The sequence below is a fragment of the Sphaerodactylus townsendi genome, linkage group LG05 (assembly GCF_021028975.2).
Source record: "Sphaerodactylus townsendi isolate TG3544 linkage group LG05, MPM_Stown_v2.3, whole genome shotgun sequence".
Classification (NCBI taxonomy): Eukaryota; Metazoa; Chordata; class Lepidosauria; order Squamata; family Sphaerodactylidae; genus Sphaerodactylus; species Sphaerodactylus townsendi.
Genome location: NC_059429.1, coordinates 139270880 through 139397344, shown reverse-complemented (window position 1 = coordinate 139397344; position 126465 = coordinate 139270880). Strand labels below are relative to the sequence as shown.

The window sequence follows — 126465 nt, the reverse complement described above, 5'->3', positions numbered from 1 at the left end:
AGTTCTTATGTTCTTAAGGCCATTGCTTTCACCTCCTGCATGTGAGCTCCCAAAGGCACCTGGTGGGCCACTGCGAGTAGCAGAGAGCTGGACTAGATGGACTCTGGTCTGATCCAGCAGGCTCTTTCTTATGTTCTTAAGGCCATTGCTTTCACATCCTGCCTGTGAGCTCCCAAAGGCACCTGGTGGGCAACTGCGAGCAGCAGAGTGCTGGACTAGATGGTCTCTGGTCTGATCCAGCAGGCTCGTTCTTATGTTCTTAAGGCCATTGCTTTCACATCCTGCCTGTGAGCTCCCAAAGGCACCTGGTGGGCCACTGCGAGCAGCAGAGTGCTGGACTAGATGGACTCTGGTCTGACCCAGCTGGCTCTTTCTTATGTTCTTCTTATGTTCTTATAAGCCACCTTTCTCACTGAAACATAAGGCAGATTACAAAATATAACAATTCAATCAGACAGCAGAGGATATTTAAAAGCAAAGACTAGAGCTATTTGCGCACATGTGGTCTCCTTACCTAAAGCGTATATTCCCTTTGGGTTTGATTTCCATTAATGCACACATTTCCCCCTTTTTGGCACTCACGCTGCTTTCAGATTGGAGAAGTCTTGTGTTTTCTGAATGTGCCGAAAATGTGAATCCTTCCCCTTTTTCCCTTCGCAGGGAAAGCAAAGGAGATCTGTATACACAATAATTTCCTCAAGGTTTTCTGCTCCATCTTCCCCTGCCCATATCAAAGTTCTTCCTGTCACTCGACCACCAACCATTGTAGGATGATTGGAGGGTTTGGGAAAGTTTCCCCAGTGGCTCCTTTTTTCTTTTTCTTTTTGCAATAAATAACTTTATTCTTTGGCCTAAGGGTAGTTCTACAGTACAGAATTGAGTACAGTTTTCAATTTCAGAGGCCAGAAAGGAAAACAATCCTGTTCCAAGTACTATAATATACATTACAGAAAATATTGGAATTATTTGAAAACAGATCTCAGTACAATACCAGTAACGCCCATCATATTTGCATAAGGAAACCGCACAACAGCAACAACCCCACTGCCACTTCAAAATGTCTGTTCTGATAAAGTTGTCCAATATGGTTGGCAATCTAGAAACTAACAAAAATAGTAGGAACTGGGGCGCTGTGTGGTTTCCGGGCTGTATGGCCGTGTTCTAGCAGCATTCTCTCCTGACGTTTCACCTGCATCTGTGGCTGGCATCTTCAGAGGATCTGATGGTAGGAATGGAAAGCAAGTGGAGTATATATACTGTGAGGTGAAAAGGTGAGGCCATCTGAATAGAGTAGCCTGGCATGTGAGTCACAGAGAAGTCTGTAGCATGGGAGTAACAATGAAGCTAGCAAGGTCAATAGGTGAATGCATCTGAATAGAAGTATCCTGGTCTTTGTTCCCTTTGAGTGCTATAGTCTATAGTTGTCCTGTGTTTGTGTGGAGCTGATCAGTCACTGTCTTGATTCTAGAGTTTTTCAACACTGGCAGCCAAATTCTGTTCATTTTCATGATTTCTTCCTTCCGGTTGAAATTGTCCATGTACTTGTGGATTTCAATGGCTTCTCTGTGTAGTCTGATGTAGTGGTTGTCAGAGTGGTCCAGAATTTCTGTGTTTTCAAATAATATTCTGTGTCCAGGTTGGTTTATCAAGTGTTCTGCTATTGCTGATTTTTCTGGCTGAAATAGTCTGCAGTGCCTTTCGTGTTCTTTGATTCTTGTCTGAACGCTGCATTTGGTGGTTCCTATGTAGTCTTGTCCACAGCTACATGGTATGCGGTAGACTCCTGCAGTAGCTAGAGGACCCCTCTTATCCTTTGCTGAACGTAGCATTTGTTGAATTTTCTTAGTGGGTCTGTAGATTGTTTGTAGGTTATGTTTCTTCATCAGTTTTCCTATACGGTCAGTGGTTCCCTTGATGTATGGTGAGAACACTTTCCATTGAATTGAATCGAATCACCTAAACTGGGCTCTACAGGCTAATGGTTACTCTACTACAGACATCAGAAGAGCTGCAAGACCAAGAACAAGCCACATGAACAAGGATAAAGAGCCATCTAGAGGGAAAGTGTTCTTCCTTCCTTCCTTCCTTCCTTCCTTCCTTCCTTCCTTCCTTCCTTCCTTCCTTCCTTCCTTCCTTCCTTCCTTCCTTCCTTCCTTCCTTCCTTCCTTCCTTCCTTCCTTCCTTCCTTCCCTTGGACACCCCTGACCTCCACCTCTCAACACACACTCTTACTTGCCTTTCACTACAGCAGTTACAGGAAGGGTTCATAAATGAAAATGTACCCAAGCATTATCAAGTGTTTAACAAAACTGGTTTAATGTTATCTTGAATGCACTGTTTGCAGATTAAATAGGGTGGCAGTTTTATGGTGGCCGATGGGCGGCAAGCAGCAGATTCCGCCATCTGGAGCCCCAGCCGAACCCTCGCAAGACGGTTCTGTTGTGATCAGCCTGCCCCTCAGCCTCACGGCATTCTTCTTCTGACCATCTCGCTCCCACAGCTTTATGGGCAAATCACAAAAGATACTGTTGTAGAGGGGGTTTTTTTCAAGGGGAAAAGCTGCTGGTGTAATTTCTAGAACAAACCCGGAAATTGTTTTTGCTCTGTGCTTCTTCAACATTTGCAGTTGCAATATTCACTCTGATCCCTGCGTGGGGTATCACACACTTCTGCTGAATTCGTGTTGACTCTAGTCCCAGGTGTCGGGTCCCAAGGACTTCCTCAACCAACAGACTCAGAGGACACAAAATCGATGTATTGATTGGAATTCAAACAGGTGACACTTCAAGAATCTTTGCCAAAACTGAGGTTGTGCCACCAGCATCCCACCAGCATCCCACTAGTTGTGCCCCAGCATCCCACTAGTTCCCCCCTTGCACCCCCCTCTTTTGCTCTGTTGCTAAGCAACACTGCAACACTTCCCTTTTGTCTCCCACTAGTCCTCAAGCGTGCTGCTGCTCTCCAAGGCCTCTCGCTCTGAGGTGGAGCCTGGGGTGCCCCCGCTGCTCTGCGAAAGGCAGTCCAATCAGCAGCCTGCACATTCCTACATAGCAAAGCTCTGACTCAAACGACAAGCAGCAACCATCAAAATGCCGCAGCCTCCTGTCCTCCCTGTGGCGGGACGAGGGCGTCAGGGGCCTGGAGCCCAGGGGCCTTCCTGTCACTCTGGGGCTGCCCTTTCACTGCCAGAGCACCAGCCCCACTCCCAGGGGCAATTCCACCTGTGGGGCTGCCATTCTGATTCTGTAACACTTATATGACTTCAGGGGACCATCGTTCCACGGTGGGTGATCTCATTCTAGTTGCAGGGCAATTCATCTGTTCCCAGGGATTCCACCCAGGGACTGTCACTCCAGGCGTAAAGCAGTTTTCTCTAAATCAATCCTGCACCTTCGTGGAACTGTAGAGTTGGAAAGCACCATCCAAACCCCAGTGCTCAGTGCGGGATCAGCCGAGGGAATCCCTGACAAGTGTTCATCCAGCGGCTGCATGTTCAAGTGTTCATTGTCCTGCCATGAAGGCCAGTGAAGGGGAGCTCCCCACCTCCCCGGTTAGCCAATTCCGCTGTTGAACAACTCTTACTGTAAGAAAAACTAGTGCCTTTCCACCTGTGCCCTTCCACCTGTGCCTTTCCACCTGTGCCTTCCCACCTGTGCCTTTCCACCTGTGCCTTTCCACCTGTGATTCAAATGCATTATTGCGAGTCCCGTCCTCCGCTGCCAACAGGAGAAGCACCTCAGCTGCAAGTGTCAGCCCTTCAAGCACGTACAGAGAGCCCTCAATTTCCTCTCCTCCAGACTGAACTTCCCCTCAACCCATCCTCCTAGGGCAGTGATGGCGAACCTTTTCGAGACCGAGTGCCCAAACAGCAACCCAAAACCCACTTATTTGTCACAAAGTGCCAACATGGCAATTTAACTTTAAAAAGTTGTTTTATCATTGTTGTTCACCGCCCTGAGCCCCTCGGGGGAGGGCGGTTTAGAAATCAAATAAATAAATAAACCTGAATACTGAGGTTTTAGTATAGAAAAAAATGGTTGGCTCCAAGGTGTGCGTTACTCGGGAGTAAGCTTGGTGGTAGTCTGTGGCTTTGCTTTGAAGCAACTGTGCAACGCTTCGAACAGGTGAATCACAACCCTAGGAGGGTTTACTCAGAAGCAAGCCCCATTGCCAGCAACCGAGCTTACTCCCAGGTAAAGGATCATGCTTTAGTTCTTCCCATGAAAATCAGTGGGGTTTAACAGCGCTTAACAGGGTTACCTACACTGCTTCCCCAAAACTAGGTCTTAGGTTTAATGCTAATAATCTCCTTGAAATAATTACACTACTATCACATGGCGAACTCTGTGCTCGCGTGCCCACAGAGAGGGCTCTGAGTGCCACCTCTTGCACCCGTGCCATAGGTTCGCCACCACTGCCCTAGGGACTGATCATCCTTGTCTCTCCTCCGTACTTGCTCCATTCTGCCCACATCCTTGTTGGTGAGGCCTCCAGAACTGCTCACGGTAGGTACTCCAGGTGCAGCCTGACCAATGCAGTCTATAGCTGGACAATGACATCTTCGATGTGGATGTTATGTCTTTGTTGATACACCCTAAGATTGCATTAGCCTTTTTTGTTGCTGTATCACACTAGCTGCTCATTTTTCGCGTACAGTCTACCCATACCCCAAGATCTTGTTCGCACACTGTCAGGACCCTGGACTGCTCAAGAAAAGCACTTCCATGTGATCAAAAGACTTTATTTAGCAACAGCAGCTCAGGAAATATTTGGCATTAGATGCTTAGTGACAGAACCGGAAAATCCCACCAAAGCCCCCTTTCATATAGAAATGAGAACTCGTCACCCTACTCCAAGCCACACACCCCCAACCCGGAGAAACCCGACTCTTCCCTCTCAGTTGGAAAGGGATGCGGCTGCCATCACATTCTACTCCAGCCAAGGCCCCACAGGAAATGACCCCAGACAACAGGCTATGTATCCTAAGGACCACATTTGAGGGGGGGGACACCAACTGCTACCCAGAAGGGTACCCCCCCACACCCAGTATGCATGTTCCTTGTTTTTGTTACCCAGATGTGGAACTCAGCATTTGTCCTGGCTGAATTGCATCTTATTCACATCCACTCACTTTCCCAGTGCATTCAGATCTCGTTCAATTCTATCTCTTCTGGAGTGTTGGGTGCTCCTCCCAATTTAGTGTCATTTGTAAATTTATTGGACAGATCATATAAAATACTGAAAAGTACTGGACCCAGAACTGTGGCCTGTGGCACTCCACTCCACTGGACGCCTCCTCCATTGAGACGAAAGCTCACTGACAGCTACTCTTTGAGTGTGGCTCTTGAACTGGTTCTCTATCTGCCTAACCGTCCTGGAGTCCAGTCCACAGTCCTCAAGTTTACCCATCAGAAGTATTATGGGAAACCTTGCCCAAAGGCTTTACAAAAATCCAGGTAAATGATGTGAACAGCTCTCCCTCAAGCAAGCGTGCTCGTCACTCAATCAATGAAGGAAATAAAGCTGGTTTGGCTGGCAGAATCTGTGGGAAACAAGTTCCTGCTCACTTCCTCAGATCGCCAAGCTGTCCTTCAGATGCTCACAGATTGGTTTAACATCTGCTCCAGAACCTTCCCTGGGACAGAATTCAGACTGATTGAACTGCAGTTTCCTGGGTCTTTCAGGCAATCATTCATTCATTCATGCATGCATGCATTCACTCACTCACTCACTCACTCACTCATTCATTCATTCAGTATGCTGCCCTTCCCCTCATGGGCTCAGGGCAGCTTCTAACATAAAAATCCAGGTCATATAATAAATAACATTTAAAACATAATGTAGACTTTTAATCATTAGATAGCAAAAAGTTCAAAAATTCAGCAACATTCCCATTGATTTAGCAATCACAGAGGGGTGGGGGAGAGGGAAGACATCTGAGGGTACAACACCAGAGTTGCCTCGGTCGTATGGCTGTTGGAGCAGCTCTGTCTTGCAAGCCCTGAGGAATAGGATCAGGTCCCACAGGGCCTTGTGGCTATCACTGAACAGAGTATCCCACCAGGTGAGGGTCTGGGCCAATAGTGCCCGGCCCTGGTTGAGGCTAGCCAGACATCTGTCCGGCCAGGGTCCACCCACCAGCAAGTTGTCCTCAGCTGACTGCAGCTCCTTCAGGGGACATAACGGCAGAGACAGCCCCACAGATGCGATGGCCCCAGGCCATTCAGAGCTTTAACCAGGTGAGCCCCAGAACTTGAGCCTGATTTGGTACTCCACCTAGAGTCAGTGCAGCTGGCAGGTAACAGGTGGACTCTGTGCCCACCACGGGGTCCCAGAAAGAATCTTCTGGAGCAGGCCCAAGGGTAGCCCTGGCTAGAGCCACTTGCAGCAGTCCAATCCAGAGGTGACCACGACTGCACGGATCACTGTGGCTGGGTCAGTCTGGGAGAGTTGGGGGGCCCACAGGCCCTCCTCCCTTTTTTGAAAATGGGAATAATTGTTTTCCTTGGGAGGTTTTGTGTGCTGTGTTGGCTGGAAGTGAGTCAGGCAGCAGCACCTGAAAGACGCACAAGATTGTGGAGGTCTGAGCTTCTGAGAATCAAAACTGCCTCCTTCATCAGGTACTTGGTCAGATATCTGACAAATGAAAGTTTCGCTCCGGAAAGCTCAGACCCCGCCCCCAAATCTTGTTTGTCTCCAAGATGTGGCCGGACTACTTGCCCCTCCTGGTTCTACAGGAAGTGCAGTGGCTGGCTGGCTGGCTGGCGCTTGGGAGCACGGCAGCATTTTAGAAAGACTCCAGAGAAATCAGACAGTGAAAGCTGGCAAGAAGGTTATGGAGGCCCGAGGAGTGCTGTGAAGAATGTTCTACTCTACTAGAAGATGATGACAAACTTGGTTTCTCTTCTGACCACTGCAAGGATTTATGTCACACAACAACAGACAACTGAAGATTTACCACCTTCCTACTGGTCCAGGAAAGGCTGGACTTTGAAAATGAAGCTACCACAATAGAACAGTGGAAAATAATACATATGATAAAGTTATGGAAAGTTAACTTATAACCTACTGGAATCACAAATTTCAGAATAACATACAGAATAACAAGAATAACATACAAGAATAACATACATGTTGCTTTAATGCAAAGGTACTGTGACTGTTTCAGTAATGAAAACTTGTTAAAGCACAAAAAATACAATGAATGCAAATGAAACAAATACATACATGTGCATGTTATATGCCGTCAAATCACTTCCAAAGAAGAGGGGTTGGGTTTTATACCTGCTTTCCTCTTACGTAAGGAGTCTCAAAGTAGCTGACAATCATCCCCCTGCCCCCAACCTTGTCAGGCAGGTGGGGTCATGAGAGTTGAGGGGACTGTGACGCCCATCCCTTGCTCACTCCTCTGAACCAGGTGCAGCTTCTTCTTCCCGCTTAGGGGATCCCTTGTTGACAGAGAGTGCGTGAAGCCCCGGAGGCTGCTGTGACCTGTGACAGCAGACACATTTCCAGTATGGCTTCCATGAAAAACGTTCCGCAGCAAAATAGTAGACCAGAGGATCAAGGCAGGCATTGAGACTAGTGAGCGCCATGGTCACCCGCCGGGCAATGTATGTGGCACGGATGAGAGAACAACCCCCCAAAGCACCTATGCGGCCAAGCGTGTGGAACAGCTGCACCACGTGGTAAGGCACAAAACAGACCAGGAAGACGCCTAGAACCACCAGCACTGTCCGCAGCGCCTTGCGTCTCACCGCTCTGGAACCAGGCTGCATTCCTGGGGTTGCCAGCAGCCGCCAAGCAATGAGGGGGTAGCACACCCCAATCAAAAAAAGAGGCAACAGAAAACCAACCACAGCAGCAAAGATGCTCACACTGGAAATGCGCCCCTTCCACGAACTGGAGGAGAAGTTCTCCAGGCAGGCTGTGCGGCCGTCAGCAAAGGGGCTGGTGAGGGGCCCCCGGAGGGCCAGGTAGAGGACCGTGGCCAGAAGCACCCCCCACACCACCAGCACAGCCCCGACACGATAGCGGAGCTGCCGGAGGCGCAAGTGCCGCAGGGGGTGCACCACCGCCACGTAGCGCTCCAGGCAGATGCAGGCCAGGAAGAGAGAGCTGCCGTACAGGTTGGCGAAGAACAGGCAGCCCGTGATTTTGCAGAGAGCTTCCCCAAAGACCCAGTCATTGCGCAGCGCATGGTAGGCAATGCGGAAGGGCAGCGTCAATACAAAGAGGAAGTCAAGGGTGGCCAGGTTCACCAGGAAGACGTTGGCCGGAGCGGTGGCTGACTTGGTCTGAAGGAAGTAGCCCAACACAAACACGTTGCCAGCCAGGCCCAGCACAAAGACCAGGCTGTAGACCACCGGGAAGAGGGAGTACTGGAAGTCCGCGCTCTCCGAGCAGTTTGAGCTGCTCTGGCTGCCGTTCCACACGGAGGCTCCGACACGGAACATGGCCACGTTCCACAACAGGGAGCAGGGAGCTGAAAGTGAATGCAACAAACACTTCAGCCTCTGTCGGCTCTTGAGTCAAGGTTCCCTCCAGCTCTGTCCCCATTTAATCGTCCCCCACAGTCCAGCCAGCCATCCTGAGACACAACCGCCCCTCCCCCCCACGGCCACAAGGAGATGTGCCAAAAAGGGCACAAGTTGTGGGCATGACGCACCAGGCCTCCCTGTTTCCTGAGCTGCCTCCAGTCCCCAGCAACCAACAGAAGCCTGCAAGACAGCGGCAATCATTATGATCCCACCACATTTTCCATAATGACGGAAGCCACAAGGAGCGTGGTACATCCGTTGGGAAGGAGGCAGTGTGGAGCAGTGGTCAAGAGCAGTAGGGCTCTGATCTGGAGAACTGGGCTTGATTCCCTGTTCCTCGGCATTCAGCCTTTTGGGTGACCTGGCACGGTCTTCTCCAAACTCCCTCGGCCGCCCCCCCCCCCCCGCCTGGCCAGGCGTCTGTTGTGGGGGGAGGAAGGGAAAGGAGCTGGTCAGCCGTCTTGAGACAGCAGAGGGGGCGGGGTCTAAATCCAAACTCTTCTTCTCCTTCATAAACCTGTTTTCGGTTTCGTTCAGCATTTAGTTCCTCCTCGGATTTGGGCCGTTTCTCCTCTTTCAACGAGCACTTCATTTTGCGCGATCCATTTCCGTGGGCTCTTCCCCCAAACACTCCAGGGGCCAAACCAAAGACCCCTGAAGTCATACATCAACCTACCCTTGGAGGGACGGGATTGGTTGTAGGGCAGCCGGGAGGGGGGGGGGGTGTTCTAGAACTTTAGGTCTATTATCCCTGGCAAGAAATGAGACAAGAGCAGCGTGACTCAGTTTCCCCCGGATCTCTCGCTCTTCCTTCGCTGCCGCCTGACCCGCGAGCCTTCATCCTCCCTGCCCGAGAGTCGGGACTGGCAGCCGGGAATTGTGGGACCATCTGCTCACTCGCCCCCCCCCCCCCCGCCCGGTCTGAAAGTGCTGGCTGGGGAAGGAGAACAGCTCCCCGCCGCCCGCCCGCCCGCCCGCCCCAGCACCCCTGACTCGGGCCGGGCGGGGCTGAGGCTTCTCAGCTGCAGAGCGTCGGCCGCGCCGGCCCCGACCTGGCTGGGGCCCCGCCCGGAATAAGCCGCCGTCGAGGCGCGGTCCGCCTGCAGGAGAAAGGCTTGGCGGCCGAGGGCTCTCCCGGCTGTCGGCGGAGGGGAAGGGAAGGGAAGGGAAGGGAGGCGAGGGTCGGGGGGCCCCGCCGTCGAGCCCAGAGGCGGCTCCAGCGCTGCAGCCCGACGCCCGCCCAGGGCTCCGCTCCAGCCCCCCGCCCAGCCAGAGCCGCGCTTCCCTGCCGCTGCGCTGTGGGGCTGGGAGGCAGCTCGCTGGGCCGGCCCGGGAGACTCTGCCGTGGCCCCGCCAGCCGGGAGGGAGGGAGGGAGGGAGGGAGGGAGGGGGAGAGGGCGGCAGGAGAGAGCCAGCCAGCCTTGTCCCGGGCGGGCGCCCCCGCTTACCTGCGCGGCGCGGCGCTCTCGGCGCGGCGCTCTCTCCCTAACCCGCCCGTCCGTCCTGCCGCCGCTCTGTGCGGGGAATGCCCAGCGGCTCAAGTGGCGCCCGGGCGCTTCCTCCTTGGCAGCGCGGCTCCGGGGCCGGCCGCCCGCCGCCTAAACCCCTGCCCAGTGGTTTGCCAGCGCCCAGTTCGGGCCCTTCGCCGGCTACAGGTGGCTCCGGGGACCACCCGCAGTTCGACAGGCCGTCGAGGCGGGGGGGGGGGGTGGAGCTGCGTCGCCCGCCTCTCTCTCCCTGCCCTCCGGGTTGGCACTCCTGGCTGATAAATATATGAAGTGGACCTCCCAAAAATTGTATGTAGTGTTTACTGATCTGAGCGGTGCACTCGATTCCATTTCCGGAGAGATCTTATGGAGAAACCTAAAACTGGTGGGAATAGATCTTCAGCTCCTATTCTTAATAAACTTTCATTTGGCCAACACGTGCCACGCAAAATGTTGGAGCAGAGTCCACCTATCCCCTAAAATACTAATAACTGAAAAGGTGAGACAAGGTTGTGTCCTGGCCCCTCGTCTGTTTCTGAATGACTTGGGAGGGAACTTCTCGAGAAAACAAACGGCCATCCTCCCAAGTTTGCCTCCTGGGGTACCCTATACTGCTTTAGGCTGACAACACAACTATCCTCTCGTATGCAAGAGTAGGCTTATGAAGCTATTTGCACTGTTTTCATAAATATTGTTTGGATAATGTGCTTACCAGCCATTATTTAAAATCTGAAATATTAGTATTTTCTAAACGTTGGAAACCTCAAAAATGCACCGTGGGGAACAAGATAGTTGCCCAAGTTAAAAGTTTTAAAATACAGAGGTGTACATACCCTTATCCCAGCGCACCCCAAATGCAGCCTCAGACTCCATCTCTGGCGCCCCCAGAAGATGCGGAGACCAACTCCCACCTGCTTGGCCCCCACACAGGGAAGGACAGCAGCCCCCCCTTGCCTGGTGTCTGCTATTGTTCTCGGAAACATCTGGTTGGGCACTGCAGAATACGATATGCTGGAACAGAGGAATGCCAAGGTCAGAATTTGCCCAGGGCACCAAGAAACCTCTGGCACACCCTGGGGGCATCGATCCCCATACAAAGTAGACGTGGGCTTGTCAGTCACCATCCTCAGCTGTTGGGAACTGCTAACTTCACAATGTGAAGAAGTAGAAAAGAGGAAGCAGTGCGGGGGGGGGGCGCTTGAGCTGAGTCACGTCACAGGACTCCTTGGCATCCTGTTTGCAAGAATGGTTTGTAGTTTTGGGGGGAAAGACTTACGGTTAAAGACAGTTTTGTCAAAAATTCTCTCTCAATCTCTATGCCCGTTTTTGAAAATATAAATATTGCCCCCTTCCATGCAACCCACAGCAGTTACCCGGAGATTTTTAAAAAAAGACATATATAATTATAGAGACTGATTCACTTAGAGCTGATTCACTCGAGTGAGCTGCTCTGTGTGGACTTTTAGCCATGATCAGCCCATCTGAAATGTGGCTGGAGTCTCGGGGAAAAGGCACGAGACCAAGAAATACATCAGTAAGCAGACAAGGTTCTTCGACAAGTCTTTGCACAAAGGAGTCTCTCCGCCTCTCCAGCCACACCTTTGGTAACCCCTCCCTCCCTTTTTCTGCCTTTCTTTCTTTGGCATAACTTCAAGCCTGATGAATGGTTGCAGTAAATTCAAAAGCATCCTAACATTGGTGGTATTCTGTCCTCATTCCTAATAAAAGATACTGCATGGTTGAAACCACAAGAATGGAATGAGCAAAGATTGACCCACTCAAAAAGGAGGCAAAGGTGGATCTGGGGAATTATAACTCAGTCAGTCTCACTTTGAGACCAGGGAAGATATATGGTCACCACCATAAACCAGAACCAGTGTGGTAGAGTGGTTAATGTCAGGATATTGAAAATTGCAAGGTGGTCATATGCTGGTCTAGAATGACTGGAATGTAACAGTCAGCAGAATTGTAAAGGTCGGAGCCTCTCTGTCTGGGTCTGCAGTGATTGGCATGTAACAGTCAGCAGAATTGTAAAGGTCGGAGCCTCTCTGTCTGGGTCTGCAGTGATTGGCATGTAACAGTCAGCAGAAGTGAAAAGGTCACAGGCCAGGATGATTAGATCATCTAGCTAATGATTTGCTGGACAAAACTATATAAGAAGACTGCATACCCAATTCAGTACCCTCTCCTTCACCTTCAGGTTCGGGCTCAGATTGTTGTCAGGTAAGAGAGTGGATAGTTATTGTTATTTTTGTTCCTTTGAGAAACAAGAGATAAAGTATTCCTGTTGGGAACTAAATCTACTGGTTCTAGGTGTTTCTTTTCTTATACCGCAAGCAAAGTTACACCTCCTGTTCTAGCAAGGGTGAGTTGGCACCCTGGGTCCTTCCAGCTGTGCACTAGGCCAACAATTTGGTTATGGGCCCAGTATCCTAAATCCACTGAAGCTAGAGAGTGTCGAGGGCAGTGTGACATTGTGACGTATCCACCATTACGTGCAGCTTTTGCCTTTTGAACGGCTTGACTGCAGTGGAACTTCTACTCAGCATGTGGAGTGTGAAAATGCAAGAGCTTTTCTCATACGTGAAGATTTATGCGGCTGTAGTCATAACTCGATCGACCCCATCAACCCGGGCACACTGTGACAGCAGAGCAGAGGGCAGACGCCTTGGAGCCAAGAAGGCCCATAATGTTGGCTGTGGAAACTCCCCAGCTCATCTATCTAATGGCTGGGCTGAGAAGGCTTCTGGACTGCTGGAAGGTGTTGGAAGGACCTGTACCAGACACCAGACTGCTGGTTTCCCAAAGTTAGTAATCTTGACCAGACGTTTATACAATTTGAAGCTGAAAGCTGAGGTGGGTAATGTGTAAACTCATGTCCAGCTAAACTGGCGCATTAATCTATTAGAGTCGAAGCTGGAAGACAGAGGCATGACTTTCACTGAAACAGCATAGGGCCTATATTGTACTATCTTCCCTAGATGACCAGCTGGGACAGAATTTTTTTTTGTCCTATAGTATGCGCGAGCATAAGAGCATGGGGAAGATGATTTGACTCCTAGACTATGTGGACTGCACGGCTTCTGGAGCTCCAGAAAACAAAGAGAAGTTTTTGGGCCTTGAAGCCACAGCCAGAGAGAAGCCTGCTGTTTCCAGAGGCAAAGAAGTGAAACCCAGCTTTCCTGAACTGTCCAAGGTCTCATATACAGTTCAGCGTTGTTTGCCGCTTGTGAAAGCTCTACCTAATCATCACTTCTCCCGAGAATGCCCACAGAAGGGGGGGGAGAAGAAGGGCCAGCTAAAGGACAGCGAGGGAAAGAGGAAAGAAGGAGGAGCACTACTTGACGGGCATTTGCTGAGAACCCGATGTCCAGAGAAATCCAACCCACATCTGGCTCTTGGACTCTGCCTCGCTCCAGAGCATGTGCGTAAATGCTCATCACCTATTGACTGAGGAGTCCAAAGGCAAGTGTGAAGCATGTCAGTTTGGTCAGATGGATCACCAGTTGCTGTGCAGCTTGCAGGGGACCACCGCTATACACCTCATGCCTAGGTAAAAAAGTTGCAAAATGTGTTGTGTGTTCCTGGACTGGATTTTTTGTTTGTTGAGTCCCAAGTTTAGCTGAACAAGGGTACAAAAAACTATATTTATTTGATAGACAGGGTTGTACAGTATGAGCAGTAATGGACATAGAGGGTGGTACAAAAAAGGTACACTTCCCCCCATGACAAAATGTATCAAGGTTATGAAGCTGATAAAGGGCCAAATGAAAATTTAATGAATGTTTCAAGTCTAGCGAATAAGCCTATGCATGATGAGTGTGTGCACTATCTCTCACAGAGAGTCCTTAGGGACATGCAAGTTTTGCCACCATCAAGCTAGTGCTGGCAAAAGTATGTGATTTGAGAGTGTAAAGCCTTGCAAAGCCATTTTCCCTAGACTGTTCAGTCTGTAGTGGGGTTAAGGTGAAATCCTATCCAAATCCCCAAAAGAGCTACAGACAAATGGAAAGCACCATTTGAACTGAGTCCATGCAGACTTAGCTGGTCCCTTTCCAATCAGCGAGAAGAGTGCACCGCATATATATTTCTGCTGGGATTGATGATTATAGCAGAGATATTCTTACTGCTTGCTGTTGAGAGAATCTAAGGATAGAAGCTCCTCTTTACAAGGGTTTAAGGAATGGGTCTCAATGATTGAGCAGGAGGTTCCCTCTGGATAAGGTGGCGGGTTTTCTGCCTGCAATCCCTGACAGAAGGCGGTGAAGTTCATATGGGGGAAACAAATTCCAAACATATGGCTGGACACAAGAAAGCGTATTAGCCACAGGAGAACAAATCCGTTTCAGCCCGGCTGAAAATGAAGTGGCTGAAAGGAGGGAGACTAGGCATTCTTCAAACAATGCGGGATTGCATGATAAATGATGCCAAGGTTCCATTCCATTTCTGAGGAGAGAGCTGTCTTAGCTGCCACGCCACACTGTAATAAAACAGGTTGTGGGAGTTCATTATCAATGAAAACACCATTTTTTTTCAGAATGTTTGGCAAAAGGCCTCTCCCCTGAAACACCTTTAGAATATTTGGGAGTTTTGCTAACGTCCTCATTCCCAGACACAGCAACGGAAAAAAAGCGGACAAAAAAGAAATGGCAGAGACTGGCGCTTTTTGTAGGATATGCTTAAGAATACCAAAGCGCGCTATAGGATTTTCATTGGGTCATGGAAGAAATTGCTATCTCACGCCAGGTATAGCTTTGAAAAGCTATACAGGTTGGGAACATGTGCATCAAAAACTCTGAAGTGTTCTACCACCACCAGTAAGCTACATGACACAAAGTACCTCCAGTGACAGGGGCATCGACACAACCCCCACTCCCTGTTCAAGGTCACACATTCTGCTCCGAGCCTTAAGCAACAACAGAACAGTGATAGTGATCAGGAAGGAAGCCAGGGAGAGGAGGTATTGGGCGGCTGGAGCAAACTTCAGCTATACGACGCAGGATGCAGAATCAGAAAGAGCAAATAAAAGGCATACCACCAAAAGGACATAAGTTTATGGTACAAGAAGTGAGAGTGTGCCAATTAGGGACAGAACCTACAAGGTTTCCATGATATGTTGAAATGTCCACCCTGAGGAACATTAGAAAAATGGAATCAGGCTATGTGGACAATGAGTTTGAATCCTTAGTGAGCTTAAAAGTGTTTAACATTTGTTGATAAACCTACTGGATAAGCCGATCATAGGTGCAAGATAGGTTATACAGCTGCAAAACCTATGTTCCGATGGAGACTTGCAAATGCTCAAGCAAGATTAATTAGCTAGGGCTTCTCTCAAACAAAGTTTGGACAAAGCGTTAAGTGATCAGACTTATGCACCCGCACTGCAAAGGCAGAATCCATGAGATTAGTGGGGATTGCTCTGGCTGAGCAAAGAGACTTCTAAAATGAGGCACCCCTTTCGATTTTGAAACAGCTTATTTAAATGCAGATTTGCAAGAGACCATATACATGAAGCAAGCACCAGGTTATGAGAGCATGAACAAGTTGATAGGACATATAAGCTCAACAAAGCTTTATGCGGGCTGGGAAACAGTCAGCCAGATGTTGGAACAGAGTGCATACACAAAAGCATTATGTGAAATGAAATTGACCAAAGTGTGGCCGATGCCTGTATATATACCAGAATTACTGGTGATGAATGTATCATTTTGATGATTTATGTTGATGATCTCTGTGGTTGCAAAACAAGACAACCAAATCAAACAACTTTACACTGAGTTGAGTAAACACTTTAAGCTGAAAGACTTACAGGGTATCCTAAAGCAATACCTGTAGGTATTCAAGTCAGTAAATCTGAAGAGGGATGTGTTTCTGACACAAAAAGCAAAAGATAGAGAGGTGTCATACAAAAGCTTGGTCTGCAAGATGCCAAAAGTGGCACAAACCCCAATGGTGGCTGATTTTTTGTAAGCAAGAACTTAGCAACGAAAGCATTTTGAGAAAGGCAAGACCTATATCGTTCAGCAATTGGCAGCCTGCTGCACATTTTGCCTTCTAACTGGACAAGACCAGACATAGCTTTTTTGCTGTAGGTTTATTTAAGTAGAAACAGTTGCAAAACCTGCACTGAGGAAAGACTGGCAGGGGCTAAAAAGAGTAATTAAGTTACTTGAGAGGGAACTGCTAACTATGGTTTACAGCACCTCTTTCTAACCAAACAATAAGGACTTGAGTGGTGTGTCTTGGACAGCTCATTTGCAGAGGACTCAGGATGTGCCAAGTCAGTTGAGTGGTTATTATATGCAATATGGCGGCCATCGATTTGTTGGAGATCTCGAGGAAACAAACAAGCGGTTGCCACTTCCAACTGCTGAGGCAGAGTATCATGGCTCTTAATGAGGCATGCAATGAGCTACACAATAGGTTATGCAGGTTGCTAAAAGACTATGGGTGAGAAATGTAGACAACCTATAACAGTTTTTTGAAGACTCACAGACATATATGGCCATGGCGAAGAGCGAAAACCTTAAAGATAAGTACTAAACGTATGTAGCTGTGAAATTCCAAAATGTAAAACAACTGATGATACAGTCAAAATATGATTAAGTTGCAGTACTGCTGAATCATCTGCAAACATAGCCGACATATCTTAACAAAGCCATTACCAATACAAAAAAACATAATGACTTGGTGTTTTGGTTTTAGGTTTAGCAGATGTACAATTTGGCATGAGACTCTGTACAAAGTGAGTGAAATAAACTCTGTGTACTGACTATGTACTAACTAATGTAACTGAGGTGTAAATAATGTGAATGACTTTTGTGTTTGTAATTATTTTTGTTGTTTGTAAATATTATGTAATGACAACATTCCAATAGATATGAGAAGAGTGTCAGGATATTAGAAATTGCAAGGTGGTCATATGCTGGTACAGTATGACTGGAATGTAACAGTCAGCAGAATTGTAAAGGTCGAACCTCTCTCTGTCTGGGTCTCACTTGGTGATTGGCGTAAACTAGTCAGCTTAAGAATTGCTTGTAAAGGTCCCAGACCTCTCTGTCTGGGTCTGCAGTGATTGGCATGCGCCAACAGTCAGCTTAAGAAGTGAAAAGGTCACGAGCCAGGATGAATTAGATCATCCTAGCTAATGATTTGCTGGACAAAACTATGTAAAGAAGACTGCATGCCCAATTCAAGTACCTCTCCCTTCACCTTACCTTCAGGTTTAGGGCTCAGAATTGTTGTCAGAGTAGAAAGTGGATAGTTATTACATTTAATTTTTTTGTTTCCTTACAGAAACAAGAGAGATAAAAAAGTATTCCTGTTGGAACTAAATCTACTGTCTGAGTGTTTCTTTTTCTTATACTGCAAGCAGTTACCTCCTGTTCTAGCAAGGGTGAGTTGGCACCTAGTCCTTCCGCTGTGCACTAGGCCAACAGTTAAGAGCAGTGGACTCTAATCTGGAGGACCAGGTTTGATACCCGACTCCTCCACAAGAGCAGCAGATGGATTTGTTTCACTACGCTCCTAATTGTGAACTGTGGATGACCTAGAGCCAGTCACAGTTAAGAACATAAGAAAGAGCCTGCTGAATCAGACCAGAGTCCATCTAGTCCAGCAGTCTGCTACTCACAGTGGCCCACCAGGTGCCCCCGGGAGCTCACATGCAATGGCCTTCTGCTGCTGCTGCTGCTGCTCCCAAGCACCTGGTCTGCTAAGGCATTAGCAGTCTCAGATCAAGGAGGATCAAGATTGGTAGCCATAGATCGACTTCTCCTCCATAAATATGTCCAAGCCCTTTTTAAAGCTATCCAGGTTCGTGGCTCAGAACTCTCAGAACAATCTCAGATCAAGGAGGATCAAGATTGGCAGCCATACATCGACTTCATAAATCTGTCCAAAACCCTTTTAAAGCTATCCAGATGAGTTCTCTAAGAACTCTCTCAGCCCCACCTACTTTACAAAGGTGTCTGTTGAGGGATGATTGTAAGCTACTTTGAGACTCCTTAAAGGTAGAGTGGAGTGGCACAATTGTTTCTCTCAGTCTAGACACTATACTCTTATTGATGATCTGGCAAACCTAGCCGAGTGCCCTGCTAGACTGGTGACAGCAGAAGGCCAGTTGAGAGCTACTGGCCAAAGAACTGCCCAGATTGTTGCTGCCCTTGGTTGGAAGAACCAGTTGTTGGGGATGCCACCAGGTTTCCCCCTCTGGTGCCTGCAAACTACCAGCCAACCTTCTTGCCCAAGTACTTGTCTGCCCTCGGGTTTTAGCATCTGACCCACTCAAACCCTTTCAGAGGTGGCGGCCCCAGTGGTGGGATCCAGCCGGTTCGCACCACTTCGGCAGAACGGGTTGTTAAAAGGGTGCTTGTAAACAACCAGTTGTTAAATGATTTGAATCCCACCACTGGGTGGTCCCCTGGCACTAGCATCTCTGAGGGGAAACAGACAGTTTCCAAGCAAACTAGAATACAGAGCCTGGTTCTCTTCCACAGAACGAACAAGAGTCCAAAATTCCCTAAAATCCCAAAAGCAGAAGCAAGGGTGCTGGCAGTCAATCCCACCCTGATCCACTCCCTATAGGATCATTCCCTAATTTCTACATACCAGAAAGTGGGAGGCAGCTGGCTGACTGGAGAGCATCTTCTCACATTTATTATAAATATCTACACCAGGGGTCCCCAAACTTTTTAAACAGGGGGCCAGTTCACTGTCCCTCAGACTGTTGGAGGGCCGGACTAAAAAAAACTATGAACAAATTCCTATGCACAAATGATTGTAAAATGTTTGATTTCACCTTTCAGCCTTTCTGTCATGGTCTATTTTTAGAACAGTGACCAAAGTATGTCAAGTACAGGGTGGGCTCCAAATATTGTTGGGGAGGCTGTGGAATACCTTCCCCTGTAAAAAAAAAAAAAAAGCAGAACTTTTCCCCAATGAAGCATTCCATCTAGCCCAGGATCAAGGTATCTTCCCTGGGTTGCTTTCCTCCCTAGCAGCCAGCGGGCGATTCGCCAGCCCTGGCTGGTGATGCCAATCTCAGGAGTGGTGAGGAACAGAAAGCCTGAGAGCAACACATGGAGTAGCCGAGAGGGAAGGGCGGAGCAGGCATTGCCACGTGTAAGGTTTCCAACTCTGGGTCAGAAAATTCATGGAGATTTGGGGGTGCCATCATGTAACTGCAATCAACAGCCGTTGAGGCCAGTTCCTCCTCTCCCTCGAGCCCCCATTGCACATGAATGGAGCCATCACCGCCATGCCTGGCGGGCCGGATAAATGCCTTCAGGGGGCCACATTTGGCCCCCGGGCCGTAGTTTGGGGACCCCTGATCTACACACCTCTGGAGCTGGTTTGTGGACACCTTTTCCAGAAGAATTTCTTTCAGGCTCTGGTAGCTTAACTCCACCTGGTTCTTCACATCAGTGACTCCGGTTTTGATGCCATCCCATCGTCACTAGCCGCCCCCCCCCCCCCGGCCCTGCTTGTCTCCTCCTTCAATATGTGCACCCGCCCAAGGGGGGCAGGGGCAAGTGGCGATGGGATGGCATCTGCGGGACGCCCCCAAGCACACCAAGAGCCCCCCCCATGCCTTCACACCACCCCGATGCTGTTGGCTCAGTTGGCACTCCACCAGCCACCGGGTGCAGAAGAGTGAGAAGTGTGCGGGGGGGGGGGGTGAAAGGGGGAATTCACCCTTTTTGCCCCAGCTGAGCACATTCAGGGCAGCTGGAATTTACCAGGATGTGGGTGAGGCGCTCCTCCAGATCGCCAGCACTGGGCATGGGCTGCTTGGGGGGCCGCGGGGCTGAAGCGGCAGGCTGGCATTTGCCCACCTTGGCTGGAGAGGCTTCCACAACGCTGGCCACGTTGCCCATCCTGAATGGCGGAGCGGGGGCAGCACCCACTTTCATCCAGAGGCCCTGCAGGGGGCTGCTGCCGCCAGGGATGTAGCCCTCCAACGCATCAGTTGGAGGCAGGCGGGGGGGGGGGCAGTGGAGTGGGCTGCCCAAAAAGAGAAAGCACTGCAATGGCAGTGGCTCTTGTGTCGGCTGGGCCCATCAGCAGCGCCACCCTATCGGTGCTTCCCTCCCTCCTCCCCCCCCCCGGGGCGGCCATGCTGAAAGGGAAAGTGAGCAGGGCTGGGTTGGCGACGTCTTGCAGGTGCCATCCCATCGCCGCTTGCCCTTCCCCCCCAGGCGGGCGCACACACTGAAGTGGGAGGCGAGCCGGGAGCAGTGGAAGTGGGGGGCGAACAGCGATAGGATGGCGCCCGTGAGATGCCACCGGCCCCGGGAAAGGATTCAGCTATTGGGGGGTTGAGCCAAAATTTGAGGGAGTTTTTTCCCCTCCCTTCTCAGCTACTCCCCAGGAGTTTCAGCCCCACCCCCGTGACTGAATGGGGACCACCTGGGACATTTGACCCCATACGTCCCTGTGGAAGCTCCGTCTCTGAAGATTAGTCTGGCATGACTTGTTTTTGAGAAACCCATGTTGATTTTCAGCAATCACATTATTCCCTTCCAAGTGCTCACAGACTGTCTCCTTAATGATCTGCTCTAGAATCTTTCCTGGTATTGATGTCAGGTTGACTGAGCAGTAGTTGTATGGGTTCCCCCCCCTTTTTTTTTTGTTCCCCTTTCTGAACTTGGGGACAACATTAGCTCTCCTCCAGTCCACTGGGACTTCTCCTGTTCTTCAGGAGTTCTCAAAGCTTGTAGCAAGTGGTTCAGAGATTACTTCTGCCAGTTTTTTTAATACCCTGCGATGTAATTCATTAGGCCCTAGAGATTTGAATTCATGTAAAGTATTCAGGTATTCCTGTACTAGCTCTTTATTTATTCTGGGCTGAATTTTCCCTACTGTATCTTCTGATCCATTTCCCCCCAGCTGAGCACTGTTTTTCTTTTGGGGAAAATGCGAGGCAAAGAAGGTGTTGAGCAGTTTTGCCTTTTCTCTGTCAGAATTTCACCATCTTCTCCATGGAGTGACCCTATCGGATCCTTTTTCTTTCTTTTGCTATGGATATAACCAAAAAAGTCATTTTGATTGTTTTTAACATCTCTTTTTATTGTTTTTAACATTTCTCGCAAGTCTGAGGTCATTGTGAGCTTTAGCTTTTCTGACTTTCTCCCTACTGTCTTGGCCATTTGTTTGAATTCCTCTTTAGTAATTTCCCCTCTTTTCCATTTCTTGTACATGTCCCTTTTGTATCTTAGCTCACTTGAGACTTCTTTAGACATCTGTCCTGGTTTCTTTAGACACCTCCCATTTTTTCTCCTCATTGAAACTGCTTGAAATTCAAGGTTTCACTTATAAGAAACTCCCATTCATCTTGTACTCCCTTCTCTTAACCATGCACAAGGTATTCTTAACCCTGGGATCACACCGAGTACTCTCCTAAGTTTACTGGAATCTGCTTTCTTAAAGTCTAGAACACGCGTCCGACTTGGCATCCCCTTTCCATTGCATAACGAGCTCCAGGAGAAAGAACGTGGCCACTCCCACCTAAGGACCCCCCCACTCCCACCCCATTCACCAGGTCATCATTGTTGGTGAGGAGCAGATCCAGAATAGCCGAAGATCTCCTTGTTGCTTCGTCCACCTTCTGGACCATGAGGCTGTCTGCAAGGCAAGCGAGGAAGTTGCTGGGCCTGGCAGTGCTGGCGAAATGTCAGCTCGCTCGAGAGCTCTTCAGAGATCCGCCTCCCATTCCCCCTCCTCGCTGTCAAGGTCTCACTGCTCGGAGATTCCGGTTGGTGCAAAAGCGCCACCGAGCCGCGCCCATTTCCCCGGGTCTGGAGCCAGCCCGCCGCCTGCCCGCCGCCAGCTGCTGGGCTCCGTCCGAGGCGACATTCAGAAGCATCCTCAAAGCCTTTGGTCGCCGTCCCCACTAAGAGACACTGCGCGGCTGGAGCCACGGGGATGGCGCGGGCGCGGGCGCGGGCGCGGGCGGGGGGCTCTTCGGGAAGGGGGCAAGGGGGGCGGCGGGTCGCGGAACTGCTGCAGCCCCCCGGCCGGATCCTCGGACTCCACCTTGCCAGGCGGGCGGGCGGGCGGGCTCCCCCCGCCCAAATGCCCTCCCTCCCTCCCTCCCTCCTAGGTGTGGCGGGGGGGGAGGGGAGGGGAGGGGGCCGGAGAAGCCGCTTCGAGACCAGCCGCCCCGCCTCAGCCAGTCATCAGCAGGACCCCTGAGGAGACCCCGCCCCCAAGCCCCGCCCGCTCTCCGCCCCCGGGGGCCCGGATGGGGAGGAGCTCCGACCTCACCTGTGGCCGGCTCCGCCCCCGCAGCACGGCCTGGGCCGCCCCAAGGGGAGCGCCCAGCTTCGGCCGAGGTAGCAGCCAATCGCCGGGGCCCGGCGGCGCATGCGTGCTTCCAGGAGTCGCGGCGGCGGCTTCTATGGAGGCCGCTTGGGGACAAACCCGGCCAAGATGGCGGCCGCGGGGAGTAGCGGCGGCGGCAGCAGCAACGGGGCCGGCATGGAGGTGGACGCGGCCGGTGAGCCGAGGAAGGAGAGGGGCGCGGGGGGGGGGGCGCGCGGGGCGGGGGCGCGTGACGCGCTGCCGGTGGTCCCTCTCTCTCTCTGTCTCCCCTTCCCGCAGCGGCGGCGGCGGCGGTGATGGCGTCGGGCGTGACCGGGAGCGTGTCGGTGGCGCTGCACCCGCTGGTCATCCTCAACATCAGCGACCACTGGATCCGGATGCGCTCGCAGGAGGGCCGCCCCGTCCAAGGTGGGCCGGGGGGGAGGGGGGAAGGGGGCGGGCGGGCCATGGGGGTCTCGGCGGGCGGGCGGGCGGGCGGGCGGGGGGCGGCGGCGGCGGGGCTGACGAGGACGGCTTCTCCCTTCGGGCCCAGTGATCGGGGCGCTGATCGGGCGCCAGGAGGGGCGCAACATCGAGGTGATGAACTCCTTCGAGCTGCTCTCGCACACGGTGGAGGAGAACGTGGTGATCGACAAGGAGTACTACTACACCAAGGAGGAGCAGTGTGAGTCCAGCGGGAAGCCCCCCTGGCCTGGCCTGGCCTGGCCTGGCCTGGCCTGGGAGGGGGGAGGGGCCTCTGCCAGCGGCCGGAACCCCTCCCCCCCCCACTCCCCTCTGCCTCTCTCTTTCCCCACAGTTAAGCAGGTGTTCAAGGACCTGGAGTTCCTGGGCTGGTACACCACGGGAGGCCCCCCTGACCAGTCGGACATCCACGTCCACAAGCAGGTGGGCCTCGGCAGAGACGGGCCGGGGGGAGAGATGGGCCGCGGCCTCTCTTGGGGGCAGCGTTGGGGTTCTGAGCCCTGCCTGCCTCCGGTGGTCTCGGACAGCACCGTCTCCTTTTCCTCAGGTGTGCGAGATCATCGAGAGCCCCCTCTTCCTCAAGCTCAACCCCATGACCAAGCACACAGACGTGAGTACCTGCGCTGCCTCCTGCTGCTCCGCAAGTCAGGCGGGCTGGAGAAACCGAGCGAGTGACCCGGTGCTCTTTTGTCTCCTCCTTCCCAGCTGCCAGTCAGTGTCTTTGAGTCCGTGATCGACATCATCAATGGAGAGGTAATCCTTGCTCCTGTTTTCGGGGAACCTTTCTCAGTTGACAGCTGCACTTTGAGCTGCCAGCCCTAATCTGGGTGGCCCAGGCTAGCCTGGTCTCTGCAGGTCTCAGAAGCTGAGCAAGGTTGGTCCTGGCTACAGCTTGGATGGAAGGCCCCCAAAGAAAGCTGAGGCGAAACACAGAGGAAGTCCACGGCAACCGGCTGAGTTGCCCCTCTGGGGGAGTGACCTGTGCAGGTGGAGTGAAGATGGAAGGCCCCAAGCCCACTCTCTTTCTGACGGCATTGGCTTGTCTCTCCTTCCCCTTTCCTTCTCAGGCGACAATGTTGTTTGCTGAGCTGACGTACACCCTGGCTACAGAGGAGGCTGAGCGCATTGGGGTGGACCATGTGGCACGGATGACTGCAACTGGTAGTGGCGAGAACTCCACAGGTAAAAGAGGAAAGGGGGGGTTACTGTGAACATCTGGGCCGGCTCCATGAGGTAGAGCGGGTGAGCTAAATTCTGTTAATAGAGGGCCGGGGGCCCTGCAAGGCCTCTAGTCCTGTGCCCAGCGGCTGAAGCCCTTGTCCTGCTGGACCAGGCAGTCTCCCTCACTGACATTCTCCTGCTTGCTGTCCCATTAGTGGCCGAGCATCTCATTGCTCAGCACAGTGCTATAAAGATGCTTCACAGCCGTGTCAAACTCATCCTAGAATACATCAAAGCAACAGAAACAGGTAAGGTGGCTGGTTGCGGCGGGGGGTGGGGGGGGTAGATGGCCTTAATCCAAGATGCCCCCACCTCTTTCTGGCTGAGCAGCAGAAGCAGAGACTCGTCCTTAACGCTTCTTTGCCCTGCTCTGTATAGGTGAAATCCCTTTCAACCACGAGATCTTGCGAGAGGCCTATGCCCTTTGCCACTGCCTGCCTGTGCTAAGCACTGACAAATTCAAGACAGACTTCTATGATGTGAGTGCTGGCTGAGGGGAGGGGGCGGGTCCAGAGCGTAGGGCAGGGGGGTATTTATTTGTCATGCCAAAAGGTAAGGGGGGGTCAGGAATGAGGGAAGCCTCCTGGCAGAGGAGGGAAGTCTTATTGTTGGGAGGGGGGAGAACTAGTGTTGTTTCAGCTGGTTTCCTTGCCCCTGGAAGAAGCTGGGGGAACTAGAAATAGACAGTCTTTTGTGGAAAGAGGTTATGACCACCTACTGCATCTAATAATTTACAGATTTTTCAGGGTGGGGGGTGGGTTTAAGCTATAGCCCATCACTCATTTTAATAAACTAGCTCTGGGCTTCGTTTTAAGCAAGGCAAACAAATGTGAGCAAGTAAAGGAAAACAGCAAAACGTCATGATGCGAATGGGAGAGGGTAGCTGAGCTGGTTGTCCTAAGTGCTACTTTGAGAGCTCTCAGAAATATCTAAATGTCCCTGTTTGCCCCTATTGAGGCTGGCCCCGCCCGGGGGGGAGAGAGCGCAGAACTGTAGCTCCTGGCCTATGCAGTGTGCGTTCTGTGTTGGGTCTTGATGCTGCTTCTTTGTGGCTGCTTTCCAGCAATGCAACGATGTAGGCCTCATGACGTACCTGGGCACCATCACCAAGACCTGCAACACCATGAACCAGTTTGTGAACAAGTTCAACGTCCTCTACGACCGCCAGGGCATCGGGCGGCGCATGCGGGGCCTCTTTTTCTGAGCTTTGCCGGCCTCCCAGAATAAAAGATATTGTGGTGCCCACGCCTGGCCTTGCATCTTTGCTGTTGCCACAGAGGGAGGCAGTGAGATCTGTCCCTGCCACAGGTTCACAGGAAGCTGAGCTTGAGGGTGATGTGTTTCTGGGCACAGGGGCTTATTCCCTGGGCACAATAATCGCACCTCAGTTGGACTCTCTATAAAGACTTTAAATTGCCCCCCTGGGGGGGGAGGGGAAGGCTTCAAGTTGCCAGCAAGGCCAGCGTGGGGGTTCCTGTCATGAGGGAGGCCACTCATGTCCCTTCTGGAGCTCAAGACGTTTTGTTAAATTCGGTCATGGCTCTTTCCACTTCATGCTGCTGCTTCTCTCGTGTGGCACCGGAAGAGTCAGAAACCAGATCAGAAGTTTTCCATCTTTAAGTCACACAGGAGACCTGAAATAGCTCTTATGGTCTCTTCTATAATAGCACTAAGAAAACCCACTGCTCTCCCCTTTCTTCTTTATGGTAGATTCCAGTGGTAAATTTTGATCCTCCGTGTGGCCACCTGTGACCTCCCTGAAGGGTGCTTGTCTTACACTTTGCATCTGATCTGGCTGCTTCCAGGAAAGGGCTAACTACCCTTCTCTCTGTACTGTATTGTCTAAAGCTTTCATGGCCGGAATCACTAGGGTGTGTTGTTGGGTTTCCAGTAGTATTTTCTCCTGATGTTTTACCTGCACCTGTGCCCTTATCTCGGTCACTCAAAATCAGATGCCTTTTAGATGGTTCCCTGAAACCTGGCATCAGGTTGCAAGTGAATTTAGTGGGGAGCTGAATAAGAAACCAGGGCTGCTTACATAAGAGCCAGCTGAATCAGACCAGAGTCCATCTCGTCCAGCACTCTGCTACTCGCAGTGGCCCACCAGGTGCCCCCGGGATGCAGGATGTGAAAGCAATGGCCTTCTGCTGCTGCTCCCAAGCACCTGGTCTGCTAAGGCATTTGCAACCTCAGATCAAGGAGGATCAAGATTGGTAGCCAGAGATTGACTTCTCCATAAATCTGTCCAAGCCCCTTTTAAAGCTATTCAGTTTAGTGGCCATCACCACCTCCTGTGGCAGCATATTCCAAACCCCAATCACGCATTACAACTTATGGGGACCTTATGCACCCAGCTCCTTACCCGGAGCCTGGATTGGTGGGCTGGGCCCTCCAAGTAAGTATTAGAAATTGGGAGTGTTGGTGCCCATCAGACGACGGAGGGAGAACATGCAAAGGAGACGGAAGGTGAGCAAAGACTAAAGGCCCAGGAGACGCCCGTCCTAGGTGGCTGTAACGCCAACGGTGACCTTTGCCCCTTTCCTCTGCTTCCCCCCAGGAGAGGCAAGCACGCTACAGACTATGAGAAACTTTATTGCAGGAAAACAAAACCAATTTTTTTAAGTGGGGGTCGGAGCCCAGCTCGGAAGAGAGCAGGGGGGTCCTCCCCTGGTGGGCTTACACAAATGTGAGGCGGGTCTTTTGCTGGTTCACCTGCCAAACGTTCAGCTCTTCATAATCCTCGAGCGCAGTGTGGAACTGAGCAGGAGTGAAGCCCTTGGAGATGCAGCGCTGCTCGGCCTCAGCGAGGCGGACCGAGCGGACTCCCTCTGCCGGCACCATTTCCCGGATGGCCACAAAGATCAGGTCGGAGGGATGCTGCCTTCTGGGGGAAGAAAGAGAGAAGGGGTGGGTGGGTTACCTATCGTCTCAGTGCTTACAGTAAACACCCTCAGAAGACAGTGGAACAGAGGCCCTCCATCACACCTGCTGGGCTTTCCCTTGTCTGCCAGGAGGGAGTCCTTGGACATCTCCATCAGGCGCATTGCCTCGTTCACATCGTCCTTCTCCACCACATCCACCCGCCTCAACCGTGCCTGGAGGGGGAAAAAAGCAGGATAAGGCCTGGCTCAGCACACCCCAGCGGCTCCACCAAACCCTCAGTGTTGGAGGAATCATGGCTGCGCGTGGCCTCCTCGCCACTTTTCCCAGCGTGTAACACGTGCCGTGTCTGTTCAATTCAGAGATGTTGTAAAAGTGTCTACTGCAAAAACTCAGCAAAATTGGGCAAACATTTGCAGTTGGTGCTCTGCTGACGGAACAGCGCCACCTTCAGCCTCCAGTGGGCAGTGCACTCCAGACCACCCCAAACCCCAGGACAGCCCTCTTCTCCACGTGTCCAGCCCAGCCTGTCTAGTGGAAGCACCGCTGGCTCTCGGCTGCACTGAAAAGAACGAGCCAGCAGCAGCAGCAAGAAGCTGCATGACCGGATGACTTCGCATGCAGGGGCCAGAGGGGTCACAGGGGGTGACGGTGTGTGGGGGGAGGGGAGGACAGAAGAGAGTGTCTCATGAGGGCACCAAAGGGGCAGGTCTAGTACTTCCGCAGTACTTCAGGAATGCTTGACCACTGTCACTTCAGAGCAGGGAGGGCGAATGAGTGGGGGGCCGCATGTTTTTTAGTGTAGGTATTTAGTATAGGTATTTTTTAGTATAACTGCCACAAAAGTGCCTTTTTAACCTTTTTTTTTTTTTTGGCCAGCCAAGGAAGTACCCAGGGCACTGCAGACACTGGCCTGGGTGGCAAAAGGCCTTGGTTATCTTGGCCCCAATGCTGGTTTTCCACATTCTTATGCCCCACCCCACCCCCGACCCCATCCCGCCATTTCAGCACTGCGGGAGATGATGTCACTCCCACCCTCTGGCAGATTGCTGGGAGTCCAGGACACAAAGAATCTCCTCCAGACAGCTTGTCTCCAGCTGGAAACTAAGCCGCGTTATTTACTGAGAGAGCCCGAGATGCTCACGAGCCCGAATCCTCCTTTGAGAAGACATTCCAAGGCAGAGGAGTGGCAGGAAAGTGCCCCCACCCCCCACCCCAACCCGCTCACCAGGGCAGTGGCCAGCCGCAGGATGCCCAGCAACGTGCGGGCGGAGGTGTAGGTGGTGTCCTTGTTGGCCCAGGCCTCCTTGCGCATCTCCACATACGCGGCAGTGATGTAATCCGCCAGCGATTCTGGCACCGCCGGCTGCTTCCGCTTGCACGTGCCGATGTAGCGCCTGACGGAAGGCAGGGACAGGCTGGCCTGAAGGGGGGGGACTGGGAGGAAGCCGAGCCCCCCCCCCCCCACTCCCGGCCTCTCGCCCAAGAAGGAGAGTGGGCTTTTATGCCCTGCTCTTCTCTCCTGCAGCTGACAAAAGCTTTCCTTTCTTCTCCCCACAACAGAGAGAGTTCTGGGAGAACTGTGACCAGCCCAAGGTCGCCCAGCAGGCGTCATCTGGCACAGCTGGGAAACAAAACAGGTCCCCCTGATTCATTCCTCCTCCTCCTCCTCATGTGGAGGAGGAGGAGGAATTGAACCCGGCTCTCCGGTTGAAGAGTCCATCCCTCTCAAACACTACCGCAACTCCTGCGCCTACTCCCTGTCCACCCAGCAATGGTGGCAGACCTCCCAGCAGGAGGCCAACAAATGATTCTCGCGCCATCTCACCTCATGAGGGCCATGTCCAGCGGCTGGAGCTGGTTGGGCGGCTGCCGACTGTGCTGGTGGACATAGGTAATGTGCTGGGCGAGCCTGCGGGAACCACAGCGGACGCTCAGCAACGTGGCTGCCGGAGAACTCCGCCTCTGCCCCCTCCCCCCACCCCCGCCCCGCCAGTCACTCGAGTGCCTCACCGGAGGTCGTTGTCGTGATCCGGCCGGTCCTGGATCAGCCACAGCAAGTCGAAGCGGGACAGCAGGGCGGCCGGGAGCTGCAGGTTCTGCTCCAAGCTACGCTTGGAGTTGTAGCGGCCATAGGCAGGGTTAGCAGCCGCCAAGATGGCGCAGCGGGCATTCAGAGTGGTCAGGATGCCCGCTTTGGCAATCGACAGGGTCTGCTGCTCCATCACTTCGTGGATGGCCGTGCGATCCGACTCCAGCATCTTGTCGAACTCATCGATGCAGCAGACGCCCTGGTCGGCCAGCACCAGAGCCCCCCCCTCCAGAGTCAGCTCCCCCGTCAGCGGGTCACGCAGCACAGCGGCTGTCAGCCCCACGCCCGAGGAGCCACGCCCGGTCGTGTACTGGCCTGCAGAGGCACAACGGGAGAAGGGCAGACGGCTGCTGCGGCCACCACCACTCTCTCTCCCCCCTCCCAGAGAAGGCTTGGAGTCCATCTCCTACCACAGAGGAGCCCTTGCAAACCCCCGATACGGCCCCTTTACTTCCAGCACGTGGGGGGGGGGGGGCACAAACAAACTCAGAGTCCCGCCCCTCCCCGTCGATGTGGTACTTACTGCGTGGTGCCAGTCGGGTGATGTAAGAGAGCAGCTGCGACTTGGCCACACCGGGATCCCCCATGAGGCAAATGTTGATGTTTCCTGGGACGGGGCAACGACAGGCAGAATCTCTCTTTAGTCCACGCTGGGCCAACTCTCCCCACCCCCACAAAAGCAACTGCATGCAAAACAGTATGATGGCTGAAATGCCAATCAAATGAGGTGGGGGGACGGGAGACGGGTTGGCTCCTGTGAACCCACAAAGCTGGCAAGCATGGGGCCAGAGGCCTGGTCCACGGAGCCAGTGCGGCCCCCTGTGATGGGCAGCGGCTTCCTGGGCCTCTGCACAGGCTGGGAAGAAAGGCAGCTGCCCCTTACCCCGTATCTTCATGCCCCGGGGGTTCTGGTCCACCCCGCCGACCAGCAGCAGCAGCAGGGCCTTCTTGACGTCTTCGTGCCCGTAGATCTCAGGAGCGATCGAGGCGGCCAGCTTCTCATAGAAGTCCTCCTCTGCAAGAGCCCAATCACCCCGAGGCCATTGCTATGGAGAGGGCAGCGCCCATGGAAGCGGCCCCCACCCTCCGCGTGAACTCTGGAGCAAGCCCCTCTGAGGCCATAGTGGCCACTGGCGACACGCAGAGTCGCTGCAGGACCAGCCCCTTCAGACATTGCTACTGGGAGGAAGTGGAACCCTTTGGCCGTCAGGAGCACGAGGCTTGGCTTCAGCACAGCCCCTTTGCCTTCAGGAGGCCCCCGGCAGGGGGAGAGATGCTGCGTCCCTGAAGCCCCCACAGGTGAGTCCCTGCCACAAGCAGCTGCCTCTGTTTTTATCACTGAAGAATAATGGCTTCAGCAGCAGAGGAAAGCCAAGGGGACGGGGCAGCCTTGAGCACGGGCAGCGAATCCTGCAGGCCAAAAGCCTTTTCCTCCTCCCACCCTGAACGGCCACTGGCTCGTTTTCCAACCCCCAGCGTGATACTTCTCAACACCGACTGAGCTGCTCTTGCTGGTTGCCTCAGGGCACGAAATGGACCATTTTTCTGGGCTGTTTACTAATCCCAAAATCTGTGGCCGCCCACCCTTCTCAGCACCTTGGTGCCCCCTGCAGACTGGCTCCGCTCTCCCCAGGGGCTTTCTCAATTCATGGGTGGGGGGGGGGGAGTATTGTGAAGAGCCTGTAGGAGCTGACAGCCCGTTCCTGCCCACTGCCACCTTTCTCTCTGCAGTTGTGTAAGGCCAGGCGTGGCCTCGGCCCACAGCGTTAGTGGACTCTGAGCTAGACGTGGCCGGTTTCCCTTCCTCTATCACCTGGCGATTCTTTTTATTCTGTAAAGCCACTTTGGCTCTCCGTTGGGAAAATCAGAGTGGTAGAACTACTCTGAGAGACCAAAGAGCTAGAACGTGGAAGTCCAAGCCCAGAGCGAGTGATATCATCTCATCCGCACAAGGAAGGGCGTGCCCTTTAATCTGCTCCCGTCCTGTGTGTCCTGGGGCGGGGGGAGGGCAGCAGCCGCCTCACCTGTGATCTGGCGCAGCTCCTCCTCTGTCAACTCCTCTCCTCCCAGCTCCTCCTGCTCGCTCTTGCTCACGCAGACAATGTGGTGGGCCTCCAGGTACGTGTCGGAGAGAAGACCCTGCCAGGCCAAGTGCTGCGCTCAGTCCAACCCCACAACCAAGACGCCCCTCCCCCCACAACTTCCCTGGTCCCCCTCCCTCCCTACCTGCAAGAGTTGCCTGAAGCCGGTCTGTCTCACAGGAAGGAAGACTCCGGTGATGCTGACGTGGTCGCCCGGCTGCGCTAGGCGCGTGTTCTCTCCTTGCACACTAACGCTAATGGAGCGGGGCAAGTTGCCCACCGGCACCTGGTCGCTCTGCGAGCAAGAAGGGGGGAGACGGTGGCATTGAGAAAGAGGGCTCGCCTCACCTGCACATTTCAACCCCTGGCCCTCAATAGGCTCCTCCTGCTCTGACTGGAGGGAGGGAGCGGTGCAGCACGAGGGGGGTGGGGGTGGAGCAGGAGCACCACTTTACTTTTTGGCAAAAAACAAGGAAAAGTAATCCATTTGCCAAGACGGGCGCTTCTTCGCTGCATTCTGGAATTCAATCACCGCCACACAGAACTATTTATTATTGTTGTTGTTGTTCTTATTGTTAATTAAATTTAGTATACTGCCCTATCCCCGAAGGGCTCAGTACAGTTGCCTGACTTTGTACAGTTTGTACAACTAAAGTACAGTTGCCTGACTTTGAGCTCCCTGTTTTAGTCCAGAAGGGTCTGCTTTGACCGGCGCAGGCCTTTCTGGATCTGCTGACAAGACCCTTCACTTGGAACATGCCGTGCGCGAAGCCCAGGTGCTCTTCAGCCAGGCTGCCCCCACCCACGTGGCCTCGACTGCCAGATTTATTGCGCTTTGATAGAAGCGGCCCCCTTCCCCAACGCCACGCACAGGGTCTGCTCTTCTTTCCAGCATTCGGATGTGGCAGCTACTCACGTGCTCCTGAATCTTCAGCTCCTGATATCTAATGAACTTGGAGCCGCGGCTTTGCAGGTAAAGTCGCCCCCCTGCCCGGTTGGTCTGGCATTCGCGGCTGGGGCACATCAGGAGAGGCATGAAACTTGGCGACTGGATCTGGAACGAGGCCATGTGTGGGGTTGTAGGGGGAAGAATAAGAGGCCAGGGAGCAGGTAGCAAGGAGGTCCCCTCTCCTCCCGTGCCTCCAGGGGTCTCCACTCACGGGCTGGTAGGTTTCTGCACCACACTGGTCACAGCTGTACGTGGCGACCACCATGCGAGGCTTCACCTCGGAGACGCGGGTGACGATGCCGCGGACGGTCACCAGTTTGCCGATGGAATCAGCCTTCACCTCCCGGATCACTCGGGCCTTGGTGCCCACAGGAGCCGTGAAGTACAGCTCGCTAGTAAGGGGAGAAGGGAAAGAAAGCGGATTAGCTGCCTCTCCAAAGGACCCAAATATTGGCTCCCCTCTTCCGAAGGTGCTTCCCTTCCTCACCGCATCTCCCGGGGGTGTGGGGGGGGGGGGGCAAGGCTGGCGGAGGAGCAAGCAGCAGGCAGCTCTATCTTCGGAGTACTTTAGCAGCCAGCCACCAGTTTCTTAAGGAAGACCTCTTCGCAAGCGAAGTGAAACTTGCTTCTAGTGCACCCTCCCAGGGATCCCTTCTCTAGCCCCACCCCCAAGGAGGCGCCCCGTTGCTTTGCCAGGCTGACCTCCACATGCCCCCCCCCCCCACCCGCAGCCCTCCTCGGCCCCTTGCCCGGCGGGAGGACCCGGAGGCAGCCCAGTCCGGGAGGGGGACTCACAATCTGCGCATGAGCTCTTGCGGGAACTGGTTCTGGGGGTCCCGGGGCTGGCCGGGCTCTCGGGCGCGCCCCTCCAGCAGCAGCCGGTGCTCGATGTAGACGTCCAGGGAGTCCTTGTGGGCCACCTGTTTGCCCCCCGGAGAGAGGCCGGCGTGGGTGAGTGGGTGGGTGGAGGGGAAGGTCTGGTCCCTGCCGCCCCCGCCCCCGCCCCCTCCCCGCAGAGCGCCTCGCTCACCTCCCGGCGGCGGTAAAGCGGCAGCAGTTCCGCGACGGCGTCGGCGAAGAGGCGCTGGTAGCGCTGCGCGTTCTCGACCACGGCTTCGGCCAGCACCGGGTCCTCCTCGGCCACGTCGTCCAGGTCCACGCGCAAGACCACGGCCTCCCGGTGGGCCAGCGCCTCCTGAGGGGGGGGAGGAAAGGCGACGTCCGGGGAGGAGGGTCAGGGCGCCCCCGGCTCCTGCCCCCCCCCCCGCCCGCTGGCAGACAGGCCGGCCGGCCTCGTGGGTGCAGAGCCTCCCCAGCCAGGCGCAGTCTGCCCGGCCCGGCCCGGCCCGCTCCCCTCTCCCCGTCCAGGGCACTCACCAGGCAGGCGTGGTAGGGGAAGTCCTTCTGCTGCTGGGGGGCCCCGACGGGGCTCTGGCGCTGGAAGCCCTCCAGGAAGCTCCGGGCCTTCCCTGCGGGAACGGGGGGGGGGAGAGGAGAGTCAGGGGGGGCCGGGAGAGGGGGGCGGGATGGGAGGGGCTGCGGGCGCGCTCCCGCTCACCTCGCTCCTCCGCGTAGTCCCCCCCGTGAGCGCGCGCCCCCGCCATGCCGCCGCCGCCGTAGTCGGGCTCCTCCGCTGGCCGCGCTCTCCCTTCCCGCCGCCGGTTCCTCGGAAAGTGGCGCGAAACGCGGCCCCGCCCCGCCCCCTGCCGCGTGACGCGCGAAGGGCCCCGCCCCGGGGAGCGGGGCATGCGCAGAGCGGGCTCATGTTCGCGCAGCTCTTCGTCCTCTCGGCGCAGGGAGACCGGCTGCTCTACAAGGACCGTATCCGCCCCGGAGCGGGGGGGGGGGGGTCATATGGGGGGGCGGGGCGGGGCGGGGGCGGGGTCTCTGCCCCGCGGGTGACTCCTTGACCCTCCGGAGCGCAGTCCGCGGCGATGGCGGAGCAGACCTGCCGGGCGCCTTCTTCCGCCGCATCACGGCGCTGCCCGGCGTCCGGGCGCCCGTCTTCCTGGTAGGTGGGGCGGGGCTGCCTCCTCCCGCTCCTCCCCCCTCGTGGGGAGGGGGACTCCCTCGCTTCGCCTTGCGCCCCCCCCCCCACTGCCCCTCTGCTCTCTCGCCCCGCAGGAGGCTCCGGACGGGCAGGGGCGGCCCTTCGCCCACGTGCGCCACGCCGGCCTCTACCTGGTGGCCACCCTCCTGCCCGGCGCCTCGCCCTTCGGCGCCGTCGAGTTCCTCAACAGGTGAGCCGCGGGGGGCGTGGCTGCGGGGCGGGCGGGGGGGGGTAGCCGCGGTCTGACCGGCCCCGTGCCCTCCCCCCTTCGCAGGCTGGCCTCCCTCCTGCGCGACTACTGCGGCGCCCTCCACGAGCAGACGGTCAGCCTCAACTTCGCCCTCATCTACGAGCTGCTGGACGAGCTGCTGGTGGGTGGAGGGTCTTGGGGAGGGGTGGGCGGGGGGCGACAGCGTCCGGTCAGGGATTCCCAGCCACCCTTGGGTCCAACTGGGGGTGCCGTTTTTGCTGCCAAAGGCTCCCAGGTGCAGCCCCCACCCTGGCCCTGGAGGCCTTAGTCCCAGCATGGGAAGGTGGGCTGGCTGACACCCACCTGGTTGGGGGGGGGGGGGCTGATTTCCTGCTCCCTTAGGACTTTGGCTACATTCAGACGACCAGGCCTGACGTGCTGAAGAACTTCATCCAGATGGAGCCCGTGGTCAGCCAGCCCTTCAGCCTCCTGGACCTCAGCAGCGTGGGCCTGGTGAGCTGGACACTGTTTGCAGGGAGGGGGGCTGCTCCCTCCCTTTCTGCCCACCTGCCTGGAGAGGCTGGCCCCTCGCCCGGAGGCTGTGCTGGGTCAGGATTAGGCCCCGTCCGAAAACGTGGGCTGCAGAAGCAAGAGGGGGTGCAGGCGGTGCGACTCATGCAGTGCTGAAACTTCAATCCCTCCCCTGGGCCCTTCTCCTGGGCTCCGGTGCCTCTGGGCCTGCCTCGGCCCGATGCACTAGAGCCCCCATCCCGGGAGACGGTTGTTATTCCTGCCTGCCACGTTCCCATGATTCCCTTTCCATGTCATCTCAGTTTGGAGCCGACACGCAACAAAGCAAGGTGGCCCCCAGCTCTGCCGCCGCCCGTCCTGTCCTGCCTCTGCGGGGAGAGCAGGTAAGAGAAAGGCACACACACACACGCAGCCTGATGGGCTGGCAGGATTGGGCCCCTGTGACAAGCTGTGTGCAGAGTGCCTCGGTGCTGAGGGGCCCTCCGCCATCCCCTCTTCCTCCAGGGAGCGCGGCCAGAGGTCTTCCTGGATGTGGTTGAGCGTCTCTCCGTCATTATTGCGGCAAACGTGAGTTGATGCTTCAGGCATTTCCTGGGGGGGAAGCCTCTCCACCCCCCTCGTGCTGCTTGCTCGCAAATCTGTAGACTCTTTCCCCCCCCCCCCCCCCCGGAGGGATGGGGTCTTCCTGCTTATTTCCCCTCCTCTGCTAGGGCACGCCCATGAAGACGGACGTCCAGGGGGAAATCCGGCTGAAGAGCTTCTTTCCTGGCTTCTCCGGTAAGCAAAAGGTCCAGTGGGCGGCGTTTGTCTGGGAACCAGGACCAGAAGAGCCCCCCCCCCCCCCCGGCGTGCTCTCCTGCGAGGCTGAGGGCTGCTTTGGGACCAGAACACCAGTCCCAGGAAGTGCTTCTTAGATCAGGCAAAGGTGGGGGTGACATCACAGAGGTCTACACAATTGCACAACTAGAGAAACAGAAACGGAAGCCAATGTACTTGTGGGACTCCCTGCCACAAGATGCGCTGAAGGCTTCTGGCTTGGAGGGCTCATGGCGGCCAGCTCTGTCCCTGGGTGTTGGCCGCATGGAGCCTCTAGCAGGCAGCTCTTACCTGGGAGCCCGGCTCACGGATGGGATTGGCCAGAGCAGTAGACAGGCCACTGCCGGGCTGAGAGGCGCAGCTGCCGCTGGCCCTGCCAGCTCTTGTGCAAAGACCAAAGTGTTGGGGGATGTTCCCTCCCCCCTCCTGCCCTGAGACCTGACACAGGAGTGGAGGCAGCAGCTCAGGTGTGCTCGGGGGTCTCCTCAGCTGGGTAGACAACTCAGAGGCGGACGTCAGCGCAGGGCCCCTCCCTAGACTCCTCCTCCTCACATAGGTCCACCGCTGCTGGCCCCACCCACCTCCATAGAGGGGAGGGGGAGGGAGGCTCCGCAAGGCAAGCACCTGCTGGGGTGTATCCCAGCCCTGCAGTGGAGGCCGGGAGGCACAAGTGGATGCTGGGAAGCGTGCTGCCACCACTCTCCGTCCCCCACTGAGGAGTGCCCGGCTGGGGTAGCCCTGGAGCCAGGGCTCACAGAGACGAGGCCACTAGCCAGGGAGGGGAGGGGGATGGAGCCGAGGGCTGCGTAGTGAGAGCCGAAGGGTCCCTCCTCTGACCTGCCCCCTCGTCCTCCTGGCAGAGATGCGGATCGGACTCACAGAGGAGTTCTGCGTGGGCAAGACGGAGCTGCGAGGTGAGCGCTGCTGGCCTCCCCCCGCGTGGCCCTTTTGGCAGCAGGACCCCTTTGTGACACCCCCGCCCCTCTCCCGCAGGCTACGGCACGGCCGTCCGCGTGGATGAATGCTCTTTCCATAGCTCTGTGAAGCTGGACGAATTTGAGCGCAGCCGCATCCTCCGTGTGACCCCCGCCCAAGGGGAGGTAAGGGCACCGGACAGCAGGAGAGTTTTGCCCCGGGGGAGGGGGGCAGAGAAGGGTCACCACTTCTGAGGTCTGCCGTTCTTTCTCAGCTGACCCTGATGCAGTACCAGTTGGCAGACGACGTGCCTTCCGCTCTGCCTTTCCACCTGTTCCCCACCATCAGCCACGACGCCAGCGGCAGGTGAGGGTGCCACAGGAAGGCACAGGGAATGGGCACAGAATGGGCTGTCCACACGGTCTCACTTTACATGTTTCCCCCTCCCATGCAGGCTGCAGGTGTACCTGAAGCTGCGCTGTGACTTGCCCCCTAAGAGGTAAAGAGCCCTCCGCTGGGGTCCTAGAATGGCAGGGGGAGCAGAAACCACCCCTTTTCTAAAACATCCTCTCCCCGCCTTCTGTGATGCCTTTGTCGTTTATCTGTCCTGCAGCCATGCTGTGAACGTCTGCCTTCACCTACCTGTCCCCAGGGCCTCCCTGAGGTAAGGGGGGTGGGGGTGGGGGAAGAGAGACAGTTCCCAGCTGTGGCCAACACAGCTGCCTCTTCCAGGACTTTGTGAAAAAAGCCTCCCTTGCAGGGGAGAGGGGGCAGGAATGGCTACTGCCTTCGGGTGGTGCACGCAGGGGCTGTGCGGCCCTGGGGAGAGAAAGAGCTGTATGGCGGCACCCCCCCCCCCCCCCCCGTCCACTCACCACCTGGGTTTTCTCCGCAGCCTCGCGCAAGAGCTGAGCAGTCCTGAGCAGACGGCTGCCCTGCAGCCCAGCACCAAGTCTATTGAGTGGCTGGTCCCCAGAGTACAAGGCGGCTCCCAGCTCTCTGCTCTTTTTAAGGTAAAGAGCATACTGGGAGAAGAGGGGGCAGCAGCCCCACCCCCCTGCGGGTGGACTCAGCAACGGCTGCCTGTTTTCCCAAGAGAGCTTCAGGGATACCTTTGTCCTCTTCTCTGCAGCTCGAGGTGCCCGGGCTGAGCCAGGCGTTGCTGCGGGAATTGGGACCCCTCAACCTGTCTTTTGAGGTGCCAGCCCACACCTGCTCTGGCCTGCAGATCCGCTTCCTGCGCTTCTCTGGGCCACAGCCTAACCTCCCGTATCGCTGGGTGCGGTACGTGACCCACAGCGAGTCCTACGTCATCCGCCTCCATGCGGGGTAGCGCTTCTTTCTAACGGCGGCCTGAAGATGCGCCTCTTCCGCCCTGAAAGCAGTTTCCTTTTGGACCCAGGGAGGCTGCTTCAACCAAAAACATGTTTTATTTATTAACAAGGAAACATTAGTAATGCTGGGCTAATAAAGAATTAAGTTACAAGAATCACTGAGGAGGCTTCCTTTAGAGGGTGGGAGAACCAGTAGAAGCCAAGAAGCAGCAGTTGGGGGACTCCTACTTGGCATCAACAGATTTTGGGAAATGAGAATTAAACAGCATTCTCTTGCTAAACGAGATCCAGAGACAGAACCGACAACAAACGCAACAGGCATGGTGCTCCCCGGCATCCATGGAAACGGTGCGCAGAAAACTCACGCGGTGGAAGGGCTCTGCGTCCAGCCAGCCGCATCCAGGGTCCTACCCAGGTAAAAAGAGAAAGAAACTGGAGACCAGCAGACACACCGGAGGCGGCCCGCTCAGCAGTCCTCTGCTTGGGTAGCCCTGCAGCTACCAGGCCCAAAGGAAAGCCACTGGGCACTGGGGAGGGGGGGCTGCTGCACGAGGGCAGACCAGGTGTGCTGGGTGGACCTCCAGGTGGCAGCAAAGCCCAAGAGTGCCGGGTCAGACCAGAGGCACCTCAGGCCCCAGCAGCCGGCCTCCTTCCCTCGAGCAGTCCCTGGAAGTGGCGGAAGAGCTTCTGTCCACTGGCCTGCTTGCTCCACGGAGGGAGGGAGGTTCGGCTGAGGAAGCAGGTGTCCGTGCCCCCCCCCCCCCGGGAGTTGAAGAGCAGACCCTGCACCAGACTCCTCCTGCTCCTGGCCCAGCTCGACCATCGCAGGCAGGTGGCCTTGCCCTGCTGGAGCCCCTGGGCCACCTAGTCCAGCAGCCTTTGGCTTGTGCTGTGAGACCAGCTGGCAACACAATGAAACCCAGGCCTCCCTCCTGCCCAGGCTGCTTTGGGGCCACGGGGGCCGGTAGCCAGTCCTCTCCACGGAGCCTCCCGCCCAGAAATTGTCATTGAACTTACTAGGGTTGGGAACAGAGAAGACGATCCCCCCCCCGCCCCCCCCCCGGCATGTCTGAGTCTGCTGAGCTACCAGCTTCTTTTCCCTTAAGGCCGACCCCTCCGGCTCCTCCCGTTCCACACTGGGGCCTGGCTGAGCCTGGCTTTTCATCACGCTCTTTGGGTGAGTTGGGGACAGCCAGCCTCTCTCGACCTAACAGACAGCTGCAAGGAGGAGGAGGAGGAGAGGGTGGATCCGAATGCGCTTAGAACCAGAGTGGGAAGGGGCCAGAGAGGCCATCTAGTCCAACCCCCTGCTCAGTGCAAGATCAGCCTAGAGGAGCCCTGACGAGTGGTCATCCAGTTCTTCGTGGCCAATCCCCCCCCCGGCCCCACCCCAGGCAAGGACAGGGGCCCGCCCAACAGCCTGCTGTCCAGCTCCAGTGCGGTGCAATCAATGCTCTTCGTGGCCGGGCCTGTTTTGTTTGTTTTTAAAGCCAGCAGGAGTGAGTTGGCCTCATTCACAAGCTGGGACCCACCTCTGATCCCAGATCATGCCCAACCAGTCCTCTGGGCCACCCCCACGCGCCGCTTGTTACCTCGTCCAGCCATGGGATGACCCCTCCCATTAGCCCCCTGCCCGCCTTGCAAGAGCTTTTGAATGGTGCGTTTGGCAAAAGCTTTTGGGAAGTTGCACAGCACTTCTTTCTTTATCAGATTTAATCCACTGCCCCATCCACATGATCCAGCGGGCCTCTGAATTCTCTCCAGGAACTTGAAAAGGGTGAGCGGCAGGGAGAAGGACTCCCCCTTTTTAAAAAGCCATGCGCCATTTTCCCCTGTCTACGTCCACAAGCATTTTGTCTGTAACGGAGCTTTTCCACCCTCGTACCTGGCGGCACTTCAGACTGTGTGAAAGAGTCTGCCAGGCAGAGGTTGAAAAGCTAACCCAGACAAGTCGCCACGTCCTCAGGAAAGGAGTGGGGAAGTCGCCCGGGGATCACAGCTCTCCTGGGCAGCCCCAGGCAAGACATGAAGAAAGTGCTGCCCCCCCTCCTCAGGTGGCTGTGAGGACCGACCAGGAGGCCACGGGGGGGGGGGGGGGAGGTGCTCCGGATGGCAGATGTTCTATGTGCATTAGCATCATTAGCTGATGGGGGGCATTAGCATCAGAAAGCTGATGGGGGGCAGAATACTCTGCAGCTGGCAAGAAAGGGGGCTTAGCCGGTCTGCACTCCCCCCCCCCCCAGGACTAAAGCGGCGTGTTAGGCTTCATCCTTACCCTACTCGGCCTCCTCACTAGACTCTTCCTCCTCCTCTTCCTCCTCCATCAGAAGCAGCCTGAAGGCATGAGCAGAACAAACCGGTTTCAGCCCTCTGGCATCAGAGGCAAGGAAGGGGGAGCAGGACGCCCTGGCCTCCACAACCCACATGGGTCCCTCATCGGCAGTCACAACCAGGCCTCAGGCTAGATGTTCTCCAGTGCTGCAAGTTCTCCCCTGCCCCTCCCTTCCCAGACACCATCTTCAGACGCAGCAAACTCCAGGATTGGGCCTTCTGCTACGTTCCCTCCTAGTACTCCGAGAAGAAAAGGGCAACCAACCAATACCCCTCCAGAGTTCTCCCTGGTCATTTTCACATCCTATGCAGTGGCGGAGTGGCTAAGAGCAGGTGCACTCTAATCTGGAGGAACCGGGTTTGATTCCCCCATTCTGCCACTTGAGCTGTGGAGGCTTATCTAGTGAACCAGATTAGCCTGTGCACTTACACACACGCCAGCTGGGTGACCTTAGGCTAGTCACAGTTCTTTGGAGCTCTCTCAGCCTTACCCACCTCACAGGGTGTTTGTTGTGAGGGGGGAAGGGAAAGGAGTTTGTCGGCCCCTTTGAGTCTCCTTGCAGTAAAGAAAGGGGGGATATAAATCCAAACTCTTCGTCTTCTTACTGCTCAGGCCACAGCCGGGGACTCTGGGCAGACCCAGACACGTCCGTCCTTCTTTGCAGCACAGGCCCGTGGGCAGCTCAGCTCCAGGCAGTTTTCGGTCATGGGGGGTGGGGGGGAGGGACAACTGGGCATGATCATTCCTCATGTCAGTCTGGCAGCAATCTGATGGAGCCCGGAGGGCCGTTCACCCCAGGGAAGCTTGGAGGCCAACTCAGATGTGACGCCTGACCCTAGACTCATCAGAAGGAGAATTTGGATTTTTTCTCAACCGTAAGGCAGCCTGCAGACTCCTTTCCCTTCCTCTCCCCACAACAGACACCTTGTGAGGTCAGTGGGGCTGAGAGAGTTCTGAGAGAACTGGGACTGGCCCAGGCTACATGTGGGGAATCAAATCCAGTTCTCCAGAACAGGCTCTACTGGTCTTAACTGCTACACCATGCTGGCACTCCTTGTTTACTTCCTTGTTGTTTCTCTTCTTAATTGAAGAAAACATACAGTTCCCTCTGCCAAAACTATGTGACATTGTATTACCAGCATCTTGGGCAGTCCTGATTCTTTTCTCTAAGAGTCCCTTCTCTTGCGACAAAAGAAAGAGGGCTTTTTCAGACAGAAGGATGGTTCTGCACCTGGCCCAGCTGTTCTGGCTCCAAAGGCAAAGAACACTGCAGAAGCCAGATCTAGAGCCAATCTATGGGATGGACCAAAGAGAGCATTCCTAGGCTGCGCGAGAGGTGGGTGTAACTCCCAGCAGCAGCAGCATGGATCCTCTCCGAGATGTGGGCAGAGTCCTCAGTCATCTGGGATCAGGAATATTACAATGTGATTTATTTTTTTACAAATTACACTGCCTTTCCACCCAATCGGGTTCTCAAGGCGACGCACATAAAACATTCAAATAAGTACAACAATTAAGAACATTAAAATGCCCTTATTTTACATGGGGTTCATGATCGTTTTAGAACTATCTGCTTTAAACTCTCAGCCATCTTAGTGGCCCTGCTTGGGCAGACACACGAATCAGGAATTCTGCAAGCAAATAAAAACATAACGCCAGCCACCCTTACCGATCCAGCCTTCTGCCCAGGCCGCTCTCCTCCGGCTGCCTCTGGCTCAGAAGGGCTTCGCGGAGGGAAGACTGGGAGCCCAGGGCTGGCTGGCTGCAAAGGACACGGAGAGAAGCAGGTGGAGACTCTCTCGCGAAGCAGCCTCTCACAGGACCTGTTTGCTTCTGGCCACCACTGGTGGGAGGGGAACCACCCTGTGTCGTTTTCGTCTACTGCCACCTCCCCCAAAAAACATCCCAAAGGCACCGGCAGCATCCCTGGGGTCCCGTCTGCTCCTAGAGGGTCCTGGAGGAGCCCCTTGCCTCCCAGATCGGCCTTGCTAGCCCCCGCAAAGGGCCACCTGGAAGCCGCCTGGGCTACTGCCCTCCACCCACGCCTCACCTCTGCACAAACTCCGACTCAGAGCTGGACTCCACAGATTCCGCCGGACCCGTGAGGAGCAGCTGCTTCCCCTTCAGAGCTGTGGAGGTCAGCAGAGGGGTCTGCAAGCGGCTGCCGGAAGGGAGGCTGGAACTGCCCAGTTCGGGTGACTCTGGCAAAAGAGACCGAAGCAGCGGCCGTTATTCTGCCCCGCCCCCCACCCCCCCCCAAGACAGAGCAGCCCTCAGGCCGGACTCCTGGCTGCCGTGCTGGCGACTGGCACCCCTCACTCGTTGCCCAGGCCCGATTCCTCCAGCCCTCCTCACCGTCCAGGCGCCTCCTCTTGGCAGCTGATCCACGTCTCTTCTTGGCGGCTGAGCCGGGCTGGGAGGCTGCGTCCGGTTGGGGGCTGAGAGAGTGCTGATACACGGCGACGGATGCCCAGCTGAGCTCCCCTCGATGGCTGGCGTGGGCGTGGCTCACGGTCCTTAAATAGGACAGGCTGCTTGGGGAGGAGGCACACGTGATCAGGAAGAGGGCACCTGGCCTGCTTGTTTCATTCAGAGGCCACCCTTTTGCTGTGACTCTGGCAGTACAGAAAATCTATGCAGAAACAAAATTAACATTACATTGAATCCATCAAAGACGGAGGTTCCACGGCTGGGCTATGGGGGGGGGGGGGGGCCAGCTGCTGAAAATACACCTGCCACTCCTGTCAAAAGCTGGGCGTGATCCTGGTGTCCTCCCTGTCAACAGAGGTCCAGATGGTGGGCTTTCTCCCCCTTTCCCAGGCTAGCCTGTTGGCTCCCTACCTCTTTGGCCAGACCTGGTGACAATGATGCACATAACAGTCACCTCCAGGCTGGACTGCGGGAGCTCGCAGGCCGACTCCGGAAGCTACAACCGGTCCAGAAGGGACCCCAGTCAGAGCACATATTTATCCTGCGCTTCTCCACCTGCACTGCCTACTGGTTGAATTCTGGGTCATGTTCAAGGTTTAGGTTTTAACCTGTAAGGCCTTGAGCAGTTTGGGACCGCTGTGCCTACAGGACTGCCTCTCTCCATATTCCCCCCATTCTGCCAGAAGCAACCTTTGTGGCCCCTAGCCCCAAGAGAGTCAGGGTGGGCCTCTGTCAGCTGAGACCAGGGCCCTGCGGGACGCAGTCCAGTTCAACAGGCCCTGCAAGACAGGGGGGCTCCAGCCTGGGCTTTCGGTTGAGGCAGCATCCCCAGCATAGCCCAAAGTGCCGACTCTGGCCACAGTCAGTGACACCCCTTCCCAACTGCAACTCAAGAGAGTCAACCTCCCCCCACACACACACACATACACAGGAGGCCTGAAGTTCAGACGATAGGGTATGTGGTACAGGACTCTTGTCTCCCAAGGTGCACATCTGGAATGCCCAGCATCGTTCCCAGGTAGTAGGAAATGCACAAAAAAGGAAGGCATGAGGCACAAACAGCCACAGGGAGGAGAAAAAACACCTTTCCTGGGTGACTGACATGTTTCATTTCCAGACACCAGCATGGATGCTCCATCCAATTAACCCCATCTGTTCCAGGCAGCTCCACAGCTGCTCTGACCTGGGATGGGACAGAGAGAACCGCGACATCTCTTCTGGCCGATCTGGCCCACATCCCATCAGCAGATTTTTAGAGTCAGGATGTTGCCGTTTGCATTGACCTGGATGCCCAGGGGAGCCCAGCCTGGCCAGATCTCAGCGGGGTCAGCCTGGGATGGGAGGCCACCGAGGAACTCCTGGGTTGCTACACAGAGGCCAGCAATGGAGAACCATCTCGGCGTGTCCCCTGCACCTGAGGAGCCCCGCGAGGCTCCCACGAGTGAGTTGTGCCTTGAGGGCCCACAGACACAACATGTGTGGCAATTCTGTGTGCATCGTTTTGCACTTATGTACCATTATTTGCCACTCTGTTGTCCACTTATCCACTTTGAAGGGATCCTTTTGGAGCCCCCCCCCCCCCCATCAGCTTCTGCTCTCACCATTCTCAACAACTGGGTAACATCCACCGAACTTGGGCATTTTGCAGCCGATCTCCGGTGCCACACAATTTAAGAGGGCCTGAACATCAATCCCTGCAGAATCTCACTGGCTCAATTCCTACCACCAAATCCTGCCTAGGTGTCCCTCGTATGTCCACCTGCCACCCACCCACCAGCCAACCCACTCCCTCTCATTCCACCCACCCTGAAGCTATCCCAAAAAGATTTAAAAGGAAAACCAAAAAACCCACGGAATTCAAGCAGCCCAACCGATCAATTGACCCCACCAACCCACCAGACTTCAAAAGGCAGAGCCCCGCACGGCTAAGCTCAAAGTGCCGTCGCCGTCAGGACACTCACAGGAAGGCTTTGTCCGGATTCAGCAGCCGTGGGGAAAACTCACTCAGCAGCTCCAGGAATGGCAAGTGGACGAGTCCCAGCTTGGAACTGGGAGATGCGGGGGCCTGGAAAGCAAACCTGATCCCATCCCTGCATAAGGAAGAGACCGCCAAGCACGGCATTACCCAGCTGTAGAACTGCTCCGTCTCTCCCCGGAAACCGCCTCCCTGGCGCCAGGCCACCCTCCCCCACCCCCCTTCAGGAGAAGGCAGCAGCCTCACTTGTGCAGCTTGACAAGGGCCGAGCGGTTCTGCAGCCGATGCAGCCCAAACAGCAGCGAGAATCGCCGGGCCAGGTCTCGGATCTCGAGGAAGGCGCTGGACTCCATGCCTGCCGGCCCCTGCTCCAGAAGCAGCTGCGTCAGCAACTAGAAAGGAACGTTGGGCTAGCTGGGAATGGTCCTTCTGAGCAGCACTGAACAGCTTGGCAGAAAGTTACTCTGCCTCCTTCCTTCCTTCCTTCCTTCCTTCCTTCCTTCCTTCCTTCCTTCCTTCCTTCCTTCCTTCCTTCGTTCCCTCCCTCCCTCCCTCCCTCCCGGCTGGCTGGCTGGCAGGCAGGCAGGCAGGCAGGAAGGCAATCACAGTAACACCATCTACATGGGCCTCCCTCAATTTGGAGACGTCAGCTGGTGCAAAACACCAATAGCTCAGTGATTCTCAGGAGCTGGTTGGAGCACGCACACACGTTCTGCAGGCACTCCACTGGCTGCCCATCAGTCAAGGGCACTGGCCTTCATGAACTTGGACACTCACTTCCACAAGAGCACCTCCAACCACCTCCCAACACGCTTGTCTCAGCAGGGCCTTCTGCAAGAGCCGCCGTGCAACTGGGCAAGATCAGCAGCCACCCATCTGCTTTCTCTGAACTGGGCCCCCACCCTGAGAAACGGCCGGCCCAAGGAGGTCACGAAGGCTCCCAGGAAAGTTACAAACTACATAAAACCCAATTTCTCAGGAGAGCATTTTCATGAAGGAAACAGGACTATGTCATAAGGGGCTGGCCCAGAAAAATGCGCTGTGCTCGTACTGCGGTAATACCGTGATCTGCATTAACATGTCATGTTTATTATTTATAAAAAGTAACAGTGAACTGGAGGCAGGGAGAAAGTTGTGAGTTGCTTTGGGTCCTTGCTGGGAAGAGCAGTGCAGTATAAGTGCTGTTGTGGGTTTCCCAGGCTGTGTGGCCGTGGTCTGGTAGATCTTTTTCCTAACGTTTTGCCTGCATCTGTGGCTGGCATCTTCAGAGGTGTCTCACAGAGAGGAGTGCGTTACATGTGAAAGGCTGCGAAAGCCTTCGACAATACAGTGCAGTGTAAGCATCATAAGAACATAAGAACATAAGAACAAGCCAGCTGGATCAGACCAGAGTCCATCTAGTCCAGCTCTCTGCTACTCGCAGTGGCCCACCAGGTGCCTTTGGGAGCTCACATGTAGGATGTGAACGCAATGGCCTTCTTGGAAACGTTGTTGGGTTCCCATCACCCTGGTCTGTTAAAGGCATTTGCGGTAACTCTTGTGATCAAGGAGGATCAAGATTGGTAGCCATAGATCGACTTCTCCTCCATAAATCTGTCCAAGCCCCTTTGAAAGCTATCCAGGTTAGTGGCCATCACCACCTCCTGTGGCAGCATATTCCAAACACCAATCACACGTTGCGTGAAGAAGTGTTTCCTTTTATTAGTCCTAATTCTTCCCCCCAGCATTTTCAATGAATGTCCCCTGGTTCTAGTATTGGGGGAAAGAGAGAAAAATTTCTCTCTGTCAACATTTTCTACCCCATGCATAATTTTGTAGACTTCAAAATAAATAAACCTATGGTCAGGCCTGCGCCATTCCTGGCCTGGCAGCCAGCACGTCCACTCCAAGGCCACAGATGTCCTTGCCATTGTCATCGCCCCAGGCTCAGGAGGCCTCCCCCTGCTTGTGCAAACCTGGTCAGCAGAAATTCCCGTTCATTCTTATCCGCCTTCTTCGAGGGAGTGAACTGCCTGTCCCAAACAACGCCGCTATTCCCACCGTCCTTTCAAATGCTGACATCATGGGAATGCAAGGGGATCATGGGCTGAACCTTTCTGTAACTGCCAGGTATATGCCAAGGCCAGTCAAACTTCAGTTTCGGCCACCTGTGCCTTGGGATGACACGGTTCCAATACAGCTCTTGAAACCTTCCTGAGTCTTGACTGATGACCAGAGTAACAACCCGTTACAATTATAAAGCTACCTTGAGAATTCCTGCACAGGAAAATAGCTTAGACATTCACTAAATGAGCTGCCCTTGGCAAAGGAAGGAGAAGGCACTGGGGAGGGCTGGTCCCACCAGCAGGGACAACAGTGGTCCCCCATCTGTGTCCCTATTTGGTCATTGACTGTAAATAAAGTCTTCTTCTTCATCATCATCTGTGTCCCCTCCCAGCAGAGCGAGGGAGCAGGAAGGGGAGCTTGGTGCCCAGAGTGGAAGAGAGCCACTTCTGCCTCCCAGGAGAGCTCCGTTCTAGCAGCCATCAAGGCCCTGTTTAGCACTCTCAGCGCCCCCACATGTGAAGACTATGCTCTTCCGCCATTGCCTCCAACCACTGCTACTGAGGTAGACTATCACTGAACACAGATGTTCCACACAAGCATCCCTCATAACTTTTGGTACACCCATCTTCTTTGATGAATTTGTCTAATTCCCTTTTAAAGTCACCTAAGCCCTTTTGCAACTCACAATTACTGTAGACTGCAAAGAAGCGCTTCTTTTTAACTCTCCCAGATTTTACTGCCTATCAGCTTTACTGGGTGCACCCAGGGAGAGCCAGGCTTAAGTGTCGTGGTTAAGAGCAGGTAGATTCTAATCTGGAAAACTGGGTTTGATCACCACTCCTCCTCCACCTGAGTGGCTGAGGCTTATCTGGTATACCAGATGTGTTTCTGCACTCCTATATTCCTGCTGGGTGACCTTGGGCTAGTCACAGTTCTTTGGGACTCTCTCAGCCCCACCTACCTCACAAGGCCTCTGTTGCGGGGAAAGGAAGGGAAAAGAGCTTGTCAGCCACCTGGAGCCTCCTTACAGGAGAGGAAGCCAGAGCATGAATCCAAACTCCTCCTCCTCTTCTTCTTCTAATATTCTGGGAGAGGGAACACGGCTCCATCCCATTTCCTCCACACCAAGCATGACTTTACCTGCCTCTCTAAGGCCCAGCACTCATTTTCACAGGGCTGATTTTAGCCCCCCCCCCCCCCCCCCCCCGGCGCCTCCCTGGCCTGCCTCCACTCTTCGCCGGTACCTGCTGCAGGCTGAGAAGCAGCGTGTGGGCCCACTCGGTCCGGTCAATCTGACGGGCCCGATTCAGCATCTCCTTGATGATGTCTCCGTAGTCACCGTAGAACTGGTGGGCGACAGAACAATGAGAAGGGCCCGGAAGGGGCGCTGCTGAATGCAAACCCCACGCCCATCCGGGGTGACGGTGGACACCAAAGCCGATCCATCCATAGTGCTGGCCAGGCAGGAGGTGCCCCACTGAGGGGGCTTCCTAAGCTGCTCCCACCTCCCACAAGGGCGCCTGCCGAGCTCCCCTCCCCCAGCCACTGGAGCACGGCCGCCGCCGCCACCGCCAGGCTCCTCTGCCCCGCACAGACCCTGGAGTAGTGCTTGAAGACGTCCGATGCGGCGCTGAGCTCCACCACTCCATAGACAATGAGTTTGCAGAACCCGGCCAGGAGGCGGCGGCGCTGGTGCAGCTGCTCAATCTGGAGCTCCTCGTCCCCTGAGGCAAAAGGCCAGGGAAGGTCAGGCCTGCCCTCCCAGTAGCCTCCTCCCCCAGGCAGCCCCACCACCCATGGCCACCCCCCACCCCCAGGGTGATACCCACCCATCTCGGAAGCCAGGGGGTGGCTGAAGACGTGGTCCACAAGGAAGCCGGCCAGTTGGGACTGCAGAGCAGCCTCCGCCTGATACACCAAGGGCTGCAGCGCCTCCTGGCCCTCCCCCCCTCGCGTCAGCTGCGGGCCGAAGACCAGGAGCAGGTCGCTCAGCAGCACAAAGGCCTGGAACCAGAGGGGAGCGCCCCACGGGGGAGGCAGAGGAACGCATCAACAACCAGACACTGCGGCAGCGAGGGGAAGGGAGGACTGCACTAGGACTGAGGGCGCCCAGGCTCACACCTAGGCTCAGCCACCCCACTCGCCTGGGGCCACAAACCTTTCCCAGTGTAAACTGGCTCACAGGGATCACTGTGAAGAGAAGCACAAGGGAGGTGAGATCCAAGGTCTTCGAGGAACCAGCCCAGCTGAAAGCCAGAGGGGCCTGCCCACCCCACACAGGGATCCCCAGTCTCTTTGCCTAGGATGCCCCTGCTTCTTGCTCAAGCCTTTTCCAGGGAGCCCCCCCCCCTCCCCCCCCAACTCCTGGGCTCCTCTGCATGATGCCAAGCCTTTCGCTCCTGCTCAGGGCCTCCCCCTGCTGGCTGTTAATACCCAGTCATGCATCTGCCTTGAATCACCAAGAGCTCCCTGATGTGTCACCACAGCTGTGTTAGAGCAAAGAGAAACAAAGCCAGAGCGTCTCTCAGGAACAAATGTGGTCTCGGCCACAGGTGTGCGGGAGGGGCAGGCCAAACCACAGTTGGTGTGTCACGGATCAGCCTCAGGACTGTGAGGAGTCCTCAGAAGAAGAGCTGGGTCCAGAGCCCGTGCCAGGTACCAGCTGAACATGTGCCTGCCACGAGGGCCCCCGGAAGGAGCCTCTGTGCCGCACTCCATGCCAGCTGGAATAAGCCCAAAGGCAGCCCTGCACAGCGAGAGTTGCGGCTGTCCAGCCTACAGGTGGCTGTTGCATGGACCACTGTGATAGGCTGCCCTGGGACAGGTCAGGTGCCAACGCTCAGTATTTTGTGAGCTCTGTACAGCAATCACTGAGACTGCTCAGCACGGTGGTTTTCATTCCCACCAGCCCTCTCTGTTTTCAATGTATATGATCATCATTGTTTACAATATTTCTTGGATGCTTTTTTTCCTTACAGAATTCAAGGCAGCTGACAATGTTAATAAAGTACTTCACATAGGTTATGTAATAACTGTAAAATGGTTATTATTTGAAAGCTCAACGCAGGACTTATTTAATTCAGTGCAGTCCTAAATAAAGCCCCCTTCCGTTGCCTCCTGAAGAGGGGAAGCGAGGGGGCCACGGGCACCTTCCTGCGGAGGAGGTCGTCACACAACCGTGCCTCCCTCCCCTGGCTTGTGATTGAGCCACATCAGGCTGGCCGGTCTTCAAAGCCTCGCGGCACTGCTGCCTGGTTGCTGGGGGAGCTGCCCCGCCCCAAAAGGAGCCAGGAGGCATCCCTGCGGGGAAGGAATGCTGGAGACGACCTCCTGTGAAAGCTCCCCCCGTGACGCAGATTCACAAAGCGGGCCAACGAGGCCTCACCTGCTCCTGGATGCTGGGATCGTTGTCCGCAAGGCAGCTTTGGCAGAGGGAGCAAAACGACGCCACTTTCTCCTTCAGGGTAAGCACCTGTGCCTGCAGAGGGTGGCCGGAGTGAGGATCGGGCCCAAAGGGGAGGCGCCCAGAGGCCCCAGAGCGCTGCTTACCTGGCTGGGATGAGGCCCAGAAGAGGCCAGATGGGGCAAGTGGGCCAGTTCCCAGAGGAGCGAGAAGTGTGAGCAGGCCATGGCCGGAAGAACCACCTGCAGCAAAGATACAGGAGGACACGGAAACAGATCTCTCCCCCGTCCCCATATCAAGGTCAGGCAGGGGGAGAAGGCCCTCCTCTCCAGGAGCCCCACGGGATGCCCGAGGAAGGGGGCTTGGGGGGTGGGGGGAGAGAGAGCATAGCGCCTGCTCTGCAGCTGCAAGACTGTCCAGCACAGCAACAGGGAGACCTTCAGGCACCGCAATCACGCAACAGAACCACCACACCAAGGAGCCCATCAGAACTGTCCCCAGGTCCAAACCGCACTCCTCCTCTCAACACCCCCGTACCTGTCTGGGGACCTCGCCTGTGTCCACTGCGTGGCGTAGGAGGCGGGCGGAGGGCTCAAAGAAGCCCCATGGCGTCAGGTCGTGAGAGCTGCGTGCAACAGCAGAGGGCAGTCACCAGAGGGGCAACACGTTCCTTTCAGCCCACCCAAAACTGGCGGAGAGGCCTGAATTCCTGCGGTGTGTATGTGCAAGCAGCCAGCCCAGAATGGAGAGTTTATGGGTCAGAACTGGGATGCACGACCGCACCCAGAACCGCACCACCTGTGGGTCGGTGGTGGTCTCTGAGCTCACCTTCCCCATCTCAGACTCACTTGTGGAAGGCAGCGATGCGCTTAAGAGTGGCAGCCAGACTGTAGGTATCGTCTTCCTCCACAAGCGAGGCCTGAATAGGAAGAGGTGGGCGTCAGGCAGGGATGCGGGTGGAGACAGAGGGCAGCACCCCCTGCTGGGTCAGAGCACTGGGGGCCCCTCAAGTCCAGCAACCCCGGAGCACCCATAAGGAGGTCAGGAAGTCCAAGGCGTTCCCTGGAGCTGCCTCTGCCCGACAGGGAAGTTCCCTTGAGCAATCCCTGCCCAGCAGCCATTAAAGAACCCGAGTCTTCACGGCCTTTTAAGAACTGTCCACATTAGCCACCACCTCCACTGCCACGCCCACGGACAGTGCCTTTCACAGTTTAAATGTCCTATTAGCAGAAGCTCTTCAGCCATCCTCAGTCTAAAGAAAAGCGCAAGGCAAGGATACTGTACTCGGTGACTGAATTGAGGATGTCTGCAGATGGAAACCGTTGCCTGCTGCAAAACACTGCTCTCCCCGTCTCCTCACTGCAGCCCAAACCACCCCCCGAAATATTGCCGGGGAGGCACTCAGCTTGCAGGGGAGGGGGGGAGTTGGAAAGGTTGGCCTCCACGGACAGAAATGCCTCCCAGCAGCGGGAATGGCCTGGGTCCAAGCCACTACCAGCCACTTCACTCACCAACCACGTTCTCCCAAGTACATCCGCACTTTCCCGGCGTTGTAAAGCCCCGACTCTTGTCCTTCTTCAGTGCCCCTTGGTAATGGCCCCGTGGGATCTTTGTTCTTGCACACAGAAATGGGAACAGCCCCCCCGCCCCCAGATCCACCCAGAACCCTCAAGTGCCACTCATGAACAGCTCTTAATACCTGGAGCAGCTCAGTAAGCTCATGCTGGAATTTGTCAGCAAGGTAGTCCACGAAGCGGCTGCGGGCAGAATCCACCCGCGTGTGAAAGGCAAATTCCGGATGGCAAAGAGCAGACAGGGTCCTGGCAGCCGCCTCCAGCACTTCCTTGCCCGTGTGCTTTTCAACCACACCCCAGAGCTGGGCCACCAGCAGCTCCAGATACTTCAGGGGCCGGGAGAGAGGGAGACAAGCGGCACCGTCAGAGGGCACGGCTGGGGAGACTCCCTCAGAGGGCCAGGGAAAGCGAACAGGCACCCATCCCCACCCTTACCTTCTCCAGGCGGCCAGTGCTGTACAGCCGCAGGTCAAAGTAGCGCGGGGCCTCCAGCAAAGGCACCACCTTCTCCACATCAGCAGAGAACTGCCAGGAGGGAACAGACGGGAGAGACTCTCAGCGGCTGCCACCCACAGCCAGCAACGGGCAGAAACCGAACGCAGGAATGCTGAACCGACTCTAGGCGAGATGGGCAGGGAGCTGGTGGGAGGAGCTCACCCGAAAAGCAGTCGTCTGATTGGAGGGAGGTGTCCAGTGGTTCGGATCTGGGCCCAGGACTTTTCAATATTTTTATAAATTACCTGGTTGAGGGAGGTGGAAGCCCTGCTCACTACATCTGCAGATGGCACCCAATTGGGAGGAGCAGCACCAGTGAACGCACCAGAACTCAATGAGATCTGAACAATGTGTTGTTGAAGGCTTTCACGGCCGGATTCAACTGGTTCTGGTGGGTTTTCCGGGCTGTGTGGCCGTGGTCTGGTGGATTTTGTTCCTAACATTTCGCCTGCATCTGTAGCTGGCATCTTCAGAGGTGTATCACCGAGAAAAGTCTGTTTCACATTGTGTCTAAGTGAGAAGGGAAAGTTTAGTGTGGTATATTGTCCATGTTCCAGGGTGGGGAACCAATCATTGGGAAATGGACAATATACCACACTAAACTTTCCCTTCTCATTTAGACACAGTGTGAAACAGACTTTCCTCTGTGATACACCAGCCACAGATGCAGGGGAAACGTTAGGAACAAGATCCACCAGACCACGGCCACACAGCCCGGAAAACCCACCAGAACCAGAGATCTGAACATGCTGGGAAAGTGGGCAGATGGACACAAGGTGCCGTTCAACAAGGACAAGGGCAGAGTTCTACATCCGAGTAACGCAAATGTGGAGCGTGCATCCACTTCTGGGCAGCTCTGTGTGTGACGAAGAGGCAGGCATGTGAGGGACTTCCAGTGGATGGAGCTGGGCCGAGGAACTGAATTTACAATTGCTGGCTATAAATCACCAGTTGAACTTCCGTGGGGTAGGTTGAGAGATGGGGCCAGAAGCAGCTCTCCTCGTGGGTAAAGAGGTAAAAATGAAGGCTTTTGAATCTCACCCGAGAGTTGAGAGCTCATGGCTGGATATTTTGGCAAGCAATTGCATAAGAATATATTGTCGAGGGCTTTCACGGACGAAATCACTGCAGTGTTGTGATGTTTCCGGGTTGTATGGATCTTTGACCCACTCTAAAGATGCCAGGCACAGATGCAGGCAAAACATCAGGAGAAAATGCTACTGGAACACGGCCATGCAGCCCGGAAACCCCACAACACTCCACTGCATAGGAATAGTTGGACTTGAAGCACGCCTACCTCCTCCCCTCCCCCTGCTTTATCAGGGCAAGATCATCAGTCTTAATAATTAAGAGGAGTTTGGTTCCTGCAGTCAACGTAACAATTTTTTGGGTGAGGGAAAAAACTTTTCTTTAATGCCTCATAATTTAAAATGGAAGGAAAGGAAAAAGAAGACTCAAAAGCAGGCGTGTCAGTTTTATAGCCTGGTTTTATAGCTGAATGGAAATCAGAAGAGCTATAAAACTGAGAGAAAACAGCCTCCCCAAAGGGAAGGTCTTATTACAGAACATCAATGGAATCACCAACTGAATGGGAAAACTGATGAAAAAACATTTCAAGGGAGAACTCCAGGGCCACAAACAAGGTGGATAAAAATCAATGATTTTTTCCTAAAAAATAAAAACATGGTTTTTTATATAAATCAGATTTTTTAAAAAATAAAATGCTATTTCAGGTACAATCTACCTAAAGATAGTTTTCTCTTTAAGATACATTGAAGTCCAAAGATTATTCATCATGAAACAAGGATCAGTTCTTAATTAAATAGCATAAGGCTATACATTCATTCAAAGTTTACATTTTGGGGTCACTGAGTTCCATCAGTCCATTCACAATTGCCATACAACTCTTATGCCTGGAAGATATTATTACAAGTGCATTTCACAAAATTCTGAATATGCGTCTGCAGAGATAACCTTCAGTTCCAAGCAAAAGCGTTACGAAGTAACCTGCGGAGCTGAGAAAAAGACCTTAGTCCCGCTGCCCCCTTGCAATCTACGTGCACAGAATCAGCCCTGAACTCCTAAGCGCTAAGTTTCAAGAAGTTAATTGAATAGAAGGCAGTTTCATGTGGAGTAGATCTACGCAAGGAGGACCTAAGTGTGAGGAGCAAGCAGTAAAGATGAAAGGGAAACCTTTTGAGCAGAATACTCTGCAAGTCTTGGGATCTTCGTGTGTGTATAGCCTGAGATTTATCACATCATTCTCGCCCTGGAGGAGAAAACCTATCATGGCAGCAGATCATAAAAGCGTGTAGAAAACCATGATTTAAATCAAGTATTACTGACTAGTGATTTAATCAAATCCACTCCGGCCACAAGAAAGAGCAGCCCTGTACAGTCTGAAGGTGGAACAGCCTAGGATCCAGAAGGGAGACTTGTGTGTTTGTCTAAAGCCTTCAGCTTTGCCTGCGGACCCCTCGGAGAGACCACGCCCTGAGGCTTTTCACCACACCAGGGAGCAGCAGTTCTAGTGACTGCCGTCTGCCTGCCAGCTGCGGTCTATTCCACATCTGCATTTTCCTACCGGCAGTCCTAGGTGAACTCTGAACCTGAATTAGCCACCCCTCCGTTAGGCCTTCTGGGGCATCCATCCGGCTGAGCCACATGGACACACGGGGCTCTCACACTGCTGCACTTGAGAAAGAAGCGCGAGGCTGGTGGACACAGGATACCTGGACAAAGCCCTTTCCCTTTTTGCCGCTCTGTCTGCTTGGGGGGTGGGGGTGCATGTTAAGGGAGAGAACCATGAAAGTACTCGCTCCCCCAGGTTTCTTGGCCCCTGATCAGTCACAGACAAAGGGCTGCCGGGGGATGGGCGGCATTGCTCATCTGGGAGTCTTTCTCCGTTAGGGAACTCCCCGTCCTAAAGACACCAGTGGTTGACTGCTTTGGTCTGGGACACGGAAGAGGTTCTGGCGTTCTGGCTGGTGGGCCATCCTCCTAACGCACCAGCTGACACCCAGCTGAGCCTCCTGGAGGTGGTGTCCGTTTGGGCCTTGGAGTTCTCTGGGCAAATAGTCCCGGGGGACTTTAATATCCACACAGGCCCATGTGGGCCTGTTGTTCTTAATGGCAGCTCTGGGACGCTCTCCATTTGCATCAGGTCCAACATACGAAGCAAGCCACACCCTGGACTTGACCTTTGGCCTGGGGGCGGATATTGGTACGACTCCTGTTGATACAGTGCGAGGGTTGGACCCTTTTGCTCTGGAGGCCCACTGAGGGCTCCAGCCCCTCCCCGTGTAGGTGGAGGGCAGATCTGGCTCACCCACAGAGATTCATGGATCCAACTGGTTTCCAGAACGCTCTGTGAGATCCGAGGGCTCCCTGAAATGCCTTAGATGAACTGCTGCAACCTTGCTGGTGCCACTAACAGGATCCCGCCCAGCGCACTCTCCATCCCCACTCCAAACTAGCTCCCTGGTCAGCCTTGGAGCTACAAAGGAAGAAGCGGGAACTCAACTGACTAGAGCAAATTTCTAGAAAGACTTGTGACAACGCAGAAAGAATATCTTCTAGGTCAGCTATGAGGTTGTGTGAGGGGCCAATGGAGGCTGCCAAGAAGAACATCCAGACGGTCCCCATCACATCTGCAAGTTCTCGCCCGACACCATCATTTAGGCTTATTCGGCCACTGAGCACCCTCACAAACGGACCCATCCAGCCATCTCTCCCAGACGGATGCTGTGAGACGACCAGGTTCCCCTTTCATCCGGGCTCATCATGGCTGGTGGCAGCCAGCAGTGGCGGTGAGTTCAGGGACTCCGGTGGGGCATTATAAATTTGTCCCTGAGTTCAAGGGTCTTTCCAGGGGCCCCAAAAGAAGAGGTGGCACATCTAACCTTGAAAAACCCGTTGCTGGATCCTTTGGATCCAGAGAATAAACAGCCCAGCTCTGCATTTGGCTGAACAGCTTCGGGCAGTCCTGAAGGACGCGCTGGTGCCGGGTCCATTCCAACCCAGCTTCTGATGTGGCCACAGGGATGGGACCGCTTTGGTCGCTCTCGCAGATGGCGGCTGGAGGCGACTGGACCAAGGCAGGCCAGCACTGCTGGGACTTCTTGGCCTGACAACGTGAGCTTCTGTCTCGCTGCCTTGCCAACGCTGGTATACAAGGGGCAGCCTTACAGTGGCTGGTCTCCTTTCCCTGGGGTTGGGGACAGAGCATAGCAGCAGGTCATCACCATGCTGTTCCTTGGCACAAGGGGTCTCTCTCCCTCTTTCCAATATTATTTAACATCTGTATGCTCCCTCTTGCCCAGCTGGTGCGGGAGAACAGTATGTTTGCCAAGCAAAGCCCCTGAGTCTGTCTCCACCACCGCCTGGCCTCCACCCCCTTGGCCATCTCCAGTTGGGCTTACCTTGGCCAACAACTGGGGAAGCAGTGGGATGAAGTACTGGGTGAGTCTCAAGCGGTCCTCTGCTTGCGTCTTGCGCTCTTGGGCCGTTAATCCCTGCCAGACAAGCAGAAGAGAGGCAGGAGAGAATGCCCCCTGGCTAGCAGATCAACGACAGAACGAGGCAGCGACCACCCTCTTTCTGTTACCTTTTTAGCAGAGATTCTGCCGACAGGCGGCTGTCCCTCCGTAGCCTGCCGTATGCTGGCCACCAAGATCATAATGAGGGTGCTTTCCTGTTGGTCACCAAAACCTGTGAAGGGAGAACAGCCCCTTGTGGGCTCACTGCTCCACTATGGAGGGCAACCATTCCACAAAGCCAACACCTGCATGACCTTCTCTACGCAGTCTCATCCAGCCTTTCTGTGAGGGGTTCTCTGTGCCGTGGCAGGGATCCTCCCTTCCTCGACTCAAAAGTACCTTGGGACAGTCAAGATCTTGATTCCCCCCTCTGCCCACAACGTGCACTTGGGGGGGGGGGGCGGGGATCTCTCCCAGGGATGTTGAACATTCATGCCCCTTCCCTGAATAACGCCGTTCTCCAATTCCACTCAGAGCCCACCAGCAAAGTTCTCAGTGGTGTTCAGTTTTCCATCTGCTTCGGGTATGTGCGACTGGACGGAGCCCGCAGGGGCCGGCTGCCAGCACTGACTTGGTACCACAGAAACACATGTGCCATCCCAAGCAGAAGAACCAGCCCCCTGCAAGTAAGGCCACCCCTGAGTCACTCACCCCCTGCAGGAGGCTCCTCCAGCAACAGCCCCGTCAGCGCCTGCCAGTCCTTCAGCAGGGCGGCAGCGCAGTCCCACAAGCCGTCCACCAAGTAGGCTGCGTGGTCGTGGAACTAAGGGCGGAGAGCAGAGCGAGGGAGAGCAAAGGCCCGCGTGACTCCCCCCAGCCCCTCGGTGCCTGGCAGGACATCGCCGGCCCCCTCTCACCTCACTCTCGATGAAGAAGGAAAGGAGCCGCCGCAGGAAGGCCCGCGCCCCCTCACAGGGCTCCTCTTCTCCCCCAGCTGGTGCTTCTGGTGCCAACAGCCTGCAAGGCAAACTGCCATCTTCAGGAAGGGAGGGCAGAAGCCAGAACCCTTGGCAGCACTGAGTGACAGGAGGACAAGTGGGGCTGGGAACTCAAGCACAACTGCCTGCTGCAGCCAACTGGGGGTGGGTGGGTGGGTGGGTGGGTGGGTGGGGGGAAGCAGGGAAGATCACTCACTTCTTGTACAAGAATTCACCAGCAGCAACAGCCAGGGGGCGGCTGGAAGCATAGACAAGTGGAAAGATGCCTTCGCAGTCAGCGTCCGTGAGCACATCCTTCGTGTTCCTGCAGAGAAGGGCTTCCTTGCGTCAGTCAGTCGAGCACACAAGCAGGGCAGCTGCAGCCACGGCCGCGCCGTCCCATGACCTGAATGCTACTCACTGGAGGATGAGCGTCAGGAGTCTGACCGTTTCCACAGCAACCTGGGGGTCTCGGTCCAGAGCCATGGACACCATCCGCTCCTGGGGAATGAGGCAAGGAGGAGGGTGCAAAAGAAAGGCTATCCCCAGCCCTCTCCTCTGCGTCTCTGCCACCCTCCAGTTAAGAAACACAGGAGACTAGCAGACTGATCTGAAATATTTATACCTGGTTCCATAATAATAAATATAGCAGTAAACAAAAGGGACAAGAGGTCATAAAGCTCATTAAAACGAGAACAGACAGTCATAAAAAAGTAACACTGAAATCTTGAAATAACTTCAGCTGAAATGGAGCTGGGAGGGACCCCCAGGCCCGCTAGTCCTTTGCTGCGCAGTGCAGGGACCCAGAGCCAGGGAATGCCTGGATGCTCAGCCTATTCACCTGGCCCATTTGGATGCTGCACTCCAGTGAAGGAGTTCAGTGAGGCGTACCTGGCTCTCCCCTTTCCAATTTTTCCTAAGAATCCCAATCCAATATACTTGAATCCAGGACTTCTGCTTATCTCAGAGGGAGGATCCTTTGCACTGGGAAATCTGGAGAAGCAGAAGACCTCCGTGAATGGGGTGAGCAGGTGCACCTTACTTAGACTGAGTCTCTTGCTGACTATTATTGTTATGAGCAGTTCTTCCTTCCTTAAGATTGGGAGGGTATTGCCCAGAACTGAACACAGGACTGCTCTAGGTGAGTTCTGATCAATGCAGAGTGGTACAATTCCCTCAGTCCAGACACTGCACTCTTATTGATGCATCCCAGAATTGCATTGGCTTTCTTGGCTGCCATATTACACTGTTGACTCATGTTCAGTTTGTCATCTACTAAGATTCCCAGATACCTTTCACGTATCCTGTTGTAAAGCCAGGTGTCACATCGTATATCTGGGGGAGCTGATTCCCCTACAGAATCACTGTGGATATCAATACCAGGTGTGAAGGACAGTTTAATATTAGGAATATATTATCGTCCCCCTGACCAAAGTGGAAAAAGAAATTAGAGAGGCCAACAAAAGCAAAAATGTCGTGGTAATGGGTGATTTTAACTATCCCCACATAAACTGGAAAAATGCATGTTCAGGTCATAGTAAGGAGAGAGCATTCCTGGATATGCTAAATGACTGTGGCTTAGAGTAGATGGTTGTGGAACCAACCAGGGGAGAGGAGATGCTCGATCTAATTCTATGTGGGACCCAGGAACTGGTGCAGGAAGTCAGTGTTGTTGAGCCAATAGGGAACAGCGACCACAATGCTGTCAGATTCAGTATCTCTGCATGTGAACAAGTGACAACTACTAATGTAGTTACATTTGCCTTCAGAAAGGGAAATTTCTCAAAGATGAGGGGGATAGTGCGCAGGAAGCTGAAAGGGAAAATCAACAGAGTCAAAATTATCCAAGATGCTTGGAGGTTATTTAAAAACAGTTATAAAAGCTCAGCTGGAATGTGTTCCACAGGTTAGGAAAGGAAAGGCCCAGTCAAAAAGAAAGCCACCATGGTTAACAAGAGAAGCTTAGGAAATTATCAGAAAAAAGAAAATGTCTTTTGGAAAATGGAAGTCCAGTTTGACTGATGAAGAATATGAGGGGGAACACAAATGGTGGCAAAAGAGAAGCGACTTAGCTGTAAGGGAGGCAAAAAAGGATTATGAGGAACGCATGGCTGCGAACATCAAGACCAGCAACAAACAGTTCTTCAAGTACATCAAAAGTAGGAAGCCAGCGAGGGAAGCGGTAGGCCCGTCAGATGACAAAGGAACAAAAGGTGTGCTAAAAGATGACAGGGAGATTGCAGAGAAGCTGAATGAATTCTTTGCATCTGTCTTCACCCAAGAGGAGGTGAGGAAAATTCCTGCACCTGAACCAAGCTTCTTAGGAGGCGAATCCGAGGAACTAGCAAAGATAGTGCTAGACAAGGAAGAAGTTCTGCTTGCCCAGATTGCATTCACCCAGTTGAATCCGGCTGTGAAAGCCTTCGACGATTCTATGACTGTTCCTTAGGGAAAATGGAAGGGGGAAACAGAGTCATTTTCTCTCTAATCTAGACCAGGCAGAGTTGTAGATCTGAGCACTTAAGCACATGGTCCTAACGCACTGTTCATTCTGCTGCTGAGCAACCATTCACCATCGAGGGTAGACTGTGCTGGTCTGTGGAGGTCAAAGGTGGTGGCAGACTCAACTGCCTTAAAAGGACAAGCTTGCTGTGCTCTGCCTCTCTCACATTTGGGCAAGTCAGCCACGTTCCCAGATGCACGTGCTGAAGATGACCCAGCAGAGAAGAAAGCATATTCCCCATACAAATTACTGACAAGCAGCCACACATACCGAATTAGCCATCTTGAACAGAAGACATGCAGAAGAGTCAGAGTTACACCCCGTGCCATTCAAGCTTCTAGCATCAGTTGCCCTGGGGGTCCTTCCATCATTTCACTCAACAGGGATGATGCAGCGAAAGCCGCCATCTCTGGGAGGCTGTTTTCCTCCACAGCATAAGCACTTTGAAAGGCCAACCAAAGAGCAGCAGAAAGAGAAAAACGAGTAAACTTCAGGTAGCTCTCATCATCTCAGGAGAAAATGCTGCTGCCGCTGCCAAAAGAGCTGAGAGGGAAAACAGCGGTCCACCAGAGGAGCTGACCCGAACTACTTTAGCCCCAGGTTCCCCCGTGGGATTCTGCGTCGGAGCAGAGCCCGTAAGAGAGGACAGGCAACAGACAAGGCCGCGTGCCCAGGGAGACCCAAGCTCTGCACCAGAAGAGTGATATTAATCCTCCCCACCCCCACCCACCCTGCTTTGGAACAGCCTCAGAGAATGAAAGCAGGGAGCCCAGAAGCAGCTGCCGGAGCACAGGAATGCTGAACTCCGAAGAGACCTGCCCTACTCAGAACTGCCCCTGCGGGTCTCCAGCATTGTTTGGAGGCGGTAGCTGGTTGGTTACAGCAGAGCAGATTGCAACTGAATCCATCGAAGACGGAGATCCTCTGGCTTGGCCGTGAGGGAAAGGTTGGGGACTTCCAGCCGCCGGTGTGGGAGGGGGTCTCATTGGCGCCGGCCTCCTCTGTTCGCAGCCTGGGGGTCCACCTGGATTCTTCTCTTTCAGTGGAGACCCAGGTGGCCTTTACAACCCGGACTGCGTTTTTCCACCTTCGTCAGGCCCAGCGGTTGGCCCCCTTCCTCTCCCAAACAGACCTGGCCATTGTGATCCATGCAACGGTCACCTCCAGGCTGGACTATTGTAACTCGCTCTACGCGGGCCTTCCCTTGTGGTTGATTCGGAAATTAAAACTGGTCCAAAATGCAGTGGCACGCTTGCTCACAGGAGGAGCCTTTAGAGAGCACATTCAACCTGTGCTGCGCCAGCTGCAATGGCTCCCGGTTGAATTCCGAATCGTCTTCAAGGTGTGGGTTTTGACCTTTAAGGCATTACGTGGCCTGGGACCGTCGTACCTTCGGGACTGCATTACCCCATATGTCCCTACTCAGCCTCTGCGGTCAGCAGAGGCCAATTTGCTGGTGGTCCCCGGCCCCTCAATGATGCAGCTGGCCTCCACACGGGCCAGGACTTTTACAGCACTGGCCCCGGCCTGGTGGAACACGAAGCTGTCCGGGCCCTGCGGGACCTTGGCGAGTTCCGCAGGGCCTGTAAGACTGTGTTGTTCCACCGGGCCTTTGGAGAGCCCAGCCGCTGATACGGTGCCCCCTCTTTGCTCCTTGCCCTGGCACTGGTACATCAGAGCCCCTCATATTGAGGGGCCTGCCGTCCCCTCCCTCTTTTGGGGTGGGTTGAAATTGAGGCTGGACGCCTTTGTTTAAATGCTAAGGGTTGGTGCCCCCGCCCTCGGCCCGGCCCTGACATCTGGGCCATCTGTCATCTCAGACTCACCATTCCTCCCTTTTGGAGGGGGGAGGGAATTTTTAGATTAGAATACTGGACGCCTTTCCCCCCCTTTTGGGGGAGGGGAGGGAATTACAATAGTGGACTATTGAACGCCATCTATTTTACTGTAATTTATTATATTTATTAGGAACGTTTTTTTTATGGTTGTCGCTGCTTTTAAATGTTTTAACTACTTATATTGTTTTCCCTCTGCCTTACACCGCCCAGAGCCCTCCGGGGATGGGGCGGTATAAAAGTTTAAAAAATAAATAAAAATAAATAAATAATTATTAACCGCTGGTTTTAAGTATTTTAAGACGTTCTATTGATGGAGCCCATGTATTGTGTACTGGATTCGCTCCTGTTTAATGTTTTATGTTTTATATTATGTTGTCCGCCGCCCGGAGCCCTTCGGGGATCAGGTGGTATAGAAATTGAAATAATAAACAAACAAACAAACAAACAAACAAACAAACAAACAAACAAACTGCCCTTCTCTTTAATCAACACAGAATCTCTCACGCTTTCTTAGAGGAAGGTGGGTCACCCAACGCTCTGGTACCCAAGAGGAAGCCAGAGGAAGTTTGTGCGTGGCAGCGTGGGCAGCGGCAGGGCTCACCAGAACTTGGGATGCTGAAGGACTGGGTCACAATTTCACCTCACACCTCACGCCATTTAACATCTTTAACTTCTCTGTGAAACGTGGAGGGAGATTCAAACGACGGCGACTATTCCACAGAGGCTGGCCATTCTGCCCTGGAGATGGGGCCTCGGCTCAGTGGTACAACATCTGCTAGGCATGGAGGAGGTCCCAGAGGGATGGGCATCTTACCTTGAAACGGCTCGTGAAGAGTTCCATGCGAGAAGCCATCTCCTGGTTGCGGTACAACCCTTGCAAAGCGAGTAAGCACTTGAGACGGACCTCCCCCTGCTGTGAGATATAATGGACAAGCAGCCCAGCTAGACATTCCATCCTCGCTATTCGTTCAACTGTTCACAGACCTCCATATTGCCATTTCAGGCCTCCACCGTTGTATTCTGCTGCGTGTTTAGACAGATCATGCACAAGAAGCATTATGCTGCTGCCCATTACATGCTAGGTTTATGAGGATTCCTTCTCACCACTGGCCATCTTTTTGCAACAGCAATGACTTAGGGGTGATTCACGCATTACATTCCCCCTGGACAGGTAAACTGCTTGGATGTAAAACTAAAAACATAAAGTGTGACAATGATGATAAGACATGCAGGGGAGTCGCAAGTGAAACAGACGCAAGAGACAAAGGGAGGCCGTTTCTGTTTGGGATGGTTGGTGGTTCTGCTCTTTGGGAGTTTCCTTGTTTCTGAAGTTTGTTTCTAGCTCCTGGTGCTCGGGATAAAGTGCCCTTGCAACCAGAAAAAGAAATAGGACCAATTAATTCTAAGACTCCATCTCATAAAGCTGCTTGCGATCCTTAATTCTGATGGTATCTGAGAACAGACTGTGAATTCTGCTCTTTGAGCTCTCACCATTAGGCAGTGACGTAGGTATAGATTTATTGTGGGGTGGGTTTAGGGGCAGGGCTCAGGGGGCAGGGCCACACACCCCTGGAGCGTGGTGACGCCTTCCTAAGCCCCGCCCCCTGGCCAAGGATGGCAGTCTCTTCTGGCCCTGGCCCCCCTCCAGCTGGGAACCCAGCTGGCAGCCGTCCCGGCCTTTGGAGAGCTGCTTTTATAAGCACTGAGGCCAGGGGGTGGGGCTTTGGGAAGTGTGGCCATGCCCCCAGGGGTGGGTGGGGGCATGGCCCCGCCCCTGAGCCCCACCTCCAGGCTCAGTGCTTATAAAAGCAGCTCTTCAAGGCTGGGGGGCAGCAGGGGCAGAAGAGACTTGTGTCCCCAGCCGGGCTCTTTGGACATTTATTTAAAGTATTTATCAGCCGCTTTAGGGGAATCGAGGCAACTTAAAATATTAATAAAATAAATGGATCACATAAAAACCACACAACCAAAACCTTATCTCATGCCAAATCTCTGTAGCTTTAAACATAGTATCATTATCTAGATAAGAGACTGATTCTTAACTAAACCAGAGATAACTGAAGAAGCACATCTAAAGATACATCTTCATTATCCTTTTCAAGTCAATTTAACTCTTAATTAAATGGAGGTAAAAACTATATTTCTGTAACTGCTTCAATTATCAAAGACAGAACAAAACCTTTATGCAGTCAAGTTGATCACATGATGACCCTTACACAGGCTCAGAGCTACGGCAGGCCAGCGGGGTCACTGGTTTGGGGCATCAGAGTTATGGCATGTGTGGACTGAACGGCAGGGGCTACCTTTCACTGAGATGAGTCATCTGAACCAGCCGGCTGCTGTTGCAGGCTTGGGGAAGAGCAGGAAGTAAACAGAGTTAATTGGAAGGCAAGGATAAGAAGTCAGGCAGCTGTTCCTGGAGATCACAGACAGAACGTGCTGGTGAGCGGGAGTTCAGCAGAGATGTTCCACGTGAGACATCCACAGAGGCAAAGCTTTTCTGAAGGACAGTTGAATACAGCTTCTTTCAAGTTCAGTGTTGGGGAGAAAAAGTCTGAGTATGACACAGTATCCCTCTTGATAGTTTCTAGTTTCAGTTAAGCAGCGTTTCTTACCCACTCAACACCTCTACACAACAATACTTGCTGGAGGGCACCATCCATTGTTTTCCATTATATGGCCAACGGGCAGCAATTACGCATGGCCCTCCCTGCCTGGAGCTCTGGACCCTTAGGAAACAGGCGCGTTGCCTTGAAACTACTAGGACTGCCAACCTGCAGAAGCCGAGACAGAGTGGGGTGTACACGGGACCTGCTAAAACTGCCCCACCCCTGCGGCCATGGAGACGAAGGGAGATGCACTTCTGGATAGCAGCAATAGAGCTATTTGCAGAGTTCTTCAAAATTTTGACAAGAACAGGCCAACAAATAAGGAAAACAGAACAATGGCCCACAAACTGGAAAATGATGCATCCACATTCCAATTCCCCAAAAAAGGGAGACATCAAAGGCTGCAGCACTTTATCAGATCATGGCATTAATTTCTCATGCTAGTAAAGGGATGTTGAAAGTCTTACAACCAAGACTGTTACCAGATATGGAACAAGAAAAGCCTGATGTTCAAGCTGGATTCAGAAAAGGAGCACAAGAGATCGCACTGAAAATTAATGCTGGCTACTAGATCCTACCAGAGTGCAGAAGGAAATCAGGTTGTATTTCACAGATCACAGCAAAGCTTCTGTGTGAATCATGAAGAGCTACGGCTGGTTTAAAAGAGAATGGGTGTGCCGCAGCATCTGATCGTTTCGATGTACAACTTGTACTCTGGACAAGAGGCTACAGAACACGGAGAAACAGCACGGCTTACAATTAGCAAAGGTGTCAGACAAGGATGTATTTTATCTTCCCATCTCTTCAATCTGCATGCAGAACGTATCATAAGGAAAGCTGGATTAGATTTAAATGATGAAGGTGGAGTGAAGACTGGGTGGAGGAACCTTAACAATCAGAGATGTGGAAATGATGCATTACTGACAGAACATGGCAAAGACCCGAAATGGCTGCTGCTGAAAAGTTAAACGAGAAAATGCTAAAGCAGGACTACAGATGAACCTCAAGAAAGCAAAGCAGCGACTACTGGAGAAATAAGGAAACTCAAACAGCTGAAGACTTTTCTTCCTCGGCTCCATCATCAGCCAAAAGCCACCAAGAAGCCAGAAGGAGATTGAGAACGGGAAGGAGCTAGAAAAGATTCCGAAGGGTGTCTCACTGGCAAGCAAACCCAAGTTCATTCATGCCAAAGTACCCTCGGGAGTAATAGGGAGTACCCTATCACTACGCGTGGATGTGAAGAGAGTTGAAGGGAAGTGCATTCCTTTGAAATGTGGTGTTGGAAGAGGGTGTTACAGAGACTGGGGACCACCAAAAAACCCACATCAGTGTGTTCTAGATCAAATTAAGCCTGAATTGCCCCTAGAGAGGGGGTCTGTGTGAAATCCCCAAAGATTGAAACAACACCTTATAAAGAACAGAGGTTTATTCATCCTGAGGATAGCTCGGAAAAGCCAGAATTGAGCCTTTTCCCACGCATACAGTGGTAATATCAACCAGAGTCCACCCCCAGCCCCAGTGAACAGTGTGAAGAAATATGCAGACAGTTAGATAAGAGCAAGAGTCCGTTGGAGCTGGCCTTGACCAGCACCTGCCGGTGGAAAAAAGGCAAACAATACAAGAGGCACACAACATGATACCCATCCCCCCAAAGCCCAGAACAGCAAGCAGCTCCCAGCACCCTGACAGTCTGCAACCTGTGGCTCTCCAGATGTTCATGGACTACAATTCCCATCAGCCCCTGCCAGCATGGCCACATGGCCATGGTGGCAGGGGCTGATGGGAATTGTAGTCCATGAACATCTGGAGAGCCACAGGTTGCAGACACACATCATGAGAAGATCAAGAGTCATTGGAAAAAACAAGGCTAGGAAAGGTTGAAGGAAGTGGGATAAGAGGATGACCCAACATGAGATGGACTGAATTGACGGACTGGACCCTCCTGAAAAGGTGTCATATCTTCAGTGGGGTCATTCAGTGATGATTAGGTCACCGTTTGAACAAGGCTGCGAAAACTATCGCCCTGAAATTCCAGGGGGTTGTCCTTCCCCTTCTCCCCAGGAGTATGACTTTTTGCTCCACCTACAAAAAAAGTTATCTTCCTTAAAAATACAACGTTAGGGTGGGGAAAAGTGAATGACTTTGCCCCACTGAAGAGAAGACACCTTCACAGTAGGTTCCAATCCATCATTCTTCTTCACTGGGGCTCTGCCACTCATTGACAGTTATATGCTGTGGGAGGGAAACAACTTGCAACTGGTATGCCACCAGCTGCAGGGTTCTCCAGCAAAGGCTGTTCCACTGAAACCTGCCCATCTAGTCTGCAATGCAGCACATTCGCCGAGAATGACATCTAAGCTGTGGCTCAGCAGAGCTTTACCACCAGAGCTCTGGTAGCGGAAGCTGCCGCCACTGCTGCTGCCACCCCTGGGCCTCATATGCCCGTCGTATGCAAAGAGTGACCCACCTGGCTATCAAAGATCTGGAAGCTTTTTCTACCCTTGGTTTTTCCACCCAAAGAATAAACAAGACATCAGTTTTTAGAAATGGTTCCGTTCTGGCCAAGTAACATTTTAACACCCTATGAACATCTAGCAGGTGCCACTCTTGTTCCTTTTCATGTTCTGGCCTGGGACAAAAGGATGGTAGCGCCACTGTTTGGCTTAGCAATTGTCTTCAGAACAAAAGGAGGATCCAGTCTCAAAATAATCAAATCCCAGGTATAAGTGCGCAATTCTTTTCTCCTAGATGGTGCTCCCAGTGCTGAAACTCCTCTAGCAGAGTTTACTGTTACTAGGCACGCCCCCTTCCAAGTCAGGAACGCACGCCCACCTTCCCTGGTGGTTCAAAGGGGTGTTTAGACAAGGCCTTTAGAGACCTATCCGGACTCCAGGATGGGAACCTGGGTACCACAGGTCGAGCCATCCGTAATAATGTTCTTAGAAACTTTTTTGTAATGAGCTGATCTCTTGCTCCCAAAACCTAAAGCAACAACCTGCCTCCTGGGGGGTATTTGGAAGCAGACCCATCCTCCACTTCTCAAACATAAACAATAGAATATCTTTGTGTAAAGCGGGGACAGAGTTTACCTTGTTAGCATACACCCACCTTCTGAAAGTCTGCCACGTGGCACTGTAAATTCTACTGGCAGAGTCCTGTCCGGTCCTGAGGATGACTGATACGACCTCCCTAGCAGACCTAGAGACATCACACCTGCCCTCTCAGCCTCCACACCACCAGGCGCAGCCAGACCCGATCCGGGTGGAGAACGGGACGCTGCATTAATAGGCTCCTGCAGTTGGGTGGTTCCCGTGGGTCCCATACAGGCAGAGGCACCAGGTCAGAGGACCACAGCCTCTGCAGCTAACAGGGAGCCCCATGATGACTGATGCCCCTCCTGCCTGATCTTGTTGGTTAGCCTCCCTAACCATGAAAGGGAGGGAAAGGCAGACACCACCTCCTGGGGCCAGGCCTGTCTGAGCACGTCTGCTCCTTCTGCGAGGGGATCCTGGCAATGGGCATGAAAAAGCCTGGTGATTCTTGTGGGAGGCGCTGAGAGGCAGCACTGAGAGGAGGAGCCTCCTGACTGTCCTGCGGAAAACTACTGGATTCAGAGCCCACTCGTCCTAGCCTATGTCTGGCTGTCCATTCGTTACTCCTCGGAGACGTTCCACGTGGAGACCTGCCAGGCTTCTTTCTGGCCACACGACGAGTCTCGTTGACTTTGGCTGTGACATTGTCTGTCTAGAACAGGATATGATGGCCCCAAAGTGTGTCCTGAGAGGCCGAGAGGCCCAGCCTTATTGCCAAAAGTTCTAAACAGTTTATGCTTTGGTTCTTCTCGACTGGGGACCACGGGCACCGAGCCACGCGGTTCTGGCAATGGGCTCTCTAGCCCCTTTTGCTGGCATCTGTGGTAATTAACATCTGTTCTGGAGGGTCAAACAGGGTGCCCTGAACAATGTGGTTTGTCTTCAGCCACCCCCTGAGGACCTTCTTCAAGGCTCTGTGGAGTGGAATCATCTCATGGCGACGATTTCCAACATCCCTCCGAAAGGGAAGCGCCGTGTGTCGACAGGCCCTCCTCGCAGGCAGGGGACCAAACTGATGGCTGAAATGAGCAATCCCAACAACAACCCTGCCAGAAACAGAACACTGGCCCTGTGAGTTGGCAGACTTCGCGCACTACCCCTCGTCATTCCTACTGTCTCTGGGCACGAAAACTTTCCCGTTGATGGGGTGATGATATTCGATGGGGCTACGCAGCTCTTGTCTTTGCTCACAAGGAGTCTGTGGTTTTCCAGTATCTGGACGGATGTTCGCGTGTGCTGGTGTAAAGCCTCCAAGGAGGAGGCTCTGATGAGTAGGTCATCCAGATAAGGGTAGATATGGATCCCCTGCTGTCAAAAATGCACCACCACCGTGACCAAGACTTTTGTAAACACCCCGGGGACGGATGAGGGACTGAAGGACAATGCTTGGTATTGACAGTGTCAATACAAGAAGAACTGTCGGCAGCAACAGGAAGACACGTGGATCGGAATAGGCTGATAGGCTTCTTTTAAATCCAGTGGGGTCAAGCAATCCCATGACTGGATCGCCTGCAGTGTGGTTTCTTAGCCACCCACATGCTCAGCCAATTCAGATTCCGGATCACCCTCCACTCCCCTGACTTCTTGGGAAAAGTGGAGAGTAGACCCCCTGACCCCTTTGTTCTGCAGGGATTAGTGTGACAGCCCTGGTATCAATGACTATTTTGTGCCACTTCCTGAAGCATGGCTGCCTCTTCTGGTGATTTTGGTATCAGAACCTTTTGAAATGGGGGGGGGGAGGTGGCGGTGAAGAAAACTCTATCCTACACCCTTTCCTGATGATGCCGGGGCCCACTGATCATTTACCATCTCCACCAACCTGTCCTGGAATTGATTTAATTAACCCCCTACAATGTAGTCAGGTAGATAAAAGCTCAGGGGTGGAGTTCCTGGCTTAGCCACTATGCAGCAGTGGCGTAGTGTATAAGAGCAGGTGCACTCTGATCTGGAGGAACCCAGTTTGATTCCCAGCTCTGTTGCTTGAGTTGTGAAGGCTTATCTGGGGAATTCAGATTAGCCTGTGCACTCCCAGACACGCCAGCTGGGTGACCTTGGGCTAGTCACAGCTTCTCGGAGCTCTCTCAGCCCCACCTATCTCACAGGGTGTTTGTTGTGAGGGGGGAAGGGCAAGGAAATTATAAGCCCCTTTGAGTCTCCTATAGGAGAAAAGGGGGGGATATAAATCCAAGCTCCTCTTCTTCTGTTTGTTTAATTGGACTGGAACTGTCGGCCGGGGTTTCAGCCTCTGAATGAGGGAGTAGATGCCCCTCCCCTGATCTGATGGTCTTGGAATCCTTTGATCTGTATCGCAGATGAAAGGAAATAAAAGAGCACGATGCTCTGCCCCTCTGATCCCGGTCCTTGTAGGAAGCCGAAGAAGACGAGGGCATCGTCTTTCTTGTCTCCTCTGTCCAGCGCTGCGTCCTGGAAGAGTAGTTTTCCGGGGAATCTTTAAGCCGACAGATGGCCCTCGGTCCTGTTATCAGCCTTCCAGACTTCGAGCCACAGTTCCTGCGCACCAACCCAGACCCCCCGCCTGGGACCTAGCCCAGAACTGCACGGCATTCTGGGATGCCTTGGCAATGAACTGGAAACTGCGTTGAATTTTCAAGAGGAGCTCTTAGGAGTAGATGGATCCACCTCAGGCTCTTTGCCAGATTGTCTGGCCAGACGCTGGCCAGAACGCCCAGCGATCATCGCACGGTCAGCAAGGCTGCTCCAAAGGCCCTTTTCAGCATCACCTCGTTTTTCTGGTCAGAGGAGTCCTTCGGTGCACTTTCACCGGCCGTGGGGAGAACTGCCCCCAAACTGCAAGGCGGACACTGGGCTACCATTGGGGGGCCCCTTTCACTCATCGAAGGCCTCTTCCGCCAAGGCGCAGTGCCATTCAGTGACAGCATTCAAAAGGGCCGTAGCCAGGAGAAGTCCACTCCCATTGGATAACTCTCTGGGAAAGGGCAGCGCTCTGAGAAAGGGCAGCCTTGAACAGGACCAGCCACTTGCTTGGATGCTGCTGTGTCATCAGGTGGAGCTGAAGAGCCACCTTTGTTTGTTTTGTAATCAGGAGAGCCAATGACTTCCTTCCATAAACATTCACTGCCTTTTGTCCTGTGATCCCTGCCCATCTCCTGGCCACGCTCCGTCCTTCCTATCAGAGGCACAGACCTCAGAGCAGCCGGAGAAGGACCCCCCCTCCACACCTGCCTCACGCTCAGACTCCTGATGGTGGCGACCCTTTTTTCAGTATTTTGCCCCTGTGGGGGGGGGGGGGAGAAGAAACTGACCAGAAGGACCCCGAATCCTCCCCCCCACACACAATCTGCATCGTCATCTGGTGAAGGGAATCTCCTTGCTCACTTCACAGTGGGTGCCGTGGCTCTGCCCTCGGAATATTCCGTCACTCGCTTGGCCACCCAACTCACGGGGCTATCAGGTGGGGAGGCTGTTTCTGGGCTATTCGCCACTCCCCTTTGAATCTGCTAGCCCAGGACTAACTATGATGGAGCCCAGGGAAATGCTCTCGCCCAATCAGGAGATGGTGGGGGGGGGGGCAGCGGGCAGGGACAGTGACTGCAGCACGACAAATGGTGGCAGTGCCCATATTGAGGCTTCCCGCCAAAACAGGTTTTTGACTCCTGGCCACACAGTGGGCCCTTGGGCCAAAGTTCCAGGGGTCTAGGGACCCCCAATTCCTTCAGCTGCATTCTTGTCAAATGCTAAGCCAGTTTGCCATCCCCACCCCCACCCCGGCTGCTCCAGTCCCATCCAGGGGATGATTTGACAGCTGGCCGCAGTATCAGCAGGTCAGGAAGGTCCCAATACGCTCTTCCCAGTCCTGGTGACAAGGAATGAGTTGGAGTTGCTCCAAAAGAACCAAGTGTCCCACCCCCGTCACCCCAGACAAGCCCATACGAGTTGCCCCCTGCCCTCTGAATTCCCCAGGGTGAGGAGGCTTGTCCTTTGGTTTTCATTTTGTTTTTAGCTTTGCCCCTGCAGCCATCGAGGCAGGCAACTTCGCTTTCTCTTCACCCATATCAACAATCTCATCATGGAGCAACTTGGGGTGCAGGGCTGTGAGAATTGGAGAGAAGGGGCAGGACGGAGCCCCCCGGAGTTCCGGGAGGAACAGAAGCTTCCACAGCCCTGCTTGGACAGTCGAGGGCGCGACCGAGCCGACACTGAATGCTGGGGCCGCACGGAAGGAGAACTACAGCAGAAGCCTCATCCACAGTCGCCAAGACCCGAGCAAGGCTGCTATGGAGAGAACGCTTTGCAGGAGGATACTGATTCACAAGGCCACCCTGAGTTGGAAGCAACCTGAGGTCACGCAGCACGCACATTTAAATATCTCTGAAGCGACTGGGAGAGGCCATCAGGAGTGATGGGCTGCAATGTTACCAATAGGCAGATGTTACCCAGGTCTGCCTTTCTTTTCCACTCAGTTCCCAGGATGCTGTTAATGCTCCTAACCACTGCCTGGAGTCAATTACGGGCTGGATAAGGGTGACAGAGGCAGAGATTCTCTGGGTTGCTAGAGAGGCAGACCAGGGACTTCGGGCCTCCTCTCTCTTGGACAGGGTTCTGCTCCCGTCAAGAAGCCGGGTTTGCAGTTTGGGAGGGCTGCTTGACCCAGCAGTCATCGGAAAACACTAGGCGGCAGCTGTGGCTGGGAGGGTGTTTGCCCAGTTCCGGCTTGGCTGCCAAGTGCATCCATTCATGAGGCAGTCAGATCTAGCCACAGTGATGCACACCTCGGTTATAACGTGCTCCAGTTGTGGCTACCCTGAAAGAGTTTTCAGAAGATCCAGCTACAGTTAGACTGCCGGCTGGGGTCAGCTTCAGAGGCAGATATATCCCCAATATTACAGCAAGGAAAAAGTGTTCAGAAGCTACACAGAGATGCGTTCCTCCCTTCCCTGTGGGCAGACAGCACTTGAGAGCAGTCGTGCGCGCCACATGACCCTCTTCGGCACCATCACTGCGGGAAAAGAAACATCAGGAAACGACCCACAGTGTTTTTTATGGACAGTCAGAAGAGGGGTCTGGAGGGGAGAGATTATGGGCGATAAAAAACCCTGTGGAGAGAATGACATCACGGAGAAGGGTCCCAATCCCTGCTGCTGATGATGATGAAAAGGACGGGGAATCTGGGCTCCTCCCCTCTGGGTACGCTTAGCCTGAGCCACGGCTGGGAGGAGATACCTCCACACAGGTTTCCAAAGCCTAGCTCCACACGGACACACTAGCGCAATGTCTGCGTATAAAACCCCTGCCCTCTGGGAAGAAACTTCCCTGCCTATGACACAGTACACCTGAGATTTGGCTGCCAATCTCCAGGTGGGCCCTGGAGCTCTCCCAGGATTACGCCTGATCTCCATGTGACCCAGATCAGCACCCTTAAAGAACACGGGCAGGCGGAATAGGTGGTGGTGCCCCAGGTGTGGGGCTGGAGATCCCCCAGAATTCAACTGAGCTCTAGACTGCAGAGATCAGTTCCCCTGATAAAAACAGCGTTATGTGCAGGACGGGCTCTCCAGCATTGTACCTGGCTGAGTTCACCTCCCTCCCAAATCCCCTCCTCCTCAGGCTGTGACAGCGACTCACCATGAATTCCCCAACTGGGAGTTAGCAACTAGTCTGAGATGGAAGAAAAACTACTCAACAAAGATACGTGGCAAAAGACCCTTTTCTAGTTTGCAAAGATACTCCAGAAAACAATCCAGTTTCTAGGGAGGGGAATAGGTTAGGGAGTGTCTGGGCAGAGCCAGGCTGCGGCTTCCCCCACCACCCCATGCCCCGCTCTAGGTCAGGCACTGATAAAGCTGGCACTGCCAAGAGGGCAGGTTTATGGGATAATTTCATCAGCCTTTGGGGAAAGCGAAGAAGAGTGTCACCCGTGGAGGAGGAAACATGCAGTGACGGAGCAGAAGAGTTAATCAAGAAGGGCGAAGTAGGCAGAGAGCAGGGTTGGGCACACAATGGGATGGAGGGGGCAGAATTGGGGCGATCAGAGCATCAGACAGATGAAGGAGGCAGGCTCAGCCGGTTTGTGCTCGAGGGAGGGGGGCTCAAGGGGGGTGGTGGGAGGATGGCAGCCTCCCCAGCGGGGCTGCTGTTGTGTCCAAAAGCTGCGCCAGGATGAAGGAGGGGGTGAAGAGGGTGCTTGCAGGGCTGGGGCTCAGTGGCAGGCAGACGGGCTAAGCAGACAGGCTTTCTCCTCCAGTTCCACTTGTGCCCCCCCCCCCCCCGGGCTTCTCCGGCGCTCAGCAGGGCAAGCAGCTGCTCGTGGCTCTCTTTCTCCCTGCCCCCTCTCCCTCGGGGCTGCTGCCACCATTACCAGCTGTGGGATGCGGCATGCAGGTGTGGTGGCTGGCGCTGGTGGCCCCCTGGGACACGAGTCTCTGCCCTCAGCACCCTAGACAAGCGCCTATCCACCATGGCCAGCAATATGTCTTGCCTCAAACCCATTTCCACATAAAGGTAGACTAAAATATATTAAGGGAGCAAGCATAGGCAACTACAGTTATTTTCCTGCCTACAGAAATGGCCCCTGTGACCGTGCCTGCCGTCCACACTTTAATCAAAGCCGCACTGTATGTGACATTGAGAGGCACACTATTCCTGTTTCGTGCGCCATGCAGCAGCTAGATCGAAGCCAAAGGACGCACATTCTTGAAAAGGTTAGCAGATCACCTCTGATGCAACTGTCCCCAAACCTATTTGCCAGGCACCCCTGCCCTTGGGAAGTAAGAAGTCCAGCTCTCGTTTGTGCTTAAGTCTGGAGAAAATGAGCAGCTGGAATCCCTCCTGCGGTTTATCACTTCCTCCGAATGACAGTACGACCAAACACGTGAAAGACAAACTTCTCTGGCTGGACCTTGCGTGGACCACAGAAAGTGGTGGCAAAGAGGCAAGTACCTGCACCTAAAAGCTACCTGTCGACAAGCAGGCAGCCCCAGACAAAACCCTGCCCACACCAGCGTGACAGACACCCCACCCAGAGGCCCCTCAGAGCACCCTCTGTCCAATAGGGAATGCCCACCTTGTCATGGAGTGTCCAGCCGAGGTACTTGAGGTAGCCGTCAGTCAGGAAGGAGGCGCTATAGTGCTGCATCCACTGGCCCATCTCCTCCATGCAAATGGAGCGGATTTCAGGTATGACGTCCCTTGACAGACAGACAGCCAGGTGTGAGTGTTGAGGCTGGTTCTCTGGACTCCTGCTCTGCCCTCAGCCCCGCCCAACTCACCGATAGCGGTGAACAAATATCCCCTTGAAGATGGCATTCATCAAGTTCTCCAGCTCTTCCTGTTTCTCCTGGAACTAGAAGATGAGGCAGGTTGCAAGAAGAGACAGACATTGACCAACCAACTGTCCAGTTATAGCGGAACAGAATACAAATTTACAGGAAGACAAGACATGTGAAACAGGAATTAAAAATATACCTTTAAATTTCTCCTACATGAATCCAGCCAAGAATGATCAACCCAGCTCTTTATTTGAGAAAACTGGTGATCACCTTTTCATTTGTCACGTTAATCTAAAAGCAGGGAGGGTTGGGGGAGGGGGGGACATACTGTTTTGCCACAGTGCTGAAAGAAGGGGGAGCTGAACTATTTATTCCCCCATGCCATCTTCCTAAAGCAAAAGAGTGCCTTTCTCCCCCCGCCCCACAAAACTGAAGGGAGGGGCAGAGGATTGATTTGAGGGGAAATGTACAGGGCAAAGGATGGAACTGCCCCTTGCAAAGAGCCGTAGCCGTGTCGACTGGGGGGACACACACGTCCTTTTCAATGAATCACACACACAACTGCGCAGACTGGTAGAAGGAAACTGGGGGGATATGGGTCCCAGAACATACAGGCCAGCAGGCCGTCCTGCACAGGAGCCCCCCATTTACCCTGGAGGGCCACTGGAAAGGACAGAGGCTGAGTGAGCCCCACAAACCTGAAGAGGTCACTCAGAGATCTGAGCTGTCAATCAATATGCAGATGACAAGTCGCTCTATCTCACGCTACCCGCAGATCCCAGGGAGGCTGGCTGTGAGCACTGGGCACAGGGGGCTGGAGGCAGTTTTGAAATAGACTGAGGTTGGGGTTGAGCTGAAATGTAATCCCAGCAAGACAGAGGTGCTACCAGTGGGAGGAACGTCTGACTCAGGAAATGTGTTGCACCTGTTCTGGATGAGGTTGCTCTCCCCCTCAAGCGGCAGAGAAGATCTTGCCACTGTGGTGCATATGCTGGTAACATCCTGATTAGGTTTCTGCATCGTGCTCCTTGTGGGACTGCCCTTGAAGATGTACAGACGCTACAACTGGAACAGAAAGCTGCAGCCAGAGTGCAGCAGGTCATCCCACACCAGTCTTGTCCACTTACATAAGAACAAGCCAGTTGGATCAGACCAGAGTCCATCTAGTCCAGCTACTCGCAGTGGCCCACCAGGTGCCTTTGGGAGCTCACAGGCAGGAGGTGAAAGCAATGGCTTTCTGCTGCTGCTCCCGAGCACCTGGTCTGCTAAGGCATTTGCAATCTGAGATCAAGGAGGATCAAGATTGGTAGCCAGAGATCGACTTCTCCTCCATAAATCTGTCCAAGCCCCTTTTAAAGCTATCCAGGTTAGTGGCCATCACCACCTCCTGTGGCCGCATATTCCAAACACCAATCACACGTTGCGTGAAGAAGTGTTTCCTTTTATTAGTCCTAATTCTTCCCCCCAGCATTTTCAATGAATGCCCCCTGGTTCTAGTATTGTGAGAGAGACAGAAAAATTTCTCTCTGTCAACATTTTCTACCCCATGCATAATTTTATAGACTTCAATCATATCCCCCCTCAGACGTCTCCTCTCCAAACTAAAGTCCCAAACGCTGCAGCCTCTCCTCATAAGGAAGGTGCTCCAGTCCCTCAATCATCCTCGTTGCCCTTCTCTGCACTTTTTCTATCTCTCCGATATCCTTTTTGAGATGTGGCGACCAGAATTGAACACAGTGCTCCAAGTGCGGTCGCACCACTGCTTTATATAAGGGCATGACAATCTTTGCAGTTTCATTATCAATTCCTTTCCTAATGATCCCCAGCATAGAGTTTGCCTTTTTCACAGCTGTCGTGCATTGAGTTGACATTCCCATGGAACTATCAACTACAATGCCCAAATCCCTTTCCTGGTCTGTGACTGATAGCACTGACCGCTGTAGTGTGTATGTGAAGTTTGGATTTTTTTGCCCCTATGTGCATCACTTTACATTTTGCTACATTGAACTGCATTTGCCATTTCTTAGCCCACTTACCTAATTTATCAAGGTCCACTTGGAGCTCTTCACAATCCTCTGCGGTTCTCACCACCCTACATAATTTGGTATCACCTGCAAACTTGGCCACCATGCTACCCACCCCTACTTCCAGGTCATTTATGAGTAGGGTAAAGAGCACTGGTCCCAAAACGGATCCTTGGGGACCCCACTCACTACATCCATTTACACCCACCCTTTGTTTCCTGTTCCTCAACCAGTTTTTAATCCATAGGAGGACTTCCCCTCTTATTCCTTGATTGCTGAGTTTTCTCAATAGTCTCTGGTGAGGAACTTTGTCAAAAGCCTTTTGGAAATCCAAGTAGACAATGTCCACTGGTTCCCCCTTATCCACATGCCTGTTTACACCCTCAAAGAACTCTAGTAAATTTGTAACACAGGACTTACACTGGCTTCCAGTTTGCTTCTAGGTCCAATTGATAGTGCCAGGGCTGACCTTTAAAGCTCTGAATGGCCTGGGACCAAAATATCGCAAGGGCTGCCTTGTCCCGTAGGAACTTGCCCACTCACTCCGGTCACCGTTGGAGGACCTACTTGTGAGGCCGATATGAGGCTGGACAGGCAGCCACCTGGGAAAGGGCCTCCTCCGTCATGGAGCTCCCTCCCCAGGGAAATCTATTGGTCTCCCTCCCGCAGCGCATTTGGCCAGCAGATGGAGATTAGTTTTCTGTCCTTGTGGCTGGCATCCTCCCAATAACAGCCACTGGCTCTCCTTCTGGTGCAGCTAATGTGTTTTGTCCGAATTATTTCATACCGATAGACTTTATTTTCAATGGTTTCAGTATTTTTATGCGTGCAACCTTCTGGACTCTGATTGAGTGGAAAGGCAGTATAAAAATGTTTAAAATAAATAAATCTGACACTTCTCCAATCCCTGGGAACCAGAGGTTTGATGCCAATGGATACGGGGCTTCACTTCAGCCACTGAGAGCGCTCCCCTCCACAAATCGGTGGGTGCTGGCAGGGACTCTGACATGCTCACTAGGCAGTCCAGCCCTAGTGGAGGGAGGGGTGTGGCTGTAAGCTTCCTCTCTCTGTGGAACGCACTCAGGATGGCGACTAGAGGTGCCTGCAGTGCGGCACGGCTGCATGGTAGCCAGCAGGCCCTCGAGACTGGGCTGGCCAATTCCATGGCAGAAGAGACAGGCGGGGTGATCAGCTCAGATGGTTTCAGAGGAACACCTGAGATAGTCCTTCGCTCTCTCCCTCCTTCCTATCAGCACCCCTCACATGACTGAAGAACGTACTCAGTGGACAATGCTAATCATGCCAGTCCCACTCAGTCAGCACTACTCCACTGGGACAGCACTCATGGGCTCCCCAGTGGCCTGTGACGGCCCCTCAGGGGGACAGCGTGCATGCTGCTGGGTGTGCACGGAAGAGCCCAGAGCAACAAACACTAGCAATAGGTAGAACAGAGGCAGCACTCTCTGGATTGCATAGAATCATAGAGTTGGAAGAGATCACAAGGGGCATCAAGAACGTGCACCCCCTCTTGAGACCAAGAGCTACACTGGCAGGGCCCAGCATGTCCCCAGAACCCACTGCAGAGTGGCCCTCCTGCTCCCTCATCCCCAAGTCACCTCCCTGCGCTGCTCCAGCAGCCCTTCCAGCTTCTCCGGGGCCCGGCGGCCAAGCCCCTTGGCCCGCTCGGCTTCATACTGCCGCTGACTGTTGTCTTTCTGCAGGCTGACACTCAGAGCCACGCGCACCAGGCCTGTCATCAGTTTCATGGCTGCAGAAGAAGGAAAACAGGCAAACCCAAGTCCTCTCAACCAACTCCAGCTCGCCAGAGCCACGTGGCCCACCCCAGCTCGACAGAGACCCAGCTCCTACCTGCCAGGGTACTGGTATGGCGGAAGGCTCGCACTTGAGAGTCGGACATGCCAGTCAGGAGGGCAACGAGGCTGTCCATCAGGTATTCATCATACACAACATCATATTGGGTGCGGTGGATGAGAACGGCTATCAGCTCACAGAACCCCCTCTGGAAGCGCCGCCAGACCAAGGTGCTCAGGGAAAGCGGGTACTCTGCCGAGTCCTGGGGGGAGAAGGGGGAGGGGGCTCAGCTGGGTCTCCATGGGATGGAACCACAACAAAGTGCATCTGTTTGGACTTTATCTGCTCCGTTGGCTCTCACCTCATGAAAGGACTGTGTCAGCTGCTGGATGATCTGGGAGTTCTGGAGGCTCTTCAGCATTTCGTGGGTCACCACCCCTGCCAGGGAGAGACACAGCTCAATGCCGGCCCAAATTCCTTGAGCTGCACTTGATACATTAAGTACCTTAAAGGTCAAGAAGTAATTCAAGGGGCCACTACATGTAAAACTGCTAAGTATCAAAAACACATGTTTTTATTTCAAATTAAAATCATCTACATTTATAAAAAGACCATGATAGCCTGCCATATGCTCACAAAATCACCATTACGGCCACAGGATCCTATGGGACACTTTTTTGACCCTTACAAGCAGATACATTTCAGCCAACTGGTTTTCTCAGTGGTCAAAAGTAATACAATAATACAATGTTTAGCTACCAGGTCACAAATTACAATTATAACGTTTTTTGAGACCAACTGTTAACAGAGCTGTTTAAAATTGGCATTTAGGTCTTTCACGCAGTCATATCCTGTTAAAGAATATTATGCAATGTGCCAATCATGCCCAATTCTACTATGGAAAAATCCTACCATGCCTCGGTTGTAGAAAATTCTTAAATTAGGTACTAATTCTAGTTTGATAAGAGTTAAGTTTGTCCCGCCCTTTGTTTCTACATTTGATACAACCAAGCTGTCACGCAGGGACGTTGGCATATCAGCCGCAACAATTTGGGAGCTAGGGAGGAAAGTACCATACACACATTTGAATAAAGAAAATGGCACTTGGCAGGCACAAGCCGCACACCCAAGCTCCAGAAAGAAATGGAAGGGAGACAGAAGGGCTTTCCCAGAATGTCCTCAGGCCTCTTCCACATCCTGGGGCCGTGTGCCCCACCCTTGGGATGCAGCTCAGCCAAATCAGAACGGGCCAGGTTCACTCTGCTGCAAGGCTCACCTTGGGCCAGGTATCCTCTCGGCCTAACCTCCCCACACAAGCCTGATGTGAAAGGAAAGCACTAGCACCCTGTTCTCTAGAAGAGGAGCGGGATTAACAGCCGCCAGCGAGAGCCAGGTGGTGTAGTGGTCAAGGCCCTGGGTGAGAACCTGGGAAGCCCCAGTTCAAAAACCCCATTTGTACTCTGGAAGCTTGACCGTGGGCCAGCCACATCCTCCCCACCCTGACCCTGGTTAGTATTTGGAAAGGAGACCTCCACGGAATGCCAAGGTTGTGATGCGGAGGCAGGCCGTGGTCCCGCGCATCCAAACATCTCCTGCCTCGAAAGCCCTACAGGGCTGCTGCAAGTCAGTTGTGACCTGACTGCAAAAATAGACAAAGGAAGCCACCACGGGGGAGGGGCTGCGGCTTAGCAGAAGAACCTCTGCTTGGCCCTGCAGAAGGCCGCAGGTTCAAGCCCCAGCAGCCTCTCCAGCTGAAAGGGCCGGGCAGAAGCTGATGCGAGAGAGTGGGCAGCGCTGGCCTTGGCAGCCCAAGGGTCTGGCTCAGGATGAGGCGGCCTCCTTATGCGTTCGCTGTCTGTCTCTTAGCACTAATTTCACACATTCAGCTCCGAAGTTTTGTCCTTTGTCCTGAATCAATCCCTTGAGAAGAGCTTCTTCATCCAGGAGACCTGATGCCTCAAAGATGAGAGAGCAACACTGCAAACAAGTTGAGATTGCAAGCAGGGAGGAAGCAGAGCAGACGGCAGCAGGACACACCCGCCACGCCCAGGACTCACCTCTGCAGCCACAGGACTGCACCAGAAAGTTGACCAATTCCAAGAAACCCAATTCCCGGTCCTCCTTGTAGCTCTCCAGCCACTCGTCAACCACAGTCTGGAATTGTTTGGGGAAAGGAAAGAAGGCAACAGAGGAACGGGTGGGGAGAGCACGGCGGCGACGTGCCCAAGGGAGTCCTGCCTGCAACTACCTCTGTGTCCCCACATCCTTTCCGCTTCTGCCCCTTTTGCTCTGCAGCCCACCCACCCCCTCCCCTTTGTGCTGTCCTCTTAAGCTTGGCACTTCTTCCCAGAACACATCCAGGGTGGTCTCTCGCCCCCTCTGCGGCCCTCTGAAAGCTGGAACAAGAAACAGTCACATAACAGCGCAGAGTGATGAAAGGGGGGGGGGGGCAGGAGCAGGCCAGCGGCTCCAGGTCATTCTGCACGCAAGACTTCCCCTTTTTCCTCTGCCAGCCAAAATGGGAAGGGGCCCCTGGCCAGCACTGCAAAGGTTGGGTGCCAGGGCCCCCCTCTCCTCTCCAGCCCTGCGCCCAGCACAGAGGAACGCCAGTGGCTGCAGCCCTCAGAGCAAGACCTGGCCCGCCTCCCGCTGTTCTTGCAGGCGGACTCAGGGAAGGAAGTCCAGGCAGGGCTGTCTCTGCGGGGCCCTTGGCCAGAGCGGGCAGGACGGCATTCCTGGCTGAGCCTGCAAGCAGGGGCAGCTCCCACAGCCCACCACTCTCCGCACAGTCTTGAGGGGGTGGCATTCGGGCCCACTCCCACTGCACGTGGCTCCAGCCCCCCCCCCCCCCACCAGGAGAGCTCTTGCTCCACCCGTGGCCTCACCTCCATGACGCTTCTGCCCAGCTTCACCGCCTCAAAGAGGTTCCCGGCTCCAGTGGGTGGCTGAGCTCCCACGCCGTGGGGGGCATCCTTGCGCAGCCGCTTGGCTCCCTGGAGAACGAGGGGGAGGGAATGGGGGGCTGAGCAGCAGAAGCCACCCCTCTCCCCACGCCAAGGAGCTGTGGGTTTCCCGGGCTGCATGGTGGCCGTGTCCCAGTAGCATTTCCTCCTGACGTTCCGCCTGCATCCGTGGCTGGCAGCATCTTCAGGGGATCGTCAGGAGGGAACGCCACCGGCACACGGCCACGCAACCCGGAAAACCCCCCCCCCCCCGGCGACTGCGGCCGCGGAAGCCCTCGACAGCACACCTCCCTGCACTGCTGCACGCGAGGGCTGCCGACGCCGCGGGGCCCCCCCCCCCCCCCCCGGGGGGGGGGGGGGGGGGGCTGGGGCAGTGGGGAAGCTCTGCAGGGTGTCACGGCCGGAGCCCCCTTCCCCGGGTGCCGCGGGGGGGGGGCAGCCGCGCTGCCAGGCCTGGGGGCCCCTCCCGGCCCCTCGGGGGCTTCCCTGCCGCTGCCAGGGGGGGGGGGGGATGGAGATGACGTGTTCCTGCGGCGCTCAGTGACAGTCTGTGTTGGGAAGGCCGGCCGAGGGCCCCGTGGGGGGAGTCCAGCAGCGGGGCCGGGGGCGAGGCCTGCCCTGCCCCTTCCTTCCTTCCTTCCTTCCTTCCTGTGGGGCGGCCTCGTCGGGCAGATGCCCCAGGCCAGAGACGGCTCCTCCGGGGCTGCTGCTGCTGCTGCTGCTCCACGCGACCACCCTCAGGCGAGCCTCCACAGCCAGGCGCAGTCAACCGCTGGGCTCCGCAGCCGGGAGGGGGGCGGGAGCCGGCTGCCGCCCTCTGCATTGGGGTCCCGGGAGCCCCCTGCCTCTGCCACTCCCCCCCCGGGGCCCGCCCGCCCGCCCGCCCGCCCACCCACCCACCCGTTGCTGCGGCGCGAGGGCCGCCCGGGGGCGCCGCTTGCCGGCCTGGCCGCGGAGGGTCTCCTCGAAGTCGCTGCCGGAGCCGCTCCAGCCTTCCTCCTCCTCCTCCTCCTCCTCCTCGGCGCTGCTGCTGCTGCTGCTGTCGGGCCGGTCCCTGGCGGAGGGGGGGAGGGGGGGGATGAATCGGGGCCCCCGGAGGCCGCCGCCCCTCCCCTCCCCTCCCCTCCCCCGCGGGGTCGCCACTCACTGGGCGGGCGGGCGGCGGCGAGGGGGCGGGGACGGGGGCGGGGCGGCGTCCCGAGGCGATTCCCGCGCGCGGCGGCCCGAAGCGGAGGGCGACATGATGGCGTCTCCCTCCCTGCCCGCCTGCCTCTCCCGCGCGGGAAACGGGGAAGGTGCGCGCGCAGCCCGGCGACCGGCCTCGTGCCTTGAGCCGCCTCCGCAGCGCCGCCTGCAGGGCCTTCTGCGCACGGCACCCCCCCCCCCCGCGAGCCTCGTCTTCATCCACCTGTATGGTGGCAGGCCGGCCGGCCGGCAGGGGGCGCCTCTTGCGCTGGGTGCGGAGCTGAAGCCTCGCAGGTGCCCCCCCCCCGCCCTTTGGGCGCTGAAGGGCAGGAGAAGCCCAGGAGGCGCCCAGCAAGACTCCCCCCCCCCGCCAGCCAAGACTCTCCAGACAAAGCGGGGGGGGGGGCGGACGACTGCTCTGCAGAGGTTTAATGGGGGGGGGGGCAGCAGGGCGTGGATGCGAGCGCTTGGCACACGTTCTCCAGCCTCCCCACTGTGCCACCCACCGTGGTTGTAGGGCCGGGAGAAGGTGGACCACCCCACCCCCACTCCAGGGGCTGCAGGAAGGGCCTGTCCTGGGCTGTGCCTCCCCACCCCTGCTGGAGGAGGGGGCTGTTTGGGCCATGGCCTCTGCTGAAGGGGGGGTGTCCCCGCCACTGCTGCGCTGCCATTGCACTGCTGGGGGTGGAGGGGCGGGAGTGGGCAGCTGATCTGGGCTGAGGCAGAGAAGGAGCCCCTGTGCCAGCTGGGGAGGGGAGGTGCCTGTGGTGGCCAATGGCTGGGGCGTGGGGGGAGGTGCTGTGGGACCTGGCGGCTGCTTGTCCCCAGGCCTGCCCCTGCCCATCCCCACGGGGATCAGGGCAGACCACTGTGCCCCATGGGACCCCCATGCCAGCACGGCCAGCAGCGCAGGATGTGGAGGGCTCAGGGACCAAGCCTGACCCTGCACATGTAGCCCCGCCCGTGCCCTCTGGCCTGCGTGTCCGTGGGCTTGGGGTCATGCTCTGCCATGACGTGGCCCACTACCTCGGCCACCCCGTTTGTTTCGGGGCCTGGGCCTGGTGATGTGGAGGGGGTTGGTCAGGTGTGAACATGTGCTCCCCCCCCCCCCCACATGTACACAGTATAGCAGGACAGGAGCTCCCAATGTCCCATAGGTAGGCAGGCCCGTGGCCACGGTGGTACAAAAAGGTGCTGGGCCCCGTGGGTCATTTGGCATGCCCTTCTGGTCAGCTCTGCGGGGTGGTGGGAAATCTGTCGCGAGTCTTTCAAGCATAAATTTCCTGCATATAAAAAAGGAAGCGCAGCAGGACTGAAGAGTGCAGGTTTCAAGAACTTGCAGGCCTTCCTTTGCACTTTCGTGGCCTTCCCCCACCCCCACCCCCCACCCCATCAAGACCTAGCTGTTATTTCTGTAAGTAAATAGACTCGAGTCCAACCATTGCTAAATACCAAGGGTGGGGCCGCAGCAGAGGTTTTAGAGAAGAGAACCAATATGTCCTCTGGACCCGGGTACAGAAAACCACAACTCGAGCTAGTTGATCCCAAAACAAAATAGGAAAACAGAGTTTTCGCCCCAGGTGTTGCGATGGGTATTCCGTTTTGCGTGACAAAGTTTTCTGCTTCCCTTGCAGAACATTTACAGAGACAATAGAGTTATGTTTACAGTGTCTGGTTTTAGTCACTGGAAGGCAGACAGACAGCCACACATCTTCCATTCTGCAATTGTTTGGGGTGGGACACTTTATGGAGCCAACACAGAATGGGGCTCTGATCCCTCAGCATGTGCTGGATGTGAGGTACGGTCTATCCGTGCTCTTAGAGGAGGGATTCACTTTGGGCAGTTCCGTTTTCTGCATTGCTTGACAAGGGGGCACGTCTGATGCTTTTTGCATTTCTCTCGTTTTGGCAGTCCTAGTCCTGGAGCGCCGCTTGTTAGACCTCTCCTGCTGTTGGCCTGCACTGCCTTATGCCAGGGTCTCACACTGAAAAACCTGCCATCAACGAAGAAGGAAGCAGGCAGCTGCGGGCTTCCTTGGTCCTCCCACAAGGCCATTTTTTGGCTCTGCACCTGCCAGCCTCCCCACACACCCACCCCACCGCCCACTGATGCTTTCCTTGCCCCGCTGGTCTGTGCTGTGGCGCTCCTCACCCAGGACTGAGAGCTTGCTGAGGATTCTGGGGGTCCCCCTTCCTGCATGGCCCCCGTGGCGGCAGGCAGTCCTGGCCTCTTGCCCGGCCCTTCAGATCTCCTTGGTAACTGACTGAAGGCAGCACTGTGAAGCCCCAGCCTTTGGGGGGCCCTTGAGCACTGGGCGGCACATTTCATAGGGGTCCCAGCTTCAGTGTAGGACACAATTGGAGGTTTGGGGGGTGGAGTCTAGGGAGGACGGGGTTTGGGGAGGAACTTCAGTGGGGTGCAGTGCCATGGGATCCACCTTCCAAAGCAGTCATTCTCTGCAAGTGGGGGGGGGGGGGGGTTGGGGGGCGGGGGGGGGATGGGGAACCCGCGGGAACCCCCCCCGCAGGGGGGGGGGGGGGGGGGGGGGGGGGGGGGGGGGTATTTAGGTTGCCTGGAGATCAGATGTAATCCCAAGAGATCTCCAGCCAAGGTCTGGAGGTTGGCAGCTCTATGGCACAAGGAGTCTTCTTGCCGGAGGGCTGAAAAGTTGTCGATTGATTGATTCCTGTGTTGGGGTGCTGTGTGTGGTCTGCCTTCCTCCCCAAGACTGAGTGCTCAGTGTAAATCTATATGATCAATAGGATTGAGACGTCCAAAAAGCAGCGCCACGGGACTGGCATTATAGAAGTCTGGAACAAACTGAACTATCGAGCACAACACGTTACGCAAGCAGCAAATGGCAGTGGAAAAACTGTGCTCCAAGAGCAAGGTAATGCAGGCCACACCCCACACGTAGGAGTCAAGAGCACAGGCCCAAAGTCATGGTGGGCTCTGGAGGACGGACTGCAGACCCTCTCCCACTGTTGCCATTGATCTCCGGCCCGCCAAGACCCCCCCATGTCCTGACCACTCTGGTTCTGGAGGACTTAAAAGTTTCCATTGCCTGTGACAGTCTTAGTCAGAATGCTTCAAATTACAGACGTCTCCAGAGGTCACACCACCCCTGGCCGAAGGAGCTATTCTTGCCTGACGAAAGTGTTTGCGCCAGCGGAATTACAACATCCCGGCAGGTTGCTCTGCAAAACTTTGTGGAAATTTTCGTTACCTTTTAGCCTAAAAGAGGAGGTGGAATCAACTACTAGGAGGACAGAAAGCCTGACATTCTGCCCACGAGTCTGCTGTGTTTTATCCCTGCTTGTTCTTAGAAACATTAAAAGCCAAAATCTCAAAGGGGTTTCTAAACCCAAATCCATCCTGGGAACAGAAAGGTCCCTTCATTGCTGACCAAAGATGTGCCTTCTGCCCATATCTGCACCTGGACACGGCTGAGCTGCATCACTTTCGCAGAGGGCTGCCAACTCTGAGTTGGGAATGCCTGGATACTTTGGGGGTGGAGCCTGGGGAAGGAGGGGAGGGGCCTCTGTGTGGTCTGACGCCAGGGAGTTCACCCTCCAAATCGGTCATTTTCTCCAGAAGAACTGACTTTGGCCGGCTGGAGATCAGTTGTAACCGTGTAGGATGGCCAATTGCCCCCTGGAGGCTGGAAATCTTACTCTCACCGTCTATCTGGCAGAAGCTGCGTGGGGTGTGTTCTTCTTGTGTCTGTGATGTGACTCAACTCCTTTGAACACAATTAGGGTGGGGGGAAAAACAATTTGCTGAGTTTACAAATGAGGTGAGAATGGCCACCACAAACTCTACCAATTGTGTTGTCAAAATGTTAGGTCTCATACCTTAAGAGTCAGTAAACGAACTCTGTATAATGTATTGTCAAAGGCTTTCACGGCTGAATTCAACTGAATTGGGTGGGTTTTCCAAGCTGTGTGGCCGTGGTCTTGTGGATCTTGTTCCTAACGTTTCGCCTGCATCTGTGGCTGGCATCTTCAGAGGTGTATCACAGAGGGAAGTCTGTTACACACAGACTTCCCTCTGTGACACACCTCTGAAGATGCCAGCCACAGATACAGGCAAAACGTTAGGAACAAGATTTACCAGACCACAGCCACACAGCCCGGAAAACCCACCACAACCAGAACTCTGTATAGTTGATCATTAGCATGTATTGAGAAGTGTCAGAGCACCCAACCTTGGCAAAACCAGTTCTGACAAACCTGGCTTTTGCCACCCCTGTTATCCCCTGCAAGCACCCCCTCCTGAATTCCCAAGAATTTGTGAAAAACAGGCCCCGGAGCTGAGGCACCCCAAGGTCACCACCAGATAGTAAGAGAAAGTCACTTGGCTCATGGGATTAAGGTGTTAGGGGAAAGCCTAGTTATCTACAAAGCATGTGAAGCCATAAAGCAAAGATCAAGGAAAGAATGCCCCAGATGGCAGTGGTAACATAGAGCAGGCTGGTTACTGATATCCATTATTGTTGTTGTTGTTTTTGTTGTTGTAGATTTCACAGCTGCCAGATCTTTAGCTGGTTTTTGGCCTTCATTACAATTCGAGCCTCACCCAGAAGCCTAGGAAGTTGTAATGTATCGGCGTAGTATTCGTGCGGATCCCAGCAGGGCTGCCTTCTGAATTTGACAGATGTTAATTTTGTCAATTCAAAGATGTTTCAAGTGCTGCCCTAGTGGCTTTGGGATGGCTTCCAGCGCAGTTGATTTCACTATCACTGGGGCTTAATCTTCAGCTGCTTTGTTATTAAGACGCTGAAGCTCGATTTTCAAGTCGCTGTGTTGTTGTTGTTGTTGTTGTTGTTGTTGTTGCTGTTGTTGTTATTTAAACTGGATAAACCACCCACCCCCAAAGGGCTCTGTAGCAGCATTTGAGTTCCAATTCCCAAACCTTTATTAGGCATAAACAGCATTTGATGTGTAGTGTTAAGCAGTTACAATGAGGCAGGAATGCATCTCAATCACCTAGGTACAATCCCCCTGACACAAAGGCTTTCACGTCTGGAATCGTCTGGTTGTGTGGCTGCAGTTTGGAAGTTTTTGCTTCTGACATTTCGCCTGCATGTATGATTGACATCATCAGAGACATGTCAAGGCAAGTTGTATTTCTACATGTCTCTCCATGACGTACTTCTGAAGATCTTGAAGGCACAATTTCAAACAGTTCCAGTGAAGAGGAAAAATGGGAGGTGTCTCAGGAAACCAGGATGGGTGTCTAAAGAACTTTCAACTGATCTAAGATTTAAAAGGGACATGTACAAGAAATGGAAAAAAGGGGCAGATCACCAAAGAGGAAATCAAACAGCCAAGATGGGGAGGGAGAAAGTCAGAAAAGCTAAAGTGCAAAATGAGCTGAGGCTTGTTAGAAAGGTTAAAAACAATTTAAAAGTCTTTGCGGATATGATGGGGTCACTGCATGGAGAAGATGGCAGAATGCCAGCAGGGAGCGGAGAACAGGCAGATCCACCCAAAGCCTTCTTTGCCTCAGCCTTCTCCCAGAAGGAAAACAGGGCTGAACCAGGGGGAAATGGGACAAAATATACAGTAGGCAGGGGAATAAATAAAGAGGTAGTACAGGAACACCTGGCTACTTTAAATGAATTCATATCCCTAGATAGCTTTAAAAAACCTGGATAGCTTTAAAAAGGGCTTGGACAGATTTATGGAGGAGAAGTCGATCTATGGCTACCAATCTTGACCCTCCTTGATCTGAGATTGCAAATGCCTTAGCAGACCAGGTGCTCAGGAGCAGCAGCAGCAGCAGAAGGCCATTGCTTTCACATCCTGCAGGTGAGCTCCCAAAGGCACCTGGTGGGCCACTGCGAGTAGCAGAGTGCTGGACTAGATGGACTCTGGTCTGATCCAGCTGGCTCGTTCTTATGTTCCTAGATAGTGAACCTTTTCGACACCGAGGGCCCAAATTGCAACCCAACACCCACGTGTTTATCGCAAAGTGCCAACACGGCCATTTAACCTGAATACTGAGGTTTTAGTTTAGAAAAAACGGTTGGCTCCGAGGTGGGCATTACTCAGGAGTAAGCTTGGTGGTAGTCAGTGGTTTTGCTTTGAAGCAACTGTGCAACTCTTAAATCACGACCCTAGGAGGGTTTACTCAGACACAAGCCCCAATGCCAGCAACCAAGCTTACTCCCAGGTAAAGGATCACGCTTCAATTATTCACATGAAAATCAGTGAGGTTTAACAGCGCTTAACAGGGTTACTTACACTGCTTCCCCAAAACTAGGTCTTAGGTTTAATGCTAATAATTGAGCCCAGTGGCCCAGGCCAGCCTAGATGTGTGTGTGTGGCGGGCACTGTTTGCGCATGCCCACAGAGAAGGCTCTGAGTGCCACCTCTGGCACCCGTTTCATAGGTTCACCAACACTGAACTACATCCCAGGGTATTAAAAGAACTGACAGAAGTAATCTCAGAACCATTTGTCATAATCTTTGAGAATCCCTGGAGAACAGGAGAAGTCCCAGCAGACTGGAGGAGAGCTATTGTTGTCCTCATCTTCAAAAAACGGGGGGGGGGGGGAGAGGACCAAAACAAATACCTCCCAGTCAGCCTGACATCAGTACCAGGAAAGATTCTAGAGCAGTTCATTCAAGAGACAGTCTGTAAGCACTTCGAAGGGAATGCCATGATCTCTAAAAGTCAACATGGCTTTTTCAAAAACAAGTCATGCTAGACTAATCTTCTTTTGATAGAGTTAAATCAGGAGTCCATCTTCCTGGCTAAACAAAATGGAAAGAGAGCCATTTTTGCAGTTGTATTAACCTTCTTCCCCTCAGTAATACCGTGCTGGTATGTAAGCCCATGGCTCTTGACTAAATCAGCGAGGGTTGGCTGAACCCCACTGAAAGTGAGACACTTAAGAAGTCACTGGAGTCCTCCGTCTTCCCAACCAGCATGACCTCCATCTTGTCAGTGTTCAATTTCACCCCGTTCACTCAGTGGCGGCTTAAGACCTCTATGGTACTGCAGGATTTACAAAGAGCTTGTATGTAAAGGAGGGCATCCTGTGGGACCGCGCAGGGTAAATGACACGCAGATGATGAAGCCTGGAAATTACCAGCCAGCCAGAGTCATCTCTGTGTCCCAGGAGTCAGTGTAAATTATCCTTAAAGCCCGAATGGCCACAGTGTATCACTGGACTCAGCCTGCAGGCGAAGGATGACTTTGTGTGTGTGAAGTGCCGTCACTTCTGACTCAGGGCAGCCCTGTGAGTCTGGGTGCTCCCAAAAGGCCCTCTCCTGTGCAGCCTTGTGCAAGTCTTGCAAGCTGAAACCTTCTTCACACAGCCCATCCAGCTCATGTGGCGTCTTCATATTTTCCTGCTGCCTTCAACTTTTCCTAGCATTGTTGTCTTTTCCCGTGACTTCTCATAATGTGACCAAAGTACAGCAATTTCAGTTTACAGCCCAGTTCTACGGGGCGGGGGGGGAGTGTATTCGTGGCATGGGGATGTGCCAGCATGTTTGTCCTCCCTGCTGGCATAAGGGGCACCCCAGCTGGCAGAGAAGGCAAAGACGCCAATGTCCGGGCACTCCACAGCTGCAGAACCTGGAAGTGGGCAATGCCGTGGAGCTATGCTAGTGTCCAAGCGGATACCAGTGCCGGGGTGAGGGTGGTCCGGGGCATTCCCAGGGGTGGAGCCAACTGTAGCCAGCCGCCACCTGGGCTTTCAAGCTGTGGCCAGGGCCTATTCCATTCAGCCCTATGGAGAGCTTTCCAGGGGGCCAGGGTTTTTCTTTTCTTTTTTTGCACTACCTGAAAGCCCCCTGGAGGAGGCCTGGGGGCAGAGCCGTCCCTGGCCACCGTGGCCTCTGGATTGGGCTGCCCGTCATGTCAGCTTCTAGGGGCAGTTCAGGTTTGTTTTGATCTAGAACACACTAACTAGGTTTTGGGGGGGGGGGGGGGCGTTGGTGGACCACAGTATTTGTAACCCGCTTTTCCATTCAACACATTTCAAAGGAATCTGTTTTCTTCCTGTCAGCTTTCTTCATGGTCCAACTTTCATACCCACACATAGTAACGGAGAAAACTGTTGCCTGAAGTAACTTGAATTAACTTGGTCTTAGTTCAGTGGTGGGATTCAAATAATTTAACAACTGGTTGTTTACAAGCACCATTTTCACAACCGGTTCTGCCAAAGTGGTGCGAACCGGCTGGATCCCACCACTGCCATAGTTGCCAGTGAGGCGTTCTGACACTCAAGGTTCGTTCTCAACTCCTTCGTGGCTCCCCTCAGCCTCTGCCCAACATCTGCTCTGGTCCTTCCAGCTGTGAGGATGTCTCTGGGAGCAGAAGGGTTAGGGCGAAGCGTCCTGCCAAGGGTGACCTGCAGCGCAATCCTACACAGAGTTCCTCCAGTCTAAGTCTGCTGAAACGAATGGGCCTAGACAGGAGCAAGTAGGTAGCGGGGTGGGGGGTTCCCCTCAGGTTCAAAAAAAACCCATTACATGTCTGAAGCTCCACCCCCCACCCCCCACCCCCCCCCCGTTTGTGTTTTTTGTATGTTTTAGTGTTTTTTGGCCTGCAGGGGGCGCAGTATTTAGACTAGCAGCACCAAAATCTCAGGGATTTGTTGGGGGACTCTCCTGATGAAACCACCCAGGTTTGGTGAAGGTTGGTCCAGGGGGTCCAAAGTTATGGACTCCCAAAGGGGGTGCCCCATCCCCCATTGTTTCCAATGGGAGCTAATAGAAGATGGGGGCTACACCTTTGAGGGTCCATAACTTTGGACCCCTGAACCAAACTCCACCAAAACTGGGTGGAATCATCAGGAGAGTCTCCTAAAGATACCTTGAAATTTTGGTGCTGGTAGATTAACAATTGCACCCCTGACAGCAGGCACCCCCCCCCCCATTTCCCCAGATTCTCCTTTTAAATCCACCCCCTTCAGCATGGATTTAAAGGGAGAATGTGAGGTGATGCTGTTTCAGGTCGGGGGGGGGGGATAATCCACCCCCAAAATGCACCACTTTCAATGTTGTTTTAACTGGGGACCCCAGATTCTCCCTTTAAGGTGGATTTAAAAGGAGAATCTGGCCTCCCTAGTTTAAAACCATTGAAAATTATGCTGTTCGGGGGTGGATCCCAGCATCACAGTGGTTGCTCATGCTCTTCCCCCTCTCCCCCCGCAAAACGACGACTACTATGATGACCGGGGAGGGGGGGGAGAGCTGCTTGAAGACCAGAAAACAGCTGGTTCAAATAAAGGGGCAGATCTCGCCGTGGGGGGGACGGAGATAGCGAGTGGGGGTTGAGGGGGGGGGCTGGCTGGAGATACATTTGCTGGTATTTGACTTTTTGCAAGTCATCGGGAGTCAGGAAGGACTGGAGGAACGGTGACCCATTTGTAAATAATTCCAGATTATTCCGGATGGTGAAAACAAAAGCAAAGATGGAGATGAGCTTCACATATGCGGACGGGGCTGGGCGGCATTATGGCAGCTAAGCAGGAAAAAGGGTTATTTGTTCCAATTGTTATTTCCTGCCTTTCACTATAAGGGTGACGAAGCTGCTCTCCTCCATTTTGTCCTTGCATAACCCTATGAGGTAGGCTAGGCAGAGAACAGGTGACTGGCTGCAGGTCACTGAGCAAATTTCCATGGCAGAGTCAGGATTCAAACCCAGGTCATGGTAAGTAGCTCAGTGAATACATCAACAGTGTGTAGTGCTGGTAGAAAAAAGTCAAATCCAAGGGAGTGAGAGGGCTGAGAACCTCGCATAATGCCATGATCCACAGCTGTGCAGTCTGGTGGGTTTCTAGTGCAGGTTATAGTGGGTTTTCTGGGCTGTGTGGCCATGGTCTGGTGGATCTTGTTCCTAATGTTTCACCTGCATCTGTGGCTGGCATCTTCAGAGGTGTATCACAGAGGGGATTCTGTTTCACACTGTGTCTAGTGAAAAGGGAAAGTTTAGTGTGGTATATACTTTCCCTTCTCTCTGGACACAGTGGGTAGCAGACTTCCCTCTGTGATACACCTCTGAAGATGCCAGCCACAGATGCAGGCGAAATGTTCGGAACGAGATCCACCAGACCACGGCCACACAGGCTGGAAAACCCACCACCACCAGTTGAATCCGGCCGTGAAAGCCTTCAAGAACACTTTTGCGACTCCCTTAACTGTGTACCCTTTTTGTATCTCGTTGCTAAGTCAGCCAAGTGAAACCTCCCTGCTTGACTGAAGGACGTGGAGCCACCGCCGGCCTGCAAGAGCAGCAGCAGTCTCTTTCGGGATCCGGGATTTTCAGCACCGAGAAAAGGACCACACGGGACAGCCCAGGCGAGCCGGACCTCCTCACATCGCAGGAGCTAAGCAGGGTTAGTATTTGGACGGGAGACCCCCGAGGAAGACCAGGGCAGGCAATGGCCAGTCTCCACTGAATGTATCGTGCCTTGGAAACCTCGCCAGGGGTCACCATAACTCAGAAACGTGCCATGCGGGCTCACGTGGTCACTTCACGCGCGACCCCCGTGCAGTTTCCCCTTGGAGGCTCATTTTTGAAGCCAGCTTAGAGGAAACAGATGCAAGAGCCAGACGACTTGTGTCCAGGTTGGAGCTCCTACATTTTGTTTTAGAATTTTGCAGTGGTGGGATCCAAAAATTTTAGTAACAGGTTCCCATGGTGGTGGGATTCAAACAGTGGCATAGTGCCAATGGGGCTGGGCGGGGCATGATGGGGGCATGGGCGGGCATTCCGGGGGCGGGGCATTAATAATTTCTCTGTTACTGTAAAAAACTCTTACTGTAAAAAAAAGTTCCTAATTTCCAGCTGGTATCTTTCTGTCCATCATTTAAACTCATTATAGCAAGTCCTATCGTCTACTGCCAACAGAAACAACTACTTCTCCGCTAATTGACTGCCTGTCAAATACTTAATACTTTCAAATACTTAATTTTGTTTCTTGAAATCAAAAGAAGGAGACTTTCTTTAAACAAGGAACTTTACCATATTTCCAAAACATGTTTTTAAAACAGCCCAACAGGGAGAGAATGATCCCACGCTTTTCTTACCCTTAGCTAACCAGCCACAGAGGAAATCCATTTTCAGGACTTGATGCCAACTGTGAAATCATCATGAGAATTGGTCACTACAGTTTAGTGAAGATTCACCCATCACCACTGTTTGTTAACTATATCTCTTGAAGGGAGCTAATACATTTCAATACTCAAAAATAATTTGCACTTTTAGATTAAGACACAAATTCATTAAAAACATGGATCCGATGGACCTTTCATTCCTACTGCATAGGCATATTCTAAGAGCTAGATTATCAAGGCTACTGCCAGGATACACATAGGTCATGATTTTTTTAAAAAATTGAGTAAGCATGTATGGTACTTAGTACCTTTCAAATTTCACTGTATACAAGAATGCTTTGTAATCCTTTAGCCCCATAAATACCTAAAAAATCAGTAATTAACACTCCCTTTTTATTCCTGGGTGACCTTGGGCTGAGTCACAGCTTTCAGCCCCACCCACCTCACAGGGTGTTTGTTGTGAGGGGAGAAGGGCAAGGAGATTGTAAGCCCCTTTGAGTCTCCTGCAGGAGAGAAAGGGGGGATAGGAAAATCCAAACTCTTCTTCTTCTGTTTAAGGTAAAAAATAAAACTTCAGAACACCATCCATTGTGAACTAGAATTCGACTTAATCCATACTGTATATTCTGCAAATATTTCACATTAATTAATCCAGGATTAGAGAAACAGATTAGCATAACATTCTCACATACAGGAATACAGAGCTTTTAAGTGGCCAAGTATCATGGTAAATCACAATTTATCATAAAATGAACAGACAGAGTGCCAAAATAAATAGTCTACAAGCAAGTAAAGAGTCCCCTGGACCCAACAGTAGTTAAAGGGTCCCTCCTCTTACTAGCCGGGCTACGAGAAAGAAGAAGCTCCAGGCTACGAGAAAGAAGAAGAGGGGGGGAGGCGAGGGCGTGGAGATGGAAAAGCAGACCCAATTAGTAACCCCTTCTCAGCACACACAAATAATTAGTAACCCACTCTCGGGAACTGGTAAGAACCTGCTGGATCCCACCTCTGGATTTTTGTATGCTGCTATTGATTTTAAGGGTTGTAATTGTGTTTTTAACTGTTGTTGGATATGATGTGCTGTGTTGTAAACCGCCTAGAGCCCTCCGGGGATGAGGCGGTCTACGAAATCCAAACAAACAAACAAACAAACAACAACAACAACATGAGAACAAGCCAGCTGGATCAGACCAGAGTCCATCTAGTCCAGCTCTCTGCTACTCGCAGTGGCCCACCAGGTGCCTTTGGGAGCTCACATGCAGGAGGTGAAAGTCATGGCCTTCTGCGGCTGCTGCTGCTCCCGATCACCTGGTCTGCTAAGGCATTTGCAATCTCAGATCAAAGAGGATCAAGATTGGGAGCCATAAATAATAATGATACATTACAACTTCCTAGGCCTCTGGGTGAGGCTCAAATTGTAATGAAGGCAAACAACCAGCTAAAGATCTGGCAGCTGTGAAATCAATAATAATAATAATAATAATAATAATAATAATAATAATAATAATAATAATAATAATAATAATAATAATAAATACAGAGGAGGCTTCCTGCTGGGTGTGGGGGGGAGATCCCCTGGTATTAGGAGCCTGAAATGCTGAAAAGTACAACAGCAATGTTAGCATCAGGCCTCGTCCTTTGCATGGAGATTAGGGGTGTGTTTGGAGCCTCTCCGGTAAGAACGAGGTCAGTGGGGCTCCTGGGGGCTGCTCCTTTGGGCGCCCTGTGAATTGCCGGAGCGGCCGTCAGCTGCCCTCCCTCATCACTCATGTGCCTCATTATGTGATCTGAATATGCACCAGGCTGTTGTTGTTGTCCCCTTCGTTTGGCTCAGCCGGCTCATTAAGGCGCCTGGCCAACATTCAGCAACTGCCCAGCGAGACTTCCTCCCACGGAAGCCACTCACCCCCTTCTGTTCAGACATGCACAGAGCCTCCTGCTGAGTCTCTTGCGGGGAAACCGGCTGCGTGGGTTTGCCAGTTTACTCATTTGGTGCAATGAGATGAGAGCGGGGAGTAAACTACCTCTTCCCCATTGCAGATCGTAAAACTGATATGCATTTCCTTTTCTGAAGAAGGAGACGGGCAGACGTTGGACAGAGGCCGGGCCGGCAGCTCTCAACACAGGCACAAATACAGGGGGAAGCAGGTCCTGGGGAGTCCCTGCCCGGACTCCTGAAGCTGACCAGCTCTTCTCAGCACGAACGGGCCTCTCTCCCTCTCTCTCTCTCTCTCTCTCTCTCTCTCTCTCTCTCCTGTGCCGTGAGTTAGTACGAAGAAGACACACAGGCCCCGTCCCTGACTGACAGCTGATTCCATTTCCTTTGGGCAGGAAGTCAAATGAATGTGAGGCAGAGGCAGCTTCCTTGGGTGCAGGGACAGGCAGGCGTGGGGTGTGTGTGTGTGTGTGTGTGTTTGTGCGTGCGTGCGTGCGTGCGTGCGTGCGTGCGTGCCCATTTCACATTTCTGGTACAATCCCAAGAAAAAAGGAATCTGCTTCTTCTAACAGACGAGTTTCCTGCAGCCCTTTCGCAATGGAAATTGCATCCATTTGATGGTTAAAGATTTCGTCAAAGCAGTTGACCAAGGCAAGGCCAAAGCTCACTCCCGTTCGCCTCCCAGGGCTGAGTGGGGCCGAGAGGCGGCAAGGAAAGGTTGGCAAACGCCTCTGGGCTGTTGTGTCAACTGCCACTTTGGTCTGTGCTTGGGGCTGGTTGCTCCAATGCTTCCCCCACTTGCGAAAGGGGTCGGCTCTGAGTCAGGCCAGCCAGCCACCTCCTGCTGGTTCAAGAGCGATGAGGCCTCCCTGCCCTTTCATCAGATGGGGGGGGGGCGGAGGGAATCCACAGCCCATTCGCAACAGGCTCCTTGTGGCTCTGCTACACAAATCCACTCCTCCCACTAGGTTGTGCAATCCCCAGGGGTGAGAGGGGCCCAGACAGAGGTCCATCACGCGCGGAGTGTCGTCCTCGGGGCTCTCTGCTGCGCAGTGGGGGGGTCGTAATGGGGTCCCCTCGCATTTCCCTGTTTATACGCAAGGAGGCAACACGCTGCCTGCGGTGCGGCTGGCCTGCCTCTGCTTCCGGGTCACTCCTGGTCGTGGCAAGACTGCCCCCGTCTGTGGATTGCTGCACTGCTGCCCCCCCCCCACCCTCGATCCTGAGGATATTCAAGGGAACTAATTAATCTACAAGTGCAACCCTGGAGAATCATCATGACTGTGTTTTTCCAGGTACCTGTCCCCCCAAAAAGTCACCCCTTCTGAGGATGTGAAACACAACACAACAAGATTTCCTGGAAGATGGGCTAAAAACCCACGTCAGGTCAGGGCGTGGCCCCTTTTCTCCGTCCAATTACCATGTACCTTTCAGCTACTCATGGCTGAGGCAGCTAAGTGGAGCGAGAGGAAGGAAAACCCAGTTGACTCAGCCATGAGGCGGATCGCTGCTCCTGTTGCTCCTGCTGCTGCTGCTGCTCTCCCGTTGGCCGTGGCTGGGCCTGAGTCATTGGGCACCCACAGAGATTTACGCTTACAAGCCTGATAGAAATGTGGAGAGGGCGTCAGTGGAGACCTGGCCCAGCCCAGCCCAGCCCAGCCTCTTCACGTCTCTGGAGATAAGCAGGGTCTGCCCTGGTCCGTGCTTGGATGGCCGGTGCTTCTGAGGGAGAACTGAGCCCAGGGATGCCCGGCCAAGGTGACGGCAGGAGGAAGGGAGGCACAGCGGGCAGGCGGACCGCCACAGGCCGTGGAAGGGAAAGCCCCGGCAGGGCCAACATGCAGCGCATGTCCCCAGCGGGAAGGCGTGACCCCAGAGCTCAGTGCAGCCCGGTGGGTGCTGGGATCGCGCTTGAGAAGGAGGGAGTTTCAGAGGTCTCTCTACTCATCGGTCCACCATGAGGTTTATCACGAACCCAGGAGTGGCCCAGCCTGCCCCCCTCTGACTCATGAGCCAAGGCACGCGCGCTGCCTGCCACACACGGCTCTTTCCGCAGGGATGTCAGTCCAGGAAGTGTTTGCTCAACCCCAGGGTTTCTGATGCAAGCAGCTGAAGGGCAGAAGGCTCGGCCCAGGCAGGAGCCACGGGTGCAGCCGGAGCGGCCTGGAAGGCGGTGGGAACACTGGCCACGGAGGCACAGACCAGCACCCCCAGCAAGTTTTCAAAAGGCAGCCTTTTAAGTGGGTGACATTTCCATCAACTGGCTCTGACCTTCTTCTTTGCGGTGAAACAAAACAGCGGATTCCCCCTTGCACAAAAGGCCTTGACTTCAAAAGAAGAGCCGGCCTTTCCCAAGCGATGCTCCTCACTCATGCAAGTCTCGAGGAATCTGCTGGTCTAGGGCCCTGTAATTTTGCTCAGGACAGCCCTGCCGAGCCCTCGGGTTCTCTGAGTGAAGTCCATGGCACCTTCTGACATTTCCATGCATTTCTCTGAAGCCCCGCCCCATGAGGAATAGAAGGAGGAGGAGGAGGAGGAGGAAAGTTTGGATTTATATCCCCCCTTTCTCTCCTGTAGGAGACTCAAAGGGGCTGACAATCTCCTTGCCCTTCCCCCCCTCACAACAAACACCCTGAGAGAGCTCCAAAGAACTGTGACTAGCCCAAGGTCACCCAGCTGGCTTGTGTGGGAGTGCACAGGCGAATCTGAATTCCCCAGATAAGCCTCCACAGCTCAGGCGGCAGAGCGGGGAATCAAACCCGGCTCCTCCAGATCAGAGTGCACCTGCTCTTAGCCACTACGCCCCTGCTGCCCTCTGGCCTTGAAGGGGCAACGGCCCACCCACACGGTAGAAGCTAGTCTCTTGACTGTCAGCCCAGAACAAATGGTTTGCCTGCCGTCACCCACAAAGACGACACCACGACATCAACTGGAACCGTCAGGCCTGCGTAGCTGCCTGAGAGCCCCCACCTGCCCTCCCCCACCCCCGGGGCTCCATGCCTGCCCCCCACCCCACCCTGCCAGGTGCCAGCGGCCCTGCCAATGGCCTGAATGGGGTCCTCTGCAGAAGACCACGCGGTTCACCTTGCACCTGGGGAAGTGGGGAAAGGCTTTGGCCAGGCTGAGGACATGTGCTTTCACCTCCTGCCTGTGAGCTCCCAAAGGCACCTGGTGGGCCGCTGCGAGTAGCAGAGAGCTGGACTAGATGGACTCTGGTCTGATCCAGCTGGCTTGTTCTTATGTTCTTAGGACCAGGCTGCCCCCCAAACCCGCACCTTCCCAAGCCTTGGGGTGCTATGAGATGGGAAGCGCCCAAAGAGACGCCCAGTTTCTGAGCAGCCCTTGGAGAGCGCAGCTGGGGCAGTTCTGCAGAGCCAGCCCCAAAAGCCCCCCCCCCCCCCAGCCTCATCTCTCTCCAGGTTCCCCAGCCGACCTCTCGGGAAAGGAGTTGCTCCGCCCACGGCTGGAGCGCACCCTCCTTCGTGTGTGCACAGCACAATCTGGGTGCATTAATATTTATCTCCTATATCATCTGCATGTAGATAAGGAGCCTGGAGCCGCGCTTGCATGGAGGCAGCTGACCTGCAGTCGTCCAAGACACGGTCTGAGGTCGCTCCTGCCCCAGCTGCCTCCTCCCCCTTCTCAGCTGTGCAGCAGGCGAGGAAACCGGGGCTGGCTGGGGTGGGGTGGGGTGGGGTGGGGGCGGGGTGAGGTGAGGTGAGGTGAGGTGAGGTCTTGGCTTTAGTGGTTCTCGAGCAACAGCCTCTCCTCCCCGGCCTCTACAGGGCTGGCAAAAGCTCTGCCTAATAGCTCCACATGTTCCTTTCGGGCACCAGCCGGCAGCCTCCTCCACGGCCTCCCATTCGGGCTGGCAGCCGCTGGGAGCTGTCAGGAGCGGAGCAGGGGAGAGCCAGGGGTGCGACACCCACGCACCTCATCACCCTCCGAAGGAATGCGCCTTAATTGGCTTGCACAACCAACCTCTTCCTCGTTGGGAAATGCTGGCCTTACAGTTGCATGAATTAGGAGTCTTCTTTAATTGCACTGGAGTTGGTGGGGGGGGGGGAGCATTTTTGCTCCCGGTCCCTGTCCCAGCCAATGGAATGGAGGTTGCTTAAGACGTCGGTGCCAGTCTAGAAGACCTCTGGGTGCCTCCTGAGTCAGGCTCTCTTCCCCCTCCCTTTCTTCCCTGGCAGGGACTCCCCTCCGAGCACCCAGAGTGCTCCACTCCCCAGCAGCGGACAGCCCGGCCTCCTGCTCCGCTCCTGCCAGGGCAGACGGCAGCCTGTCACCAGTAAGTTTATGGCACCTGCAGAGTGACTGGGAGCCTCACCCACCTCCCGGGGCCGCCCCTGGCTGGGGGGGAGGGGCCTCCGGTGTGTTGCTGCATATAAGAGGCTCCCTAAAACCCCTGGAGCTAATCTCTTCACCAGCAGCCCCAGGAACCACTGGAGGAGGCACCATGACCGGTAAGTGACAGCAGCAGCGGCCAGCAAGCGGCAGGAGGGGCCCTGGGGCAGAGGACCACACGGGGACGCTGGGCATCCCTGGCCTCGGCTCCAGTGGGCTGGCTCTCTCCCTCTGGGCCAAATGCCCCGCAGCGAAGGGGGAGTGGCCGTGTGCTGCCATGTCCCTCTCAGGGCTGGCCGGGTGCTGCCAGGGTCAGGGTCGGTCCCTGGGGGTCTGCAGGATAGACGACGCCCGTCTGCAGAGCTGGCCTTGGGGCAGCCCAGGGCACACAGCTGGGAAACGTGGCCAGGCGCCCTTACTTGGCAGCAGGGACTGATTGGCCTCAGGAGACCAGAGTGCCACCGGGCAGCCTTGGGCATCCAGACCCACGGCTGAATCTGCCTCTCAGAGGGGCCTGAGGGGCCCCATGGAGGCAGCGGCTGGTGGGGAGTCCTGGGGGCCTGTGGTGGAGAGGAGCCCCTCCCTGAGGGCGACCGGCCTCTGCTGCTCTGACCGGGGCAGCCCTTTATCCTCAGCAGACAGGCAGGGAGGCAGCAGAGGCTGACGGCTGCAGGGAGGGCACCTTCCCCGTGATAAGGAGAGGCTGGAGCTAGCGCCCAGCCCACAAGTTGGTGCTTGCAGGACGCGGCCAGCCTCGGGGCCGATCCTGCTTTGGCTGCCGCTGAGCCCGACTTGAGCCCAGCTCCAGGCCAGGGTCCCCAGCAGGAAGCCCCCCCCCCCTTCCTCCTCCTGCTCCTCCCGTGGCCGCCCCTGGAGCTCCAGTGGGGCTTGGCAGGAGATGCCTGGCTGGTCTGCCTCCCGACACAGAAGGAGCAGCGAAGCGCTCGCTAAGCACATTCCAGCCACGGAGAACTCCCCAGCTGACAGCTGCTTTGGCACTGCCTGGTAGCGCCTGGTCGCCTCGGCTGGGCAAGCCACTGCCGGCGAGGGGGCTGAGGGTTCCCCGGAGGAGCCCGCAGAGGGCACAGGCAGCAGGCGGCTGGAGGGAACTCCTGCCACGAACACAGGCCGAGGCAGAGAACTTCACATGGCCCGGTGCCCATTATTCACACACGCACCTGCTGCACGTCCTACCCTGGAGGGGCCTCGGGTGGTTTACGAGTAACGTTAAAGCAATTGTCGTTCACACCATTGAGGTAAGCCCGTAGACTCTCAGCACCAGCAGGGCAGCCACAAGCTGCGGGCCTCACAATAGCAGCAGCCCAAACGGACAGACCTCAAATGCCAGGAGGGAGAGACGGGCAAACCTCCCTGGGCGCCCAGTGCCGGAGTGCCCCCGCCACCGGGTGTTCTGCAGGCTGGCACGGAATGGGCTGGCCGGACTTTGCTTGTTTGCAGCAGACGTTGGTTCCTCATACTGCGGTGAGCTGCCGAGGGGACTTCTGTGAAGCGGGACACGGGCCGATAATAAGCAGGCTGCCCCGCAGGGGCCCCCCCCCTTTGGTGCCCCACGCCACAACACACAGCCCCTGGGGAAGGGGTGGGGCAGCCCCAGCTGAGCAGAGCCATTCCGGGGCCCTCTGGCTGGGCCTGCATTGGCCCTTTGCTCAGTGGTCTCGTCCGGGGCCCCAAACCACTAGTGACATTCCCACCCTCACCCCCGTACCAGCAAGTGGATTTCAGGGGGTTAGCAGGAGGTTCCAGCCCAGCAGTCCCCAGAGCTTGCAGGGAAGTTGTAATTCTTCTGGGCAGCAGCAAAGGGGTCGCTGGGAAGGAGCCCCCTCCCTCCCTCCCTCCCTCCCTCCCTCCAGGCTGCTCCTCACCTTTGGTGGCCTCTTCTGGCCCAGGCAGGAAAGGGTGGCCCCTCCCTGACCACGATCGATTGAACTTATCATGAGATTCGTATCGCTCCCCCCTCCCAGGGGGTGGGGGGGGCCCGGGGGCAGCAGATGGCAGGTCTGCCCGCTCAGCTCTTCCCCGCAACTTCTTGCAGCACTGAAGGTGGCCCGCATCGACTGGAGATGGAAAGAGAACGCGCTGGCCCACCACACCGACCAGTACCAGACCCAGGAGCTGGTGGTGCGCCGGGGGAAGCCCTGGACTCTCACCCTGACCTTCAGTGGGACGAAGCCGTCGGGCAACCTCACATTCATCGTGGAAACAGGTACCCTCCCCTGTCTCTCTTGTGGGCCACCCTCTGTGTGCCCCACCCCACCGCACAGCCCCCTTGGACGGGACCCTCAGGGGCAGGCAGGCGAGAGTCACCCTCTAGCTCGGGCACCGGAGGCCTCCCGGCTGGGCAGGGTGTGGGTGTCCTCACGGTGTGGTTGTCTCCTGTCTGTCCTCAGGGGCAACCGCTGCTCTTCAGGCCAAGACGCGGGTGGCCTTCTCCGTGACCCGGGCTCACAACGGGGCTTGGAGCGCGGTCCAGACCTCCTCCGACGCCAGCTCGGTGACCGTCTCCATTTCGAGCCCAGCCAATGCCATCATCGGACGCTACAACCTCAGCGTGAGAGCCGGCTCCGGGAGCACCACCCCCCACACCACCCTGGGCACGCTGGCCTTGCTCTTCAACCCTTGGCTGCAAGGTACACAACAAAGGTGTCCTCCACAGCAGCACCCCTGGCCGCTGCCATTGGCCGAGCTGCCCAGAGCATCTTCTGCGGCCGACTTCACAGGGACGGGGGGGGCGGGCATCTCTCTCCCTCTCTCTCTGGCTGGCTGGCTGCTTCCACAGGGGGACTTTTCTGCTTCATTGGGGAGCTTCTGTCGCTGTGACTCCGGGGACTCTGCCTTTTACTCAGGAGAAAAGGAACACCCCCAGTGGGGAGTGGTGCCTGAACGGCCTGCCCTCAGTCTTGGGGGAGGAGGGGCTAGCCCTTCCTTCAGAACGGGGACACTAGACTTGAGGGTGTCCGTACAGCCGCCCCCACGAGAACGCCTCCACCGTTCGGGACTTTCCCAGCCCAGAGCTTTCCCACCCCCACCCCCACCCCCACCCCAGTGCTCCCTTGCAGCGAAGGTGCCTTCTCTTTCAGGGGATGACGTGTTCATGTCAAACAGCGCCGAGCGCCAGGAGTACGTCCTCTTGGAGTTTGGCCTGGTCTTTGTGGGCAGCTCCAATCGTATCTCTCGGTCTGGATGGAACTATGGACAGGTAAGTTCAAGAGGGGGGAACGGCTCAAGCAAAGAAGGGGGAAGAATTCCAGAAAGGGGACGCCCCCATTGAAATGAGCTCTTCAGTGTGAGAATCCCAGAGCCCCCCCAAGACCCCGGCCTCTGGATTTCACCCCAGCCCAGAGTGACCTTAATCTTACCAAACTGTGTGGAAGGAAGGAGAGGACGGAGAATGACTGAGAAATGAAAGCGGAGGGTCCTTCCTGCTGTCTCTTGGAGCAAACGTTCACCCTGCCCCCCCACCCCCCACCCCAGCCTCTGTCCCTAAACCGGCTGCTACTCAAGCAGTAAGCTGGGAAGGAGTGGGTGGCGAAAGAGCCCAGACTTCCCTGGGACCAGGACGGCTGCCCGGCTAACATCTTCCTCCATAAACAGTTTCAAGCTGGCATTCTGGACATCTGCCTGGCTATGTTGGACCGGAGCAGAAGCTTCCTGCAGGACCCCCTCAGTGACCTGACTCGCCGGAATGACCCCAAGCACGTGGGCCGAGTATTGAGCGCCATGGTAAGAGGGAGCTCCGCACGGCTCCCCCCTCAAGCGTGGACAATCTCTGCCACCGTAACAGGGCCACTTGATGCCTGTAAAGCTCCCTGCAGCTGCCGCCAGTTCCCTCCTGCGCTCCTCTCTCCCCCCCCCCGGGTGTCAAGGCCTCTCCTACCTCCCAGCGGACGCAAAGGGCCTCCGGTGAGGGCTGGCCAGCCCCGTCCCCACAGGAGTCGGATCTCCCCCAGACAGCTTCCCCCGCAGTCCCTGGACCCGGCTGGCCAGCCATGCGCGACAGGAAGTGAACGGAGGTTCAGTGTGTGTGTGGGGGGGCCCCTCTGAAGGTCTGCTTTTGGATCTATGGCAAGTAATGCTGAGGTGAGGCACCCCCTGCCCCCCCACGCCACACACACGCTTGTGAAAACAGGGATCCGGTGACCTGGGGGGCTGATGGGAAGGAACTCCACTCCCAAGAGGACGACGACGCAGTCCTGAGAGGGGGCTGTTTCCTCACCCAGGGAAGTTGCTGATGAGCGGGGGGGGAGGGGGCTGTGGAGTACACCCTCCCCCCATTGACCGTGGATCTCAGTGGACGAGCAAACCTGGACATTTGCCCCCTGCAGGGCACCGTTTCCACCTGCATTCCTCCCCCCCTCCTGTGCTTGCGCCTGAGGCTTGACATGGGGGCAGGTCTGGCCATGTCACCCTGGCAGAGCTGGGCAGGGCGGGGCGGGGGCATGGGCCCATCTCCAAGGGCAAGAGTCAGTGGGGGGTGCATTCAGGGAAATGGCAAGTTCAAGAAAGGCGGGAAATGTGGAGGGAGGGAGGGGCTGCCTCAGAACAGCCGGACGTTGGCCTCACGGGAGCTCTGCCCGCCCTCCCCCAGGTCAACAGCAACGACGACAGAGGAGTCCTGCAGGGCAACTGGAGCGGGAACTACCAGGGCGGGGAGAACCCCAGTTCCTGGACGGGGAGCGTGGACATCCTCCGGCAATGGAAGTCCTCTGGCTTCAAGCCGGTGAAGTACGGGCAGTGCTGGGTCTTTGCAGGAGTTTTGACCACCGGTGAGTCTCCTTCACCTGGGCAGCGGGGTGTGGGTGTGGGGGGTGTCTGTGCCACTCCTGCTGGGGGGGGCAGTGGTGGGGCCAGAAGGCAGAGCATCCAGGGCCAGACAAGGACAGGAGGCCCCACCACACCCAGGGGCGGTAGTACTCCAAGGCTCCTCTGCTTCGCGTAGCCTCCTCCTGAGCACGTGCAAAGGCCCAGGGGGCTGCTTCCCCAGGGACCCCCCAGTCCAGTCCTTTCCAATGCAGGAACAGACAACCAAAGCACTCCCGACATCTGCTCATCCAGCCTCTGTTTAAAAACCTCCGAAGGAGGAGACTCCACCAGGGAACTCCACTGTTGAACAGCCCTGATGGTCTGGAAGCCCTTCCTCATGTTTAGGTGGAATCTCTTCTCCTGCACTGTGAATCCCTCACTTCTTCTCCTAGTCTAGGTTAGGAGTGCAGGACTCTGATCTAGTGAACCAGATTTGTCTCCCTGCTTCTACACACGAAGTCTGCTGGGTGACCTTGGCCCAGTCCCAGTTCTCTCTGAACTCTCTCAGCAGCCCCACCTACCACACAATGTGCCTGTTGTGGGGAGAGGCCCCTTTGAGACCCCTGAAAGAGAGAGAAAAACGGAATATGAAACCCACTCTTCTTCATCTTCCTCTGCAGTGGGTGAAATGTGAGCCCCCCCCCCCCCCCAGCACGTGGGCTTCAAGCTGCTGAGCAAAGCTGGGCTTGCTTCCTGTCCTTGGGGCGGGGGGGGGAGCAGGGGTGGCCCAGCAGCCTTGGCAGGCAAGCTCCCACAGGGCCGGCTGCTGACGGAGGCTCTAGGAAGGGTTGCAGTTGTGTGTGTGGGTTTGGGGGTGGGGCCACACCCCCACCCGCCTCTAGGGCATGGCAACGCCTCCCCAAGCCCTGCCCCTGGCCTAGCGCTTATAAAAGCAGCTCTCCGAGGTCGGGGATGGCAGACTCCCCTGCACTGACTTCCCCTGCCCCTCCCCTCTGGGCAGAGGCATAGAGGGAAAATGGAGTCTGGTGCAAAAATTTTCATACTGCAAGAGCCAATTGTGGATAAAGCTGCTGGAATCCACCCCCCAAACGGCATCACTTTCAATGGTGTTTAAACTAGAGAGCCCAAATTCCTCCTTTTAAATCCACCTTTTAAAGGGGAATCTTGGGGTCCCTAGTTAAACAACATTGAAAGTGATGCTGTTTTGGGGTGGATTATCCCTCCCCCCCTGAAACAGCATCACTTTCAATGTGGCTGTGAAAGTGGTTAAGAGCAGGTGCATTCTAATCTGGAGGAACCGGGTTTGATTCCCTGCTCTGCCACTTCAGCTGTGGAGGCTTATCTGGGGAATTCAGATTAGCCTGTGAACTCCCACGCACGCCAGCTGGGTGACCTCGGGCTAGTCACACAGCTGGAGCTCCTCTCTCAGGGGCCCCACGCACTTCACACAGGGTGTTTGTTGTGAGGGGGGAAGGGAAAGGAGATTGTCAGCCCCTTTGAGTCTCCTTACAAGAGAGAAAGGGGAGATATAAATCCAAACTCTCCTCTCTTCTTCTTCTAAACTGGGATCTTAGATTTCCTCCCTTTAAATCCATGCCTAAGGGGTGGATTTAAAAGGGAGAATCTGGGGAAATTTGGGGGTGCCTGCTGTCAGGTGCAATGGTTAAGTAGGAAGCACCAAACTTTCAGGGTATCTTTTAGGAGTCTCTCCTAATGATACCCACCCAGGTTTGGTGAAGTTTGGTTCAGGATGTCCAAAGTTATGGGACTCCTCAAAGATGTAGCCTTTCTATCTTCTATTAGCTCTCTATTGGAAACAATGGGAGGATGGGCACCTCCCTTTGGGAGTCCATAACTTTGGACCCCCTGAACCAAACCTCACCAAACCCGGGTAGTATCATCAGGAGAGCCCCCCAAACAATCCCTGAAAGTTTGGTGCTGCTAGCCCCAAAAATGCGCCCCCTGCAGGCCAAAAACCGAAAAAGCACTAAAATGTTTTTAAAACCCACAAACGGGTGGGCGGAGTTGGATTACGGAAGGGGGGTTCAAACCCGAGAACCCCCCCCCTTACCTACGTCCATATGTGTGGGTGTGTGCGCGCGCGCCACAACCTCCCCCTCCTGTCCAGGAGGAGGGGACAGAGCTGCCCAAAGGGCTTTGCACCCACCACAGGAGGCCCAGCCCCAAGACCCTCTCTCCCTCTCTCTGGTTTAGTCCTGCGGTGCCTGGGAATGGCTACGCGCATGATCACAAACTTCGACTCGGCCCACGACACCGACAGAAACCTCACCGTGGATGTCTACTACGATGAGTCTGGAAACCCCCTGAGCATAGGAGCAGACAGCGTCTGGTAATGGGCCCCGGCAGCTGTGGGGCCAGAGGGAGGGAGGGAGGGAGGGAGGGGGAGGAGGCTCCCCTTTCCCCACCAGGCCCCCCTCCCCTCCCCACGCCACGCTTGCCAGTTCCAGGTTGTCTGGTCAGGCAGGCCTCCAGCCGCTCTTCTGGGCGCCTTCCCTTCCCTCATGTCACCCCCCACTGGCAGCCACCCAGAGCTGCAGGGGTTGCAACGCTCTCCCCGCCCCCCCCAGCTTCCCCGCCCCAAGGCTATGGCCTCAGCTGCTTCAGGAGGGGATTTCCAAATGTCTTTGCCTCCGTGACCCTCCAGCCCCCGAGGGAGGCTGCCCGTTCCCCTCTGCATGTGAGTAGCTTGAGTAGTTCTGCCTTTTCACTGTCTGTCCCCTGTTAGGATCTCACCATTTTATCCACACAGTGACCCTGTTGTATCTCTCGCAAGTCTGAGCTCATTGTGAGCTTTAGCTTTTCTGACTTTCTGCCTACATGTCTTGGCCATTTGTTTGAATTCCTCTTTAGTAATTCCCCCCTTTCCAATTTCGTGACCATGTCCCTTTTATATCTTGGCTCACTTGAGAGTTCTTTAGACATCCATCCTGGGTTCCTTTAGACACCTCCCATTTTTCCCCTCATTGGAACTATTTGAAATTGTGCCTTCAAAGTTTCACTTTTAAGAAACTCCCATTCATCTTGTACTCCCTTCTCTTAACCATGTGCCAAGGTATTCTTAACCCTGGGATCACACCGAGTAGTCTCTTAAGTTGACTGAAATCAGCTTTCTTCAAGTCTAGAACGCGTGTCCGACTAGACTTGGCATCCCCTTTCCATTGCATAACGAACTCCAGGAGAACACGGTCACTCCCACCTAAGGACCCCCCCACTTCCACCCCATTCACCAGGTTATCATTGTTGGTGAGGAGCAGATCCAAAATAGCTGATCTCCATGTTGCTTCGTCCACCTTCTGGACCATGAAGCTGTCTGCAAGGCAAGTGAGGAAGTTGCTGGACCTGGTAGTCTTGGCAGAGTTTGACTCCCAGCAAATATCTGGAGAATTGAAATCTCCCATTACTACTATTTCTCTTCCTTGTGGAAGTTTGGTCATCTGCTCCAGGAAGGCATCACCCAACTCTTCAGTCTGGCTTGGGGGTCTGTAATAGACCCCCACCATGAGATTATTGTTGCTTTTCTCCCCCTTCATTTTTACCCAAATGCTCTCAACCTGGTTCCCAGGATTAAAGTCATGGACCTGCTCACAGGTATAATCATTATTCCCTGGCCGATTTTGCACGGTCAAAATGTGCATTGGTAGATCGATGGAGCATGCCTGCCGTGCAGCTTCTTGCCCCACTGTTCACTCTTCGATGCTCCCTGGTTCTTTGTGGGATCTAAGGCAGGGTCACCGCCTTATGCCCCAAGCGGTTCTTCATGAGCCTGGTGTTTTTCCATTTGCACCACGAGCCCTTCTGCAATATCTTCCATGCATGTGCGGACAACCTCAGTTGCCCACGTTCTGATTGGCTGAACCTCCCCCCCCCCCCCACTCCCCACACTCACTCCATCTCCTCACTATTTTTTAGTTTCTTTTAAAATGACTCCCCAGAACACACAAACAAATGTGCTGTGAGGAATCAGTGCCCTCGCCTCCCCCATCTTTGTGGAAACCCCCTGCAAGTGTTGACCTTTAAGGCCTTACGCGGCCTGGGACTCTCGTACCTTTGGGACTGCATTACCCCATATGTCCCTACTAGGCCTCTGCGTTCAGCAGAGGCCAATTTGCTGGTGGTTCCCGGCCCCTCAATGATGTGGCTTGGTTTTCCACTGCTGGGCTTCAGGGCTCTTCACTGCCCAGGCCCCTGCCTGGTGGAAGTTCACCTCATGCAAAAAACACTATACCAACATAAGAATCCTAGCCTTCAGGATCACTGACCAGAGTCCATCTAGTCCAGCACTCTGCTACCTCGCAAGAGTGCAGCTCTTCCACCAGGTGCCTTTGGGGAGATCACATGCAGGAGGGGTGTGAAAGCAAGCGGCCTTCTCTGCAGCTGTTGTCTCCCGCATCACCTGGTTCATGCTGCTAAGCAGCATTCTTGCAATCTCAGATCAAGGGAGGATCAAGATTGGTAGCCAAGTAAAGATCAACTTCTCCCTCCATAAATCTGTCCAAGCTCCTTTTTAAAGCTTCATCCAGTGGGTGGAGTGGGCCGCTCTCCCACCTCCTGTGGCAGCATATTATTCCAAAACACTCAATCAAGCACTGCTTATGCTGAAGTTGTCCACTGGGTCTCCCCAAGTGGGATCTTGGGGAGTTCCACAGGGCCTGTAAGACGGAGCTGTTCCACCGGGCTTTTGGAGTGCCCAGCCGCTGATAAGTGCCCCCACTTTATTCTCCTGTGTTTGGGGTCCCTTACCATCTATGGGTCCTTTTTCCCCCCCTGCTTTGGGAGGGTTTTTTAATAAGGGTTTTATTGCTGACGCCGTTTTAATATATTCACCGCTGTGTTTATTTTAATGTTTTTTTAATTGTATATGTTATATATATATGTTGTTCCCCACCCAGAGCCCTTCAGGGGTAGGGCGGTATATAAAACTCAATAATACATAAATAAACAAACAAACAAACAAACAAACAAAGTGTGACGGACTCGCCCTCTTCCACCCCCTGCTCCGTCTAAAATCTAAAATCCCTGCGTGTGCGAGAAAATCACCGCGCCGCTTTTCTGCCCAAGATTCCTCCCTCCTTTCTAAAAACCGAGGCTTCTCCCTCCATTTCTTCCACTGCGAGGGGGGAGGGGGCGCCAATTCTCAGCGCCCGTCCGTTGGTGGGGCAGGCCAGAGCGGCGAGGTGGGAAAAATGGCCCCAGTTCTGCTACAGATGGCGGTGGAAGCCTCCGGAGCAACAAAGAGGCATTTCAAAAGAACCTCAGCCTTTGCAGTTCAGGAAATCCACAGAGCAAAGCCAATGCCACGGGGTGGCTCCAGAGCAAAAACGTGGCATCATGCAGCAGCACCAGGTGCCGTGAAGAACTCCCAATTGCACCGGGGCATTCCCTGTGGCAACAGAGGAGCAATTTCGCCATGAAAAATTGGCCCCTGACATATAGTGCTACTCCACTGCCTTTCTTAGTTGATCTATTTCTCTGGAATAAGTTTGTCAATCTCCTAGCAAAAATGCTCTTCCCTACAGCCGTGAGGTGCAGCCCGTCCCTTGCCAGGAGTCCCTCTTCATGACGCTGCAGACCACGGTCCAAGGAGCCAAAATGTTCCTGGCGGCACCACCTGCGAAGCCAGTTATTGTCCTCCACTCTTCTTCTTTCCCGCCTGGGCCCTTGTCTTCCAACCGGAAGTAGAGGCAAAGTGACAACTTGTGCATCCAGTTCCTTCAGCTTCCCTCTGAGAGCCTCAAAATCCTTTCTGGTGTCTCAAAAGCCACGTCTAGCAGGGTCATTTGATCCAATTTTTGTCTCAGCCAGACAGCCCCCCTCTCGATACATCTTCTCAGGCCTGCGAATGGCTGCTTCTGTCCCCCTCAGCAGGGAGTCCCCCACCCCCACCCCCCCACGTCTCCTGTGGGGTTTTGCAGGTGACAGTTCATGGGTCGAACCTTCTGCCACTTGTGCATTCTCTGAGAGCTGAGTCCGTTCCTCCCGTGCCTGTTCCTTATCCTCATCGAGAAGGGGGAGAACCCCAAAACGATTCCGTAGTTTCAAATTCGCCAGGGAACACTCCCTCTGCTTCCATGGGTGACATTTCTCCAGTTGCCCTCCTCCTCTGATTGAGAGCTGCCGTCCTCCTCCTCCTCCTCCTCCTCCTCCTCAGAGATGGGTGTCCCCGGTGGGTTCTCCACCCAGTGCCGTCTGCTCCATTCTGCCCAGGAAAGTCTCGCTCTTCCCAATGTGCTGAAGTGCAGATGTTTGTGTTTCAAGCTGCTGCACCTTCTCTTCTAACAAAGTAGCCAGCTGGCCCTGGCTGCAGGTGTTGTTGTCACCCACATCCTCTTGGCAGCCGTTGCAGGTGACAGCAGCAACTCCTTGAGGGTCCCTATTTAGGTGTCTTACATTCTGCAGAACAGATTTCTGGGCCTCCCTCTCAAAAGTCCCCTTCTGCCCTTGAGCACCAAAAGCCCACGTCAGTCTTTGTAGCCCAGCCCTGTTCACTGAGCTCCAGACCGGGAGCTTTCTTCTCACTGGCCTCCGAGAGCACAGCCGCTGCTGCTGCTGCTGCTGCTTCTGAGCAAGTCAGAAGTGCAAAGAAGGGTCCGATCAGAGTTTCACGTGTGTCTGTGGAGGGGGGGAGGAATGAGCTCGCCAAGTCTCCATCAGCAGAGGGGCTTTTCTGTTCCAGTCGGCTCCTCCTGACCCTTTCCTGGAACGCGTTCCGCTTGCCTGGTTGAGGCCCATCACGGTCCCAAGCTGTCTGGGGGTCCTCCCGGAGCTCTTCACCGCCCGCCTGGGCCCTCCCCGTCCTCAGTGATCCGGAGTCCCCTGTGACCTTGGCTGCTCTCCCTTAGATGCAGACCCAGCCCCGATTCTGATCTGTTGAAAGAAGTACTTATCGCTTGCCTTGATGCTGTCAGCAGTGGGCTCCTCCGCCAGTTGCCCAACGATGGACTTCTGCTCATTTCCCCAGGGCGGCGGCCCCTCCCGCTTCCCACTTTTTAACTCTTCCAGGGCTTGCTTGGTTGGAGTCTTCCACGCAAGCATTTTGTAGGCTTGGCTCGTTCTGCGTGGGCTTCCACGAGTGTGGCTCTAAACAGCTTCTGAACCCCATCCGGGGGGATTTGGTTCTCTTGCGTTTCCAGCTTCCTTTTAACTGTTTCCATTTTTGTGAAGTTCCCCGTCTGAAATCGAATGTTCCAGTTTTGCATTCGAGGGGTAGCTTCCCACTGACGCGACGGCTGAACTGAAGAGTGCTGGGCTCACTCGGTGGCCAGTTGGTGCCACGGCTTCCACATCTCTCGCCCCCCCTCTGGCTCCGTGGCCAGTGGTTCCGGGGCACAGTCATTTGTGGTGTCTGGGAATCCCGTTTCTGTTGCATGACTTGAGCACAGCTTTACCTGCCTCACCCTCCCCAGCCTCCAAGCCCCAGACTCAGCTTGCAAGGCCCACCCACCCACCCACCCACCGGGGCGGGGCGGGGCGGGGGGAGGAGAGGGGGTCTTTCTGGATCCTCCCAGGCTTGGGTCCGGGAGCACCCGAGAGACCCACAAGAATCCGCAGGTCTGAGCTTCGGGGGGTCTCAGCTCCTTGCATCGTACAGGTCAGAATGGAGGTCCCAGAGCCCCCCTGCCCCCCCTGTCAGAAGGGAGTCACTGTCAAAGGAAAGGCAGCACCACAAAGGGGCAAGCCGTCTCGGTCTGCAGGAGAGCAGCTCAGGAGCCCCACGGAGGCCCCGAGATTTCCGAGGCAGCAGCTTCCAGCCTTTGTTGGATGCAAAGAAGGCGGGACTTCCTGGATCCCATCATGTGCCACATGGCAGGGTTGAAACCACTGATGCCTTCGAGGAGGTGGGGCCGGGGGGGCACACACAGTTTTAGCAGCTGAAGCGGACGGGGGCAGCTCCCCTCCCCTCCCCCGCTCGGCTGTCGCTGTCCTGCTTCTTTCTGGGGCCTCGCTGGCTTCCTTGGGACCTGTGCGCTCTTGGCATTCCAGCTGGCCAGGAGCTGGGCTTCTGCCCCCTCGGACGGACGGACGGACGGAGGGTCTGTTGGCCTCACCGGCTCCTGTTTGCTTGCAGGAACTTCCACGTGTGGAATGAAAGCTGGTTTGTTCGGCCTGACCTGGGCTCTGCATTCAATGGATGGCAGGTGATTCCTTTGGGATTCAACGTGCCAGCTAGGAAAGAGCGAAGTTCAGGTAAGGGAGTCCTGCCTCGGGAAGTGCTCAGCCAGGTGAGGGGCTTCAAAGCTTCTACGTGGGCTCCCCCGTCGCAGAAATGCTCTCCCAAGCCTGCCTCCCCTGGGTGTTCCCAGCTGCTTATGCTTTTGCCTGGTTGCCACAAGCCGATTCACTCACCCTTCCCTTTGCAAACTTGGCTGCACAAAGAACGCGGCCCTGGGTGCCCGAGGGTGGGAGTGGGACCAGGGCGTGGGAGGCACCAGGTTTCCCTTCAGTCCTGCCCTGACGGCGGCTCCTCTGACAGCCCGGGGTGGGGGTGGGGGGCTGGTTGCTCTTCCCACTAGGGCAGTGGTGGCCAATTGGCCATGCTGTCAGGGGCTGATGGGAATTGTAGTCCATAACATCTGGAGTGCCAAAGGTTCGCCACCACGGCACTAGGGCCTTTGAGTGCTGAGTTCCACCCTTGTTACTCCGACCTCTGCAAGATGAGTTCGGTTGGATCAGCCCAAAGAGGGGCCCGCTGCAGTGTCAGCCAGATGCTTGAGGAAGCCCCCCCACACCTCAGGAGAGACATGGAGGCCCAAGTCTGCCTGCTGCTGTTTGCCCCCCCACACCCCAATCTGCCTCTCTGACTGAATCTCATCCTACTCAAAGCCAGCTGGAAATGGGACCCTGGCCGTGCATTGCAGGCACTCCCTGGGCACCATGAGAAGGAGCCATGCTTCTATCAGATCTATCAGATTCTATCAGATCTATCAGATTCTATCAGATCCTCTGAAGATGCTGCCAGCCACAGATGCAGGCGAAACGTCAGGAGAGAATGCTGCTAGAACACGGCCACGCAGCCCGGAAACCACACAGTGCCCCAAAAATGCTTCCTTTTGCCCAAGGCCCTCAATTTCCCCCCCCCCCCACATACACTCACTGGGCCCCCACCTCTGTCCTTCTTTTAGAATAGAATAGAATAGAATCTTTATTGGCCAAGTGTGATTGGACACACAAGGAATTTGTCTCCGGTGCATATGCTCTCAGTGTACATAAAAGAAAATACATTTGTCAAGAATCATAAGGTACAGCACTTAATGATTGTCATATAGGTCTAGTAAGCAATCAGGAAACAATCAATAGTAATAAAAACATAAAATGTAAAATCATAAAATAAAATGAAATGTCAGCACAGGCTATAGTCATACAGTCATAATTGGGAGGAGATTCTGCCCTCTCACCCTCTCCTCTGAACCCTGCAGGCCTCTTCCAGTGTGGTCCAGCTTCTCTGGTCGCCATCAAAGAGGGAGACGTGGACTTGAGGTATGACTGCCCCTTTGTCTTTGCTGAGGTCAACGCGGACCGCGTCACTTGGACATACAACACGTCCACAGGAGTAAAAAAGAGACTTTACACTGAGACCAAGTCAATCGGCCAGTCCACAAGCACCAAGGCCGTGGGCAGCTATGCCCGGGTGGACGTCACCGACGAGTACAAATACACAGAAGGTAAAGGGGGAGGGGGAGATGCCTCCTGGCTCACTGCTCAGGCTCGCTGCTTGACATTCGGCCCCTCCGGGGACACAGGTCTGGTGATCCACCTCAGCCCTTCCAAAGAGGCTCTGCAGCCGAGCTCGTCCTGCAGGTGGAAGCTCAGTCGGCAGGACGTCAAGGCGGGCGGCTCAAAAACGCTCCCAAACAGTCGTTCCTGTTCACACAATCATAGAATTAAAAAGTTGGACTCTGCAGGCTGGCCCAGAGCAGCCTTGACCAACCAGCCTCCACTTAAGCACCTCCCAAGATGGAGATCCCGCCCTTATTGTTACGAAGTCTCTCCCACTATCATGCCAACATCTCCCCCAGTGTCCACTGAGCGGCACCCTGCCCTCCTCTGACTGACAGCCTTTCAAGAGAGTAGCCAGACCCCCCCCCCCCAGCCTCCTCCTCCCACCCCCCGGCTGAACATGGCCCTGGCATCTGCCCTGGAGGGAGCCAAGCACGAGCTCAGCATCCCTGTGTGCCCCCCACCCCCGTGGTCAAACCAAGCCCTGGCAGAGTGGCCCACAGGAGCTCCGCCCACCTCTCTTGCTGATTGGGGGGGGGGCTGCCAACATGGCCCAGAGGCTCGTAGCTGGAGGGTCCGTGGCGTTCACCTTTCCAACAGGCAAGGCAAAAGCGTCCCACCTCACTCATGTGCAACTTCCCCCCCTCTTCCCTCCCCCCCTCTCTCTCAGGCTCTGCGAAAGAAAGGAATGTCTTTGAGAAGGCCCGGTCAAAGCTGAACATAAACACGCTGAGCTCCACATCTGCATATCTGCTTCCTCCAAAGCCCAGCATTTCGGGGAAGTTCAAGCTGGAGCGCACCCCGGAGGTGGGCAAAGACATCCACTTAGCTCTGATGCTCACCAACCATGCTTCTGAGCCCAAGACCACCGAGGTGAACATGACAGCGTGGACCATCGTCTACACGGGGAAGCCGATCCACGAGGTCTGGAAGAACACCCAGTCTGTGACCCTGAACCCCAAAGAAGGTGGGTCGCCTTTCAGGGGCCTCGCAGGGATCCCTGGGCCCCACTTCCTGGCCAGCTGGGCTGGCACGGGGACGGCTGCTGCAGCATAGCCCTTTGCCCCAGGGCGGGCCGCATTCAGCGCAAGCACAGCACAGAGACCCTCCCTGTGCCACATTCTTCTGGGGAGTGGAAGGACAGGAAAGCTGCCCCCACCAGGAGGGGTTTCACCGAACCCTGCCAACTATAAGGAAAAGAAAGCCTGGTGGAGTATTTGCACAATGTTTAGGGAAGAGAGGAGCGGCTGGAGGTATGAAAGGGCGGGGGAGTTGGGCTTCCAGACTGGAGATGAGCAGGGCAGGAGCCGGAGCTGGCAGACCCGCTGCTGCAGATCCCCCTGAACATGTGATGAAGACCCCCCCTGGCCCACTCCCCTGCCTGGCTTCCGTCCTGGGTTCTGCAGTGTCTCGGCAATGTCTCCCCCCATCCCTCTCCTTCATCCCTATTCAGCACACCCAGTGCCCCTCCCCCCTGCCCTGCCCCTCCATCCACCCCTCTTTTGTAGAAAAGCTTGACTACCAATCATTCCTTTTTGTAGAATCATAGAACCATAGAGTTGGAAGTGACCTCAAAGGTCATCTAGTCCAACCCCCTGCACAATGCGGGAAGTTCACAACTACCTGCCCCCGCCCCTCCCAGTCCCAGTGCTCCCTGCCCTATGCCGAGAAGATGGCAAAAAAGTGGGGGGGACCCCTCCAGGATCCCTGCCTGATCTGGGCTGGAGGAAAATTCCCTCCTGACCCCAAAGTGGCTGCGTGAGCCGGAGTACAAGCTCAACCCCTCCTGCCCCTCCCCTCTCGTGATCTGCCTAAGTTCACAGAGCCGGCACTGCAGTCAGCCAGCGGGCCACCAAGCCTCCAAAGAAGGAGGGCCCGTCTCCTCCCGAGGAAGCCTCTTCCACCAAGGAGTCCCTCACTGGCAAGAAGTTCTTAAGAACATTAGAACAAGCCAGCTGGATCAGACCAGAGTCCATCTAGTCCAGCTCTCTGCTACTCGCAGTGGCCCACCAGGTGCCTTTGGGAGCTCACGTGCAGGAGGTGAAAGCAAGGGCCTTCTGCTGCTGCTGCTGCTGCTGCTCCCGATCACCTGGTCTGTTGAGGCATTTGCAATCTCAGATCAAGGAGGATCAAGATTGGTAGCCATAAATCGACTTCTCCTCCATCAATCTGTCCAAGCCCCTTTTAAAGCTATCCAGGTTAGTGGCCATCACCACCTCCTGTGGCAGCATATTCCCAAACACTCAATCACATCAAGCTAAGTGGAAGAAGTGTTTCCTTTTATTAGTCCTAATTCTTCCCCCCAGCATTTTCAATGGATGCCCCCTGGTTCTAGTATTGTGAGAAAGAGAGAAAAATTTCTCTCCGTCAACATTTTCTACCCCAGGCATAATTTTATAGACTTCAATCATAACACCCCTCAGCCGTCTCCTCTCCAAACTAAAGAGTCCCAAACGCTGCAGCCTCTCCTCATAAGGAAGGTGCTCCAGTCCCTCAATCATCCTTGTTGCCCTTCTCTGCACGTTTTCTATCTCTTCAATATCCTTTTTGAGATGGGGCGACCAGAACTGAACACAGGACTCCAAGTGCGGTCGCAATAAGGGCATGACAATCCTTGCAGTTTTATTCTCAATGCCTTTCCTAATTATCCCCAGCATAGAGTTTGCCTTTTTCACAGCTGCCATACACTGAGTTGACATTCCCATGGAACTATCAACTAAGACACCCAAATCCCTTTCCTGGTCTGTGACTGATAGTACTGACCCTTGTAGTGTGTATGTAGAAGTTTGACTTTTTTTGCCCCATTTTTTTGTCCTTAATCACTTTGCATTTTGCTACATTGAACTGCATTTGCCATTTCTTAGCCCACTCACCTAATTTATCAAGGTCCGCTTGGAGCTCTTCGCAATCCTTTGTGGTTCTCACCACCCTACATAATTTGGTATCATCCGCAAACTTGGCCACCACGCTACCCACCCCTACTTCCAGGTCATTTATGAGTAGGTTAAAGAGCACTGGTCCCAAAATGGATCCCTGGGGGACACCACTCCCTACATCTCTCCATTGTGAGAACTTCCCATTTACACCCACCCTTTGCTTCCCATTTACACCCTTTGCTTCTTCCTAATATTTAGCCTTTTGATTTAAATTCAGCCTCTTGGTTTGGGTCTGACCTTCTGGAGCAACAGAAAACTATGTTGCACCATCCTACCTGTGACAGCCCTTCAGGTACCTGAAGATGGCTCTCATTTCACCTCTGAGTCACCGGCCCTCCAGGCTGAAGTTACCCGGCAGCTCCTTCAACTTTTCCTTGCATGACTTGGTCTCCAGACCACTCAGCATCTTTGCTCCCGCACTCTGCACATGTTCCCGCTCATCCATACCCTTCTTAAAGTGTGGAGCCCAAAACTGTGCACAGAACTCCGAGCAAGGCCTCACCAGAGCAGAGGGAAGCGCCGGCACTTTCTCCTCTGTCCTCTCGGGTCCTGAGTCGGGATGCCCCCTGGCCCCCTTTCGCCCCTGCTGCACTCCGGAGGACGTGGCGGGACGGACAACAGGAACAGTGTCTGATCGGGGGTGGAACGGGCCCTGCTGGGTGCTTCTGGAGGCTGGGCAACTGGGGTAAATGGAGAAGGTGGCCCATGCCCTTCTGCTTAGCCCCAGTGTCGTGGCTGGAGCATGTGGGACTGCTTGGGGCCCACGTCCGTGCATGCAAAGCGCTTCTTGCCTTCCAAGTGTGGCAAGGCTGGAGGGCAGAAGAGAAGAGGGGAGAGAAATTCTTGTGTGAGAACGTGAGAGGACGAGGAGGGGGCCGGCCGCTCTGTGCTCCCTGATGCTGAAGGGTTGTGAGCGATCCACTGCAAAGGAATGAAATGGGGTGGGGGGGGAGAAGGCATGTGCCCAGCGCCCAAACCGTGTGGCCCTGGGCACGCATGAAGGAGCCCCCGGGAGCCACGCCCATCACTTGGCTCCTGGGTTTGTGAGACTCACGTTCATGCCCATAGTAACATAGTAAAATGTTTTTACTTCACTGTTTAGCAGAAGTGCCCCAAAATCAGCTGACAACCAAATAAAAATACAATAAAAGCAGGCAACTAAAATGCGATGCCATTGCAAAGAAAGGATAAACATCTGACATCACCTAGAACCGTCCAACACCAACCGCTTAGAGCCACCTCCTGCTCCAGGTGGAACCCCTCATCAGAGTCTGCCCGAGGCGCAGCCGGGTGAACCTTTGCTGGACTTGACGCCCCCCTCCCCCCCTTCTTCTCCCTCCAGAGAAAACCTTCCCTGTGAAGATCGCCTACGAGGATTACCAGCAGCACCTGACCACGGACAACATGATCCAGACCACGGCCTTGTGCCACCCGCAGGAGCGGGAGGGGGACGGAGACGCCCTGGTGGAGCGCGTCATCACGCTGGAGAACCCCAGCCTCACCATGAAGGTCAGTGATCCCGCTCCTGCTGCGGGCCTGCCACATGCGGGGTGGGCACGTGTCTTGGGATGACGTGGTCTGGAGCTGCTGGGTGGCCTGCACATTTTGCGGGAGGATGGGGCAAAGGCGAGGACGGGGCGGGCCCTCTTTCTCCAGCCAGGGCCAGCAGGCACAGGAGGTGGCAGCGGGACCTCTCTGGTCAGAAAGTGTGGGGGGGTCACCACCCTGCATAACTGTCGGGGGGGGGCATTTTCTGTGCAAGTCTCACCACAGCAAGTGAAGCCAATGGTGCAAAGTGAGGTTTCTGGGAAGTCCTCAGCAGGGTGAGGATGGCCAGCTGCCTCCAGGGCGATTTTTCCTGTCTCCCCCCGCCCCCCGCTCACTTCCCTGAAAGCTCTGTGGGGGAGGCTCCAAAGCCCTTGGCTGGATCTTGTGCCCCCACCCCACCCCACCCCCAATCTCTGAGAGCAAAGGAATCAACCCTGGGCCCCAGTGGGGCTTTGGAGGCCCGTCGTGGTCCCCACAGGGTGCCAGGAAGGGCCTCTGGGCTGCCCTGCTCGCTGGCCCCCTGCCTGACCTTGCTCCGTTCCTCCCCCTGGCCCGGAGCTCAGAGAGCCCGAAGGGAGGGAGGCGGAGGGGTGCTGAGAGCCGGCCTCTTTTTGCCTCGGGGCAGGTGCTGGGCCAGGCGAGAGTCAACAAGACGGTGCAGGTGGAGGTGCTGTTCACGAACCCTCTCGCTGAGTCGGTCAAGGACTGCGTGCTGCAGGTGGAGGGCAGCGACCTGCTGGCGGAGAAGCTCAGGCTGGAGTGAGTATCAGGGCGTCGGGTTGCCAACTCTGGGGTGGGAAATCCCCGGAGATTTTAGGGGTGGAGCCTGCGGAGGGCGGGTCTTGACGAGACTACAAACCCAACAGGGTACAATGCTGCAGAGCCCGTGCTAGGGTGGGGTTGGGGGGCTCAGCTGCATGGATGAATCGTGGAGAGAACCACTGTGAGGAACTACATGGGTCTTGCTGGTATAAAATCAGGGGGATCAGCAGGGGCGGAAACAAGCCCCCCCCCCCCCCGGCAAAGGAAACCCCTCTGGTGGAAAGCCACCTCTGCCCGGGAATAAGCGATCTAGAGCTGCAAAGATTGGGAAACATTAAATGTGGACATGATGTAACTCTGCGCAAAGGAAAGGAGGAGCTGGTTTTGGGGTGTACTGCTGGGTGGGGGGAGGGGAAATTGTCCACATCCGGGGTGGGCGTGTGTCTTGGGATGGTCTGGAGCTGCCGAGTGGCCTGCACATTCTGACGCTGCCTCCCTGCACTGGAATTCAGGGGTTTGCTCCCCCTGGGTCTGGAGGCTCTGCCCACTGGCACGAAGCCACGGAAGGAGACGTCCGGATGGTGGAGTTTGAGTCCCTCTTGTTTATCGCTCAGACACCTGCATTATTTTGTGGATACAGAAGGCCACGACTGGCTCGCTGCTCTCTTGGTTAGTTCACTGTGGACTTTTGAGGCATTTCTGTAGCTCCTTGAGTGAAGAACAGTGGAGAACTATTTCTGTGGTCGGCCCAACTCAGCTGGGATGGCGTTTCCGGTCCTGGGTGCCAGAGTTTCAGAAAGATGTGTTTCTTTACATAAAATAGCTGTTAACCACCTTTGTTCCTCAAGGAGCTCAAGGCAGCTTCAGATATTAATTTAAAAATCACAGATTTCATCAAAAACATGAAACCAGAATTTGAAATCACCATTTACAACTGGCGGTTGCAGGTTTTCCGGGCGACGTGGTCGTGGTTTGGTACGTTTTGTTCCTGACGTTTCGCCTGCATCTGTGGCTGGTATCTTTAGAGGCACGCGGGCAAAACGTTAGCAGCAAAAACATCAGACTGTAGCGGCACAGCCTTCAAAGCCCACAACAGCCAGTTAGTTCCACCCATGAAAGCCTTCGATAATACACAGTTTAGGAATGCTTTCATCAAATGCAATCCTAAAAGTGCACCTCTCTCCTGCAGGAGAAGAGTAGGGCCGCGAGAAGGGCATGTTTTGGTCCGGAAAACCCATTTTATGAGGGAAAGTGAGCCTGGGTATGTGTAGTCTGGAGAGATGGGGGCTGGCAGGAGCTGCGATTGTTCTCATGCCCGGTGCAAAGAGGGCAAAGAGGAGGTCTCGCAGCTTCCATTCCAAGGTGTCAACAGCAGCCAACGGAGCCGTTCAGCCGCCCGCCCCGATCTGCTTGGCCAGGCCCCCCGGGCTCGGGGCCTGGCATTCGTTGTCTGCAGGGACAGGCACCAGCAGCCCCGGGGGAGCTTTCCTGGCATGGCAGCCGGAGGTGCCCCAGCTTGAATGTGGGGCCTCCCGGGCACAAACAGGTGCTGCCGAGTCGCCCGACTGTGTGAACAGGGTCAAGCCCAGGTGGGGGGGGGGGGTGGTGAAGGCAGCCTGCCTGCTGCGAGCGGTTCAGGCTCTACAAACCCATGGCCAAATATTTCCACTGACTCTCTGCCTAGGCGAGGGAGGCCTGCCCGGTTGGGGTCTGCAGGGGCTTTTCCCTGGGGGGAGGGGCTTCATGGCAGCACCCAGGTGTCTTGGAGCCGCTGCTGGAGTGCCGAAATGTTGGCCTGGTGGGCTGTCAGGAAGCCCTTTTTCCTTTCCACCATTAAACACCCCCCCCCCCCGCATCCCTCTTTCCAGAGAGCGTGGGAGTGGCGCAGATGCCCCCTGCTCCTGTGGCCACAGCACCCCTGCAGGGCGGGCGAAGTCTCCGTGGCTCCGCCTCCAGCTTGCAGGGCTGAGCTGATCTCCGTGCCGCCCTCTGCCTTCTTCAGGGCCACGCAGAGCTGCTCCCCTGCGTGACCCAACCAGTTTGCTCAGGGAGGAGCCCCGAGGGAGGCCGGGCCTCGCTGGCAGGACACGCAGAACATGCAGGTGCTTCTCGCCCGAGGAGCCACCTGAGCGGTCCTCCTCTTCCTCTGGGACCAGGCCTGATAGGAGACCAGCCCAGCCAGGGGAGGGACTCAAATAATTTCACAACCAGTTGTTTACAAGCACCCTTTTAACAACCGGTTCTGCTGAAGTGGTGCGAACCTCCTGCTGAATCCCACCACTGAGGCAAGGCCTTCCCCAGTCCTGAAGCCCTCCGGCGTGCTCTGCACCCACGTCACCCCTCAGCCGTGGCCCCTCCACACAGTGCAAGTGTCAGAGAAGCCACGCCCCGGGGGTCCGGCTGGGCTCAGGCGGCTTCTGCTCTGGTGCCAGGCTGGGCTCTCAGAAGCGCGCGCGCGCGCACACACACACACACACACACACACACACACACACACACACACACACACACACACACACACACACACACCCACAGTGGCTGCTCAGGTGGGGCGTGGGGGGGCTGGGCACCACAGTGAGTGACGCTCCCCCTCGGCCGGATCTCGCCTGACCTTCCGCCTTGGCTCTCCCTCCACAGCGCCCGCCCGCTGGAGGCCAGGCAGCAGGAAGTCATCCAGTTTGCCCTGACCCCCACCAAGGCTGGCACCAAGCAGCTGCTCGCCAATTTCTCCTGCGACAAATTTCAGGACATCAAAGGCTTCGAGACAGTGGAAGTGGCGCAGTGAACCTGGAGCCTGCGGGGGCCTGGCAGCCAGGAAGGGGGCCGCTGCCACTGAATCCTCTGCCTGTGAGCTGTTGGAAGAGAAGGACTTTACCCTGTTTCCTGCCTCGACCCACAGAGAGGGTTTTACTAGAGAGCCAGACGCTAGATCGGGACCTAGGGATTGACACCTTTACTCTGACGTACTGGCTCTATCCCTTTGAAGTTAGACTGATACGCTCAGGGACTTCCTTCCTTCCTTCCTTCCTTCCTTCCGCCTTCTTCTTGCCCACTTCTCCATCTTTTTCCAACATGCTTAGAGGGAGGACGGGTGCTCCGTGTATCCATCTCCATCCGTCAGGTGACATTCCTGATGATACCAACCAGGTTTGGTGAAGTTTGGTTCAGGGGGTCCATTAGTGAGCCTATCTACCTGCCTTTCTATCCAGAATGGAGTTCACAAATAAATACTTTTTTGATTATATTAGAAACTACAGACTCCAACTTTCTTTTGTGCTAGCTCACATGCAAGTTGGGATACGTACCTGTGCGCACATATGGCAAGGCTTTTGCTGTGCTCCAGCCTGCAGCTGCTCTCTGCTCAGTGTGAAACGGCACAATCTCCACCACCAGGAGACTTTCCAACATGAGCAACAGTGTCTGAGCAGCAACCTCAAAATACATGTGGTCTTTTTTTGGCACTCGGTGTGGAATTCTTTTGACCGATCCCTCCGGCCACAGAGCTGGCTCCGGCCAAAGTGGGGCCCTTCAGATGGCTGGCCACCGGAGGCTCACGCACCTGGCGGAAAGGGAAGGGAGGGAGCCCCTCTGCCATCTGGGAGGGTCTGTTGGGAGCAAGGACGTAGGTAAGGGGGGGTTATCGGGTTCAGACCCCCCCCCCTGCATGTCCGAAGCTCTGCCCCCCCTTTTGTGGTTTTTGTATTTTAAAGTGTTTTTCGGTTTTTGGCCTGCAGGGGGTGCAGTTTTTAGGCTAGTGGCACCAGAATTTCAGGCTATCGTCAGGTGACACTCCTGATGATACCAACCAAGTTTGGTGAAGTTTGGTTCAGGGGGTCCAAAGTTATGGACCCCCAAAAGGGGTGCCCCATCCCCCACTGTTTTCAATGGGAGCTAATAGAAGATGGGTCTACCCATTTGAGGGTCCATATTTTTGGACCCCCTGAATCAAACTTCACTAAACCTAGGTGGTATCATCAGAATAGTCTGCTGCTGATACCACCCCGGTTTGGTGAGGTTTGGTTCAAGGAGTCCAAAGTTATGGACTCCCAAAGCGGGTGCCTCCATCCCCCATTGTTTCCAATGGAAGCTAATAGGAGATGGGGGCTACACCTTTGAGAGTCCATAACTTTGGACCCCCTGAACCAAAATTCACCAAACCTGGGTGTTATCATCAGGAGAGTCTCCCAAAGATACCCTGAAAGTTTGGTGCTGCTAGCTTAACAATTGCACCCCTGACAGCAGGCCCCCTCCAGATTTTCCCAGATTCTCTTTTTAAATCCACCCCCTTCGGCATGGATTTAAAGGGAGAATCTGAGGTCCCCAGTTTAAACATTGAAAGTGATGTTGTTTCAGGGTTGGGGATAATCCACCCCAAAACAGCATCACTTTCAATGTTGTTTAAACTGGGGACCCTAGATTCTCCCTTTCAGGTGGATTTAAAAGGAGAATCTAGGCTCCCTAATTTAAACACCATTGAAAGTGATGCTGTTTGGGGGTGGATTCACGCCCATGGGGGGGGGGGGGTGTGCACAAACCTCACATTTTGCACTGAGCTCCATTGTCCCTAGCTACCCCTCTGCCTGGAGGGGAGAGAGAAGGGACTGCCGGCTGCCAGCTGGGAGCCCAGCCAGTGGGGAAGATGGGTCGGGTGGGTCACGGGAGTCTGCCAGCCCTTGCCTGGGAGAGCTGCTTTTATAAGCACTTAGGCTGGGGGTGGGGCTTGGGGAGGCATGGCCACGCCCCCAGAGGCAGGTGGGGGGTGGCCTCCCTCGAACCCCCCCATAAAAAATTCATACCCACGTCACTGCAGCCATCCACGCTGAGCCTCCTGGACAGCGCCACAGCCGCGCCTCCCTCCCAGCCTCGCTCTCCTCTCGCTGCCGCGCTTCTCCTCTCCTGTGGCCACCACCAGAGACGCCTCCCTCCGTGGCGGGGCCTCGACGCACAGGGACCGCGGCAGCCCCCCCCCCCCCCAGGGCGCCCCCCCCCCGTCCCCGTCCCGGCCGGGCTCTGCAGCAGCAGCAGCACCCACCACAAAGCCGCTCCTCAAGGGAAGGGAGCGGGGAAGGAGGCAGCCAGCTGTCCCCAGGCCGCCCCCCCCCGTCTGCCCTGGCCCCGCCGCGGCCCCGCTGGGATCCCTCCACGTGCAGAGCGGGCCCTGCCTGCCTGCCTGCCTGCCTGGACCAGCCCGGGTCAGGCTCCTGAGGCCAAACGCCTGCCGGCTGCTGCAGCAGGGCGCCAGCGCCACCAGCTCAGCCCCGCTCGGCCCGCTCAGGCCGCCGGGCGCCGGGAGGAGGAGGAGGAGCGCGGGAGTGGGCCGGCCTGGAGCAGCCGAGCGGAGTGCGCGTGGGCCGTCGGGGGCTCCCAGGCAGGGGGCGGGCGGGGCGCTGCTGGGCCGGGGCTGCTCTCCGGCGTGAGAGCGCTGTCTATCCTCAGCAGCCCGAGCGTGGCGTGCCTGGGATGCCGCCGCCTGGCTGCTTGCTTGCTGGCTCAGCGAGTGTCACGAGGGGGCGAGCGAGCAGAGGGAGGGATCATGGCCACGATCCACGTGACCAGACAAGCACCCGCATGTGCCGGGAGCGCGCCGTCTCCTTGCGCTCCGGAGGAGCTCCCCCCGGCCTCTCCCCCCAGAAAACCACCGCATGGTTGACGCTGGCTTGGCACAGGATGGGTGGGGGGCGGCAGGCCCCCTGTCCCTGGGCCTTGCTGACCTGCTCCTGAGAAGTCCTCAAAAGGACACTGCAGAGCTGAAGAAAGCGCAGAAGAGGGCAACCAAGACAATTGTGAGGGGTGGGGGGTGGAGCCCCTTCCCCCTGAGAAGCGGCTGGAGAGCCTGGGGCGTTGCAGGTTACAAAAGGGGCAACCGAGGGGGCGCACGAGGGAGGGTTATAAAATTATGCCCAAGCTGGACAGAGTTGGCAGAGAGAACTGCCCCCCCCCCCCTCAGTGGCGTAACTAGGCAAACTGTAGCCCTGGGCAAAACCTGAGTTTGATGCCCCCCCCCCCCCCAGGTGGGTGCCCAATGCAATGCGCACCCCTCCCCCTTGTAGCTACGCCCAGTGGCGTATGTAGGCAAACTGGAGTTTGGCGCCCCCCATGGGCAGCCACCCTCCCCCACTGTGACCAAGCAATGATTTTTTACACCAGGTTGTTTCAAAGTCACCATCACATTATAGAACATGCCCCAACTCACAAATCTCAGCACAGCAATAAGCCATGCCACACAGCAGAAATAATTTGTTGAAAACATTTTCAAAATGCTTTCAAAATGTTTTATTACTGCTATGAAAACATTTTATGGTGTTATTGTATCCAGTACCCCTGCAATTGGGGAAACAGCATCACTTTCACTGTTTCAAAGGAGAAATCTGGGCTCCCTCTAGTTTAAACAACAAGTGATGCTGGAATCCACCCTCAAACAGCATCATTTTCAATGGTGTTTAAATTAGGGGAGGCTTTCCAAATTCTCCTTTTAAATCCAC

General features: G+C 54.9%; 6 protein-coding genes across 10 annotated transcripts; 3 read left to right on the top strand and 3 right to left on the bottom strand.

The window, feature by feature from the left end:
• Positions 1-5827: 5827 nt before the first annotated feature.
• Positions 5828-10076, bottom strand: LOC125432458 (lysophosphatidic acid receptor 6-like). 4 transcript variants are annotated; one of them, XM_048495985.1, is made up of 3 exons: positions 9593-9894; positions 9058-9291; positions 5828-8485 (listed from the first exon to the last, which is right to left on the bottom strand). In XM_048495985.1, exon 3 carries the CDS (start codon positions 8454-8456, stop codon positions 7401-7403), a length of 1056 nt encoding a protein of 351 aa, XP_048351942.1. In that variant the 5' UTR covers positions 8457-8485; positions 9058-9291; positions 9593-9894; the 3' UTR covers positions 5828-7400. The 4 variants fall into 4 exon arrangements, with proteins under 4 accessions (XP_048351942.1, XP_048351943.1, XP_048351939.1 ...); XM_048495986.1 differs by lacking the exons at positions 9058-9291; positions 9593-9894 and adding an exon at positions 9989-10076; XM_048495982.1 differs by having other exon boundaries at positions 9058-9894.
• Positions 10077-22327: 12251 nt separating this feature from the next.
• COPS6 (COP9 signalosome subunit 6) lies at positions 22328-25279 on the top strand. The gene is made up of 10 exons (XM_048498807.1): positions 22328-22526; positions 22631-22759; positions 22884-23015; positions 23148-23236; positions 23361-23423; positions 23519-23566; positions 23881-23995; positions 24190-24282; positions 24413-24513; positions 25098-25279. The coding sequence occupies exons 1-10, from the start codon at positions 22394-22396 to the stop codon at positions 25236-25238; spliced, it is 1044 nt and encodes a 347-aa protein (XP_048354764.1). The 5' UTR covers positions 22328-22393; the 3' UTR covers positions 25239-25279.
• A 1331-nt stretch (positions 25280-26610) lies between these two features.
• Positions 26611-33759, bottom strand: MCM7 (minichromosome maintenance complex component 7). The gene is made up of 15 exons (XM_048496727.1): positions 33595-33759; positions 33414-33505; positions 33067-33231; positions 32832-32956; positions 32248-32428; positions 32004-32141; positions 31233-31382; positions 31031-31145; positions 29890-30021; positions 29530-29613; positions 28928-29321; positions 28743-28826; positions 28143-28311; positions 27020-27129; positions 26611-26918 (listed from the first exon to the last, which is right to left on the bottom strand). The coding sequence occupies exons 1-15, from the start codon at positions 33638-33640 to the stop codon at positions 26711-26713; spliced, it is 2193 nt and encodes a 730-aa protein (XP_048352684.1). The 5' UTR covers positions 33641-33759; the 3' UTR covers positions 26611-26710.
• AP4M1 (adaptor related protein complex 4 subunit mu 1) lies at positions 33758-38027 on the top strand. Its single transcript, XM_048496729.1, has 15 exons — positions 33758-33857; positions 33962-34047; positions 34161-34276; positions 34361-34457; positions 34679-34789; positions 35110-35190; positions 35312-35374; positions 35518-35584; positions 36484-36537; positions 36617-36723; positions 36813-36904; positions 36993-37037; positions 37152-37202; positions 37434-37551; positions 37671-38027. Exons 1-15 carry the CDS (start codon positions 33800-33802, stop codon positions 37869-37871), a joined length of 1347 nt encoding a protein of 448 aa, XP_048352686.1. The 5' UTR covers positions 33758-33799; the 3' UTR covers positions 37872-38027.
• On the bottom strand, positions 37946-82175 carry STAG3 (stromal antigen 3). Its single transcript, XM_048496726.1, has 30 exons — positions 81593-82175; positions 80765-80861; positions 79069-79145; positions 78765-78969; positions 78512-78663; positions 74872-74945; positions 74667-74790; positions 62738-62836; positions 58004-58083; positions 57800-57907; positions 57523-57622; positions 57317-57428; positions 56734-56837; positions 56549-56641; positions 52068-52157; positions 51758-51958; positions 50907-50977; positions 50596-50683; positions 50205-50300; positions 50041-50133; positions 48485-48659; positions 48252-48379; positions 47900-48001; positions 44856-45001; positions 44596-44724; positions 42560-42735; positions 42255-42405; positions 41874-41966; positions 40148-40206; positions 37946-38279 (listed from the first exon to the last, which is right to left on the bottom strand). Exons 1-29 carry the CDS (start codon positions 81788-81790, stop codon positions 40149-40151), a joined length of 3420 nt encoding a protein of 1139 aa, XP_048352683.1. The 5' UTR covers positions 81791-82175; the 3' UTR covers positions 37946-38279; position 40148.
• An 11151-nt stretch (positions 82176-93326) lies between these two features.
• On the top strand, positions 93327-123225 carry LOC125433951 (protein-glutamine gamma-glutamyltransferase E-like). 2 transcript variants are annotated; one of them, XM_048498903.1, is made up of 13 exons: positions 93327-93445; positions 102274-102444; positions 102629-102868; positions 103319-103437; positions 103833-103961; positions 104827-105004; positions 107217-107352; positions 113089-113207; positions 114437-114682; positions 115408-115704; positions 119016-119182; positions 119847-119980; positions 122621-123225. In XM_048498903.1, exons 1-13 carry the CDS (start codon positions 93418-93420, stop codon positions 122766-122768), a joined length of 2112 nt encoding a protein of 703 aa, XP_048354860.1. In that variant the 5' UTR covers positions 93327-93417; the 3' UTR covers positions 122769-123225. The 2 variants fall into 2 exon arrangements, with proteins under 2 accessions (XP_048354860.1, XP_048354861.1); XM_048498904.1 differs by lacking the exon at positions 93327-93445 and adding an exon at positions 100309-100339.
• The last annotated feature ends 3240 nt before the right edge of the window (positions 123226-126465 follow it).

Excerpts from the sequence above, each read along its gene's own strand:
- LOC125433951 (XM_048498903.1), top strand. The coding sequence starts at position 93,418 with ATGCAAGAGCCAGACGACTTGTGTCCAG. Across the intron at positions 103,438-103,832 it reads CTGGATGGAACTATGGACAG|TTTCAAGCTGGCATTCTGGA; the intron begins GTAAGTTCAAGA and ends CTCCATAAACAG. Across the intron at positions 103,962-104,826 it reads GCCGAGTATTGAGCGCCATG|GTCAACAGCAACGACGACAG; the intron begins GTAAGAGGGAGC and ends GCCCTCCCCCAG.
- LOC125432458 (XM_048495986.1), bottom strand. The coding sequence starts at position 8,456 with ATGTTCCGTGTCGGAGCCTCCGTGTGGAACGGCAGCCAGAGCAGCTCA.
- MCM7 (XM_048496727.1), bottom strand. The coding sequence starts at position 33,640 with ATGGCGGGGGCGCGCGCTCACGGGGGGGACTACGCGGAGGAGCGAG. Across the intron at positions 31,146-31,232 it reads GCTTCAGGCAACTCTTGCAG|GGTCTTCTCTCCGACACGTA; the intron begins GTAGGGAGGGAG and ends TTGGCCTGGCAG. Across the intron at positions 30,022-31,030 it reads GGAGCTGCGCCAGATCACAG|AGGAGGACTTCTATGAGAAG; the intron begins GTGAGGCGGCTG and ends GGGCTCTTGCAG.
- AP4M1 (XM_048496729.1), top strand. The coding sequence starts at position 33,800 with ATGTTCGCGCAGCTCTTCGTCCTCTCGGCGCAGGGAGACCGGCTGCTC. Across the intron at positions 33,858-33,961 it reads CCGGCTGCTCTACAAGGACC|TCCGCGGCGATGGCGGAGCA; the intron begins GTATCCGCCCCG and ends TCCGGAGCGCAG. Across the intron at positions 37,552-37,670 it reads AGCTCTCTGCTCTTTTTAAG|CTCGAGGTGCCCGGGCTGAG; the intron begins GTAAAGAGCATA and ends TCTTCTCTGCAG.
- STAG3 (XM_048496726.1), bottom strand. The coding sequence starts at position 81,790 with ATGCAGCCCGGGAAACCCACAGCTCCTTGGCGTGGGGAGAGGGGTGGC. Across the intron at positions 50,301-50,595 it reads CAGGCGAGGTCCCCAGACAG|GTGGTTCTTCCGGCCATGGC; the intron begins GTACGGGGGTGT and ends TCTTTGCTGCAG. Across the intron at positions 40,207-41,873 it reads CTGGGCAGAAGGCTGGATCG|GCTGCTTCTGATGGAGGAGG; the intron begins GTAAGGGTGGCT and ends TCATGCCTTCAG.
- COPS6 (XM_048498807.1), top strand. The coding sequence starts at position 22,394 with ATGCGTGCTTCCAGGAGTCGCGGCGGCGGCTTCTATGGAGGCCGCTTG. Across the intron at positions 22,760-22,883 it reads GGAGGGCCGCCCCGTCCAAG|TGATCGGGGCGCTGATCGGG; the intron begins GTGGGCCGGGGG and ends CTTCGGGCCCAG. Across the intron at positions 23,424-23,518 it reads CCATGACCAAGCACACAGAC|CTGCCAGTCAGTGTCTTTGA; the intron begins GTGAGTACCTGC and ends CCTCCTTCCCAG.